This window comes from Triturus cristatus, chromosome 1_2, assembly GCF_964204655.1.
Source record: "Triturus cristatus chromosome 1_2, aTriCri1.1, whole genome shotgun sequence".
NCBI lineage: Eukaryota > Metazoa > Chordata > Amphibia > Caudata > Salamandridae > Triturus > Triturus cristatus.
In genome coordinates this window covers 895,826,668-895,961,802 of record NC_140580.1, presented here as the reverse complement: position 1 = coordinate 895,961,802, position 135,135 = coordinate 895,826,668, and the positions used below count along the sequence as shown (strand labels likewise).

The 135,135-nt window shown below is 44.7% G+C and overlaps 1 protein-coding gene across 1 annotated transcript; it reads right to left on the bottom strand.

Annotated features, from left to right (window-relative positions):
* Positions 1 to 33,918: 33,918 nt before the first annotated feature.
* On the bottom strand, positions 33,919 to 111,071 carry MRPL20 (mitochondrial ribosomal protein L20). The gene is made up of 4 exons (XM_085609556.1): positions 110,807 to 111,071; positions 53,378 to 53,488; positions 50,155 to 50,232; positions 33,919 to 34,809 (listed from the first exon to the last, which is right to left on the bottom strand). The coding sequence occupies exons 1-4, from the start codon at positions 110,891 to 110,893 to the stop codon at positions 34,636 to 34,638; spliced, it is 450 nt and encodes a 149-aa protein (XP_085465682.1). The 5' UTR covers positions 110,894 to 111,071; the 3' UTR covers positions 33,919 to 34,635.
* Positions 111,072 to 135,135: the final 24,064 nt, after the last annotated feature.

The window sequence follows — 135,135 nt, the reverse complement described above, 5'->3', positions numbered from 1 at the left end:
CACTATTTTTTTGTAGGTAGCACATGTGGTCACACAGAAGGTTGGAGGGAGTGAAAAATTGTCTAGCAAGCGCGACAAAGGATTTGCAATTCTATTAAGGACACGGAGGCGAGGATTATGCTTCTCTATTCTTTACTGACATACACAGTAGCCAATAAACAACTTTAAACTGGCATGAACCCGGAAGGACTACCCCCTTCCTGTATATGTACCAATCACAACACAGTCCACAACATAAGAGTGTCTGATAATATCTGAACTTCCTCTTTCTTTGCCTTTGTCTTCAACCATTCAACCAAACTGAAAAACTTCGCATGAAGTGGAGCCTTGTCCGAAGCGACTTCCTCCGTCATGTCAACGAACCGCACTTTGTCGATATCAAAACCTCAGACTCAGGTCTGCCTGTTCTGTTCACCTGAAATGGAAACTGATATTGTAATTTCCATTCGAAACAATGACACTGTAATAAACCTTCAGCATTAAAGGGTGGGTACAAGATCTTAGCAGTAACACAATATTGTTGTACATATTAAAGCTTGGGTGGGATAATCCTCGCCTCCGTGTCCTTAATAGAATTGAAAATTCTTTGTCGCGCTTGCTAGACAATTTTTCATTCTATAGCAGTCCACGGAGGCTCCGATTATGCTAGTTTAAAGTTGATTCACCACCACCGAAGCTACATCCACAATAGGTTTATGGTAAAACGTTTTGAATGTGGAATCAGCCGACCAGTCCGCCACAGTCATTATATCTTGCAACCGAGAACCCGCCCCAAAAGACTTTGAGGCCATAGCTCCTCTAACAGAATGAGCTCCAAATATGGAAATGTCCACCCCAGCAAGACCCAGTAACCAAGTGACCCACCTTGCCAGGGTTGCAGAAGTGACCGGGCGAAAAGGTCTCTGAAGAGCAATCAATAATTGTCCTGACACATCAGATCTAAATTCCCTAGTACAATCCTCATAAACCTTTAAGCACTTGACAACACACAATTTGCTGTGATGAGGAAAAGCAGGGTATGTAATACACACAGAATGCGTTTTAGTACGTCTTGAAATCGTAAAGGAAACTCCCGAAGGAGTAAATACTCTACCTGCCAAATCCAAGGCCCGCACATCCGACACTCGTCTACATGAGATTAGACACAGCAAGACTGTCAATTTTGCAGATAATTGTTTCCTAGACAACGCTTCATTATTCGGCCAGTTTCTCAAAAAACGCAGTACCACCGAAACGTCCCAAAGTACGGTGTACGTAGGTTGAGGAGGATTCACTAAACGAATACCTCGCACCACCTTGCAAACCAAAGGGTGTTCCCCCACCGGTCTGCCTTCCACATGCGGGTGGCCCGCCGAAATTGCCGATCTAAAGTTATTCACCGTCCGGTATGCCAAGCCGGATTTGGCTAGTTCCGACAAAAAATTCACAATCAGATGAATGTCGGATCCCACGGGATCACTCTGTCGCTCACCACACCAACCAACCCATCGCTTCCAAGCAGATTCGTATCGTTTGTGTGTGGAGGGTGCCCAAGCCTGAGATAAGAAAAAGAGAGTGTCTTGCGAAACTCCCGGCACCTGCCAGCAACGCCTGAAAGTCTCCAGGCCATGAGAACCAACTGGTCCTGCAATACTAAAGGGTGTCGAAGCCCCTGCGGGTCCGTGAGAGTGTCCGGAAATGATCGAAGTCGAACCGGAGGCGCACAAGCCAAGGTCATGGCGATTGGGAACCATGCTTGTGCTTTCCAACAAGGAGTAACCAGAACAAGTTCTGCTTTCTGTCTGCGAATCTGTGCCAACACCCTTGGGATCATGGCAAATGGTGTGAAGGCATATAGAATGCCCGTCGTCCACGAGTGAAGAAAGGCGTCCGAGCCGACCGCTAGAGGGTCCGGCCGCCAACTGTAGAACCGTGGAAGCTGACTGTTGAGTCTGGACGCAAACAGGTCCAACACACAAGGGCCCCACTTGAGGTTCAACGCCTTGAATCTGCTGGGATGCAGCCTCCAATCGCTGCTGTCCCGCAAATGTCGTGAATTCCAATCGGCAATCACGTTGGATGACCCGGGAATATACTCCGCCGTCACCACCAGACGATGGTCCAGGCAATAATGCCAGAAGTCCTTGGCTATCTCCGCCAAGATGCGAGATCTGGTCCCTCCGAGCCGATTTATGTATCGCACCGCGGACACATTGTCCATGCGGAGGAGAATGCAACAAGAAACCTTCTGAGGGGCCAGAGTACGAATCGCAAATGCTCCCGCAAGAAGTTCTAAGCAATTTATGTGCAATTTCAGCTCCTCCTGAGACCACCGACCCCAGTCTCCAGGGTCCCGCAACGCGCTCCCCAGCCCCATCCACTCGCATCTGATTCTATCACTACATCCGGGCTGGTGGAGAAAATGGCCCTGCCATTCCAGGCATCCATATGGTCTAACCACCAATTGATCTCCGTACGAGCCTCTGCAGAAAGGGATATCTGTTGCGCATACGAGAGACCCTTGCGTAAATGCAAAATTTTCAATCTCTGAAGGGCCCTGTAATGCAATGGTCCCGGAAATATCGCCTGAATGGACGCAGCCAAAAGGCCTACCAGGCGAGCTAGCGTCCGTAATGATATTGTCGGAGAGGCAAGCGCTCTCCTCAATTCCTTCCTGATTGGCACTCTCTTCTTCAGAGGAAGCAGTAACTGACACGTGAGAGAGTTGATTTGAAATCCCAAGAAATCCATCGATTGCGATGGGATCAGAACCGACTTCTCTAGATTCAGTAGGAAACCTAGTTCCTGCAACAGTTGGAGCGTCCAAGACAGGTGCCTTACCAAGAGTTCTTTTGACTGTGCCATAATTAGAATGTTGTCTAGATAAATTATCAGACGCACCCCCCGTTCTCTCAACCATTGCACCACCGGTCTCATGAGTTTGGTGAAACACCAAGGGGCGGAAGACAGACCAAAGGGCATCGCGGAAAACTCGAACCACTGGCCGCGCCAGAGAAACTGGAGAAACCGTCTGTGTGGCGGGAATATAGGAACCGCCAGATAGGCGTCCTTCAGGTCTAAGCGAACTAGCCAATTCTGTTCTAGAAGGATGTCCCGCAGTAAATGGATGCCCTCCATTTTGAAGTGGCGATACACCACCCATGCGTTGAATTCTCTGAGATTCAACACCAAGCGAAACCCTTGGTCCTTCTTCGGAACCAAGAAAATAGTGCTTACAAAACCCCGAAAATGGGGAATAGACCTCACTAACGCGCCTTTTTGGAGTAACGCTTCCACTTCCCTGTCGATGAAACTCTGTTCTTGTAGGGAAAAATGTAGGGAGCCGGGCATCTGGAGTGGCGTAGAACTCTATGTGGAAGCCCTGCACTGTTTGTAAAACCCAGGGATTGACCGTAATCTCCTGCCACCTGTGAAGGAACAACGCAATACGACCTCCCACCATGCACTCTGTGGTATTCAAAATCTTTACCTGAATAGGAGCTATCTCCGGAATTTTGTTGTCCTCTGTAGACTCCTCTGTGGCCTTGACCTCGTCCTCCCAGATTGCGGGAGGGGTAAAAGTGCGGTTTCTGACCACCTCTGCCTCTTTGCTCAGCACCTCGGGAGGTCTGGTTATAACCTCGGCCGGACCCTCGACCCCTGGAGCGTCCGGCCCTATCAAAAACACCAGTGTGGAAGACCTTCTTGATGTTTGCCTGCGCCTTATCTAGTGCCGAAAACGTGGCCATGTATTTGCCCATTTCTTTGACAAATTTGTCGCCAAACAGCATGCCATTGGCCAGGGAACCCGGTTCAGTTGTGGCCATCTCCGCCAGTTGAGAGTCGATGCGCATTAAGAAGGATCGCCTCCTTTCCGTTGAAAGCGCCACGTTGGCATTACCCAAAAAACACAGGGCCCGCTGAGCCCACTCCATAACATCCGAAGTGTCCAACGGAACGTTTTGGTTCTTGGCGTTGACCGCCGCATCCAATATTTTGGTAAGGGGGCCCGAAACATCCAACAGTTTATCCTGGCACCCCCGCCAGGCTCTATCCAAACCCTTTTTTGGGTCCTTCGCGAATTTTCGCATAAACGTAGCCATGTTCGGATCTAACTCTGGCGTGTCAGCCACTTTGCCAGTCAGCGAGGGTCTCGGGCATTCCGACCTTAAGGTGGCGCGCACCTCTTTCTCAAAACCCTGTCGTAGGTTTACCCCCACATAATGGGCCACCTCCGGACAAGGAACCCACTCCGAGGATCAAGGATGTATAAGAATCTGAGGATCAAATAAAAGATTTTTGAGAGCCTGGCTGTCATCTGCCTTATAAGCAGTATGTTTCGCCTTTTTTGTTTTCTTTTTGGGCCTCACCGACTCCACCTCGGAGTCAGAGGTGTTTGTAGTAGACGGAAAAGATTCATCAGTGGTATAGGAAGCCATGGAGCCATGGTCTTTCATGACGTTTCTGGCCATGCGCGCCAAAACTTTGGCAGAAGACTGCGAAGTCTCCGCGCCACTATGCTGAGTTTTCATCTTTCTCTTGCCATACTTGAGGAGAGGTTTAGTAAAAGGCTTTAGAGCTTTTATCAAGGCTTTGTTAACTGAACCCTGGACGTGGGTATCCAGGGCTTCAACGAAATTCTCCTCCAATTGTTCCGGCTCCTCATATTCCTCATATTCATGAATGAATGAAAAGCAATTTGTATCGCGCAAACTAAGCCCGAAGGCATCAAGGCGCCTACCAATAAGATCAGAACACAGAGGCCAGCTCACGGATATGCCATAACAAATAGCCAGGTCTTTAACGCTTTCCTGAACAAGGGGACTGATGGTTGAGCTCTAATTTCTATAGGGAGAGCATTCCAGAGCTTGGGCGCCAGATAGGAAAAAGCCCTTCCTCCCCACCTGGTTCTCCTGAAACGAGGTACCAATAACAGTTTCTTATCTGAGGACCGAAGATTTCTGGCGGGGACATAGGGAACTAAGAGATCATTGATTCCTCTCGCTCCTTGACCTAGTATTGTCCCATATGTTAGACTAAGGATCTTAAAGGTGATCCTAGCCGAAATAGGAAGCCAGTGTAGGCTTTTCCTGACAGCAGTGGCAGAGGAGAGCCTTGGGGCGTCCGTTACAAATTTGGCAGCCGCATTCTGAACAGTTTGCAGTCGCTGCACCAAACCCTTGTTGTAGGACCTGGGGTCTCCAGGCCCTATGGGGCAGTAACGTGACACGAGCGGTCGGGCCACCAAAGGTCTGTGTGTAAAGCAACCATACAACACGCACCTCACATGCGACGAGGAACACACACAATAAGTGACGCCACACTGTAGGAGTTATGTAAATACTCAAGTTTATCCAAGTAGATCACGTTAGATGCAGTTCATGAGGTAGCAGTACATTTCATATGCTGATAATACAATAGCTAGCGATGTACATATCAGTCAGGAGCTATAAAGGCTGTTTCTACCACATATGCAATTCATGAAATAACAGTACTGCCTGGGGCACAACTACCACTCACGTAGCTGCGCACGCGCGTTGGGCGCGCTAACCGGTGACGACCTCAGAACGGGGCACCTAGCATGGAGAGCTACTCGTGATCTCTGGCACATAGCACTGTAATAGGGAATATAAATAACAGAGCGCTACTCGTAATCAATAGCGTTTAACACTTCAACATGGCACATGAATAATAGCGCGCTACTCGGAATCAGTAGCACGTAACACTTCAACCTGGCACATGAATAACAGCGCGCTACTCGGACTTGATAGCACGTAACACTTCAACATGGCATATGAATCACAGTGCGCTATTCGGAATCAATCGCACGTAAGACTCTAAAGCAGGGCATGTAAAAACAAAGCGCCACTCGTAATCGATGACTCTCAGTACTTTGGAGCGGAGCGTATAACATAAGGCGCCACTCGTAATCAATGACTCTCAGTACTTTGGGACGGAGCATATAACATGAAGCACCACTCGTAATCAAGGACTCTCAGTACTTTGGGACGGAGCATATAACATGAAGCGCCACTCGTAATCAATGACTCTCAGTACTTTGGAGCGGAGCTTCCAGCGGGGAGCGCCACAGGACCTGAGGAGCAAGTCTCTGGGCTCCGGTGCAGTTCGTCAGGCACCGCGCTTCAGTACCGCTCGAGGGGGCACACGGAAAGGATCCCTCGGCGGGGTCTCTTCCGTCGCGAAGACAGGGGGGGGGGGGATTCCCACGGAGAGGAAACCCGGCTAAGGGTGCGGTGTGGCTCCCAACCCACAGGGGGTGCACCGGGGGCGATCTCAGCCTCCGGGCTTACCTCGATCTCGGCGTCCGCAGGCGTCCGCTCCCACGATGATGGGGGAACTCTGCCCCGGCCTCGCACACCTCCTCCCGCAGCTGCGACGGCAGCGACGGGGCCCCGGGCTTCTCCGCGGGCCTCGTGACACGGCAGGGCACTTCTCCAGGCCTCCAGGCCATGGCGGTGAGCGCGCTGGCTTCGTCGTCACCAGGGGGGGCTCAAATTAAGGATGGGGTTCTGTGCCCAGTGGAGCACGCTGCCGGGGGTCCCAGACCAGGGCAGGGAGCGCAGGGGTCACAGCGCTAATACCTGGTCGATCCCCGGTGGTTCTCCAGTCAGCTTTGCATCAGGGTTCAGGGGTCAGTCTGGACACGCAGTCTCAGTGCTTGGTGAATAGGTTTTAGAGTTCAGTCTGGACACGCAGTCTCAGTGCTTGGTGAATAGGTTTTAGAGTTCAGTCTGGACACGCAGTCTCAGTGCTTGGTGAATAGGTTTTAGAGTTCAGTCTGGACACGCAGTCTCAGTGCGTGGTTTTGGTTCTCAGCTGTTAGATGAAGTCTTATTGGCGCAGATGTATCTGGCGCCCTTAAGGGGTTCTGTTACAGGGGGTTAGGAATGGAGAGGGCGACTAGATCCTTCCTAGTCAGGCTGGGCAGAGAGTCTCTGGGTCCTGCTACTGCTGGGCAAGATCAGTGGGTTTCACAGGGTCCCTCACTCACTTAAGAGGCAGCACCTAAATCCTGTCACTCTCAGAGGCATAAGTCCCTGGCTAGGCCCTACCGCCTACACTCCTGGTGGATTCTTCCAGCTCTGCTTCACCCCAATGGCCAACTCCCCACAAAAGTTTCCCTCCCTCTCTTAAGTAGCCCTAGGTCAGGTGACCTCTGGCCAAGGCAGCTAAAGAAAAACCACACCTCCCTTCTAGAAGGTTCCAGCACATTCCAGGAGCTTCCCCACTCTACCTATGGGACAAAAAGGCGGGCTGGAGTCGCAACATTGTTGTGGGGTTCCAGCCAGCTCCTGGCAGCTAGGGTGCTACTAGAACAGGCCACTCTGCAGTAGCAGGGGCCTGTGGCAGCCATCTTGGGTGAAGGGAGCACCTGCACCTGCACCTTAATACTACAAAAACGAAAAAATTCAGGGAAAAAGGGCCAAGTCCAACACTTGTCTAGACCCGAGTAAAGAGCATTACAATAGTCAAGACGTGAGGACACCAGGGCTATAACTACTTGTTTTCGTGCAGAGGGACCAAGGTAGTATTTTATTTTTCTTAGGATTTTGATGATGCCCCAGCAGGTCGACACCGTTCTATTTACCTGTAGGTTCATTGAGAGTGAAGGATCAATCAGGACCCCCAGATTACGAGCTGAGTGAGTGGGAGAGGGACACATTCCCAAGGAGGGGGACCACCACTTATCAGACCATAGGTCACTCCCACCACCGAAGACAAGAACCTCCGTTTTCTCTCCATTCAGCTTTAGGGAGATACAAATCATCCATTTAGAAACTGCCTCCATGCAGTTTCTAAAGCTGAGAGCAGAGGAATCGTCCGGGTGTGAAAGGGACACCATGATCTGGGTATCGTCTGCATAGGAGACCACCTCCATCCAATAGGATCTTATTAACTTGGCAAGTGGGGCCACATAGATATTAAAAAGGGTAGGGCTGAGGGCCGAACCCTGTGGGACCCCACATTGAACAGGCAGGGATGGAGATAAAAATTCGCCTAGTTTGACCCTCTGTTCTCTCTGATCCAAGAAAGAAGCCAGAAGGCTCAGAGCCGATCCCTCAACCCCAATCTCCCTCAAGCGAGCTGTCAAGGTCACCGGGAAAAGGGTGTCAAAAGCTGCTGTAAGGTCTAATAGGACCAGAAAAGTAGTATGGCCCTGATCAACCTCCATACGGATATTGTTTAACACAACAGTAAGAGCGGACTCTGTACTATGGGACCGCCGGAAACCATGTTGGGCTGGATCAAGAAGTCCATGCCCATCTACAAAAGCCATCAGATGTTCATTGAGATGTGTTTCGAGCATTTTAGCAGGTGCCGGAAGCAGCGAAATAGGACGGAAATTCTGCAGGGTTTCAGGATCAAGGGAGGGCTTTTTTAAAAGAGGCTTGACCACCGCCCTCTTCCACACGGCCGGGTACACACCCTCATGTATTGCCCTGTTCATGATCTCGAGAAGAGGGGGCAATAAGACATCCCTACAATCCTTTAAAACTCTGAGAGGGCAAGGGTCTAGGGGTGAGCCCGATCTTGTTTTACTAAGCAGCCTATCAAGTTGGACTATATTCAGCGGAGGGAAACAGGACAGACTAGCCTTAGCAATCCGATTTTCCATTTCAGCCCCCGAGATGGCCGGAGTGCGCAGGGGGGGCAAAGAGGCCCGTTGTAATTCCAGGGCGGAATAGATATCCGCAATTTTGAAATGAAAGAACTGAGCGATCCTATCGCAGAGATCTTGAGAACTGACAGTCGGATTGGGAGTTTGCAGAGAGCACAGGGAATCAACAATCCGAAAGAGGTCTCTGGGGGACGTAAGAGAGGTAGTTATTTTGGCGAAGCAATCCTGCTTTTGTTTGATTACCTCTGCCTTGTATCTTTTGAGCAAGAGTTTGTTTTTCCCTTTCTGTTAGGTCCCAGCTCGCCCTCCACACCCTCTCCTGTTTCCTACAGTCCTGCCTCAAACGTCTCAGGGGTTCAGTAAACCAGGGAGCCGAGGGACTCTTTCTAGCCGAATAGCGCAAGGTAACGGGGGCCTAAGTATCAATTGCCCTGCTCAGAGAAGAGTCGAAATCAGTGGCCGCCAGATTAACATCTCCCACATTAGAATAGTTATTATTGGGAATCAGCGGCGCCAAGGTCTCCTTTGAAATCGCCTTAAGATTACGTCTGGGTTCTCTTCTGCTATGGCTGAAGGACTTAGAAATGGCAAGGGGACCCTGGAACTCCAGCGGAACGGCCAGATGGTCGGACCAGACCAAAGGAATGGGTTGGCCCGTCGAGAACGGTATTCTCAGCTTGTAGCTGTGCCATTACACATCGCGCGGCCTCATTTCTTGCTTATTCATCACACTCTACCCACTGATTATCCTCTTCGGCGTAGTACGCCATTGCTTCAAGCAGAGAGGTCTGGAGGAGATTCAAGGGGGGGAGCAGCCCAGGGGTCTGTCAGAACTTATCACTAAAAACTTCACAGAAAAAATGGAACCAAGGCTAAAGTTCTGAACAAAACACAAGTCAAGGTGGAAGGAGTAACCCCTTATAAGCTCCCCTAGAGCAAAGCTCTATGCCGGTAACACGCTCCTGTCAGCGTTATAATAATGAGGCCAGAGATGTATGCAGTCTTTGCACGCTATGCGCGAAGGGCCGTTAACTCTTAATGAGAGAAAAACGGCTCTTCGCGCACACACACAGCGTCCGGGGCAACGACGCGACCGCTCTCTGAGCACGAGCATGTCGTGTCTGCCTCCTCCTTCTCCACCGCCCCCTAGCGCTCATAGCACTTAAAACGACGCGCGCGCTGACAGTACACGACGTCCCCAGAGGGTCCGGAGCCAAGAAAAAACACCTCAGAAATCCTCACACCGGCCGCGCCATAAACTACCACAACAGTAAAACAATCCGGAATACATTTACAAACCAGCGGTAAAACCATCAATACAATAACTTCCCCACAATTTTTACCACATCGATAAAAGGTAATGGAAAAGCACTTATCTGCTGCTGCAGCAGCAAAGAAAGAGGAAGTTCAGATATTATCGGACACTTTTATGTCGTGGACTGTGTTGTGATTGGTACATATACAGGAAGGGGGTAGTCCTTCCGGGTTCATGCCAGTTTAAAGTTGTTTATTGGATGCTGTGTATGTCAGTAAAGAATAGAGAAGCATAATCGGAGCCTCCGTGGACTGCCATAGAATTCCAAAGTCTGGTGGCCCCTCTCGACAACAACTGGTTCATGAATCGCTCACGTTTGAAGGTGGAGGATTCCAGGAGAAGAGAGCGTTTCTTTAACCTCGTTCTGCACCTGAAAATTCATTTTTTTCGGTTAGAAAGAGGAGTATAGCTTTTTGTGTGGTGTATGTAGGTAGTTTTAAACTGGCCTGTCCCCTGACCAGGCAGCCATTGGAGGTTTAGCAGAATAGGGGTCCTGTAAAATTGCTTGTGGTCAGTAACAAAGCGAGCCGCAGAATGTAGAACTCCTGAGTGGACCTAACTGAAGTTTGGGGATGCCTGAGGGAAGCGAGTTTCTTTAGTCAAACCTGGACAGACCCAATGCCTGTACAACTGAGTTTAGGTCCTGTTTTGGGATGAGATGACAGATTACCTAGAGCAGCCTTAGTAGGACCTAGGTATTCTTGGCCATTGCAATGTGACTCTGGGGGATAAGACTTCTATGGAGGGGGGGGAGGGGTTGAAGCCAGTTGACTTGGCATTCTAAACAATGGAGGTTTGGTGCTCCAAGGCTGGGAGGAATTCCATCTAATCTTGCACAGACAGTTTGGCTTTCTCCAGTGATATCAGAAGTTTGAGATAGTGATCTGACATTCACGATCGAATACTTATCAAGGTGTTGGATATGAGGGGGATGCCTTCCGTTTATGTAAACTTCAGATAGATTTGGGCATCGTCAGCATATAGGTAGAAGAGGATCCCAAAGTTTCCCCCTGTTACACAGAGAGGCTCAAGCTACAGATTGAATAGGGTTATAAGAGAGTGAATCACATCCCGCTGTGCCCACATGGGGCCTGCAACCTGTGGCGCTAGGAGATGCTGTGTTTCCTGACTCAATCTGCGACATACTAGTCACTTACATAACAGAGAACAGTAACACGTGTTCCATGGAGCCACTAGAATGAGACGCATTAAAAACTTTGGTGCGGAGTCATTGCGACCACGCGGTTATAGTAGCGTGGGTCACTATTCAGCAGTATCTCATTCAAGTGGACACCTCCTTGCTGGACCTTGAGCAGGCTGCAATTGCCTATGAGACCAATAGGGTGGCGCTTATGGACACTAGGAACTGCCATGCCCAACTACTAGAGTCATTGAGGCATGGATTATCAGGCAAGGATCCATGCGGAAGGGAATAAGCTTGGGCGCTTGCTGGCATGGTTGTTACGGAGTGCAAAACGGATGTGGTTGACCTCCAACTGGATTTCCCTAAACACTATCGCCACCACCCAGAAGGCGGATCACAACACACTCCATGTACATGACTGGGCCTTTTATAACCCTTCATCCTATATACAACCAGTTCAGGGTTCCAGACTACTTAAGTTATGTACGGCTGCCAGAGGTAGTGGGGGATGGGTGACCAGATAACAGAACTGTAAATTAGGGGTGATATACAGGACTCCCCTACTTGTAAACCTCCCACCCTGGGCGGCCTACCCATTGAATTTTATAAAGCCTTATTGGCACCCAAGTTGGCAAAATTGTACCTCGCTGCTCTTGTGGCAAGGCATTTACCACCATCCATGAAGGAGGCCCTCCTGGTGACCCTTCCCAAGTCAGGTAGGATCCCTTAGAAGTCTCTTCACTGTCATTGATGGGTACTGACTATAAGATTCTTAGCAAGGTGCTTCGCATGACTTGTGGAACATATGCAGACACTGTTGCACTCTGATCAGCACAGTTTTATCCTGGGCAGATCCGGGACCCTCAATCTCCGCAAGATGCATAGAATTTTAGAGGTAGCTCCGGCACTCTGGCCATAATCTGCTTGATTGGTGCTGGACTGCGCAAATGCTTTTCATACTCTGGACAGGGGCTACTTGTTTGAGGTCTTACACAAGATGGGCATCTGAGGTAGGCTGTTAGGGTTGATTAAACTTCTCTACTCTAAGCCGTCGGCCAGAATGAGGATAGGCTGCAGGATCTCTAGCCTGTCTTCCATTGGTAGGGGCACACATGGTGGTTGCCCCCTCCCCCCCCCCTCTTTCCCCTCTCCCCGTTGCGGTTTGCTCTGGCGATGGAGCTCCTGGCACATCATCTCCAGCACTCTGGAGCTGGGTTGGGGATTCCTCTGGATGGAGACATCCACATAGTCTCCCTGTACAGAGACACAGTCTTCGTGTACATAAAGGATGTCTACAATGGTATAAAAGAGGTTTTCCCAGATGAGTTTAAAATCGCCTCTGATTTGGGGGGTCCATTGGACTAAATTGTGCCTTCTCTTGATTCATGTGGAGTACCCTCTGTGTAACATTGCAGTCGTTACGCATGTTGTTAGATGGGAACCGAGAATATTTTGCTATTGGGTATTAATATTGATCACACACCTCAAGATTTATTTGAAGGCAGTCTCATGAGAGCGATCGCCTGTTGGTGTTGTCTTCCGCTCATGGGGCAGGGCCGTGTGGCCCTCACTAAAATGGTAATGATACAGCGTCTTCTATATGTCTTCATAAATTGACCACTTCACATCCCCCGCAGTACTTATTGTACACTGAATGCGATGCTCTGAGGCGTCATGGAACAAGGGGAGACTGTAAAGAAGTGGGTTTCTGTTGCAGTAACCCCCCCCCACTTTTTGCCTGATAACTGATGCACTTTTCCTTGGTGTGCCCTGGGCTCCTGCCAATGAGGTGCCCAGGGCCTGTGTTCCTTCCCTAAAAACTGCGTAACAGCCAAAACCCAATTGGCATCTCTGGTCACATGTCAGCCCCTGGTAAACGGTACCCTAGGTACCCAGGGCCTTGTGACCAGAGAAGGCCCCTAAGGGCAGCAGCACTTATTGTGCCACCCTTAGAGGCCCTGTACCCTGACACATACTGCCTTTGCAGGCTGAGTGTCTTGGTGCAGAACAAAACAAAGAGTCGACATGGCACACACCCCTGTGTGCCATGCCCACAACACACACTGCCCTGGCATACCTCAGTCACCCCTCTAGCTGGGTGCCCTATGCCAGTGGTGTGGGCACAGGTGCATGGGCCCTGTGCCCCTACAGTACCCAGGTCCATTCCTGGGCACTGTAAGTGCAGTGCTGCCTTAAGAGTATATGGTGCTGGGAGGTCATCAACACGAACTCCACAGAACCATGATGGCTACACTGAAGACTGAGAAGTTTGGTATCAAACTTTTCAGCACAGTAAACCCGCACTGATGCCAGTGTGGGATTTACTGTACGATGCACGACAGAGGGCAAATTAGAGTTGCCCCCTGAACCTAACCTACAATCCACGTCTTGTCTGAGGGGCTGCCTAGGCTGCCACACAGCAGACACGTTGCTGGACCCCTGGGTAGAGAGCCATACGCTCTCCTGGGCCTGCAACACTGCACATCCTGGGCGAGGTGCTAGGTCTCCTCCACCAGGATGGGCAGGGGAAGCTTCAAAGGCATGCCGCCTTTGTGAGCTTCTCCAGGCCACTTGCTGTAATCAGCAACTGGCCCCTACCAGTTCTGACCCCACTCTGGAGGGAAGGCTGGCCGGAAACCCCAAGGAAGGAAAGGGGGGGGGGGGCTGCCAGCCTCTGCCAACCCCACCCCTCAGGTGGGAGAGGCGAGGTGAAGCACTTCTCCGGACTCTCGCCATTTTGAAGATGGGAAGCCCTGCCCAATCAGGACTAGGCTACTGCCCCCCCTCCCACATGAGTGGCAGGATAGGGGGTGTACCCACCACAAGGAAGGGACCCATTGGTCACTGCCTTTTACCTACCTGTAACGCCCCTAAATTTAGTATTTAGGGGCACCCTGAACCTTCCTTCCTCAGATCCAGATTCCGAAAGAAGAACAAGAAGACCTGCCATGCAGCTGCTAACAAGAGGAAGACACCAACTGAATTGGCCCCAGCCCTCCCGGCCTGTCGACCCTCGAATCTGCTCCTGCTAAATCCCGGCATCTCCAGTGGTAAGCAACATCAAAAACCCCGGAGGAAGTGACTGCCTTGTGACTCTAACTACCTGGGACTCCCACTAGCAGTGCTACTGCTCAAAGCAAGTAACTGATCCCTGGCATCAGCCAGAAACCGCGAACCCTGCACACTCTGCACCCGCCAAGCCTGGCCTGTGCCGGAGTGAACAAAGACCACAAGGACGTCCCCCCAGCGACTGTGACCCCGAATCCAGCACCCAAGGACCCACCTCGACGCTCCTGACGACGCCTGCAGCCTCAGAACCAGGGACCCCTCCAACCGCGACCAGCAGAGGGTAAGATTTCCGACACCAAAAGGCACCCCTGCACCAGGTGCCCTGCGGCCCCCTGTGCCCAACTCCTGGGGGCCTACCTATCCTCCAACTACCCAACTTACCTCTCGAAGTGGTGGTCGCACCTGAAGAATCTTCGTCCCCGAGCTTGCAGCCTTTGTTTGTTCTTGAGCTTCTCCATTGCAATCCATTGAGCGCCCGACGGCTCAAAAGCACCCTGCACCCAGCCGCCCGAGTGCCCCTGGCAGTGCAACCTCTACTCTAATCTACTTCCCCATTTGCCCTGAGCAAGTGACCAGGAGCCCAGCTCCCACAGCCGCGTGGCCTGCTAGCCAGCAGCCACCAACCAAAGGCCCCCTGCCTCCCATAGGATAACATTGGGCCTAACTTACTCTGCATCCGGCTGCCCCTGTGCCGCTGAGGGTGTGTTATAACTGTACTTACCGGACCCTGGGAGACCCCTGAGTCTATGCCCAGAACCTTAAGTCTGCCAGTCGAGTACTTACCCAAAAGCCGATAACTCACTTTTCTTCCCTAGGGTGACATTGACTGGTTTCACTTGGAAATTCTTGTAAGTGTCGAGTTTTGAAACTTTAAAATATTCATCTAAAATCAGCCGAATTACGAAAACGAATTTACTCACCTGTTATCAGGAGAGATCCCAGTGATGGATCTTGGTGCCCAGCACTGACCATGAAAAGTAATTACAACCGTACTTACCTATAACTTGATTTTCCTAACATAGGATAACATTGCCTGATTTTCACCAGAAATTCTTGTCGATTTTGCAAACTTACAAATATTCGTTAAAAATCGCCTGTATAACAAAAACACATTCTTTCAACTGTTTACAGGAGATGTCCCAGTGCTGGATCCAGGATCCAACACTGAGTTACAAAAAGTAGCAATAACCCCACTTACCTGCTAAGTGAATTTCCTCCCTTAGGAAAGTTTCTAAGTGTCAACTTTTAAAATACAATAATATTCCTTAAAAATCACAACTGTAACCAAAACGTTTTTACTTAACTGTTTACAGGAGATGTCTCAGGACTGAATCTAGGATCCAGTCATGTGGTAAGAAAAGTAATCCAAAAAGTAATCTATTGCATTTAACTAGAAATTCCCATTGAGCTCAATGTCATATTGTGTTTGAAATTGTGTTGCCTATTGCAACAACTGTAACTATTGCATTCAAAAGTCTATTGCCAATTGAAAAGTATTTATCTAAAGCATCTCCTTCTGAGAAAGTATATTTTGATACCTATTGTTGGTTCTAAATTAAAACAACTATATATTTTTATACAAAAACCATTGGCCTAGAGTTCAGTTCTTGAGTGTGTGAGACCAGTTGCTGACGGAGTGTGTACAACAAATGCTTTACACTGTCCTCTGATACTGCCTTACTGCTCGACCAAGCTACCACTTTAGAGAGTAAGGTTATATCTAACTTAAGCCTCTGCCAAACCTCTGGGGACTGTGGACTCTGTGCACACTCTACCTATTTAGGAACAGTATATACAGAGCCACTTTCTTACAGAGACGTGTGGGTGCTATACTAACTGCAGCTTTCTACCAAGTGTGGGGGTTTGGGTGCCCGGGTGTGCAAGCTCTATTATCTAGCTACTCGGCTCCAGTGGCCGTCCTGATGGTTGGAATCTGGAAGAAGTAGATGCCGACCCCCGGCTAGGGGCAGTCAGCTTAGTGAGGGAACTATTACTTCCCAGCTCAGAGGCACCAGCGTCCCTAAACACTCTACTCCGAGTGGTGCATGTATGTTATAGCCAGGCTCAGCGGTTCGTGTAGAATGCTTCTTTGTATGCTCCTGAGAGTTCCCTGCTTTCCATACAAACTTTTCAAGATGCAACAGGTTGTGAGAGGAGGGCACTATGGGACTCTGTGGGCGTAATCATTCTAGGAGATCTTTTTCAGGAGAAGGCACTCAGCCCATTTGATTTACTGGCGGAGTAGTCAGGTATGCCTGAGGGCCAGTTCATGACATATAGGCGTCTAGTGGCTGCACTCCAGCACAGGTAGGGAATGACAGATATTGAACCCACTTCATATCCCCTGATCCAGATGCATCACACAATGGGTGGGGGATATAGTTTGGTTTATTGGCTATTGAAAGCACTAATACACTCGCCTCAAGATCCATTGGCCCCCCCTCAGGCAAGTTTGGGAGTAATCTAGGCCATGAAATGTCCCGGAAGGAATCAATCAGGGTTGGTAAAGCACAGCTACTCACCCGCAAGGGTCTCAAGGGGCCAGGGCATGGGGGGCAGGTGGCTTCATTGAGTGCTGGGGTCATCCGAAGAGCCGGTTCTTGAGGTCCTTCCTGAACTGGAGCAGTGTAGGGACTTGCCGGAGGTGGAGGGGAAGGTCGTTCCAGGCCTTGGCTGCGAGGTAGGTGGTCTTGCCTCCCGTTCTGGTCTTGAAAATGTGTGGGATGGTGGCCAGAGAGAGGTCAGCTGATCGGAGGTGTCTCTTGGGTGTGTGGAAGGAGAGGCAGTTGTTTAGGTATGCTGGTGCAATGTTGCATGAGTGAGGAAGGAATGGAATAGAACATTAACATATTCTGTGCAAGGTTTCCTGCAACGTCTACTTTGAACTCATACAGTACAACATTTTGCATAGAGCTTATCTTACCCCTGCCAAATCACAAAATATACCCTGCAGTGTCTCCAGATTGCCCTTGCTGCTGCGCCCCCATGGCAGACATACAGCACATGTTCTGGGCATGCACGCACACTCAAGCGTTATGGGCAGAGGCTTGCGCAATCCAAACTCTGGTTACTGGTAGTTTGTTCTTGGACAAGGTGGCTAGTTGTCTTCTGTGTCTTTACAGGCACCAAAAGGCAGGTTGTGCTGTAAATCGATCTATTGACCTGGAGTTGCTGCTGGCCTGTCGTCTGATAGCAATGCACTGGAAGGGCATGCTGCTACCTAGCATGGTGCTTTGGCAGACCGCTATCATTAAACTAAATTAAGGAGAAGACCCATTGTGGCTGCTTGAGATTACCTCTCCACTCTGCTGGAGATCCCAGACAGTATTGATAGTTCCACTTAACATGCCACATTGTGTTATACGAGTGCTGTGGTTTTTCTGAGTGTGCCCGACCTGTTCCCCTTGCCCCTCTCCATGGCCCCACTCGCGCCTCACCCAGGACCAGAGGGCTGGAGATGTTGCACAGTGCTACGAGGTTACCGGACCCCCAGTTCCCCACCCTGGGGTGAGGGTGCTCACCCCTCTTCTCTGCTCCCAGTCGCAGGTGTTCCAAATATTTTTTCTATTCTCCGCTTGGGTCTACCTTTATGGAAATGGGATTTTAGGCTCATGGTTCCAGATTTGTTGCCTCAGTTTTGAATTATCCTGCCGTCGTCAGCCTTCATTATGTAACGTACGAGACACTATTCCACTGTAATTTCCTGCAGGTATCCACAGTTGTCTGTGTGGTGGTGATGAGGGGTTGCCACCTGGCCAATTTTTACGGCCATGATCACTATCTTTATGTTTTGGCTTATTCAAAAAGTAGGAAAATCACCTAAAGCCGGTATTTTTATTTTTTGCCCTTATCCGTATATACTTAAAAACAGCAAATATAAGTTGAAAGCACTTTAGTGTGTCCTAGTTCTGAATTTAGGATCCCTGACTGGCAACTAAAGTACATAAACCAAAAGAGGAGGGTGTCTCCCAAACTCACAATGACCTGCTCCTTAGTGCTTACCAGGCACACATGTACTTATAGAACCCTCTCCCACATTCTAATCATGTGACATGCTTCATCATAGTGTCCTCACCTGGTGAGGCACTCACCACCAGCTGGGCTCAACCTTGTAGTTGGAGGGAGCACTTTGATAACTTCTATATTGTTAGTGGGATCTTAGGACCGAAAAGGTAAAAAATATCTCCAGGGAACCCTAACCCAGTTCTTTAGCGGAGCCCTGTGATATGGGTTTGCCACCGTGCACACGCCTCACCCACACTAGGTGGCATGTTTGATAATAGGGGTCGTCGCCTCAATAGCATACAAGTTTGCTGTGTGTGGCAGGGCTTAAGCTTTCCAGGTAATATATACATGTTACATTCAAGCCTGCTTGTTTATGCAGGTTCTTAGTCTCACTTTCAATCTTTGCCTGCTTGTTTCTGCCTTTTTTCTAGTGCCACTTTCATTAGTTGCCTGTTGGTTTCTGATGGTTCTCTAGTGGCATTATCACTTTTTGCCCTGCTTGTTTCTGACATTTCTCTAGTGCCTCTTTCACTCGCTGTCTCCTTAATGTCTAACACAAATACGGTCAACATAGTAAGTAGATCATAAAAGGAGTGTTCATTGTATAAGACAGGGTAGCCTAACCTACTTCTCCTTCGACAGAAGCAAAATGATTATATATCATAATTTTTCTGGGTGTTGTCAGCAGACCCCATACCTTAGCATTCACAGATGAAAGCTCTACATCTCAGGTGCTGTCATGAACTTTACCCTGGAAAGATGCCTCTCCATGTGTGTTGTTACCTATCTGTGCATACCTATATGGCAAAAGTATGTGTTCCCAAACAGCTGCATTAGTGTGTTTTGTCTAGGTGCTAGGGCCTGACCAGAACACAATGACAAGGGGCATTGTTGTTTGTCCTTGTCTACGGTGTGCAGACTAAATCCCAGGAAAGAACAGAATACTAAAACAGCGGGTTCTGCATGAAAGTGTGGCACTAAAAAAATACGTTTTTATAGTAACATGTCCACAGCAGAAGGCAGACTGCAACGTGCTCATGCTAACATAAGGAAAACAACAATAGGCCTGCACGGAACATATGACATCCCATCCGCCGCTACCGTGCTGTGACCTTCCTCGCTGTCAACCCCAGCGACTGCCTAACGCACTACTGCCACATCGCACCACACAATTTAGAGGAGGCATTCTGCAAGTTCTCATGCACTCTTTCACCATTCTCATACAGACAGTGCCCAACCCTCAATCTCACACACTCATTGACTAAGCACCAGCCACACAAAACACTGAACCCTCATGGATGCTTCTAAATACCTGCCCACTCACTTAAAATGCCACTGAGATCTGGGACTTGCGGTTCATGGAAACCTGGATGAACCAGACATTGCCATAAGTGTCCCCCCCCCCCCCCGACTACAATATTGCTAGGCAGGATTGTCAGTACAAGCCAGGTGGCGGTGTGGCCATCATCTTCAAGGACGCAATCAGCTACACAACATCCACAAGCAACATGAAACACGAGGTTTAAACTTCACAGACAACTTCAACTGAGCAGCATCCTTGTCTACAGATCACTTGGTCCACACACCAACTTCCCCCACACTATTATGAACTTTGTCACACCCCTCATCCTGGACTCCAGCACCTTCGTCCTCCTCGGAGACCTGAACTTTCACCTGGTAGGTCGGGGAAACCCAAACTCAACAACACTACAAGAATAAATTAGAATTAACCTCTGGCTCACCGAATGCGTGAATGAACCCACACTCATCCTGGACCCGATTTTCACCTTTGACAACATCTCAGTCGACAAGCCCACACTAATCACCTGGATATACCACTCCTTCAAATTCAGCATTCCTGTCCTGCATCATTTCCGACCATATTAGACCGACCAACCACCAGACCTGCTAAAACTGGAACAACATACCAAAGGAGGCCTGGACCACCGCCCTCTCTGCACACCCTCCCAAACACGCCAGCAGCCTGTGCGTATACATCAGCTACTTTAACAGTTGGATCAGAGCCTGCGCTGACACCATGGCCCCTTCAAACACCGAAAAGCCACAAGCTCTAGGCCTGAAGCCACATAGAACATGGAAGAGCTCAAAATGACGAAGAGCCACTGCAAGCAACTGGAGCGCAGATGGAAAATGAGCTAAGGCATCGTGGACAAAGAAATCTTAAAATCCGCCAGAGAAGACCAAATTCACTGCACTTGTAGACTGCATTCATGGGTGTATAAGAAGCGCCATTGGTATAAAGGACAACAGTCACATGACAAGTTGATTTGCCGGTTACACCCATGAATAAGGTCAGGTGACCGAAACACGTCTGGGAGGCACTCTTAGTGTTATGTCCTGGTGAAAATAAACAGATTGGATGCTTGCAGTCGTGTGCCTCTCTCATTCTCTGTGGGTATTGGAGAACTAAACTATATTTGACGACATAGCCCGACGCCGGTACGGGATGGCACCATCTTGCTAATGTCAGCACTGCGGCGCCTGGATAATTGGAGGTGACTTGTGCTGCTGCGGATTCTACTGCGTAGAGGGCCCGTGATTGCCTTTGGAGTAGGGCTATACATGGGACAGCAAGCAAAGTGATTGTTTTATGGACATGACCAAGGGAATTGACTGAAATTAATTAACCTCTTCAGTGCCCATGACGAGATAGTCTCGTCATGGAGCACGGTTGCGGTGTGCCCATGACGAGACTATCTCGTCATGAACCCCACCCACTAGTGCAACGCCCGGCACAGGAGGGGGAAAGGGCGTGGCACTGAAGGGGTTAAAAGAACTGTGATATTTATACCAAAAGATATATTCCAGTCAGATTGCTAAATTGTTATTGTTTCTGATTTTCTATTTTAGACCATAATAACCACAATACATAATTGCAACTCCGATTGGCTGACGTATCAGAAGTGCCATTGGTATAAAGGACAACAGTCATATGACAAGTTGATTTGACGGTTAAACACATAAATGAATAAGGTCAGGCGACCGAAATGCGTCGGGGAGGCACTCTGTGTTATGTCTGGGTGAAAATAAACGGATTGGATGCTTGCACTCGTGTGCCTCCCTCCTTCTCTGTGGGTATCGGAGAACTAAAAAAACTCTTTGACTCTCTCTTTATAGTGAGGTCAGAATTGTCTTAAGAAAGATAAGAGGCATTTTTTCTTTCTTTATTAACTTTAGTCATATGACACATCTTTACAAAACTTTCCAAGTTCATTCTCTTCATCTCTTTCACAGAAAGATTAGTGCTGATCTATCAAGCAGGGTCAAGAAAAATGGGGTGATGGTCCCAAAAGTGTTATTTCCATGTTAATTCCATAGGCACACATTTAACATGGATAATTTCCTGTTATCAACAGATGGTAGGGTTCTCAAATTAAATGCTAAAACAGGAGTAGATGGAGAGACAAAAGCTGCAGAAATAAGGAAGTATGATGCCTCCTATTTGAACTATGGTTTCACCTGCTACTGGGGAATTTAGGCCACAGTGTTTGGTCTGTGGTGTGACCTTTGCTAACAACAGCCTGAAACCAACCATACTAAGGCACCACTTGGGAATGAAGCATAGGTCTCTAAGACAAATGTTTTTTTGACAGGAAGGTGCAAGAGATGACAACAGAAAGAAACTGTAAAATGTGTTTTCCGTCCCATAAAAAGCCTTGAAAGCATCCTACCAAGTGGTATGCCACATTGTCAAATACAAAAAGCCTTGTATGGATTATGAAAAGGCATCCTCCCTGCAACTCTTGATGTTGCCAGGAAAAGCCTTGGGGGAGGGGGTGGGACCTTTAAATGGTACCGATCTCAGATCTCAGACACAACAGTTTGATGCAGCATCTCTGACATGTCGCAAGATATCCACAGGCAACTGATAGTCCGCTTAAAATTAGAAAACTGTTTTGGATTCTGCACAGGTGGTGCTCCTTCCATGAGTGGTGCTACGGCAGACTTAAAAGTCAGTTTTGAAAGTAGCTCTACCTATTGGGTGGACCCTCAACATGATACACTGGGAAGCCCATTTTGTCCATAACATGGACCGTGAACTTGAGGAGGTGCTCAATTCTGCTGGAAAAATAGTTAATTGCATGAAGACACTCTACAAGAGCTAACTTGTTAGCAATTTGTTGTACAAAAACAATGCCTTACTGTTTCATACAGAAGTCCGATGATTATCTAGGAGAAAGGTGCTGAATCAAAATTTTGAATTGAGAACTTAAGTACAGCAATTCTTTCCGAATTTCGACCCCCTGCAAAGCAGAGGACCTATGTAATTTCACTGGCTTGTGCTTTTGGTATATCTTGCTAATATAGTTGACAAATTAAATTTGCTGAAGCTATCTTTGCGAGGAGCTGAAAGCACTCCATTTAACATGAATAAAACATATCTGCCTACAAGAAAAAGTTGGAATTTTCTAGAAGACTATTTGAAGCTGGCCTCAGAGATATTTCCATGGTCAGCAGATGCTTCTGAAGGCAAATAATGAGCTTTTTTTTTTTTTTTTTTTTTTTTTTTTTTTAAAAACCTTTATTTGTGCATAGTAAAAGAACAAATACGGGCCTACAACCATCAGGCCGGCCACAATACGGTTGAGCACAGAGACAAACAGTACATCCCCTGTGCGTCAAGGTCAAGATTAGCAATGATTCAGGATTCATACACTGGAGGGATCCTTGACACCAGGGGAAGGAGAAGTGAAGGTTAATTTTAAGGTTTTCAAAAAAAAAAATTTTTATCGAGAAAGAAATCAGTAAAGGATAGAAACAAGGAGATTCGAGTCCGCGAGTCGGCTTCATACACTGGAGAGCAGCAGCATCATTAAAACAGCCATAGAAAATCTCATACAGTAAGGCGATGCAGTTAGATAACAGGATCATCACAGTAGTAAATACGCACCCCCTAAAAGCCGCCCCCACTCAATCCACCCCACACCCGGACCCCGAATCGAAACAAGTATAGCGCAGAGACATGAAAGAAAGAGGCCCATAGAACTAAAAAGAAACAGTAAATTACCCCCCCACCCTACACCAATGCGGAGGCTATGGCCTGCCCCCCCCCCCAGCATAGTGCCTGTCGCCCAGTGAACCCGAAATATAGACGAGAGAGAAAGTAGGAATAGAGTAAAGAAACTAAGAGAAGAAAGAAGAAAGGAGGCGGGGAGGAGCCCACGTATCCTCGGATCGCCCGACACCACCGGCCAACCAAGCCTCCACACACTGAAACCCCACTACACCCAAAGGCGGTCGTGTGAAGATAGCATGTAACAACAAGGAAATGAAGGCAGACAGATCGCGACGAGTGCGCACAACATATGCAAACAATTCCAGTCCCAGTCCAGCCCGTCCGTGAAACTATGATGATAGAAAGTAATCTAGCCCTGGCCCGATCGCGGGCTTACGATTAGACCCGCCCCCTCATGAATGCCCCGCATCCCGAACAGACAAAGACAATATGGCCGCTTGGAAGAAGATGGAGAAGTAGAGTCACAAAATGGCCGCCGATCATCTATTGAGGTCCCCTTGCACACCATATAAAATCCAGACCTGGCTTGTAAAGTACATGAGTTCCACATAAAAGGAGCCGTAGGCCACCGTGAACGGTTCCTCGAGGTCGTCAGGTGTAGTTCAGCTGGAAGGTCCTGCGGGCACGGTGAGGCAGGCAACAACAAAGCAGGCAGCAATGACCGGGGAAACAAAGTATCCGCCATTGAGCAGGAGAGCGATTGATCCTGAGCGCCGGGGAGGCCAAACGCAGACACCAGTGGAGCACCGCTACACCCAGTCGTTACTTCCCCGCAGGAGGACCACAGCACTGGCAGACTCACGTCTTGTTGATCACAAACGGGGCGCTCACGACCCGCAGCAGACAGTGTAGAGTCGAACCGCTCACTCAGCATTTGCAAGCCGACACACAATTGCAGACGAAAGTCCCGCAGGGCAGCCAGAACGGAGCCGTATGTCAGCGGAAGCTGCGCCCCCACAGCGGCAGCAATCCGGGACGGCACTGGGGAGCTGGAGTCTGGTAGAGGGAGGGCGAAGCGGGCAGCGGGCGAGACCGGAGCATCACCCCCTAGCAGTGAGCAGGCAATCAGCGCCATGTTTTACCGCTGAACGGTACCGTGGCCAGGGGGGGGATCGTGACAAGGAGGCAATTCCCAACAGGTCTGCGCCGCAACAGATGAAAGCCGACAGTCGCTTCCCCTCCCTCGGGCTCTCTTGCAGCCGACTAGACCATAGAAGAAGGGGGTCTGCAGCCTTCCACCGCGTGGTCCACAGAGCGGGGTAGGAGACCCGTCACGCCGGGGCTTACCCTCTAGCTCCAGCCCGTCAGGTGCAGGGTGCAGGAGGTGTCCGGGCGCCTCTCCCCCGGCTCCTCCGGCGACCGTCCGTGGCGTGAGGCGGGATCGGGACCTCGGGGCTCAGATTTGCACCAGCGGGTCCGGTGACTGCGACGCTTCCAGGGGGCCGGCCGAGGCCACAGTAGAGCAGGGGTCCAGTGCGGGGAACAAAGGCACCAAGAACTCCGGCATCCGGGCGGGCTAAGACTTCGGGAAAGCGGCGGCGCAGTCAGCGCGTCGTCGCACGCGTTGCACCTCGAAAATCGGCAAGGATAGGAGTCAGGATGATAGTCCGAGGCCAAGGGCCGACGGAGCCGGGCGCTCAAGCGACTGCTCCGGTCGCCATCTTGGCTCCTCCAAAAATAAAATAATGAGCTTTGAAGTGTTTGAGGACCCGACCCATGCTCTATTGTGATTGGTGTCAAATTGCACCTAGGTCCTGCTCAACCATAACCATTGACTATCATTGGCACTTTTAGTGTCTTGGTGCTATTTCTACTTAAAACTTTTAAAATTCATATCTCCTGTTCTCCTCAGTGAATTTTTGTAATTTGTTCCTTTATTTTCTGTAATAAATGTTACTCTATTTTTCTAATTCATTTGTATTTTTTGTTTGTTTTGCATTTCAACTTTATTAGTGTTTTAGTACTGTATAAATACTTTATACATTGCCTCAAAGGTAAGCTTGCCCGATTCGTGCCAACGCTACCAAAGGGTTGAGCTTGGGTTTAATTAGTGACCTTAGTGGTTCACCCTGGCAAGGATTGTGATCATTTCTGGTGGTGTGTACTTACTCATCTGCACTAATAACCCAAGTTTTTAACAGTTATCCTACATTTTGCACATTTAATTGATGTCCTATCTAGCTACATACTGAATTTACCATATTCTTGCTGTTTGTGAGTTTACAATGGATGGTGTGCTACCTTAAAACTTGTTTAACTATTAGCGAACTGTCAGCTGAATTGAAAAGCTCCCACCCCCACTTCACTCACAGAGTTGACTGACTTTTGTTATATACATTGTCTTTTTGACTAACTTTCCTGTTACACTATATTCATTCACTGATTAAATGATTCAATATATTCTATACTACAGCCAGGGGATACTTATCAGACCACAATTGACAACGTTTACCAAATACTATAGTTGCTGATATAGTCCAATAGCTCCTTTAGTAAATATCTGCTAATATTAATTTCAGTGCAGGTTCCAAACATGTTCTCTCACACCGATTTATTTTCTTAGTACCATTACCAAATCAAAGCATTCACTTCACGATTTAAAAGCTCTTCTCCACTTCCATTTTGGAAAGCATGAGTAATTCGGTCTAGGAACTAAATAATTATTAATTCTCTAGTGTCTAGAAAACTAAGGCACATTGTTCAACAGCATAAATTAGGAACATAAAATCATTAGGACAGAATCATGCAAGGAAAAGAATATATGTTCCCTGAATTTCCCTACGCTTCAGATCCCCACATTCCTTGTGGATGAATGGTCTATTATCACAATAAATCCCCTGTTCACCTTAATGGCTCAAAATTGCAGGGAATAAATCGTGATATGTCTAGAAAAAAATCAGTCAGGTTTGTGAAAATGTGTTTGTAGATATCAATGCAATGGAGTCAAACCAATGTTTTGAAATCATGTAATCTTGTGGAAAAATCAGGTTTACTATCACACATTGGTAAGTTTGTAGGCCAGCAAATAAGTTCTTTATAGTGTTCCTATCCAAGTCACTGACAAAGATCCTTTCTAATAAAATGTCACCTAGCTTTAAATGAAGTGTGTAGCACTAGTACAGTCTCTGTGGCCCAAGGATCTGATAACCCAGGTCCTTTCAACGAACACCATCTTTCAGCGGGTTAGCTATTGTCTTGACTGTAGACTCATTTAACACTCCTGGTGACTGTGTAGATTAGTTTGTATAACATCCTAATTTATTAGGGTCACACATGGCACCCCAATTAATTGGGGTCATATACATGCCTTAACTCTCAAAAAGTAATCACAGCCTTTGCGGAGAAAAGAACGGAGAGGTGTGTCTGTCCCTACTGAGTTTAATTTGAGTGGAAATGAGCCTTTAGAGTCAGACAAATTGGTCAGAGAATCTCTCACTCACTGGTAGTATTTATAGAGCTCTGTCCTGTACAACCGAAATCAGTACGCATGCACAACAGTTGGCATTTTACTTGGGGACCTCATTATACACATAGTGTGCATTAGAATCATTGCGAATATCATAAAATGCTCAGAGGCAATTATGCATATTAAGGCAAAGGTCAAATGCACCTTAATCATATTCCATCACTCATTTCCTATTTTATTAGTTTTGCCTAAATTGGCTGCAACCAAACTTCTAACAAAATTGCTGACTACATTTGTATCATTTATTAGGATACCAACGCATGCAACACCCCCCCAACTCCATCATTTATACTCCAGAGACGGTCTCTTCTATGTTTCTTTCTATACATTTTTCTCTGTAGTGGTCGCTCTGTACAGATTGTGGTTTGCTGTACAAACATTGGAATCCTACCTGGCTGGTGCTTGTGTCGCTAATCCTGGTACCGCCGAAGGTCTCTCCCCGCTGCCGCGTCCTCTTCCAGTAGCGCGGCCGCAGTGAGGGACGAACTACAGTACCCACGATCCCTTGCGGCAGGAAGCCGTCATCGGGGAAACCCATTTCGCGCCAGGAGGCGTTTAAAACTGAGAGGTCTTCCCCCGCGTCGCGGGACGCACGCGGGCGGCGCCGGGCTAAGCCCGGGCAAAGGGCGGGCCCTCTGTGGCCCTCAGGGGACCTAAGGAGACGGGACGGGCAATCCCCCTAACAACTTGCATCAGGGTATCATCGCTGTAAGGTGATATCATTGTGTCATTTAAATGCCATTTGGCAGATTTGTGTGCCTTGTAAACCCCTAATCTGTATTATCCCGGCACCTGTATCCTATTGTATTTCAAAATAGCTGGATATCTAGTTCAAAATGACCAAGTCTAGAAAGACCACTATGGCGACTAGATCAACCACGAGAAATAAGTCTGTGCCAGCAACACCACCACCATCCCTTACAGCCATAGACCTAATGTTGCAAAAAACCATTGGAGTGGTCGCTGATGCAATCCAAAACACGGAGAGACGCCTCTCACTTACTCCTAACCTGTGTTTTCCGAACCTCTCTATGCACACTTCAGTGCAGAATAACACTGTGGAGTCTATTATCAGTGTAGAGGATTCGTTATTACTGCAGTCCTTCTCGGGATTGCCTAACGGTAATAGCTGCAGAAGAAACACGTCACCAGCCCCTCTCATTCTACCGACTAGTATTGAAGGCAGTCCCCAATCTGCTTCTACTGGTGGGGTTATTCCATGTTCATTACATCTAGGAAACATGTCATTGACTCCCCCAGGGGTTGTACTTGCAGAAAGCTCCCTTTTAATTAACACCATAGATGCAGATAAATCTCCTTCTCCAAAACTAAAGAGACTGCGCTATGGAAGGAAAAAAACAAAACCAAAATCGATTATGAGGAAGACATATAAACCCATAGGCAAACATAAATCCTCAGCTAAAGATGTATGGTTAAACTTTAGATTGGCTAAACCAATAACCAGTACTTCTAATATAATTACAACAGCCGCAGAGCAAGCAGTAATATTGCCTATTGAAAATTCGTTTCAGAACAGCAAAGCTGCCATAAGTGAGACAACACAGACTGATGAGGTGTGTGTAATTGATAAATCATATTTGATGAGATTGGAACAGATGATCACATCCCTATTCCAGCCTATAAATAAGAAAATATCTAGTATAGAACAAACCTTAATGAATCTTGATAAATTTCAATCTAAGGATTTTACTAATTTGCCTAAATGTACTAATACCCTCACCCAGATAGACAATCTAGATATCATGGGTCACAACTTAAAACCCTCTATGCTACCGAATGCTAAAGACCAGATTAATCCTAATCAACATACAAGTACACGTAATAATGCATTAATCTCTCCGGATATGCCTACTATTATGACGGGACCCTCATCCGGTAGGGATGAGAGTGAATGGGCCACGGAAGGTACATCTTCCATACCACCTGATGTTCAGGTTGAGCCTGATAGGCCTACCCCTACAGTACCATCAACCCATAATACACGACTAGAGCAAAAGTACACGCAGCCCCAACAAAACAAGAAACCCAGTCACATTAATCTCCCTCCTGAATCCCAATTTTACACCATAGTGATGATAGGTGTACCGCAATTAGATATGGGTAAGACGGAGAGATATGGTGAATTGAAAAACAAAGTTAGCCATTGGTTAACCAGCCATAGGCCGCTCCCTCGTCACATTAATGGTAAGATCACAAACGTTAGGAGGGTCGATTGGGTGGGCCATAGATTTAAATCAACTGAGGGTGACTGTATTGTTGTTACTTTTGATGACAATCGAGCGGTAAGGCATATCACCAGTTGGAAGGACAATCTGATCCACAGCTTAATTCGCACTAAGGATTTAAGCTATTTCTATCCATCAAGAAATCATAGTAATTTATATCCCACTATTGAGGATGAGGCAAACTACACTGTGCATAATTCAACTTATAATGGTGCAACCCTGAGGAATTATGAACCCTATACTATAAAGGACCAAAGTCATTTTAGAAGTGATAGATTAGGTATGTCCAGTAAAGTTAACTTCTCAACATTTCATCCTGAGAGTTGGGAGGACACAAATGGATTATAAAATAATCATAATCCTCCCCGATTAACATATCCTAACATCCAATATAATGTTCCTACCTCAAATAGGTTCAACGCCCTCTATGAGCGTAACGGTTTGGAGGGTGTTGATTGACTGTACGATTTACCAGCCACATCTATGTCTATCGATTTTAAACCTAGTAACCTTGTCTATGTCGAGAACTTTTCCCCCTCTCTTACTAAATTAGATAGTAATGACCCTACAGAAATAGTCACAGATCTGTGTTTAGATAGTTCTGAACTTGATGGCTTTGAGCATACTAGTACAATGCATTATCAGTTAGAAGCTTTTAATATTCATCCAACCTATGTACACTTAGAACCTATTGCAGCAGAAACTGTGGGAGCTAATAGCGTTGAACAACCTGATAGAATATTAGTTCCCATTGCCATCGAGGCTGTATCTAATATAGAGAATGTTGCTGTTTGTAATATGAATTTAGTCTCTTGGAACGTAGCAGGCCTGGCTGATAAAATAAGTGATCCAACCTGGCTCGCCTTTGTTAAAAAATGTGCGATTATATGCCTCCAAGAGACATGGATGGAAGGAAATAATGCCTTCATTGAAGGATATCAAAGCTTCCTTAGGCCAGCAGCCCCCTCAGCTAGTGGCAGAGCAAAGGGGGGTCTTGCTATCTTTGTTAATTTGGCTCTTTTGTGTGATATAACCAGCCTTAAAACTGTAAATTGTAATATTCAATTGCTTGTACTGAAGCGAGGTAAACATGCTCTAACTCTAGTTAATTTTTATAATGCTATAATTAACGAAGGGGTGTGTAATATACTATCATTGAATGAACTGTTGAAAGAAGGACCAGGTACATTGCCGTGTAACGTTTTAATCGCAGGAGATTTTAATGTACATCCCTGCGGTAACCCCCGAGACACCCTAATGGGTGTCCTGGGGTGTAACAGCATGGATGGATTCCACTTTCGTCACACTAGGCATGGGTCATACTTAAATGACTTGCTAAATGAAAACAACTTGCTTGTAGCTAGGTCACTAGTCCCTGAGACCAAAGTCTACGATGTTCCAACATTCAAAGGCTCTGGTCCTGGGTCATTCATAGATCACATATTACTATCTGCCGACCTTGTCAATCAGGCTTCTAATTTTATGATTCAAACAAACATCCACAGTGATCATAACCCCCTTTCTATTAAATTGAGTGGGGGTGTATTTGAACAGCGAAAGCACTGTGAAGATGTGGGCATATTAAATTGCATCAATGGAAAACGTCGCCTGAAATGGCATCTGGTAAATCAAGAAAATTTCTATAAAGAAATTAACAAAACATGTGGCAGGGATCTAATGGATTGTGTATCAACATGTATGCCCCCAGAGCAAATTCTAGCCATTTTTGAAGGTATAGTGACAACAGTAGGGTAGTTGTTATCAGTTTCAGTGAAGGGGCAGGTTAAAAACAATCCTAAATGGTTTGATAACGCATGCTCTTCGGCAAGTAAAAACTTAAGAAAGGCGTTAAAAAACAAACCCAGAGACCCAGGTAATATTAAAAATCTCCGTTTGATATATAAAAAAACTCTTGTCAAACGGAAAAAGGAAATAAAAGCCTATACTTGGGAGTCTTTGCTTGATCCCTCAGTCCTGGGTAACAGTAGTAAATTCTGGGAAATTGTAAACAAACCTCTGTTCGACAACCCGAGTGATACTGCACTAGGTACAAACATCCCAGAGAAAGATTGGGTTACTCATTTTAGCGCAATTTTTAAAAGTGATGATCAACAGACAGTATATGATCTTTTAATACCAAAGGAGAACTTTTTATGTTTCTCAGACAATGAAATTGAAAAGGCTATCCAAGGTTTAACTGGTAATAAGGCTCCAGGTCCAGATGGCTTGCCACCGGATCTTTTTAAATCTCGTATCTCGGTATGGGCACCTGTTCTCACAAAGGTGATAAATGCAGCTGTAATCTCTGGATGCCCAAAGTCTTGGGGACAATCAACCATAGTCCCTGTGTTCAAGAAGGGCGACCGTAGTAGTCCACTATGCTACAGGCCAATATCGTTAATTAATTCTGTAGCTAAAGTGGTAGGTGGCGTAATCTTGAATAGGCTAACAACATGGGCGTCGGAGAACAAAGTCATATCCTCTATACAATATGGTTTCAGACCTGGTCATTCTACAATAACTCAATGCCTGAACTTATACCTGATTGTAGGCAAATACACTCTGGCCCGGCAGGGAACCATTCACATGGCTTTTATGGACCTATCGTCCGCCTTTGATTGTGTGGATAGAGGTAAATTGTGGGACATCATGTTAAAGATGGGTGTTGAGCAGAATCTAATTTCTGTTTTGGCTGACTTGCACTCAGATACTAGAGCTAATGTCCGTTACACTCAAGATCTGAAAGTAACAAGTGACATTAGAATCAACCGGGGAGTCCGTCAAGGGTGTATCCTAGCACCATTTTTGTTCAATTTATATATTAATGAGCTAGAGGATTACCTGATAAAAACAGGAGCCGATTACCCCTACGTCGGCCGAAAAGGCGTCCCGGTTCTGCTCTACGCGGACGACGCCGTCCTTATTTTCAGGACGGCAAACGGCCTTCAGTTACTTTTAAACTCATTTTATGATTTCATGAGTTCTCGAGGCTTGAGTATTAATAACTCAAAGTCATACGTCATGAAAATAGGCCAAGGGTCGCGAAAGCCTAATTTGTTCTCCATAAATGGGGAAAAAATTCCAAACTCTAAAACCTTCTCATACCTTGGGGTTCTACTTGATAACCAATTAACCTGGGGCCCAGCTGTTGTAAAAAAGAAGGGCGAGGTAACACGCACCAATGCAGCCATACTCGGGTTTGCTAGAAAAATGGGTAACAGCCCGGTGGCTGCTTTACTTAAACTTTATCAAGCTAAGAGCGTCGCAATTGCCTGTTATGGCAGCGAGCTCTGGGGCTACAGTCAAACGCAAGCCCTGGAGATTGCAGAAAATAATTTTTTAAAGAAGGTTTTGAGGTTCCCAAGGGGAACTGGAAACTTCTCGGTGCATGAGGAGCTAGGTGTACCTTTTCTCAGTGATAGATTAGCAGCAAGCCCCCTGTTATGCTGGCTGACCTCCTGGCTAAACAAAGATATACCTCTCACACATGATATATTAAAAGAAGCCTTAACTTGGGACGGCAGGTTCAAGGTCCCATGGTTGAGGTATATAAATGACCGCCTCACGGAACTGGGACGGCCTGACCTGTTCTCAGCCCCAGAGATTATAACTAGAGCTGATGTTACCTTTGTGAAAAAATCATTTTCGTCCATTAGGTATTTTGCCCGGGAGGAGGGCGAATTGTTGAAAGCTAGCGTCAGGAAACATGCCTTACTCCAAACAAGCCTATGTATGGAACCGTATCTATTATGGCCTATGTCTGGCTTTGAACGCTATTTACTGACAAGGTTCCGTTTTGATTTATTTCACCTCCTGTTGGCAACTCCGAAAGGGGCACACCGAGGTCAAGTGCTTCCTGCTTGCGGCTGCGACGGGAAGTCTCCGCAAGACATGGTGCACTTTCTATTTATTTGTCCTTATTACACAGTACCGCGGAAGATATATTTAAAGCCTTGTTTAAAAAAGTTAAATTTCACACAGATTAAACCAGCTCTTTATTACCTTCAACTCTTAAATAGCGATTGCACTTTATATATATGCAGCTTCTTGAAATTAGCCATTATTTTCAGGAAAAGTATGGAGGGATAATTTTGCAGCTTTTAACATTGTACTTCTCCTTTATTTTTTAACTTTGTATACTTATTTATATTTTTAACTTGTTCAACTTGTCTGCTGTTCTGGTTTTATAATAACTCTGTATCTTATCTTGTCTCATAACTATGCTGTCCAAAAACGGAACTGGATGATGTGTCTTCTGTATTGTTTATCTGTGAAATCTTGCTTATGATTGTATACTTGTGACATGAACTTTTTTATTGTTTATCTGTGAAATCTTGCTTATGATTGTATATCTGTGATATGAACTTTTATGATTGTAAAGATTACAATCGAATAAAGATATTTGACTGACTGATTGTGGTTTGTTTGATATGCCACTTCTGGATCCAAGCAAAACAAAAAAGTGATGGGTAAATTGCTTGAATTAATCGCAGCCACTGGTAATTACTCTGAGTCGGAATCCAATCCTTTGTTTTTTTGTCCACCAAGCCACCTTAGAGATGAGCCAGCCAAATACAAATGGGCTGTGGTGCTGCTCCAGCAGACCAGTTCAAAATGCCACGTCAGACCCGATCTGAGCCATAACACAAGCAACCTCCGATCAGTTTCAGCTTATTAGGGCCTCAGCACTTTGGTGCAGCTAAAGTGCTATGGCATAGTGAGTGAGTATGGTATCCATATCTGGGCACAGCTGTTACACTAAAGAAATACAAAACAAAAAGGGTCGGGTGGTTTGCTTGAAATACTTTATGCTACTGGTAATTATTATGGGCCACAATCCAAGACATAATTCTTTTGCCCACCACCCCAGTATGGATTTAGCATTGTATAGAAAAGTTTGCCAACAAAGGTCACATTCTTTTACTCCCAAATGAATATCGATATATAGCATTAACTAAATGTTCACTCATTTGAATTAGAGAAAAGATGCAATCAATGAAGAAACACACAAATGATAAATTGCCTGTGTTTTTTTTATTAAATAAAGTTGAGGCATTACACAATATCCTTCAATAAATAAAACTCCTTTTTATGCCTGAATTGATCTCGCTATCGGTGTCACCAGACTTTCCATTTACTTTACTCTCAAAAGAGGAGTCCACAAATTTTTAAAATCAATTGGACACAGTTTACCACTTCATACACCATGCTAAAGTAAAACTCTCCAGCTGAGGTTAATATTGAGATCGCTGGATTGTTCAGTGACTTTCAAAATTTCATAAGGTGGCTTCTGTGACTCAAATGGGCTTGGTATGGTATTAGAGATCAATTGTAGGAACGCTTACAGATTGAAAAGCTTATATCTCTGTAGGGATGTCACGAAATTTCAGGACCGACCATTATAAGCTTAAAACTGCATTTTGGTAACAAAGATGCTGGAAGATAACATTGTATCTTGATCTAGTCTTTACTTATACCAATCCAACCACATCAGTTAACAAAACGCTTCTGTACAAAATCACACATATGAGATTTTCTCAACTAAAAATATTGCGTTATTACAGCAGATAATCATAAATCAGACCCTCACACATTCCTCAACTACCACGTCCTTCAAAAGTCTCTGGCCACAATAGGCAGAACCTTTTTTGCATTCCGTAGCTTTTTTAAAGCTTCCCACACACCATTATCTGAACAATGTAACACTGGTCACTCAAGGTATCATGAGCTTGCTATTGATGGCTCACAATCCGAGAAAAAATTCCTTCTGGCTCCTTCCCATCTCCAAGGGCAGCCAGGAATCCTTCTTCTCGCCTCCTCTGTGCCAGGGCTGCCAGGGATTTAAATGTCTTTGGCTCATAGATTGCAAAATCGGAGATCACTTTTCGGTTCAAAGCTACTTGACTCTGACAAAAAAGTAAGAGATGTAGATTAAAGAATGAGTAAATAATATACATTCCATTGTAAGCATAATAATTACAGTCTTTTTATGACTTAATGGGATTTGTTCTGTAAAGAAGAGCTAAAACAGAACCTGATTCCAAAAATATTTTACATTTTTAAGATTCACTTACAGAGGTGAAAGGCTGTGTTTAGGGTCAGAAATCACAATTATCAGAATCAAGATTTCAGGAATTGTCCCAATGTAATTCCACATCACCATAAAGACAAAACCAATACAGTATATTTTTCAGTCATGTAATTAGTATTGCGAGTCGGACTATAGTTATTAGAAGAGTGGGGAGGGTGGTGTTGGGCACTGGAATGCGGTAATATTCACATAGTTAAACACATTCCCAATTACTTTTCATACATGTTTGTACATAATGCTGGAACCATATAGTAATGTACATCTGTGACAGCATATAACTATGACGGTGTAGAAATGCCAAGTGCTTCCTGTGAAAGTTAGCAGTGATGGATGAGTTACTTACCTTTGGTAACTATGTATCTGGTAGAGACACAGTCTAGCCGCAGATTCCTTAACTTAGAATATCCCCAGGCGTCAGACTGGATCCGGAGAATTTTTTGCAGCAGCACCTCTGCGCGCCGGAGGACTGCGCCTCCTGGCTCCGCCCTGACGTCGTCCACGGATATGTCAGTGGAGCCATACAAGTACCTCCCGGCGCGCTGACGTCAGTTTTCTTCTGAGAAACCTTTCCGCGGCACAATGCAGAGTCACCACCAAAAACTGTGAGAGTATGGGAACAGTGTGCGAAAAAAATATGAAAATCGGTGAAACCAAAAGAGTGGAATGGTGAGAAATCACCATAACAACAGTGACAAGCACTGTATATTGAAAAAGACCATAAACAACAGTGACAAGCACTGTATACTGAAAGCAACGAAAGGGAAGAGCAGAGCAGCGCTCGGAGAAGCAGCCTGCAAAAAGCGAAGACTATGTCCTCCCCTGAGGTAAAACGCCATACGAAAAGAATGCCAAGGCAGACGACAGAAAGCCTGCAGGTACAAGATCTAACCGTGACAGGTAACGAAGACCGGAACCATACAATGAAAGACGACCAAGACGACCTACCAAAGGTCGTCAACACTAGGACCAATACATCCTGAGTAAGAGAGCTATTGGACTGAGGCACAGTCAAAGAGACCCTTAATGTATTGACTGTAGTATAGTCAAAATACAAGAGACCTCAAATGAAAGGAGAAGGTGGAAGGGAGGGAAGAAGAACATTAGTAGGCCCCACACTGGAATAAGCAGGGTGTAGGGATGCAGAAGGATACATGAACCCACCGCCCAAACAAGAGTGTGGGAGGAGTAGAACAAGTAAACCAGAATGACTCATCCTACAGAAGGATGAGTTGAAAGAGGTCATTCCACAGGAAGGCAAGCCACTCAGAGGGAGGCGAATGCATAAAACCCAACCTGAAAAGTTCCTCACAGAAAGGGGAGGATGAGTGGGCGTTACAGAATCTGCGGCTAGACTGTGTCTCTACCAGATACATCGTTACCGAAGGTAAGTAACTCGGCCATCTGATAGAGACATCTAGCCGCAGATTCCTTAACTTGGAATAGATACCAAAGCCATACCCCACAGGAGGCGGGTCTGCGACTGAACCCCACCAAGTTCCAAGAGAACCCAGTTGTCAACAAGTTGACTAAACAGTGGGGCAGCCATGCCAGAGCGGCCAACACCAGACCAGTAACCTCCATAAGGAGCGGCAAACAATGGGAGGCAAGGCATCACAAGCATGAAAGCCCTTTAGAGTACATAGTGTTGAAAAGGAGCACAGAACCAGAAGGTTAGTGCGGAATGTGAGTGTCCATAACTTTTGGAAAAAAAGATTAACTGATCATAGGAGCCTAGGGATCCGCATGATCCGATGTGTCTGGATGGACAAGCGTCCAGAGAGAGGGCAAGACGGTATAACCGAGTCCGAACATACAGATTGAACATGCACAGCCGTGGAAGAAGCACCATGGAAGCGTACCAGCTACAGTGCGAACATGCATAACAGTCGAAAAAGCACCGTGTAAGAGTACCAGCTAGGAAACTATGGACAGCAGCGGTAGGAGACTGACCATGCCCAGAAAGAGTCTGTGGTACTTGAGACACAAGACTCGCCATTGCGCAACCGTCCCTTGACAGAACGACATGTGAACAGGCGGACGTTAAAAGGCACAATGACATATAACCACAGAAGAGATAAGCATGCGGGGAACGGCAGTACACAGGAGAAACCGTGTGTACCCCCAGAACCACACCACGGAAAGGAAAGGCACAATGGAGCGCCGTGAGAAGCTCAGATACGAGAAATGCAGCACCAGGTAGTCAACCTGTGAGAGGGATCCGGCAAACCAAATACACCCAGAAGGCTTGCTCTGACGAAAAAGTCGAGGGCAAGATCACCTACACCGCAGCAAGGACCTAGCATGCGTGACCCCTGGGTGTGTGCAGAACGCCGGACAGAACAAACAGCAAGAAAAAAAAAAAGTTATGAGGGCTGCATTAATAAAAACAAACAAGAGCGCACCATAGGCACCAACAGCTATGTTGCAGCCCAACCGGACAGAGCAAAGTCCAGAACCACAAGCGACACCAGCTGCCCAGCAGGGAGGAGCCACAGTCCCCCGTGAGACAGACCGGAAGGCGGAGCAGTACAGGAAAGAGTCAGTACGAAAACGGACTCAGAGTAACATAAATAGTATGGAGATGGACGTACAAGACCACACAAGACAGAGAATGGCTTGAGGAGAACACTTCCACAGAGGGCAGCAGTAGCAGCCCGAAGTAGAAGCACGACAAACTCCTGCAGCAGGGGAAAGGAACTCGTTGCTGGGGAAGTGCCCATGAAAGGAGGGCACAAGGCAATGTACAGTAGTGGTGTACGTAGCTAGGATGCCACCATGTAAGATGAAGTCCAGATGGGACAGAACTACCTGACAGTACTACACATCACGGATAGAGAATAGTAGTACCATGCATCGCAGAAACGTAAGGAAAGCGAAAGCCCTCCGTGACAGCGAACATACTAGGGAGCATCCACAGAATGCACATAGAACACATAATAATTGCGCCGCATCAGTCCTGTCTGCCCGGGGGCAGCGGCAGGGCTCCGCCCTGAGGTCGCCAACAGGCCGGATGGCCTCACCAGCAGGCTGGACGTCCTGAGCAGAAGAACCATGCCGAAAGGAAGAGACAGACGAGGCAAAAAACTTGAGAAAGTGAGCATCTATAGATGCAGGGGAGTGCCACAGACCACTAGCACACCTCAACTGATAGGCTAGCGATCGATGCCACCCCGTGGGCCGCAAGAAGGAAAGGTCCACAACAGTAGAAAAAGACTACAGTCACATCCGCAGGACAATCCTTCTGAAAGAGACTCCACAGGAGCCTACGATGACCTCTGTGTGAGGGAGGCAGCTATACAATAGCCAACGAATACCCCACATAGGGTAAGTCTCAACCCGAGCTCAGGGTACTTCTTGAGCACGACCTCATAGACACAGGATCAACAGAAAACAGAAGCAGCCAATCCGCTGCATAAAGAGAAGCAAAGACGGCGAGAAGCCTCGCAGGCTGCTGGGTATTACATCATGAACCCAGGGCCCAGATTGCACAGGATAGTAAAAGTCTGCAAACGGACTAGAAAAACTCAAAATCATGGCAGGCCAGATATGAGGCGGTTGACTGCTGATTCCGCATCACTGTCAAAAAGGGACACACCATCAAATGGCGGATCCCGAAGACTCTCCCCAACATTGTCGGGGAAACCGCCATCGCGCAGCCAGGCATGGCGATGCCGAGCAACAGACCTGGCCATCGCCCGACCCACCGAGTCAGCGGTATTAAGAGCCGACCGAATGGTATATTGTGCCATTTCTTGGCCATCAGAAAGGACGCGAGCCAGGTCAGGACGAAGACCCTCTGGAAGAGAGGGAAGAAGACTCCCGACAGAGTCCCAAAGGGCAAAAGTAGCCCGTGCAAACACGCAAGCCATGTTCAGAGCACGAAGGCTCGAAGCAGTTGACGCAAAAATATGGCGGCCACATGTCTTCAACCAACGAGACTCCCTACTGGGAGGCATCAACGGCAGAGGAAAGGAAGGCTGCGTGGTGAAAGCTACCTGGACTACTCGGCCCTGAGCCCAAGGAAGAAAGGACAAACAGACAGGGTCATCTGGAGCCAGACGATGTCGGTGTGTGATGGCCCGATCCACAGGGTCTTCCGAGGAGGGCAGTGCCCACGTGCCAAGAAGGGTGTCAAATAACGACCCGCCAAAAGGTAGCAAGAGCTCTACCTACACAGCACCCTGGTGTAGGAGATCCAATAATGGATCCGAAGACAAGGAGACCGAGGGGGGTTGCAAGTGTATAACAGCTGCAGCCCTGTGAATAGCCCCTGCAAATGCTTCGCCAGCCTCTGTAGCCATTCTGGTTGGCGATAACAGGCCATCTGTAGGGGACAGTTGAAGACTAACACGTCCACCTGAAAGGAGAGACGCCGCAGCAAGATGAGCAAGGGGCCACTGCCCAAGGGACAGCGGAGCTAAAGGGCGTGGAGACAACCCTGGGTGCTCTGGGTCCGCGTCCTCTTCAAACAGAGGAACAATAGGGACCGGCGACTGCACAGGTGTCGACTGGCGTCGTAGCGACGTCGACATCAACGACAGCCAACTCGGCCCGGCCTCAGACCGGCGTCGACTCCCTCTCCCCCGAGAGTTGTGGAGAGGACGGGTGACGACCAGGAGTCGACATCCGTGGTGCAGCCGCAGCCAACATCGACGCAGGAAGCCGTAAACGGCTATGCAGAGACATGGCCGAAGGGCTCGACGTGTGACTGGGCAGCCTCTCATGGCCGTATCCAGACGTCGTGCCGACTCCGGAACCGGAGTCGAGGCACTCGGCCGTTGGCGAGGGCAAACCCGCTGGCGGAGATCCAACCTGAATGCCCACCTCCTCTGTGGGACCCGAAGGTGCATCAGGGAGAGGAGGTGACCCAAAGATGGATTGCAGAGCCTTGAAATAGGCTTCCATCTGGGTCCGAGTCGCCCCAACACTCGGAAAGGGTGGGTATAAGAGGGTGGACTCCTGGAGGCCCATGCCCAGCAAGGACCGGGAGCCGTGGGCCCCGCTGTCACGTTTTTGTGAGGTCGACGACCTCCATGACTTGTGTTTGCGCTTACCTGCATCAGGCGAACGATGTCCGCGAGAACGACTCCGTGACCGGACCCAAACAGAAGCCCCAGCCCGAGATGGCGATCGGCGTGGAGGCGCAGAGCGGGACACCCAGGCGGTCAACAGCTACATCTGGCGCTCTCGAAGGGACTCATCTGTTGACAGGCGTCGCACTCCTCGGAGTCGTGGTGCACTCCTAGACACCACAACTAATCGCGTGCGGATCCGTTGCTGACATCTGCCGCGCACAAGTCTCACACGCCTTAAAGCCTGATCCCAGGCGCTAAAGGCCTGATGAACAGGCCAGAGGAACAGCTTACTCCTGGAACCGCGTTGGGACGTGGAAAAGAAGGAAACAGGCGCCAGCGCGCCGGGAGGTACTTATATGGCTCCGCGGACGTCATGTTCGCAGACAACATCAGGGCGGAGCCAGGAGGCGCCGGCGCACAGAGGTGCTGCTGCAAAAAATTCTCTGGATCCAGTCCGACGCCTGGGGATATTCTAAGTTAAGGAATCTGTAACTAGATGTCTCTATCAGATCCCCCTCTCCAGACGTCTCCCAGTCTGTCTACTCCTATCAAGACTCCATCTCATGTGGCTTCGCAGTTTCTTCACCTCCCCACAGTTATCACCGTCCCACAGAGGGCCCCGGAGCCAGGCATGGGGGCGGAAGGGCTAGCTCCCCCCTCAAGAGCGGAACTCATCCCAATTAATTTGGTAGCCCGAATAGATCGAAAAGGTGTAAAATCCGCGGAATAGAGAAGCGGGGTCTCGTCACGTAGAGCAGGATATCGTCTGTGTACAGGGAAATCCGTTCCTCCCACTCCCCTCTGCCTCTGATTCCAGAGTTTAGGGGATCCTGGTGCACCAAAACTGCCAGGGGCAGGGGCAGGGCAAAGATCATAAGCGACAGGGGGCAACCATGTTGCATGCCCCTGCCTAACACGAAGGCTCGCGAGGTGGCTCCATTCACACATGCTCTTGCCATAGGAGCGTAGTATAATAGATGGAACCATGAACAAAATTTGGGGCTAAAACCCCAGTCTGAGCAGGACTGCGAAAACGTAGGCCTATTCGAAGCGATCAAAGACCATTCTTGCATTTAAGGAGAGCAATGCCGCCTCCTCCGCATCTGGTTTTGCAGTCATATGCATCAGTTCGTATAGGCGCCATAGGTTGTCCCGGCATAAAATCGGACGGATCCGGGTGAACCACTGATGTCATAACTTCTGTCAGTTGATTTGCCAAAGCCTTGGCCAATACATTGAGTTCCATATTGAGCAGGGATATGGGACAGGACAAAGTACAGGCCCTGGCCGGCTTGCCCTTCTTGGGAATCATTACAATTGTGGCCACTCACTGGTCCTCAGGTGAGGTGCTTTCTTACGCATTCAAGTGGGAGGCCGTTAGTCCCCGCCGCCATGCCTGACTGGAGGTATGCGGATGCCCATTCAATTTCCTCTACCAAATGACTCAATCTAGCTTCTCTCATTCTTCCTCTGAGAGGATCCTCAATGGCAGGGTTGACAGGAGCTCTGCGAAGTCCCTCCCAGTCCTATAGGACACGGATGTGTATATGTTCTTGTAGTATGTTGCAAATGTCTCAGCTACATCCCCACTCACAGTGTGTACACACCCCCAACCCCCCCTCGTGGTCGTGAAGTTTGGTGACCCAGTTCCTGTTTCTATCTCATTGGTCTAGCCGAGCAATAGGTTTGGTAGCCTTGTCGCTCACGTCACAGTCTACTCTGTACTGAAGGAGCCTGGGCACTCGCAGCATTCTCAGCAAGATCTTTCAGTTCTCGCTGACGAAGACGCAAGCGGTGAACCAGGTCTGCCCCCAGGGTCTCACCCCTCAGTATTTCGTCTTCTAAGGAGCTGCTCTCCCTTTCCAAGGGCTTGTATTGTTTCATGCCTTCCTTTTTCTTGACCCCAATAAAAGCCTGGGCAAATCCAAGCAAAACACTGCCTTGTAGGCTTTCCAAAGGGAACAGGGAGTAGCCACCGACCCTTCAATATGCTGGAAGTTGCATCCAGTAACCTCCACTATCTGGTCCTGCATTTTCCTGTCCTTTAAGTGCCATGCCGCAATTCAGGGTGGCAGAACTGTCTCCCTGACTGGTCCTGAGAGAAAGGTAATCACCAGGGAGTGGTCCGAAATGCGGCGGGCTAAGTGCCGAGTGTCCCGGAAGTGGCCTACACCATTGCAGTGGGTGAGCATGCAATCCAATCGGAGAGGCTACCGTGTCTAGCTGAGAGGTGGGTGTATTAGCGTTCAGTCTTATGTTATCTCTATAAATCTAACAACCCCATGGAGTCCGAAAAGGATTTGAGGTGAGTTCCGCCCCAAGTCTCCTCCCTTCTCTGCCACCTATTGTATGTCACGGACATCACATCATTCATATCTCCCCCCAGGATCAAGGAGCCCATTGGCATTTCTAGGAGCGATGCACCAAGTGCAGTGAGCTTGTCTTCCTGCATTCCAGGGAGGGCATACACAGAACCCAGGTTGAGAGTGCGTCATTCTCAACCCGTCTGGAGTACGTATCTACCCAGGGAATCAAACCAGGTCTGACCCAGGGCGTATGATGTTCCGGACCTGAGCAAGATACCAGTTCCCTGTGACCCTGAGGAGTAGCCCACATGTGCGATCCGGATACATCCCCATTTAGCCAGAGCTCTAGGGTGCTCTTTATCTTGGAGCCCAGCCTGTTGACATTCCAGTACATAATCTTTAGGTCCTAGTGGTTACCCACTTCCATTGTGTGCGGTTCTGAGTGGTGTGACTAATGCCTACAGTATCGCTCCTCCCTGGTGTGTGGCTATCCCCCCACCCTAGCCCACTTGTTCCCCATTTTTCCTTTGAGCTCATTGCAACTGCTGCCAGAACTACTCTAAACTTAACTATACCCCGAACTCCCCCCTCCCTGCTACCCTGCACCGTGGATCTAGGACTGCCCACCTCCCCAATATGCAAAGCGCCTGTCGCCCTCAAGTGTAACTGGAACTTGTCAGGGGGTTGGCCACTCCACCCGCCTATTGCCGCAAGCCCGTAAAGCCAGTAGACTCTCTATTGTTGAAGAAAACATGTGCAGTTAGATGCTTCATCCATAGATTAATCTCGAGCTTGTGATTGGGTTGGACGATGAGGAGGAATTCTGTTTTGATAACATTTAGTTTAGATGGTTGAGAGTTAGCCAGTTTTTAGTATTTTGTAGAGTTGTTTTGAGGGACCTGATGTCTTCTGGGGAAGAGATTTTCATGTACAATTGGGTGTCATCCGCATACATGTGATAATGAATGTTAGAGGATTTCAAAGCTAGAGGCTCCATGAATAAGTAGAAGACAGTAGGAGAGAGAGATAGGACAAGTGTGGGACTCTTAAGATGACCAATATAGCATTGGACAGGGACTGATTAACCTTGAATTTGTGGATTCCGTTGTGGAGAAACAAGGTAAACCAGTTTAGAACAGCCCCTTAAAACCCCATCCTCTGTTCAAGTAAATCTAGTAGACTCATGTTTAACCTTATTGAAAACATATGATAAGTGTAAAAGGATTAGAAGGCATGATTCATTCTGATCCAGCATTTTTAGTATATCTCCCTTGAGCCAGCGAGCTGACAAGCTCACATGGAATGCACCTATGTGCCTAGGAAGTGGCACTGTGACCTGCAAAGACTTAAGCAGCATTTCAGCAACCCCAGATGATTTTTCTTTACTACTTCTGCTCTCTACTCATGGAGCGCTAAACCCAGAAACACATGCCTAGAAATAACAGCACTACCTGCACCAACTTTGGTGAAAAGCTACTGCAGCTCTGAAGTAAACTAGAATGCAATAGGGTGAACTGTGCCGGGATAAGAGGCAACTTTCTTCCGCCCCCCCCTTACTTTCAAGAAGCCAGCTTCCTTGATGCTTCACCAAGTTGGGTCTCTTCTCACTCGCTGGCCCTGCCACAAATGAGAGCACTTCTTGCGCGCATAGGGCAACTAAAGTTCTTGAACTGCGGTTCTCCACCATAAAGGTCAGAACCAATGCCTTAACAGAAGTGCTCCAGCTGGGGCAAAATTCTAGTGAGCGCCTCTTGCCCCTCAAAGAGACCTTACAGATACCCTTTTGGGGGTTTAGGCCAAACCTTGCTCTGGCCCTCCCAGTCAATCACCAGATTGCAAGACACCACCGCCCAGCCACGGAAGACACTGCATTTTGTATCGGCATCACTCCCCTGAAAGCTTTGTGGTATGGGAGTCTACAAGTTGGCAAACCTTAATATCTTTCTCACTACACCCCCTCTAATCCCCCTCACCAAAAAAAGTGAGCCCAAAAAAGTCGAAGCCTTTGGGAAGATGGTATTTTCTTCCATCAGCTTGGCCCTCAGAACTGTGAAGGTCAGCTGCCTCCTGGGACACTATTCCCACGCTCTTTGGGATTCACATCAAAATAGCCTACCACCCCACTGTCCGGTTCAGTGAGCCACTCCCACCACCCTTCCATAGCCCAACTTGCCAAATGTCTTCATCGTTCCCATAGTGGAACACAGCCACTCGGTTGGAGGCGTGATCAGACTATTCTTACCGGGTTAGCAGACCGTCACATCGCAGAGCTGGGTCTTGCAGCTAGTCAGGTGGTATATTTTGCCCTTCACTGCCTTTCCGCGGTCCCCAAACAGACATACGGGGGGCCAAGTGTCCATCTCATGGCAGGAAGTGCAAGCCCTTTTGTGACTATTGAGAGGGTAAAAACATGATGCTGATGCATAGCTATTAAGAGGGTGCCTGTGCCAGGTCGTGGTTGTTATTCCGGCTACTCTCTGATGCCAAAGAAGGATGGAGGTCTTTGTCCTATTGTAGACCAGGGTCCTCTCAACACCTTCCTCTGGAAGGAAACATTCATGACGCTCACACTGGCCCAGGTTTTAGCTGCCTTCGATTCTGGTGACTGGTTGGTGGCATCAGACCCGCAGGACGCCCATTTCCATATACCTGTACTGCAGGCCAATCTGTGCTACATGCAATTTGTGGTGGGACAGGAGCATTTCAGTTCACTTTAATCTCACCAGCTCACCTTGGGTGTTCACGAAAGGGATGGCAGTGGTAGTAGCTCACCTTTGAAGTTAGTCTTTCCCTACTTGGACAACTGGATGCTGAAAGCAGACCCGCCATAGAAGTAGTCAACCACCTCCAGACTACAGCGAATCTCCTGTCATCTTCGGCATTCCCTATCAAGGTGTTGACTCCTCCTCAGATGCTCCCCTTCATCAGAGTTATTCTGGATAAAGTTCACTTTGTGCTTTACTCCTGAAAAGTCCAGGACATTCAGGTTATGATCCTGATCTTCCAGCCTCTGTCCTGGATTTCAGGGAGATAGACTGAAGCTACGGAGATTGATGGGCTCCTGCATCCTGTGGTCCAGTACACCAGGTAGCACATGTGAGCTCTGCAGTGGAATCGGAAGTCTGTGGGCCCAATATCAAGGGGACCTCTATGACCACATCTAGATCTAGGATAAGACTTCAAAAGATCTGCAGTGGTGGGTACTGGACCGCAATAAGGCCAGCCACAGATCCTGCTGCCTACCCCACCCAGAGTTGACAGTGATGACTGATGCATCCCTAAGTCACACTAAGTACCCCACAGTTAATGAGATAACGAAAAATAAATAAACCCTGGTTGAGAATGGGAAGACAGTTACTGAAGCATCCTAGTTATTACCCACCGGATTGTGGGAAAGGAAGGAATTCCTTCTGTTTTAATTATCCTCACACACTCTAGTGGTGTCATGCTTCATCATCGGGTCACCCTGACTCCTAAAGGTCAGGGTGGGCTCGACCCTATTTCAGGGAGCTCTTAGAAGATGTGGCCAGGGGGTCTTAAAGATTGAAAAGCCTCAGGCAGTTCCCGCTATCCCTTTATTCTTGGAACTGTCTGGGATGTTAAATGTTACAAGCATATAAAGGGTCAATGGGATATTTGTGGCCCTATGACTAGTGCCGAAATGTTTCAGCCCGACTATTGGCCCGATGTGGATCCAGGGCTTTCTTCAGGGCAATAAGTATAGAAGTTCCCTCCCTGGTTGAAGCAGAGGATAACTATCACACTACTCCTATTTTGTAAAAAAGGGCACGTAGCTGCTCCTTCGTGAAACAAAAGACAAACTTATCTTTAGTTTTGAGGATTTCAATCCTTCTTCTCCATCCCATTTTGGGAGAGGTAACACTTGACGGGGAAAAGTAGTGGGAGGGGTAGCCCTCTAGTCACACAATCATCAAGGGTCCTGCTCCACGTCCCAACCTACTGAGTCCTGCGTCCCCGGGAAGTCTCAGTGAGCCCAATATCAAGGGGACCTCTATGACCACATCTAGATCTAGGCGAAGACTTCAAAAGAACTGCAGTGGTGGGTACTGGACCGCAATAAGGCCAGCCACAGATCCTGCTGCCTACCCCACCCAGAGTTGACAGTGGTGACTGATGCGTCCCTTCTGGGTTGGGGCGGGCGTCTGCAAGAGGTGGAGTTCAGAGGCCTCTGGTGGAGGTCTGGCTCAATATCAAGCTCCTTGAGCTGAGGGCCATCTGCTTGTCGTTGAAAGTCTTCCTTCCATCTATGAAAGGAAGACTGGTGCAGGTGCTAACGGACAACACCACTGTCATGCGGTATTGCAACAAGGAGGGCGGTGTGGAGTTCTAGACCCTGTGCTACGAGGCACTACACCTCTGGAAATGGCTGGACCATCAAAGGATCTTCCTATTTGTAAACCACCTGTCAGGATCTTTGAATACCAGGGTGGACAAGCTCAGCTGTATATGCTTAGCGGATCACGGGTGGCAGTTGCACCTGGCGTGGTGCAATGTCTCATCTGCGAATAGGGAGAGCCGTTGCTCGATCTATTTGCCACAGCCAAGCTCAAGCAACGTCAGGACTCTGTGTTGGGAGTTTCCAAGGCGTCTCTTGCTAAGAGACGAGTGTGGCCTAGAGCGGAATTCGGGACTCCTGTATACCTTTCTATGGATACCACTCCTGCCCAGAGTTCTGAAGAAGATCAGGAACAACCAGGCCTATGTCATTCTCGTGGCCCCAGATTGTGTGCCGAGACCTTGGTATACATAGCTCAAGGGCTTGAGCAACTGTCTTCCGAAAGGTTAACCCTCCGGGTGGACCTGCTGTCTCAACAGCAGGGCAGGGTTCTGCATGTACCTTCGTAGTCTCCACCTTCATGCATGGAGATGGAGCGGCGACAGGTGCTTCCTCCAGAGGTGGTTAATGTAATCTCGACAAAAACTGTATATGCCCATCATAGGGACAAATTGGTATTTTCATGTGGCGCATCCCAAATTGAACCCTTTAGGCCAAGTTATCTAACGTTCTGTTCTGTCTGTTGCCTTTAAAGGCTTTGCTTTGGGTACATTTAATGGGTACCTTCCAGGCTTTCTTTTTTACAGCCGCTGGCCCCACCTCCTAATTGGTACTTCTCTGGTATCTATTCAAAAGGTGAAGAATCTGCGGTTCGAAGTCTGTCAGAAGAACTAGTTACTTCCCTTCGGACATACTCTTTCTGGTAGAGACTCCAACCACAGCTTCCTCACGACACTTCCATCCACCGCCAGTCTATAAATCTGGCTCTATCCATTTATAAGATCCCAAATCTAGGAATCTGTATACTAGTCAAAGCCAATTTGCTGTTGGGTCTCTGCGCCTGGGGATGCGGACAGCCTCAAAAGCAACTGACATCAGCGCGTGGGAGTGGCAGAGCAGAACGGCGTCAGGGCATAGCCACTTGGCACGCAGCGGTACTACTCAAAAGTTTCCGGATCTTGTCTGACGGCTGAGGGGTATTCAAAAGTTTAGATAGAGTTTTTACCAGAAGGAGTGTTACTGAAGGTGACTAACTTGTTCCATAATTCTAATGAGGCAACCGCGAGTCAGTTCAAGGAAGGAGAGATTCTTAATAGGCTATGCAAATTAACAAATACAAATCTTAATCGTACAATGGCAGATTCAGCAATCTATTTGCATACCTAAGTGGGACTTAGCTTTATTCCATATGAGCAAAAGCCAGTTCCTGATGGACAGGATCAGGAATGATAGCAACTTGTCCTCGTAAATGGTATTTGGTGACAGACATTCTGCAGATAATTCACTTATACTAAATAAGCGCACAAAGACCGGTCTGTGGGTTTATAAAATGTGGATTCACTTGCTAATGGTGAACCTCCGCAAATTTACAAGTTATGTGTATTCCTTAGTGTTTTGGAGGTATTTACCCTCCAATCAATCATTTTGGAGTTTACTCTTGTCAAGGGAAGTGCAAACCTGTTTTCTCGATGAGACAGAGGAGGGGCCATCCCCAAAATGTATGGGGGGTGTGGGTAGGGAAATATATTTGTCTGTTGTGGAAAGGATTTCTGAAAAATAATTTCCCTGTGGACTAAAAGTTTCATATTGATCTACCCTTCAGTTTTGTTTTGTGCTCAAGAATGAAAGCCTGTATCTTTTTCAAGGCGTGCCAATGAATATGCATTTTAGCATTCTTGGGAGTCGGTGACAGTTGCAGATTTCCAGAAGTATTTTGGGCAATCTTTGCGAGTTACTTAAAAGTTATAAAATCTACTCAAAACATGGGTGTAAGCCTACTGAGATTTGTGAATCGGTCCAAACAAATTCAGGAAAGCAGCTGTCGATCTGTTCAAATAATCCACCATTTCCAGCTCCTCCAAACTACTAAACGAATACTGAAATTCCCTTTTCTCTCTTCCTGCATTAAAGTCTGCTGCGTAAGAATATGATCTATTGTACTGCTTACGTTAAAATCTATATACAGAGTTTCTGCCTGAAACACAGTGTGTTACACAAGTACAACTTTATACATTTGCCTTTCAAGATTGTGAATCGCAATGGTGTTCTGTACAGAAGATTGGTTAGATAAGAGACCTGGGGTGTAGGCCATAAAACAAAAGTCTCTCTTTATGTTATCTGCGTTCGTAAAGCATCAACCACCGTTTCTAATGTTAAACTTAGTTCATATTACTACAGGACAGAGGCCAGTCAGAGATGAAACCCAGCCATATAACTGAAGTACCTTTTTAATGAGTGTCGGGTACCTATTTTGCCATTAAGCTGAGAGTAGGCTGAGCTGCAAATCAAGTATATGGGGTGAAAAGAGGAAAGCTCTATGGCTGACAGAGTTTTAATACGCTGAAGCCTGTCCAAGCTGGTGTTAAAAGCGCCACCCACATTTAATGACTGTTCCTTAAAAAAGTAAACAAGTTATAGCCAACGTCAGTAAATGCCAATAAAACAGTATTCTAGTGTCCTTCACAAATAATAAAATGCATTGCATCACTGAAAACCTTTTAGTTATATAAAATAAATGGGCTGGCCACATCAGTTAAATGTTTGATAAAAAAAAAATTAATTACTAGCATAGAGCCGCTACTGTTTTTTATCACTAAGGCACAGACCACAGACACTGTGCTTTCCGTTATTAGTAAAAACGGAGGGAGAATGTGATCTGCATCCTAAAGTTAACAGCATAAACAAGGAAATATACGCACTGTAAATACTAGGGAAATTATTCCATTGTTTTTTAATATAAATAAGCAAATCCCCCTAATGTTTTACATAGACATTTTAAAAAACCTAGTTAGTGCTACGATAACTGCAAGGACCTTTTTCTACTGAGACAGATGAAACCACATTAATCATAGTGACAGTGGTCCCTCCCTTTAACAAAGCAGATAGACGCACCATTATCTGCTTCATTTGGCACCTCTTACAATGTTTCTATTATTTTCATTAAGTGCCAAACTACACTTGTGTAGCTTCGAAACATTATGAGAATTGCAAGCAAGTACCTCAAACATTATTCAACCTTCCCCATCAAAAAAAAAATAATAATAATGATAAAAACTTCTGCACAACTGCCTACTGTTTTTGCTAACATAAGCAATCCATAGAAAGTTTGAACATAGTACTCATACAGTTAGTAGGAAGGGTATCTCAAAACTTTAAACAGTAAAATGTGTCTTACGTAGGCACAAGATGGCCATTTATTGGATTTTCAGGAGCTTTTCTGCTAGCATGTGTAAAAAAAAAAAAAAAAAAAAAAACGTACTCACCTTAGCCAAATTGTAAAAGAGAATAGGATATTTAAGGCCATGTTCACGAACGGCTCCTGCGATTCGAGAGATCCAAAGCTAAAGAAGAAACACAGGATTTGAAATTGTAGCAAAAACAAATACAGTAAAATTTCACTTTGTGTTGTTGAATACACTGTGAACATCAGTACAACTTTAGAAGTTTGCTGTTACGTCAAAACACACCGACTAACAGACACATTTTCCTCTCTGCATCTTAAATACTTGTTGGATTGCAGCAATACATAATTTCTACAACTTACAAATTTTCTTTTCACTGTCACACCGTTCAGGAGTTGGGCCACAGAGAGATGCTTACCTGCAACCACAATGTAATTTTGCAGGTGGAGGTCGGTTCAGGGGCTAGTAATTGTATTTATATAGCGTTTACTACCCCTGATGAGGCGCTGAAGCACTTTTCAGCGAGTAGCACGCTACTCCGGAACCCACAGAAGATTAGTGGTGAATTAGAATAGGGAGATATGAAATTAATTTGAGCGGTGGACATGTGAGTTTTGTTATTTGGTTTGAAAAAGGATAATGGAGGGATAGAAGGGGAAGGGTTTGAATTTATATAAAGCTTGCTACCCCAATGAGGTGCTGAAGCGCTTTTCGGCAGGTATCACAATTCTTCGGAACACAAACAGGATTAGTGGGGAATTAGTATAGGGAAATATGAAATTAAATTGAGCGGTGGACATGTGAGTCTGTTAGTTGAATTGAAAAGGATAGTGGAAGAATAGAAGAGGGAAGGGTCTAGAAAGTATTTTGAGATTACAGTAGGAGGAGGTTTGGGATTAGTATAGGGGAGGTGGGGGGGGGGGGGAGTCAAAGGGAAGGGTTTAGAAAGGCTTGTTTTGGGAGATCTGAATAGTAAAGGAGGTTTGAGATGATGCAAGGAGGGGTAGAGGAGGGAAGAGTCTAGAAAGGGTTATTATGGAGACCATAGTAGTAGAATAGGGTTTTTTGTGAGTCGGAGCAAGAGTTAGAGGATATACTGCCAGAGGTATAGGGTGAGAAATAGTCTAGTGCAATGAAGAGAGTAGTAGAATGAGGTTTGGGATGAGTAAGAATGGAGGTAGAAGATATATAGAGAGGTATAGGGTAAGAAATAAGGTATAGCATTGGAGAGAGTGGTAGAATGAGGGTTTGGATGAGTCAGAGAGTGGAGTTAGAGGATATATTAAGAGAGGTATAGGGTGAGATAAGATGCTGACAATGGAAAGGTCTGAACTGGAGCTATTCACGGTGACACATACATAGAAAACGCCCAACATAATGCAAAAACTGAATCAGCATTCAAAAGCACTACACAAACACTGGCAACCCTATCATGAACATGTCTCTCAATGTCACAGTTCGCTCTCCTCCTCTGCTTGAGGATCAAGACAGAAAAGATAAAGCCACCCTGGCTTGGATGTTGTAGCTATTGAGCACTTGCATTTGCAAAGAAGAAATAAGAAGTTCTGTTTACAAACAGCCTGGGGTACCTCTCTAACAAGAACAATGGTCTCCACAAACACGCACGCACACACACACACACACACACACTTCAGCCATAAACCTTTGATGCATGAGAAATTACAGGTAAAAGCAAATCAGAAAAATCACTGCACTGCAATATTTAAATTGAACAAAGGGGGAAGCCTGCTTGCTATGTAAAACCGAGCACACAGGAAAGTACTTACTATCTCAGCAGGAAATATTTAGTGTGCCCGAGAAAGGATTTTGTTAGAGAAATCAAAGAAATTAAGAGAGGGGGTTTAATTGTGTGTAACATTTTGCTACACTGAAAGGATAAGGAAGTAGAAGCGGGAAATTAGCACGAAAATTCAAACATAACAGATGTAGCACTCTGAAGGGAGGGTTCTGGCCTCAAAACGATTCAAATTCATGCTTAGATTTTCATGCTGGCAAGCACATTTAAAATCTGTAGATTCACATTATCACCATAGGCACCGGTGTGCACACTTCTTTAAGCAAGTTAAACAGCCTGCATCAAATGTTTTGTTTTCCAAGTTAGAACTGAATAACTCAAGAACAACTTCTTATTCGCCTCTCTTTCTACTGCTCCTCCAGAAAGCACCCCCAAGGGAGGAGGCATACGGCAGAGGAAGGTTACATTTATTGGGATCATCTTCCCTTAAAATAGTTGAAACAGAAATATTACTAATGTAGATGACAGCATCTGTAACAGTAGGATAGTCTGAAAGCAGATTAACAGTGGATACCCCCTTTCCTTTATTAGTTAATGTGTGAGCATCTTTGCTGATCTATTTCTTCCACAAGTAAATCAATAGAAAATCAATAGAAAAACATTATTGGCATGGGTGGTTTGAAGAAAGATATTTTAAACAACCTTGGCCTGATTTTCTTCTTTTTACTGGGTACAGAAACAAAACCATTTAATTTACAACAGGTTTGCACATAACAAAAAAACTATCACAGTAGTCTCTTATACGAAAACTCTATTACATAAAGATTTAACCAGTGAAAAAGCATGCTTTTCGCATACTTGTGATTGAACAGTATTTACTCGCTCACAAAATTTGTACCGGTCTCATAGCTGGGCTGTTGTCTCTCTGTGTGATTGTAGAGTTATAAAGGTATTCTCACATTTAACAATTTTCTTCCACAGTGGATTTGCGTCCTTTGAACATTATTTTGAAATCCCCTATGACATGAGGAGGAAGATTCACAAAGGTATTTCTGTTTTAAGTACATTTAAATGCATTTGTGAATCATCACAAAAACGTACAACTCCCTAATAGTAAAAGCGCAAAGAAGGCACAACACTTTCCATTTGTACTAATTGTTTACAATTACTCCCTGAATATTCACATATTAGAGCCAATTTAAAAAGGCATGCAAAAAGTATGTAAAGAAGCCCTACTTTATGAACTGGAAAACCTTGATTTCAACAAGACAGATTACAGAAGTATTTTCCTAGTACGAAGAGGATCGCTTCTGTTGAATGCTGCTCTTAATCAAATATTATGCATAACCAACCACTGACCCTACCCTTCCCTGCAAATGAACAGCGATGGTGGTCTTTCTGACCATTTAGCCACAAACAACCCACATGTGCAGCAATTTAGCTCTCCCCTCTGTGTTGCCTACAATTAAATCTCATTGTGGGCCCTGGACCGAGCAATTCCTGTTCACTTCTTAATCATAAACATGGCACAGATGTTTATACATTTACCGCTCTCATCCGTCGTCCCTTAGCTTTACGGGCCTGAGTTGATTTCACAAAAGCTCTTCGAACCGCTCGCACAGCCAGACTGTAGCACCGATTCTTCCTCCCACGAAAATGCTAAATTGGAATATACGTGAGGAAACGCATTAATATCAAAGTCACAATCAAATATGTACTTGCTTAAAAGCACGTCATAGGAATACTACACACCTTCATATGAGAAACAAGCATTAGAAATGCAATAGATCTCGCATTTGAGTTAGAGCTATTGGCGTTGTAAAGGGCAAGGTCTATAACCCTTGTGTTATGGAAGTATGTGGTTTGAGTGGAATTATGTGGGTTGTATTGGAATTGTTAGTTGTGTAATTTTGTGGTGTGGAATTGTGTGATGTGAAGTGGATTTGTGTAGTAGAAATAGGTGTCATGGTGTGCAGTTGTGTATTGCAATTATGTGGTATAGAGTGGTTTTTAATACGACTCAAAGGAAATAGACTAATCAGTTGTATGTGAATCCTGTTTTTAAAAATTGTAAACTAACAAATAAACCAAGACATTATTAAAATGCGGCGATAGGATGGAGCCAGACATGGTGTGAATATGGAATGGGGTGCCAACTGTTGCAGCAGTGTGCCAGAAGTCCTTTTGTGTAACCAAAGTCAAATGTTCACATATGTTGATGGATGTGACAACAGGAACCTGTGTCTCCAGATGTAATGTCTGCAGCCATACCTTCTTTTTTTGTAAAATAGAAAAGCACAGGAGTAATCTTGTTTTTAAAACTAATGCGGTATTTTAAAATTAAAGTGTCATTTACAAGGCAGCATGTTACTTATCGATCAATTTGATTGTGTGGAAGTGTGTAAGTAAAATATAGCACTTGTCTGCTTATACCTCATATGCAATTTGTGCGCGTGAAAAGCACAGTGATGTAATTTTTTTTAACGTAACACCATATAATTAATGTATGTATATTTAAAGTATGTATCAAATTGTTTAAGTGTCGAAAGATAGCTTTTTTTTTTGCAGTTTATTTGAACATATTTCCTTTAACTAAACACGCCGCTTTGAAGAGCAAAAGAGAAATCTTTCTAGTAATTGCATTTCAATCCCGGAGTCCATTATAATTGATACATTGTGAAAAGAGGGGTTTAACTTTTTTCATTAGATCAAAAATTAAAGGTTTCAAGCTGCAAGGCAGCGTGTAGCTCGGCCGAAATGATGACAGTTGAAGCGCGGTGTCTGTAAAGCGGGTGCTTTAGAGTAAAACTAAATATAACCTTGGATGTTAAAGCAGCCACTGTGTCCAAAACTGAACCCCGGGGAAACAAATTCAGTTTTACAAGCAACAAAGTAACATGGCCATATGTTTTCATTGTTACTGTAAAATTTACCAAAACTGCATAGCATGTGGAATACTTTAAAAGCTATTTCTCGGCACACTTCCTTTGTGACCTCCAAAGAAGACTGACACCACCTTTTAAATACTTTTTTTTTAGAAAAATAAAGTTTCCTAGTAATTGCATTTTAAATCTGTAGTCCTTTTGAACTTTAAAGGAAATTAAAGATGTGGCACACATGTTTTAATAGCACTATAGTGAGAATTTAGTCTACAGAAACTATATTAGTTTTAATCAATTTCGCAGTCTCTCTCCTGCTTTGTCTGAAAACGGCACCAGGATGCGGTCACATATGGCCTAGGTAAGTAGAGAATCTGCCTGCATTCTTTTGAAATGAGTCAGCTGGAGCAGATGAGCCAAAAGACTGTCTGTAAAGACAATTATCTCCTTTCCTAGCTGCATTTTATTTTGTCACTAAGCCATACAGTAAATTACCCCGAAACACAGGATGTGAAACCAGCAACTGAGACAAGAACCCTGGTTCCCAAGACTATAAGTCTACAGCAGTAGCAATAAACTCACATTTGTTTGTTTATGTGTAGCTTAAACCGTGTGTATATTTCCAATGTGCTATCACACCAGGAAGCAACATCGTGTAATAACCTGATGAATTGAACTATGGATTGCATAGACGAAAAAGTGCAAGATTGCCTGCTGCTGTCGTTGCATTATCCACCCCTCAGAAGGGTCTCAGAGGTGCATTGTTTGTGCCTGTCCCGCATCTTTTACTTTTAACACATTTCACAACTAGGCCGCACTAAGCGCAGCAACCATCAGCCAATGCGGTTTAAAACGTAATAACCCAGGCGATGAAGCACGATGTTAAAGCGTCTGCTGGTCATACTTCCCTCTTAAAAATAAAAAAAACACTTTCAAGGAAGTGCTCGGTGCACATTCAGAGTGCCTCGCTAATCCAGTAACCGTCAGCCGGTAATGTTTATAACTTAATAACACAGGAGATGAAGTGTGATGTTAAAGCGTCTACTGCGGTCTTACTGCCCCCCCCCCCCCAAAAAAAACTTTGAGGGAAGTACTTGTGCACGTTCAATTGCATGAAAGCATTACGCATTCGGTAATAAGACCAGCAGAAAAGAAAGTGAAATATATGTTGCCCCATACTGCTGGCGACGTAATCAGTGCTCTCTGTTGGAAGAAGCAGCAGAGGTTGTCCAGAACCTTGCGCACACATGGGGCAGTCTGTGGTGGCACAGATCCTGTGTGTGCGCGACGTGAATGACAAAGCATTTCTCCAATATAACCCAATTTATAATCATCTGACATACACTCAAGCGCGGCACCTGTGAATCGGATGCTGCGCTATGTAAAAAAAAAAGTATCAAAGACAAGACATAAAATAGCACAAGTGGAAGAGGACTAGTCCTGGGGGCGATCCGTGGGAGTCAACTGATAAGCATTTTCAATGCAATAGGTCTCGCATTTGTGAGAGTTTAAGCGACTGGCATTGTAAATGACTGCCTATTTTTAGTGTGTTCTTAAAACCCACACATATAAAAGGCATTGTTATTTAGACTGCCAATAGCTCAAACTGTTGCAAATGCGAGCCCACTTTAATGGTAGCTGCACCCCTTTCGTTATACGCTGGTCACCATATTCAGGTTACAGTGAGCAGCGTCAAAACAGGCGAGGCCAACATTAAAGTGAAAGCGCGGTATGGGTAGCCATCACCCAAAAAGAAAAAAAGAAAACAAACAAAGGTTCTGTAGCGCGGCCGTTTAAGTTAAAGCGGACCGCGCTGGAAAATTAAATTAAATTAAAAAAAAAAAAAAAAAAAAAAAAGTCTGCTTTAGTTACAGTGGTTGTGCTGCAAATTAAATAAATAAATAAGCGAAGCTGCTATAGTTAAAGCGGACCCGCAGCCATTACTATTAAAAATATAAAAGCAGGCGGAGTGCTGCCTTGTAGGAACACAAGTCGTGGGTTGAATAGTGGAAGATCATTAAAGAAAATAGTGGTCACAGACTACATAAAGTTGACCGTGTAACACCACAAGAAAAAAGTCCAGTCCTTATGGGTGGCTACAAATGCAGACAAGGCGGTACAAGGAGGGACTACTAAGCCTATTTATCAATCAAAATGAATGATTTCAAGAGGACAGTAACAGGAACCAACTGAAAAGTTTGGGTGGAGTTCTCAGAAAGCACTGGATGTTCAAATGGGTGATGTCACTCGCAGGCTTCAAGCGTTGGAGAAGAGGGCCGAGGACGCCGAAGGACGTAATAGGCAGAACAACGTACGAGTGGTGGGCATACCAGGAGTCGAAGGTGACAGTATGATAGACTATCTGGAACAGTGGCTGCGCACTGAGGTTGCTCCAGAGGGCCTGACGCCATTCTACACTCTGGAGCGAGCACACAGGGTGCCTGTGCGCCCATGCCTGTGGTGGCCCGACTGCTCCACTAAAAGGACAGAGACCTCCTGTTACATAAAGCACGCACAGCTGGCCCATATAAAGTGGACAATAGCAACGTATCACTATCCGCAACTGCGCCGTGTGAGGCGCTCTAGGTGAAGACGCCCTGAGACACAGAGGCCCTCCGCTACTCAGACGGAGAGAGAAAGGTTCGGCAGTGCTGCAGGCGAGCGGCAATACGCTGTTGAGACTGACGGATTCCGAAAAGGGATCTGCAGGGACAGATTCTGATGGAACAGATGCGGGGAGTGTTGTTCTGCCGCACATCAGTCTGTGGACAGCGGATGTGATCGTGGATGCCTGAACTTACACAGTGATTAGTAAGCTGATCCTGGTGGTGGTGTCCTCAGGGGAAGGTTTTGGGAGACACCAACTGATTTATTAGGCTAGATGGGGGATCGCTCAGGATGTGTGGGCGCCCGCTTTCCCGGGGGGCCCTCCCAGGGGGGTTGGAGGTTCCTTTATAGTGGGGTTTGGCACCTGAGTGCGGTGAGGCAGTGGAACATATCTTCTTGGCGTTGGGCTCCCCCCTTAGTTTCTCTTTTAGGGCGACTCTCTGGTAGCTACCAGAGGGACTACGCGTGGACTGTTTGGATGGGTACTAGCTGTTTAGAGCCTGTTCTGTGGAGGGGTGTTGGGGGGATTTGGAGTGTTGTTGTTTTTGGGGTAGTTAATACCACCGGTGCGCCAATACAGAGAGTGCAGTTGAGGTACGAGGACAGGTTGCATAATGGGACCATTACCTGAGTTAAAGTGTATTACGTGGAATGTACGGGGGATGCATACGATGATGAGACTCCATAGGGTTCATGCTTATCTGGTACGTAGAGGGGTGCAGATAGCTTTTCTCCAAGAAACCCATATGGACAGAGTTGTAGGCCAGGCACTACAGCGCCGTTGGGGAGGGCAGCTTTATTATACAACGTATTCTGCTTTTGTCAGGGGTGCCATGATTTGGGTGAGAGCGGGGGTTCCTTTTCAGCCAACCCAGCAACTAGTGGATCCCGAAAGAAGGTATGTAGCTGTCATGGGAAGATTGGACGGGAGGGATGTGACGTTGTGCAGTGTGTATGCCCCTAATGTAGAACATAAATCCTATTTTGCTAAACTGTCAGGGAAATGGGCGTCCTTCCTGACCGGTTCAGTGCTATTGGGGGGTGATTTTAACTCTGTCACGGATACTGAGCTGGATAGGTCGCACCCGCCACAGCCCCAGGCGCCTGTACACAAGCTTTCAAAAATCAGGAGGGATTGGCAGGCCAAGTGGGGTCTGATAGACACATGGCGCGTGCTGCATATAGAACGGGACTACTCTTATTATTCTTCCCTGCATGATTTACATGTGCGGCTGGATGCGATGCTGTGCTCCCCGGATGTTCATGCATTGGTATGCTGTAGTGAGTATCTGGCAAAGACAATATCAGTAATGCAAAACAAAAGACCTGGTAGTAATAAAGCACTTGTTTGAATACATGGGATACATAGGAGGGCAATGTAAGCAACTATTACACCATCCAAGGTAGTTCTAATCATCAACTATCAATAACTCCCTTGTGCCATGATACTTAGTATTTTAAAATTCCAAAAAGTGAAAAAACCACCAACCATGTGAAAAATTATTCCACCAACTTCTGTGAAAAACCAGAACAGAAAAAAAGGTGTTAAAAATGAGAAAGCACCTCACGTGCGCAACACCAGGGGAGCTGCTGGGAGGTTCTCACCAGTTTGCTCACGAGTTTCTCATCATCGGTGTCTTTCTCATGTGAAAAACAGGGAGGTTTTATTAGGCAGCCCAAAACCAAAAAAGAGGGGAGAGCAAAAATATTGTTGAGAAAGAAAAGACCCGTGAAGTCTTAAAAGTAAAATTAGGTCTGGCTCACGTGTATAATTCCAATGATCTTATTCCATTCTGTGAGTCATCCCAAGGTTAAAAGCACGGTCATGTTATGTAACCACATTTAACAATGGCCAACAGGTTTCATTGCCTACTTATCTTTGCGGCAAATTCATCAGGGCGTCAAGGAACTGCAGTCACTTCCCTGGATTTTATCTATTAAAAAAATATAGACAAACTGCACACATGCAGAAGACATAAAGCACATAAGGTTGGTGACAATATCAGATCATAACCCACTGCTCCTAGCGTTGAAGTGGTCTCGGGAACGGCCTGCTATCCCCACCTGGCGTTTACGCCCGGAGGCCTTGGAGGACTCGGTGTTTCGTGTTGAGGTGCGGGAGTGGATAGAGCATTATTTCCTCGAGAATGAGGGGACGGCATCGACCCTGGGTCTGGAATGGGATGCATTTAAAGTGGTGATATGGGGCTTATGTATCGCTAAAACGGCAGAGATGCGGAAAACGCTTTTACAGGATATAGAAAAGGGAGGAACAGCGGTTGCGGAGAGGGCCCACCCTGGGAATCCGAGAATTCTGGATGAGGTTGTAGCTGCAAGAGAGGAAGGGGCGACGCAAGTGGAGCAGTTATAAGGAGTATTTGGTACGGGCGCACGCGGAGAGAGATCAGGTGGACTCTCTCCTGGCGTGGCTGGCGAGTCCAGCTCCAAGGGGCACACCCATCCTGGCTTTGACCACCTCGGCAGGGGTACCAGAATATACCCAGCGAGGGATTAATGGGATGTTTCTGGCATATTATGCGGAGCTATATGAAAGTATGTTGCAGGATACGAAAGACTGATTGAGTGAGTTTCTAGCTGGGTTACGACTGCCACGCCTCGAGGAGGACCCGGGGGAACTGCTGGGACAGGAGATCACTCAGGGAGAAATACGCAGTGCGATAAAACTTATGGCGCGCAAAAAAAAAACCCAGATAGAATTTTACTCGACATATGTTGATACCCTGGCACCCAAGCTTCGGGCGGTATACCGAGAAGCTAAGGAATTAGGGAGATTGCCAGTTTCTACTCGAGAGGCTATCATTATCCCGCTGCTGAAACCGGGGGAGGTACTCACTGTGTAGATCGGCATATCGCCCGTTGTCAATGTTGACGATGGATTACAAGATTTTAAGTAGGATTCTTGCGACCCGGCTTCTTCCCTATATATGACGCACCTGGTCCATAGTGACCAGGTGGGCTTCATCCCGAAGCAAACCACTGCGACCAACGTGCAACGCTTCTTACGGATCTTAGGAGAGGACCATAGCGATACACCTGATGCAGCAGTTCTCTCTGTTGATATTGAGAAGGCGTTTGACAGCTTAGAATGGCCGTATTTGTACCGAGTCCTTCATGCGTTTGGACTTGGAGAATCTTTCGTAGGGTGGACGGAGCTTCTATATAGATCAGCGACGGTGCGTGTGCGGACGGGTGTGACGATCGATTCGACTTGCCAGATTGGGCGGGGCACACGACAGGGATGCCCACTCTCTCCATTATTGTTTGCCTTGGCCATTGAGCCTCTGGCCTCCCATGCTCGGTTGGGGAGACATTACACTGGCTTATATCTTCGAGGGAACCTGCAATTTATCTCCCTCTACGCGGATGATTTATTAATGTTTCTCGCGAACACATCGGCGGCTCTAGAGGGCGCGAGGCACTTGCTCCATATGTTTGGACAATATTCAGGGTTGAGGGTGAACTGGGCAAAGACTTGCTTATTTCCGGTGGTGCCGACTGCGAGGAACCCTCCTCAGCTGGCGGGTGTTCGCTGGGAGCCCCATTGTTTACCTTATTTAGGCACTAACATTTACCATGCCCCCGAGGATATATTGGAGGGTAATTTGGGCCGGGCCATACCCGGACTTAAGGGCAGTATGGCGTTCTGGAGTACGTTGCCATTATCGGTAGCAGGGCGGGTGGCACTCCTGAAGATGGTAGCGCTACCGCGTTTATTACATTACTTTCGGACATTGCCGATTTGGGTGCCGGGCTCCGTCTTTCGACAGCTCCGCTCTATGGCTGGTGGGTTTCTTTGGGGGTGAAGGGCAGGAGAATGGTTGCAATGGCTACAATGATACAACCGAGAGCGGATGAGAGTATGGCAGTGCCAGATTTCGAGTGGTACTATTTGGCGGCCCAGCTGCAGTGGCTCACGCAGGCCGTGGCGAGGGAGTTCCGGGGCCCGGATGGCCCAGAGGGTCGTTGGGTCCCGCGTTATATATCTTATCCTTCATAGTGCTCCAGAAGAAGATGCGGCTCGAACCGCTCACGGCTGAGGAATGGACGATGAGGATGTGCTGGAACCGGAGCCAACGTCGGGCTGGATTCGCTCGCCCATATGCCCCGGAGATACTGTTGGGTATGTGTACGGCCTTCCCGTATGGAGGGGACTGGATGGCACTGGCAAATTGGGAGGACCTGGGGATACAAGTGTTAGGAGACCTCTACGAAAACGAAACCCTGTTGTCTTTCCAGGCCCTGCAGCATAGATATGACTTCCCGCGAAGGGATTATTTGCTGCACTCAGCGCTTATTGCCACAATCCAATGCTATTGGAGGACGGGATTGTCGGAACCGCGAACCTCAATGGCGTGCCAGTACGTAGTAATGGCTGCGGGGACTTTTAAGGCCATAACGTGCCTATACAAGCGAATGTTAACGGAGAACTTAGAACCGTTGCGAGCATTGCAAGGCAAGTGGGAAGTGGACCTTGGCAGGGAAATTCCTGAAAAGACGTGGGCTCAGTTGGTTAGGAGGGTCTGGAAGAGCACTAGGAATGCCAGGTTTCAATTGATACATTTTTATGTTCTGCATAGAGCATATCTAACGCCTGCAAAGCTTAACCAATATTTCGAGGCGGCAGCTGCTCACTGTCCGCGGTGTGATTTGGAGGGAGCGGACTTCCTGCATATGATGTGGGGATGTACGAGCTAGGGAACATATTGGGAGGAAGTGCTGGATCTCTTAAGCAACATCACTGACCGGACGCTAGAATTAGAGCTGGGTACTTGTCTACTGCATTGGTTCCCGCACACTGCTAAAACGAAAGTGACCAGCAAATTCCTTGACTTGGGCCTTGTATTAGCCAAACGGGAGCTCACTATGCATTGGAAGTCACGTAGGGAACCTAGCATGGGGAGAAGGCGGGCGGAATTACTTAAATGGGTGCGGAGTGAAGGCATTCTTAGATTACAGCAAGCCTTACGCACGTGGGAGGCCCTAGTTGCAGCACTGCAGGCTCCAGACACAGACTCGGAGAAGGGCTCAATTTTAGAGGGTCGGAGGACTCCAACTACCGCATTGGAGCAAGATCTATGAACCAATACAGGCAAAAAGTAGTGAAGGTAACTTCTATGGATTAAATACGCCCAAAACTGTATTAATAATGCTTAATACTGTTATCGTACTAACCTTAAAAGCATCTTATTGGTCATAATGTAAGAATTTTGTAGGCGCACTGGTGGTGGGGGAAGAGGGTATCGAGGGAAGCGGCTTGAAATATAATGTATCGGAGACGAGTTGTTGTTTAACTGATGCTGCTTCTGTCATTGTTGGTGGAAAATCAATAAAATATATATATATTTTTTTTAAATCCACATTTGTAAAGCGCAAACAATCACCCGTAACGGTCTCTAGGCGCTGGGGGCCGTCGGGAAGATTAAGCAAGCTATTGCTCAGAGTCACATGGTGCTGGGCTAATCTGCCGCCGGTGCCTGGGATCGAACCGTGATCCCCAGATTCCGGAGTCAGTCGCTCTGGCCGCGGCGCCACACCTCTTACCTTGTTTGATGCATTGCTCCCACAAATCAATTAGAGGATACCAACTTAATTCTTAGCGTCCAATTTAAAATTCCTTCACATTTACAGCAAGGGTTTTAAATGTTTGATTGTAGATTTTGTTTTTTATTTATGCACACTTTATTAATCTGTAAATACCATTCAGCTTTCTAAGCAGTCATGAACCTACTGAGTAGGCTTTGCAGACTCTCCGGGGTCCGTGGACCACAGCTTTACTTTGGTACAAGCAACATAGCATTGTTAAGTACAGACCACTTAGAGCAATACCCACAAAGAAAGCACGTATGCTTAGATGCACAAGATCCTAATGAATCGCTAAAACTCATGCTAAATTTGAGGATAGGTCTACTAACGGTGACAGTGAAAGCCCTTAGCTTTTTGTCACTTAAAATGGAGACCCAAATTTAAATTATGCTAAATACAGCAATTGAATGAAAAATACCTAAAAAGATTTCTATTACAGACTTTCAAGTTCATCCTCTAGTGGAGCTAGAGGCACCAAATCGTTGCTTTTGATGAAATAGAATAGACAACTTGGGAACATTACCATGCCATTCTGTTTATAACGATTGAAGCTTGAAAAAACGGCCCTGTTAGACAGCATGAATGGTTCTTTCTGTCCAGCTAACAATACGCAACAATCAACTAGAAGATTTGCTATTGATTGCTAACACACAAGAAGGATCCTCAGAGTTGCTGCCAACTACTAGGCAGAGGTGGCTATAGGGGAAGGAGGAATTTCACCACCTTCTCGGGTTCTTCCGTGAGCTCTGACAGTGATCAGGAAACACCAGGTCCGAGCTACGACTAGAACTACCGGGACAATTGGTATCCTCCACAAAGTTACTTTCCTTTTTTAGGGGAAGGCCAATGGAGACCCCCACGAGGACGGGGTGGGAATTGGCCAAGAGGACCATCGAGAGGTCAGCAAAACCCACCCAGTACAAATTGGGACAGAGGCAGAGGTGCGATCCCCAAGCAGGTCAGTTTCCAACCGGAGAACCACGGCGAGATCTCCACGAGACGCAAAGTATACAGATGGTAGAGCACAACAACAACCCAGTGGTCAATATCTCCTCCTACGTTTTGAATACAGATGAACAAGAAATACTTTCTAAAGGTTTGTCTTTTGTCCCTACGGCCCATCCAAACTCAGGACAGAATTACAAGGCTTCTTTCGGAAGATCCGCCTTAGGTACTTTTTTAGGAACTCGGAAGACAATCTGTCCAAATCCTTCACAGGACTACGGGTTCCATCGAAGTTTGTTCCGCCTACTAATGCAATGAGCAACAGGATTTTGGCATATGAAAATATGGTATTGAAGGATGTCAATACTCTACAATCGACATATAAACATACCATACCTAACACTAGTGGACCTGAGAGAGCTGCCCTTCTGACTCTTAAGAACAACAAGGATATTGTGATCAAGTCCGCAGATAAGGGCGGAGCAATAGTGGTACAGGACACGACTACATACAAATCAGAAATTATGAGACAATTACAGGATGGTGTCAGTTATTCCTTGCTGAGATCTGATCCCACAAAAGATTTGGCTGACGAAATCTATCGAATCACCTCTGAAGCATTTGATCTGGGCTTTCTGAGCAAATTGGAATTTGACTATCTGAATCAAAAATGCCCACGACTACCCACCATCTACACCTTGCCCAAGATACACAAAAACATGCTCCATCCACCTGGACGCCCTATTGTATCCGGGTGTGGCTCACTACTGGAACCACTTTGTAAGTACATAGATTTCTTCCTGAAACCGATTGCCGAAAAGACGGAAACGTACTTGAGGGATACCATGCAAGTTATCACCCTGGTGGACCACAAACCTTTTGACTCTAACGAGCAATTACTTGTTACTTTTTTTTTTTATTATTAAATTTATTAGGCGCACAGCTACCCTGGTAGGGTTTCCCGGCGCAATAAGTCTCAAATTTAGACTAGGTAATTTAGGCCATTTGCTGAATGAAGAGCCATGTCTTAATGTCTCGGCGGAATTTTAGATAAGAGGGTTCCAACTTTACATGGTTAGGAAGGGAATTCCAAAGTTTCTGTCCGAGGTACGAGAAAGAGCGTCCGCCCATTCTTGTTAGTTTAAATCTGGGAAGTGTTAGATTACCCTGGGTAGAGGAACGCAGAGCGCGGTGTGGTATGTAAGGGCAGATGAGTTCTCGTAAATATACTGGAGCTGCACCTTGTTTTATTTTAAAAATATGGCAAAGAGCTTCGAATTTAATGCGGTTGTTAATGCAGAGCCAGTGAAGATCCTGCAGAAAAGGAGTAACCGAGGCTCTACGCGCAATATGACAAAGAAGGCGCGCTGCAGAATTTTGAACCATTTGCAGCCTCCTAACAGGTTCCTTGTTGCAGCCTAAATAGAGAATATTCCCGTAATCCAATCGGGACATTATAAGGGATTGGACTACGGTTCTTTGTGTAGAGAAAGGAAGTATCCCAATTATTTTCCGCAGCCATCGTATCCCACTGTGCTTACTGCTTGTTGCCTCATAGAGAGTTGGCTGTCAATGATTAAGCCTAAATTACGGGCTTGGGTAACTGGCTGAGGAAATGAACCCATTTCTTGAGGCCAATGAGAATGATTCCAGAGATGTTTATCTTTCCCCAAGATGATGACCTCCTTTTTATCCCCGTTTAATTTCAGGCAGTTGGTATTCATCCATTTCGAAACTTGGAGTAGACCGTTCCTTAAAGACATTGTTTCACTTTACACAAGTATTCCTGAAGAACCTAGCACTGGCAGTCATGCGAGATGTGCTGAATCTACGACCTGCTCCGATGAGGGTGCCTACGGAATTCATTTTGGCCCTTCTCACCATTGCTATGAAGAAGAATTTCTTCTATTTTCAAGGCAACTACTATATACAGACGAAGGGTGTGGCGATGGGGGCTGCCTTCGCCCCGGATCTAGCCATCCTTTATATGGATAGTTTTGAATAACTCTATGTCCTTAATAACAATCCATTTCATCAACATATTGATTTATGGAAATGATATATTGATGATCTATTACTAATCTGGAATGGGGATTTAGTTCAACTCAATCGGTTCCATGAGTGGCTGAACTAATGTGATCTAGATATCCAGTTCATTATCCAGTCAGATGCCCAGGAGATACCTTTCCTTGATTTTAAGATCTTTAGTGAAGATAACAAACTATTCACTACCTTATACAGGAAACCTGCTGAACGTAACTCTCTCCTAAGGTACAGCAGTTACCATCCACGTGGCCTGCGAGACAACCTTCCGGTAGGACAATTTCTACGGATCCACAGAAACTGCACTAAACGTGAAGACTACTTGTCGGAGTCTGAAGATCTCAAGACCAGATTGATTTCAAGGGGCTATCCCAAACGCTTGGTCAAGAGGGCCCAAAAGAGGGCCTGGTTCAACCCAAGGGAAACATTACTAGTGGCCAAAGACCCTGATGACTCCGTTTTCAAAAGAATGATTTGTGTTACAACTTTTTCCACCAGAAGTAACGCTATAAAAAAAAGATAATAAACAACCATTGGAACTTGGTTTCAAGCGAGATTGATCAACCTAACTTACCCATGCATTCCTTCAAGAAGGCCATGAGTATCAAAGATCACGTAGTACACTCCTTTCTGGAGGACCCAGTGGAACCAACCATCCAGTCACTCTGGAATCTACCACCTATCAAAGGACACTACAAATGTGGCTCCTACAAAGCATGCTTAACAACTATACAAACCAAAGAATTCATCTATAAACATCATACAATCACGTTGAATTCCCATACAAACTGTAATTCCATGAATGTGATTTATGGGATTATCTGTGCTTGTGGTTCCTTGTATATTGGCCAAACACAGCAGAAAATCAAAGCAAGAATACTACAACACCAAAGCAGGATCAGATGCCATGTTGTAGGAGCACCTCTGGTAGAACACTACAATCAGTCGGGACATGGCCCTGATCAAATGCAGTGGCTTGTCATTGAAAAAACAGAGTTGGGCCCAAGAGGAGGCAACATAGCCTCGATCCTTACCGTAAGGGAATCCAAGCTGATGATCCGTTTGGACACTATTAATAGTGACCTTAACGAACTAGATCCCAGTAATGCCCAACTAGCCTGTCTTAGTAGGTAGGGAGGTATGGTGATTTCACTCTCCTTTTGGTTAAATTGACACGTTTACTAAATGCCGCACTATTATCCATATCCAATATGAACCAAGTATGTGACTCTGTCATCTGTATTTACTTGATTTTGGTGGAATACTAGGGCATTTAACCTTATGGCGATGGATGTATTCTATAGCCAGTCAATGGCCTAATGTTATGCATATTGTCAGCATCAGGATGTTCATGTGACCCTGTGACTCGATATTCACACAAGTATATATATGTATATATGTGATTTAAAGCTGGCTTGATATTACATATAATGATAATGAAATCTAGATTAGCCGCATTTTTGTGGTTTCTGTTTTATATCGAACTGAACATGTATTGTCCGTTTCAGTTATATAATTGTTTTGACCTCTCATACCTTTTCTAAATGCTGCCCAAGGTCCCTGCTATTTCTAGTAACTCTATCATTATTATAGCACAGAATTCATTCACACGGCTTTTGTTAGATTGAGCACCGTTGTAACGACCACACCACTCTGGTGTCTTTCTTCTAAGACACTGCTAATGCAAGCATCTAGCAGCTGCTCTACGCGGGACGCCTTGTGGCGGATGGCGTTCTCGCGTTACAACATAAATGAGGGCCCTCGCTGCAGCAATTCCCCTTCTTTCAATTTTTGAAGAATCAAGCTCCTCTAAAAGTCACGGTAACCTCATCCCTTCCTGCTCGTTCATCTGCCTTTCAGGAGCTCTTGCAAAAAGTTGCCTTTAATGCTATTTAGTTACATTTTACTCCGGCCCGTGTTGCCTTTCCGAATTATCCTTCCCGCCGCTAGCGGTTAATTTAGTGTAGCTTTGTTATTCTATTAGCCACCTGCTTTAAGGGCACTTTTGAATACTCACGTACTCTTCGGAATTATTTGGATGTTTTGATGGGACCCTTCGGGTTCATTTGTATCGTTCCTTGTATTTCCCTTTGAGGCAGGAATTTAATCTTCCCTGTGTGGGCTATGAGTTTTAGCAGTGCCTCTCCCTATTTTAATTTATGATGTTGTCATGTAGGCCCGCATTTTATTGATGGGTCTTACAACATACATTGTGCATATTACTCCTTAGTTGGGGTTCAAGTTAATCCGATATTTTTAGATTTTGGTACCCTGTCCTGCGCGCTCTAAGTCCCCAGTATATTCTTTTTTTTAAAAACTATTTTTCCTTCACATTCGTTCCTTTCTCTTCTCATTCATAGAGGCGAAAGTCATTTGTGATTTATTTCACTATTCCCACCGATGGTATATCCACGGCCAGCGACGCTGCTTCAAAAATTATATCTCCAGAACGATCTCGATTAAGTAAGTTGAAATCATTTCATTCTAAATTCGATAATCTAGCTAATTTATTTATGGAATACTCCTATATTGACACCTTATTTTTTCAGGTGTCCTTCACCCCCACCGCTTGTGGAGCCTTACAGCCCTAGTGTCTTCGACGCCAAGCCAGTACCTATTAGGTTCTAACCTTTCAAAATGGTAAATATGGTGACTGATCCCTTTGAGTCCTAATAATTTTTGCTTTAGGACATGATGTAATTTTCCATTTTTTAATATTAAATTAATATTTCTTTAGGTGCCCCTCTCCCCCACCGTCACCATTGTCCTGATGAAGACCCCGTCAGTAAGGACCCAATCAACCTACCTGGGATAAGGGGTCGAAACGTCGACATATAACCTATACCAGTACCATCAATAGTGCAGCTTGCACTGTGTGTGTTCAAATGTACATAGTTTTTCAAATGACTGTATATTCAATTAATGTATTTCTGTTTGATTATGTGGCATGAAATAGTATGCCCAACAATTGGATTGTGATATTGCCAAAACTTGATGTCACTCACCCTTCTATTTCACTCATCACTTTCCTTCCTTTTCTGGGCACCTTGTTCTGTTGTAATTTGCCTAAATTATTGTGGATTTACTCCTAAAAGAAATGACAAATTTGCCAAGTGTGATTAAATAACACTTTGGCACTACTTTATTGCGTATTATTTTTGATGTTGCTTTTGATATTGCTTTATAAGCACATATGCTCTGGGACCCTCCCTCTATACTGCCAACTACTATGGCCAAATTACAAGAAAATGGAGCTACATCCACATCGACACATTCCAAAGAGCCGTTCAAAAAAGTAGTCTTATTGAAAAATAAGAATAACCTTAATAAACTAAAGAAAGCCGATAAGCATGTGAAAGTATCACACTATTTCAATATCAAAGCACAGAAGAACATAGTGGAAGAAATCAAAGATAGAAGAGCGGAGTTCACAGGTGAAATGAACATGAAGATCAATGTCAATTGATAATGAGCAACATTCAAGAGAGGGCAGAACACCCTGCTCACAGAGCACCAATAGGTACAACAAAATTTAGGTAATACATTTACCATACTCTTTAAATAACGGGATAGCAAATAAGGATCAAGAAAATCCAAGTAACCTATAGTTAGCATTTGTAGTACTTATCCAGCACCTCCTGGACTCAGGAAAAACAAATGTCAAAGTACCAAAATTAACAGTTATCGCACAGCCTGCCCAGTCCGCCCTGTTGGATTTGGCAAGAAAGGAGGAGGGTGAGCAATTTATATTACTACTGCAAGAAGATTCACATCAAACCACAAACCCATTTTTGACAAAAACTATTGAACAAATGATGCATACTAAAATAAAGTCGGATACGACTTTAACATACAGAAACTAATCATCCCAATACTAATTTAAAAACTTCACTATTCTAAATAGAGGATCATTGTGGAACATATCTACATTTGCACATATTAATTCTTCGGAATTGTTGGCTATTGTTCATACCCCTTTGCAGGTTTGGAGAAAGAAGCAGCGAAAACAATTTGGGCATCACAAGAGGATAAACAGCACCTTTTGTAGGAATGTTCACTCATGGTAGAAGTGAAGACAAAAGTGATAATGGGGTGTTTAAGTGCAATAATGGGGCTCATACAACATCTTCTCAGGATCTTTTTGTTGTTGTTAATAATGGTGACTAAGGACCGCAAAAAACCCAGGCATTTTGCACAGTTATATGCACTCCAGAAACATAGACTGTGCAAGAATGATAGAAAAGGGATTACGTGGAAGGTGGTGGAGAGGAAGTGGAGTTAAACTGTTGGAATTCTGAGAATCCCTATTGGAATGCACAGAGACATCTGTCCCCATTAAAATAGCTGTAGTTAGAAATGAGGTCCCTGTGTTGGTGATGAGTGACCGAGGGGCGCTCAGGGTGGTGTTCAATATGAAAGCAGTAGGAGTGGACTGTGAAGATAAACTTAATGAACTGGGTGAAAAGAAAAACATAGCCATCATTGTGACATGGAGAATGAGACCAAGGGGCTCGGCTACCTCCAACACGGTTTGATGTATACTTGAGCCCAGTGACCCAATAGTTAGGACAATAAAGGTATATTTTCAAAAGATTGTGGATTATACACAGATGGTCTTTCACCTCATGAATGACTCAGATGGCATGCGGAGCATAACTAACTGCGTTTGTAACATTAACAATGTGACATGGGAAAGCTCTTTTTCTTACTAAAACCAATCAGATATTTTGAGCATGTGCATTACACCCACATTTTGTCAACTTGAATGACTGCAATGCCTCTCCAGCTACAGCAAATGACACCACTTCACTGGTACATGGTAGAGTCAAGGATTACATTCAATGTCCTGCGAGGCTTCGTAATGCTAAGGACTCCGCTACCTACAGAAACTGCAACCCCATTACATACCAGACATGCAACAAGTCATAATTGTTGTGGGCATTGACCAAAGTATGCCGGAGGAGAGGGTTGGGGGGTATTCATTTACTTTTCCTATAACCACTGCAACTCTGATGTGTACGCTGAAGTTAAGACAGTGGCAGACACTTTGGTACAAACGAGGAATCCGTTCGTCGCAATATAGTGGGTGACGGATCAACAGGGCTCAGCCCGTGGAAAAGGAAGGTGGCTCTGCATTCAATGAAAGTGCAACTGCCACTGAGGCCAAACATGTGTCCTGACTTCAGACTAGCTATGAAAACATTTTGGTATGCTGACTCAATCCACCTCTGCTTTTAGAGCCTTCCGTGATGCTAAAAATCTGGAAAAGAACGCCAACTGAAAGCAATGGAGACTGGAGGATAGAGAATGAGGAAGTTTTTTCCAGCACTTGAATCTCGAAGATTAAGGTCAAGAATCACCAAGCAAGGCATTTAAAAGGTTATCGGCCACCTTTCTTGTTTTCACAGAAATATGAATTTTAAAGACGACTAGGTATCCGCATCCACCGCTGTATGGAAAAGTCATGACATTAACATAAAGTAAAACTTAAAATAAACAATTTAAAAAAAGTTAACTGGCATAAACTAACAATATATACATGCTTATAAATAAGCACTGCAATATTTATATAACCCTTACTACCCCTATGTGGAGCACTGAAGTGCTTACCTACATGGGTAGCATGCTGGCTAGGAGTAAGGTAAGCAGCAAATGTGTGAGATCAGTGCATGCGTGCAAGGTAAGTGGTAAGTGTGAATAAAAAACAAAAACCACTTACCTTGCTTGCTGCACGACATCCCACATCCTCCTCACTTCTGCTCTGTCTCCAGCAAAATTACCCTAATCAATCATGACGCTGCTCTCACTAGCATGATACTGTTGAGTGTGGGGGGGAAGGTAGAACAGGGTGTGCCACGAGGGGACTGAATAGAAATGATTTCCCCTTTTTAGGTCTCGCCTGGCTATCGCGTAAGATCGCTCAACGAGACTTATGTAGGGGCTACAGAAAATGCTCCCAAAGGCTTCCCAGGCGGATCGGGTGGCGGTTACGCGCACAACCACGCACATTCCATTTGCCACCAGCTACTTCCTGCGCGTGCGCCGCCTCACGCATTCAGAGAGATTTAGTGAGGGGAACAAGACCTTAGGAATGCAAATGGCCAGTGCATGTGAGGCATTCAAGCGCGAAGCTGGCATCGGACTTGAAAGCAGCAGACTGCTTTCGCCAGCGCGCGCTCGGCCTCACTTCCTGCATCCCCTCTTACAACAATTAAATTTCGTTATAACTCACACCCCATATGCTCGTTCCCTCCCACCCTTCCTTTGATGTCCGCTTTTCTTGTTGTTTACAAACCACGCCACACACTGCTACACGAAACACTGCTGAACGCCTCACACTGCTGCACGCCACACACTGCTGCACGCCACACACTGCTGCACGCCACACACTGCTGCACGCCACACACTGCTGCACGCCACACACTGCTGCACGCCACACACTGCTGCACGCCACACACTGCTGCACGCCACACACTGCTGCACGCCACACACTGCTGCACGCCACACACTGCTGCACGCCACACACTGCTACGCACACTGCTGCATTACACACTGCTGCACGCCACACACTGCTGCACGCCACACACTGCTGCACGCCACACACTGCTGCACGCCACACACTGCTGCATGCTGCTGCACGCCACACACCACACACTGCTGCATGACGCACACTGCTGCACGCCGCTGCACGCCGCACACTGCTTTTATGCAAGTTTATGCTACTGACATTGTAAATGACAATGTCTTTTATTTGTTTTAAAACCAAAACATAAATAAAAGGCATTGTAATTTTACAATGCCAATAGCTCTAACTTTTATAAATGCGAGACCTATTGCATTGCAAATGCTTGTTCTAGGTAGTCAACCCCCTTAAGTAGGATATGCATCCCCACCCTCCCACAGGCAGGACAGTAGACACGTGTCTTTGAATGAGCAATTGTCCGCCTTGTGATTTCAGTGCAAATGCAGGACTGGTTTAATTTCAGGCTGGCACACATAATTTATCGATGTTTGTCTTGTGATCATTGGTTTGCCGTATATATTTTTGTCACAAATAACGTTTGGTATTATGTATGTGTTTTATATATTGTCTCACAAAAGAAATGGTTCTAAATCACGCATACAAGTGTGTTGCAATTGTGGATTTACTAATGTGGTGTTTCCTTTTGAAAGACATGTCCAATTATGAATGTCTTTTTGAATTATCAAAACTAAGCAGAATAAACACTCAAAAACCTCAGAATTAGTGGTCTCAGGTTTATCGCGAATATTTAAAATCAACCTCCCTTGACACCTTTCTGTGATTTCAATATTTGGGTGGTCCAGTCTGGGGAGTACAGGTCCCAAGCCTACCTTGTTTTCACTCACTAGCATGACAGCAGCACCAGGATTGGAGGGAGGGGCCTCTCTCGGCTCTCCTGAGGGCACTACAGGCGTGCTCTTGCTGTAACCAAGTTGTCTTAAGTAAGGTATGTTAGATACGTTTAAAATGCGCATATCTGCCTGGCCGTCCAAAGACGGCCGGCCAAAAAGTCATGTGCACTTTAAACTGAAGTGCACATCTCACTGCTGCCACTCGGAAGCAGTGCAGCATGGACTCGCCCGTCACTCTATTCGGGACGAGTGGATACAAAATAAAATGGTAATACATTAACTTTATTATCATTTTATTTTTCATCTCTGGAGCATTCCTTGGGGGGCATTTTTGGCACAGGTGCTATGCTCCTCCGCTCCCACGAATGAGCTGCCCCTGCCATGTAGTTTTGTGACTGAACTGGAAGTGCATCATCTTAATTTTGAACCTATAAAAATGTTGAACCTATGTGGGAAGTGTTTCCATGACGTGCAAGAGGACTACCAAGGTTATCATGTTAAGGGATGCAGCGCTTAGCATTGTCATAGATGAAGAAGTGTCAAAGAGGCGCACAGTTCATGGTTTTCAGTAAGCTGACAGCTCTAAACAGCTCTGCAGGTCCATCGTCCACTTAACTGGTTACTGCACTAGATTGCCCCTTCTGAGATATTTTGTTTAGTCTATGGTCCTGAGTAGGCACAAGTTGGAGGGATACGTGGTGGAGAGATCTGGTGGGATGACCTTTGTTAATATCTCATATGTAATTATCATTGTGCGATGTTAGGAACTGGTCATAGTATGTAGCTTATTGGGACATGTAGTGGAGGACTAGACTGGAGTCTATAGTAAAGGACATCCCAAGTTGAAATAAATTTGCCTTTTTTTGGAGTACAAGTATATCTTCAAGTTACAGGTAACAAGGAACGTACCCCCCCCCCCCCCCCACCCCTCATTCCAGAACGCACACAACTCAATGGAGACAAGCTTTACGAGAAAGGTAAGCCAACACTACACATTTCCCCCCCTTACTTGAATAAATAAGTTGAACATGCATATTGTAAGGGAAATAAAAAATAGAAGGCCTTATCCCATGATATGATTCCTTAACCCGTCCAGGTGGTACAACTTCTCTTCCCAGTCTTGTGGTGCAATTCCAATGCTCCTGAATAAATCCATTATCCACTTTCTTGCCTAAACACAGATACCCTTGTTCACAGCACAATCATCAACACTTCCACAATCTTCATCTGAAAGCCCAACACCACGCGGTGACCATCCACTTGACACTCAGGAGCATCTCTTTCCACAGAAGTATTTTGTTACACTCAGCTTGCTATCACTTAACTTGGCCGAATTAGAACATTTCTGTGTCATTTGCACAGGTTAAAACTTTCTGAATTTGCTAGGCATTTTGACACACACTCACTCACTCACTTCCAGGTTCACCTCTCTAACACCATGTTTCTGATTGTGATGTTCCTTGTAAACGTCTTTAGCCTTACATGTTTGCAATAATAACTAAAGGAGACCACTTCTTCTGGCAACCAAGCAACATTGTCTTTAGTAAAGGGCTCTATACTTCTCAACACTCTGAAGGGACTACAACTTCCTACGGTATGTGTAATCCAGTAGTCCCATAACAATCTATTGCATACCACCCATTACTCTGTTGAAACGTCAACAGTACCATTAATAGCAGGATGATAAAGCGAGGTATGCTTGTGCTTCATAGCATTCATTGTCAAAAATCTCATAACGCACTCCGATATAAATTGTGGACCACTGTCACTCAATAGTGATTTTGGAATATATTATCAAAGATCTTTTCAAGGAAGGTAACAACAAATGAAGCATCCAGTCTGGTGAAACGTCCAGTCTATGGCCACTTTGGGGAGAAATCCATCATCACCACATACTTGGGCACACCATTCCGATCTAAAATTGGACCCAACATATCAATAGCTAATGATTTCCATTGCCCCTCCGGTGGTTCCAAGCAGAGATCTATAAAACAACCTGAGACTGGTCAGCATTGGCAAAAACTGGCAATTCCTAATGTACATTTCAACCTCAAAGTCAAGACCCAGGCACCACGAGAATCCTTTAATCCTTACTTTGGATTTGATTATTCCTAGAGGACCCTCATGCATAATGCCCATAATCCTAGACCTCAAGGAGTAAGGTGATATTATTCTACTACCTCCAAGTAGGAAACCTTAGGCATTAACAAAACGTTCATCCTTTGACTCCCAAAAACCTTTCCAATCCTTATCAAGGGTATTCTTCTTAGGCCAACCTCCCATGGTATACTCCTTGGTTCTGATCAGCACACCATCAAATGCATATACTGTACTTCAATCCTCTTCAGAAGTGGTAGATACCTCAACATCAGTCAAAGCCACACAATACTTGTAAGATATTCCACTTCATAGTTGTAATCTAGCAATCTTAGAGACATTCCCGCAATATGAAGAGGGGCCTTAAACACCCACTTCCTAGTCAAAACCGGTCAAAGGTCTATGATCAGTGTGCAATTTGAGTTTGGAGCCCTAAATATATTGGCAAACTTTTCTAGTGCCCAGACACATGCCAACATTACCCTCTCGATCACAGAGTACCTCTCCGCCGAGGGAGAAAGTGAAGGAAAGCAAAAGCTAGATTATGTTCAAGACTGTCAATGTGCACTTGTGACAAAACCACCGTAAAGCTTTTCCACTTCCAACTTTTCTAACCACTGAATAGGCCACGGGATCCAACCCTTGAAGGGGAATCACTTGACAAATGTCATTTTTAATAGAAGAAAACTCCTCTTGTGGGTCATCACTCCATACATACTCCTTACCATAATTTAACAATTGCCTCAAACCATAGGTTTTGCTTGCAAAATTACTCACAAATTTCGCATAAACAAACTCAGAAATTATCGGACTTCATCTTCTGAGGTGGGTGAAGGCATATCCCTGATGGCATTCAAAATCTATTTTTTAGGTGTAATCCCTGCGTCACTCACCTCATGACCAAGTTTTAATGCAAATTTGCATTTCTTGAACTCAGTAGTCAACCCACTGCTTCTAATATTAAGCAGTTTCTAAACTTAGCATCCTATGCAACCATATCTTTCTCCTTCACCAATATGTTATCCTGTAAATAGATTACCCCTTTGAAACCTTTATAATAACTTGCGCATCAACCTCTGGAAAACTTCAGCGGCTGATGCAATGCCAAATGAAATCCTCACTAACTATAACCAAAAGCAGTGCAATCCCTGTTACCTCGATGGAGCAACACCTAGTGGTAGGCAGTGGCGAGATCTATGGAGGAAAACCATTTTACATCCTTGGTTTGAGCCAGGAATTCACTTACCCTTATCAACTACAATGTTCTTTTTGAGACCATGTAGATGGCCATTAGCCTTGTGAGCTACCACCAATGGAGCCAACCATTCTGTGGCTTCAATAGGTTCAATTATATAATTGATGGCTAATCTATTTAGCTCTTTCGAAAGGTTTATTCCTCAACTTGTTGCAAATTGGTTTAGAATCCCCCATTAAGAAGAATCCTTTGAGTGAAACCCTTAAGCAAACATAACCCGAAAATATTTCCAGGAATAGCTTCTGCCTGAGAGTACATTCTCTCACTTAATCATCTTCAACCAACAATACTTGATCTACGCTATTAGGATTCAAGGAACTACCCAAAGCCTTATGATCTATCCACCTAAGGACCAAAGGCCCCTTTTCAGCTACATACAGTTTCTCAAAAGCTTTTCTGCTCTTAAACTCAAACAACGGAGACCCATTACAAAGTAATGGGAAAGGGTTTCTTCTGTAAAACTTTCCAGATGAACATCGGGAGGAAGCAGACCATTTCCCAGCATATTAACAAACGTATCCTCTCAAACCAATTGATAAACAATGCTGTATGGAGGCCAACAAGACGGTGGGCTAGACATGCCCCAGCGGAGCTCCGGTGAGGCCCTTTAACATCCTGCAATAATCCGGTGTCCCTGAATATAATCGGCCCCCACAAATCTGAGTAATCTGCCCCCTGCACTTGGCACACAGATTGCTGCCAAGAAAATCGAAACTGCTGGCCATACAGTTCACCTGCTGCTCCCGTATGGAGAAGTGCTCTTCATCAAAATGGCAGCTGCCGGGATCAGAGGATTGAGAGGTAGCCTCGAGACACACAAAGAGGCCCCTGGAACCTGTCTTGGGGAAAACACTCAAGTCCGGCAGGGGCAATACCTTGTGGGGTACCTCCCCTTCCACCCCTGCTGGAGTGAGAAACACGGGCCTGATCACTTGGGATGATAAAAGGCAAGAGAGCTTGGGGCTTACTGCCACGGCACTGTGTGTGGCAACCTGAGCCGGGGCCACAACCTCGGACTTGGTACCTCCCTGAGGAGCAGCAGTACTGCAGAAAAGATGCAGCAAGTGCCTGTAAGGGGATGGGGCTACTCTGGCTGGCCCGTGCATGGAGTGCCGACAGGCTCGAGGGGAAAATGGGCCCGCTAGATGCTATATTCATTTGCTGATCCTACACAGAGCACAGCTCCATATCACGGATGGAGACTGCCTAAACCAGGGAAGCAAGACCCATACAGTAACTCCCCCAAAAGTGCACAACGATGTCCTGAGGATCTTGATTGAGGGGGACACTCAGGGGCCCTGTCAGACAACTCTGCTGTGCTCCTCCTTTCTCCCACCCCCTGTGGAAAGGGACCTTTGGAGTCCTGATCCCCGGTGGACTAGGGGCAGAGTAGATTGTAGCCGAGGTGGTGATCAGCGCAGAAGCAGAGCATTTAGAGACTTGGCACCCTGTGGGAATTTGGGAGAGCAGCGGAGACGGGACCGTGGTGGCAAGTGCCTGGTGAACCAGGGGCAATTGCCTGGAGGAATCTCCGTGGGCCGCACTGAGAGGAGTCAAGCCCCTGCGAGGGCCAGAGGTGCTGGTGCACAGACACAATTGGCAGAAGGTGGCAGTGGTCGATTCGTTGAGTGAAGCTGAACCAGGCCTGGAGGCTCCATTCCTCCGCGATAGAGATTCTCGGGGACTACATATAGACTGGATCCTCTGGTTGGATGCAGCTGGGAGCATAACGCAGTGGCTGCATTTCTTCATCTGGCTGTGGTCGGCGTTACCCTAGCCTGTTGCATTGTCCTGAGATTTCTGACTCACAGAGCTCAGGGTGAAGATTAGTTGCCCTGGAGGGAGAGAAGGAAATGCCCTCCACTGTACCCACAACAAAGGCTAAATATCCTGTAAGCCAGGTCGAGTTGCGCCCAGTAATTAATAAACATTAGTGCCTGGGATGTATTGATCCATCGGACTGTTCCCTGAGCTCATTTTGGGAAAGAGTGCTGCCATTCTCTTGTCCAACCCATGTTGTTCATTCTGGAAGGCCCCAGGCTAAAGATCATAAAGAAACTTCAGACTCCTGAATCCACGCCGACTTGCCTGGCTGTCATCCACATAAACCACTCTGTTAGAACCTGTTCTCATAATTAGTGTCCCAGCACCATGGCTAAAGACAAAGACTGAAAACCATCCCATCAGGGTAAGATCGATAAATATGCCCCCCGAGTGACGACACAACCTACCTGGCACCGGACAATGCAGCACTGTTAACTGCCGAAACCCTATGGCAGTACTGGAATCAAGAATCGGGGGAAGGCCGCTCAGAAGTCTCACTCCTGAGACAGGACCTTCATAGTGTGGCAGGAAGCATCACAGTGGCGGAAGAAAAGCTATCCGAAGTGGAAGACACCACCCAAAGATTAAAATGGGACCTGACAGACATCAAGGTTGTCACCAAAGACCTGCTATGGAGAGTCGATGATGCCAAAAACCTGGCAAAACGTAAATTAGAGACTAGTGGGGTTTCAAGAAGGGTGTGAAAGGCCTAGTATGTCTGGCATCTGCGCAATTGGTTTTGGACGGTTTCCTTTTAGCCATCTTATCTACCGGCTTGGTCATAGACTGGGCCCATACTATGCCCAGTCTCCACCTCGTGCAATAATAGCAAGGCTCCTGAACTTCCATGACTGGGAAACATTGCTTCGGGAAGCATGACGACTAGGTAAAATCAAGTTAGAATCCTCCACAATAATGATATTTCCAGGCTATTCCCGTGAAGTGCAGAAGCAGCGCAGTCTTTTGACGCGGTGAAGGCGAAACTCCAATGCTGCAAATGCAGTATATGCTACTTTTCCCCGCTAAGCAGAACGTGCTGTATAAATGTAATGGAAAATTCTACTTTTTTACCACATCGGAAGAAGCCTAGTCCTGGCTAGAAGAGAGACCCCAGCTTGAAACCCGACCGAAAGTCATGGAGGACCCGGCAGGAAGATACAATCTTGGGGCACAGGCAAAACAGTGGTCCACCACAAGAGCAGAGAACATACCAGGAGGCCTGCAAAAAGGTCTCATGAAGAACGGAATGGCGAAGCAACAGCAAGACAATCACCGTCAGACTCAGAATGTGACGGGGAGGGGAAGCCAGCTCTCCTTATTTGGGAGAGAGGAGGAGAATGTTCAGTGGTCCACTGAAGACGAACTGGGTCATGATAAGATAAACTCTGGATCCAGTAGTGGTGCAGGATGACAGCAAAGAATTGGTAGAATCTTAAGATGGAGAGGTTGATCCGGAGTCTGGGGAGGGTACAGGCCAATACCCCCCAGGTGAGTTGCTTTCAAAGTGCGATGGTGACTGCAGAGAGGTGACTTTTCACCCCAACCTGTAACTTTGAGGGATATCAGAAGTGCAGTATTGGAAGAAGGACTGATGTGTGTATGTATGCATAGCATGATTGTGGCCATAATCCTTTCATAACCTATCATAGGATATTACCCTAACTAAGAGTGACTGGGTGGCGAATGAGGAGTCTCTGTTGGGGTAAGAGTCATCATTCGGTGGCGAGAGGGATCAGCTAGTGAGGATTGTCACGAAAATGTGTAAATGCCCCCCTTTCCGTCTGGAAGATGGACTGAACGAGAATGCAAGAGGGATCTTTTTTCTGTTCCTTATGTTTTCTTTGCATTTTTTAATTAAATATAGGTAGTTTGGGAAAGGGAGAGCAACAGACTTCTCAGGTCGGACCTGCAACGTGGTTATCTTTTGTGATATGGAGGTGGATACGTGCAAGGGGCAGGAGGTGGGGGGATGGTATCGAAGTTTTCTTGTTATCTTTGTAATGTTAAATACCTTCTTAAATTTGTTTGAACAGTGGAAGGACACATCAGCATTTATATTTCACTGTGATGGGGAGAATCAAATTGCAAACTATCAGGCATAATGCATGTCAATGATTTAGCATACAGTCACCATTCTATTCTTACATGGAACGTAAATGGGCTGGGCAATCAAATTAAGATGCCTGGTAACTGCATATATTAGGCATCTGAAACCGGACTTTGTCCTCTGCAAGACATGCATCTCGGGGGAACAAAATGCACTCCCTGATCAGTGGGGCATACACCATGCTAGCACATGCAAGATTCAAGTTAGGATCCAGGAGAGTGGCAATCCTAATCCTGAACCCCCCTCCCCCAGTTAGATCCACATGGGGCATATGCTGCAATTCAGGGTATTTAGGGACGATTGAATGTCACTATTGTTGGTGTTTATGTACCCCCCCACATGCCTCTGACAAGACACTCTTAGAAAAACTCACTGGAATCTTGTTAGAAACAAAATCCTCTCCGCACATCCTCGGGGGTGGGGGCTGTCAGACCTGTGGAGTTGCCATCACCCACACAAAAGAGGCTATTCATATAACTCTGGGGCACACAAAGTCTTTTCCAGACTAGAATATATTTTCACACCAGCCGGCGAGGTGGGCATGATACACCGAGCTGAATAGCTATCTAAAGGTTTATCTGATCGCACTCTGCTTTGCAAGGCTAATTGGGAATGGAGACTGCATGCCTGGGCATTAAGGGATGGGACCACCCTATTAGATATTCAAACAGAATCTGAACTTTACAAACTAGAAAACAAAGATGTTGACTTGGCTGCTAAAATCTTGGGGGCATATAAGGCAGTAATGCGAGATAGGATACAGAATATTATATAGAAAAAAGAAGGCTGTTAGACCCATGGAGTAGTTAGAGAAACAACTGCTAAAGGAGGAGGCTATGAACATACATTCGCGACCCCCCCAATGGTGAGACTGGTTCAAGCCCTGCGAGCCGAATATATAGCACTGGCCACTGATGATGCACGCAATCAAATGCTAGCTACACAGCATAGTCTCTATAATGTTGGAGACTAAGCCGGGATATTGCTAGCCTGGCTACGCTGCAGAGAAATGGAGACTCAATGAGCCCACCAAATAAAAGGGGTGGAGGATACCCTGTATGCCAGTGACGGACCGATAGCAGAGGAATTTGTGCAATTTATGAGACGCTTTATAAAGACTGCCCCCTAGCGGACTGGAATGGAAGGCTACTTAACGGTTATAAATTTACCAACTCTCCCTAGTGACAAATGCATGGCCTTGGAAGCGGGTATCACCCTTGCTGAAGTCCAGGCCGCTATATCCCAAGTCAACTCGGGCAAAACTCCAGGACCAAACAGTCTCTTGGCCGAATTCTTTAAAAAGCGGGCAGACGTCCTGTCTCCCCACTTACTTAAGCTTTACCTTGCAGCAAGAAAGGATGTAATCCTCAAACCTGACCGGCGCACAGTCACAATCGTGGTCATACAAAAGGCCAGAAAGCCACCTGCTGGCTGCAGCTATTATAAGCCGATTTAACTAATCAATATAGAAACAAAGGTATTGGCCACCATCCTGGCTACTAGACTTTTAGGGGTAATTTCCCCCTGGGTCCAAAGAGACCGGTCCGGTTTTATGCCCAAACGTTCCACCAAAGGATATCTCTGAAGACTTAGAAATTGGATGCCAAAAAGGCCTTTGATGTTGTACACTGGCCTTTCATGATCCAAACCCTATTTTCCTCAGAGTTTGTACCACAGTTCATGTACTGGGTTGGCCTGCTCTACAAAGAGCCCACAGCAGCTGTAAGAGTCAATGGAACTTTGTCGTCAGTTTCTTATCAGGAGAGGCACTCGTCAGGGCAGCCACCTAGCTTCTCTCCCGTTTGCCTTGACTCTGGAACTGCTGGCTTGTATGAACTGCACACACACAAACATCAGGAGTTTCGAAGCAGATGGTTACCCGATGCAAGAAGAAAAGATCTCACTATACAACGACAGTATCCTGCTATATCTGACCCGACCGACAGTCGATTCCCGCAGTCCTTCAGACTTTTCAGCATTATAGGGCCCACTCTGGGTTTACAATAAACTGGGACAAATCAGTTCTTTTCTCTGTCGGAGGGCAACTAGACTTGACAGATCTACCTGGGAGTTTACAGGTGAATCGGGAGTGATTCCAATATCTAGGGCAGTGGTTCCCAAACTTTTAACTCCTGTGGACCCCCATTGAGTCACTAATGGAAGCTGGGGACCGCCAAGCAATTTGTAGGATTTAAATTTCAAACATTAAAACAGTAATTCTAACAAAATAAACACAAATGTTCACACAAAACAAAAACTCGAATTACTAAGGATTTTAGGGGCATATTTACAAACCCCTATCCCCATGGGAACGTCACTTTTTGCGCTGTTCCCGTGGCGATAGGGGCTTCGCCTTATTTACAAGGCAGCGTTAAGCCACTTAACGTGGCTTAACGCCTTGCAAATGAGGCCCCCTTTCATGCAATACTTAGCGTGAAAGAGGTAGACAGTGGGTGTTGCGGTGGGCGTTCCACTGCAACAACCATTGATTTTGATGCTGGCTCCTATTTACAAGGGTAGCCTAAATAGGAGGCTGTGCCAAAATTAAGACCAGGAAAAACGTGGTCTTAACTTGGCGAAACGAGGAGAAATGCTTTATTTCTCCTCGATTTAGCTTTTTCCATGTGAAAAAGCAAAACGCCTTGGATTGTTTATGTTCAGGAAGGCGATCCTTCCTGCAAATAAACAATCTTTAAAAAAATTACATTTTGTAACTTCCTTGTGTGCTGCATTAAGCAACACACATAGAAGTGACAAAACAGCATTTCAAGATTGTTTATGTGCAGGAAGGAGGACCTTCCTGTACATAAACAATCTTCCCCTGCACGCAGACACACTTGCACTATGGTGCAAGGGTGTCTGCGTTGGCGCTACCCTGATAAGTGTAGCGCCAGCGCAGGGGGAAACGCAGGGCTACACCATATTCTTGTAAATATGGTGCAGCCCTGCGTTTCAGAAGTGGCGGAGCGTGTCTTTAACCCACGGAGGCTTACGACACGCTCCTCTACTTCTGTTGTAAATATCCCTCTTAATATTTTATATTGAAAGAATTTACAAAAAACAAAATAATTTAATGGGAAGGTTGGTGCTACATCCCAGTGACTAACTTTTAACTGGTTGGTTTTATTTTGCAGTACGATGCTCCTGCTCCTGCCAGGGCCAGACTGGAAACCAAAAGCAGCCCTAGAAAATGTTTTCAGACCAGTCCCCATACAGTGCATACCAAGTGCAGTGAGTGAGCCTGGCCACTACAGAGGGGGCTTTGGAAGGCTCTCCCCCAAAAGTTTTTGGGAAACAATGGTGCAGTCTACAACACATTTATGATTACATATTGAATTGTATTAGCTTTTAAAGAATAGCTATTGTTTTTTCTTGTTTTTTTGTCTGTTGAAAACCTTCAATAAAAAGATTTAAACCTAAAGAATAGTAAATGAAGTACTTATTATGCACCAGGGTACGACAATCTGGGAAGAAAAATAAGTTACTGACAAAAGCAGTAACCCACTGACCTATGCACATAAAATACAGTTTTTTTAAAATGCATGGGACACGTTCTTTGCAGTAGGCATATTAACCCTCTGTGCTACATTAGATAAGTTAAAGCTGCCACTGGACAAAACTCTCATCTCTCCAGCAGGTACATTAATCACTGGCGTTATCTTGACACTTTTATTGTTGCTCGAAAACTGCTAATTATACAATAAACTTTGCAGTGCTTTTAAAACTGCTGCCTGCGGACCCCCTGGAAATGTGTCAAGGACCCCTGGGGGTCCGCGGACCACAGTTTGGGAAACACTGATTTAGGGATCTATGCCACAATTGAGCAGAAGGAGGAACAGCACACAATGTCAGGAAGGTGTGGCAGGGGTGTGGAATTTAATAAAATATCTTCTTGTCCATGGGGCAGGTTACTTCATAAATCTACTTGTCCTGTAACAAAATCCACTTGTCCCTTTTGTGCTGTGTAATGCGGTGACAAATTATGGCAGCAATACCCTTATACAAGATCTCCGGAATAGCCTCTCTGAAAATGCCAGGGCCCTTCCATAGCAGGGTATGAATGCTAGCAATTCCCTTATGTTGCCACGTTACCGCAGATCTACATACTGGCGCTGAAGATAAGCAACAGTTTCAGGATTAGAATGACCTTTTGAGTCTGTGCAAACCTACTAACTTGCATGTTTTAAGGGTTTTCACCAACTCTTCTCTAATCTTTTACCATACTGAGAAAGGTTGGATATTTACTCCTGACAATGGCAGACATAACTTCTGCCTGGGTTGGGGAAAAAAGTGGTTGGAGGGGAAGTAAACTTGCAAACGCTCGGATTTTCGCATGAGCAAATGTACACATGCATATTTGCTCATGCTAAAATGCAGTTCACAAATATTTTGCAGGAGTACTATTTCTTGGCCTACTTCCGTAAGGTCTTGTGAATTCAGGAAAGTCGTATATCTGCACTTAATGCAAGGACATAAGTGCACTTTTGAGACTTTACTTAATAATTGGCCCCCTAATTAGGTCTGGTGTTAACCATGACATGTTGTGTTTATTAAAATGTCTCTCTGTCAGTTGGCAAGCTTCACTGTGAATGACAGCATTCTGTTCTTTCACAAGGAGCATAATTGACAAAGTCGTTTTGTTCAGTGCCAGGAACGACTGGCAATGTGTGCTTTTTGAGACCAAAACAATTTTTGCTTTTGCCAATGTTTGTTATAATGAGGAGGGCCCAGCAGCACCCACACCAATAAGGTTTTACAAAAAACATGCTAAAACAAGTCACGCATTGATAAAACCAAAAGACTGACCAACAATTGCAGACCAATTGGCTTTACCAATGCTTGTTTGTTTTTGTTTCCCATAATCTTATTAAAACTGGTTACAGTGATTTTCCATTATGAATATTTTTGGGAAATACTAGCATGCATCAACACATTTTACTAAATAATGCTGCAGAACAACGCTACCTAAAATGTTACAGTAGTTTAGCTAAATGTTTTTGCTTTTTTTGTGAACATTTTATCTTGAAAGATAAGAATAATCAATCTTGCTTTCATGCGTCTCCATGTATTTGCATCTAATCGGAGAGTATTCTGGGAGCAGTATGCATAGCCTCATAGTGCTAAACAATGAAAGCGTGTGCACCCATTTTTATACTTTAACCACTGTCAGTAGTAGTCAGAGCTTACAACATGTACTTAGATCGCTCACCCTAAGAATAAAGGTTATGCATTTATGAACCATAAATACAAGTTTGAACAGCGTTAAAACATGGAAACAAATATTACCTTAACCGCAGGCAATGCTTTCCCTGATCTATCATGTGGGACTTTAAACTGGCAGTCAGAGGGTTTGTGATGAAGGGGTTTGTGCCTACTTGTCCCAAGGACAAAATACACATGGAAACTTGTTGCCCTTGACCCCAAACAATATGTCCCGGGCTTTGGGCTATAGGAATTCCACATCCCTGTGTGGACAAATTTCATACGGACGCTGAACGTTGGAAGAAACTCCCCCCAACGATATTACGCAGGGCAGCAATGTTTAAAAGGATCCTCATCCCCAATTTTTTATATGCCCTACAAAACACATATTACAAAATCCCTGATGAAGTTTTTGTCAAAATTTACGGTGAACTTAGGAAATTACGGTAGAATAACAATTACTCTAGAATAGCTCTCTGAACATCACAGCGCAATCCATTCAACGGAGGATTAGTCCTTCTAGATGTCCGGGCTTAATACTGGGCATCCCATTTGATAGCTCTAAATGACTGGGGACACATAGAAAGGAATCACCCCACCCATGCGTAGGAAAGGATACAATTTCAAACAAGCCCCTACCACCATTATCTTTGTGTAGGGAAAAAAGCGATAGGCCTACCACAGGGCTACCCAAGTGACTCAAAGCGTAATGCAAGGCTAGTAAATGTTTCAGAGGGACAGTAAAGATCACACAGGAAACTCCACTAGGGGTTGGACAATACCTTAAAGAAATTGGGAAGCTGAAGGGGTTTGAAGCCTGGGCCCATATTGGTATCACACACAAAACAAGGGGAATAAAGGGTCCTTACCTAATCTACCCTCCTGGATCACTAAATTAACCCACAAAAAAGGAAAACGAGGACATAAATATATCTGGTACAGAGAAAACTCAACGCTTGTTAAAATTGCTTTCACCCACTAGTAGTAGCATGCTTCATCCTAGGGCTTGCTAACAACATCCCTGTGTAGGTAAACGCCTTGGATACAGCAAAGGGATTGGGAAGATAATACATAAATATATATTAAGGGATCTTTTGTGCAGAACTACAACAAAACTGTGATTAAAACTAGCTCAAGAGAGTCCTTAAGTACCTTGAATCATGGACTTACTGGGTAGGATAAAAAAATTAAGGGCGGTGATGAAAGGGGGGGGGGGCACTATTACCCCTTTATCCCTCGCGTCTGCAGATTGTTGACATGTTTCGGCCGCCCCAAATTGCCCACATGGGTCGTTTGGCCTTCCTCAGAACTACAGATCCCACAATGACTAACACCCTACCTGGATCTCCCACTGAGGGAGAAATAACCAATTCTGGTCTTTATCATTAACCACACTGCGGATGCTCCAAGTTTCTTGGTTCCATCCTCAGAAACTGGTGTGCGATTGGGAGCTTCTCCCTGTAGTCACACAGCCCTCAAGGGTACAATGCTGCCCACATTTGCCGCTTGCTTCACCATACTGGTATCTCCAAGTTGGAGGACCTTGGAGATACCAGTCCCCCAGATGGAATTTCAACTTCATGATAAGCAACACTGTAAATATTTGCAGCTCGCCCATGCCTGGAAAGCTGAAAACATTCCGGCAGATCTCCCGGAATATGCATCCGTAGAAGGCGGGTTTTTGATGGGAGAGACACAAGAGAAAGCAGTCCCTTTCTTGAATAAAACCATTAACAATAATATGCCCGACATCCTATTGAAACTAAGACCCAAATGGGAAATCGATGTTGGTGAATTAGACGATCTGGACTGTGAAGCAGCTAATGTTCCCACGAGAGGTAGCGAATAAATCCAGACTGATACTAGCTGCTATAGACCGATATCACTTATCGATTCGGTTGTTAAGGTAATGGGGCGAGCTATTTTAAACAGATAGAAGGACTGGGCAGACAATAATAAGTTGTTATCAGATTGTCAGTACGGCTTTCATCAAGGGCGTTCGACCACCACCCAGTGCCTCAATTTGTATTTGCTGCTTAACAAATACACCGTGGTGTACCCCGGTTCAATACATCTCGCCTTCATGGACCTATCATCGGCGTTTGATTGTGTCAACAGATCTAAACTATGGCAGTCCATGGAGGCGAGAGGGGTAGACAGGGGGCAGATATACTTCTGAAGAGATTTACATTCCTCAACCCGGGCTAATGTTAGGTACAGTAAGGACCTGAAAGTAACGAATGATTTTCCAATTAAGAAAGGTGTAAGGCAGGGCTGCATCATGGCTCCTTTTTTATTTAATTTTTATATAAACGATCTCGAGAGCACCCTGATAGAGACAGGTGCAGATTTCCCGCGTATAGACAAACGGGGTATTCCCGTTTTGCTATACGCGGATGATGCTGTACTAATAGCAAGGACAGAATTAGGGCTTCAAACCCTGTTAAACTCATTTTACGAGTTTATGAAAAATCTAGACTTAATGATTAATAGCACCAAGTCTTTCACTACGAGACTGGGTAAATGTACCAGAAAGGCATTCCAGTTTAAAACAGGGGTTGACATAATTCCCAGTACCAAGGTGTTCTCATATCTAGGAGTTCTCTTTGATGATAAGCTAAAGTGGGAGGTGGCGATACACAAAAAAAGGGGGAGATGGCCAGGGCAAATGCTACAATCTTTAACTTTGCATCAAAACTGGGTAAGAAACCGACGGGGGCCATGCTTCAGGTCTATAGTGCCAAGAGTGTCACCATAGCAATCTATGGTAGTGAGCAGTGGGGACGCGGTGTAACGAAACCTTTACAGGTCGAGCAAAACAAGTTTCTAAAAAGATTATTATGTGTCCCGCAAAGTACTCCGAACCTGGTGGTTCATGAAGAATTGGGAGTACCTTACATAGCCGACCAACTATCACTGCGCCCCATGCTCTTTTGGCTACAGTGCTGGCTTAACCCGGACATTCCCCTGACCCTGTACCCCGGTTCAATACATCTCGCCTTCATGGACCTATCATCGGCGTTTGATTGTGTCAACAGATCTAAACTATGGCAGTCCATGGAGGCGAGAGGGGTAGACAGGGGGCAGATATACTTCTTAAGAGATTTACATTCCTCAACCCGGGCTAATGTTAGGTACAGTAAGGACCTGAAAGTAACGAATGATTTTCCAATTAAGAAAGGTGTAAGGCAGGGCTGCATCATGGCTCCTTTTTTATTTAATTTTTATATAAACGAACTTGAGAGCACCCTGATAGAGACAGGTGCAGATTTCCCGCGTATAGACAAACGGGGTATTCCCGTTTTGCTATACGCGGATGATGCTGTACTAATAGCAAGGACATTCCCCTGACCCGTGCTATACTTAATGACTGCTTGGCATTAGAGAACATGGCACGAATCCCCTGGTTTAATTATATCAAAAAGGGATTTGAACAACTGGGAAGGGGTTCCTTATTTTTCAACCCTGAAGAAATCCTTAAGAATGATATTCCATTATTCAAAATCGCTTTCCTGAATCATAGAAGGCAGGAAAGGGAGGGGTTCGAGCTCATGAAACCAAGTGTCCGGGCTTTTATGCCACTAATTACGACCCCCACTGCTGTGCCCTACCTATTGTCCACACTCACCTCACATAAAAATATTTTGCTAACCAGGTTCAGATGCAACACATTTCACTTTTTATTGGCAAGACCAAAAGTGGGAACTAGAGGTCAGTTGTTACCAGCATGTGACTGTAACGGGCAATCGCCGCAAAATATAGAACACTTTATGTTTTTTTGTACTTTTTATTCAGTCCCAAGAAAAACCTTCCTGATACCAATTCTAAAGAAAATGAATTTTATTCAAGTTAAACCTGCTATAATGTTTTTACAATTACTGAACATGGACTGTACATATTTTATTGTCCGTTTTTTAAAATCCACTTTGAAATCTAGAATGGATATGGATTGTTAAACATTCTGATGGGACTTATGTATATTTAACTCTGTGCCGTTTGTGACTTTTTATGAATTTATATTCTAAATTCGAAATAAAGTATTTTGACTGACTGACTGAAATCCAGACAGACTCATTCAGCTCAAAATCCTACATAGAACCTACTATGATAGAGTTTGCCTCCATAAAATTAGAAGGGCAGCCTCTCCGGAGTGCCTTAGATGCAGGGGACACCTTTATCCACACACTATGGTCATGTCCCACCATTCACTACTTCTGGCAGAACATACCCCTGGAACTAAGCAAAATACTAGGGACATCACTACCTGATTACCCTAAATATGTACTTTTAGGCATACCCAATGACCTAGACCTCCCACAGATTAAACTAATATAGTGTCACTTGGGCTTAGTGATATCAAAGAGGGATCTGGCCAAATATTGGGGAGCCTCTGAGACACCTACCATGGCTGAATGGAAAAGGGGAATGGACCTATATATGGCAGCAGAAAGGGCAACATAGGATGCCCATGTTCATTTCACATAGTGTGGGGTTGCAGGATCGACCACTATGGACTAGGTATACAAGTTGACGCTGATGCTGTGCTTTTATCCCAAAACCTTTAATGTAGATAATTTGATTTGACAATTTGTTGATACACCAATATTTTGTTTCTTCATTGTCCTCATTAATGTGGAAACACTTGATGTACTGATGTCCTACCAATTTGTTTATTTGTTTATAATGGGCACCCATTTATGCCCCACTTGTCCTGTCCCACAAAAATTAATAAAAATGTTTTTTTATTACAAATACAATGCTGTATGGAGATCCAGAATCAGCATTAATCTGTGCACCCATTCCACCAATTCTTATTGCACGCAGTGTTTTTTCCTGGAATTTGTAACCAAATTCACAGTACAATAATCAGTGTTCAAAACCCCTTCTCCAGAATCTAACTAGAGGATTCTGTACTGTACACTTTTTTACCAGTATTTTTTTCCCTCTACACATCAGCAAAATGTCGCATGATACCTCAATAAGAACATTTCATTTTCCTTGCTGGAAATGTTTTTCATGCAGCTAGATATTCTTTGCATTCAACCCAAAACATCTCTCAACTTTCTTTTATTCACGATTAGAAACAGTAGGTTAAAAAAAAATTACTGTTGTGCGCACGCAGTTTAACTTTGGAGTTAAGTGTAGACAACTGGCTCTCTGTTATCTTACAAATTGTTCCATCAAGGATTTCACAGTGGCTCTTGTACACTTTGTGGATAACTTAGCCTTCTTAGCCGAAGCAATTGTGTCCTTGAGACTGGATTCCCCCTCATCTATTTGATCTCTCCACCAAACCATTTGCAGCCCGTAAATGGAGTGGTGTTCTTTCATGCTTAAAAGCATGGTTGATTAAAAAAATTCCAATATTTTAATTTGAAAACAAAACAAGTGCCATTATCTGAAATTAGAATGTTAGGGACTCCATCTTTAGAAAATACATCCTCTAAGGTTTTAATACCAACATTGGTAGTGGATAGAGGTACAAAATCATAACAACCGCATTTCGAATAATAATCAGTAAGCACAATGAGAAATCTTATGACTGTTGGCAAAACATTAAAAGTTCCAGTAAAACCAATAGCCAACTTGACCCATAGTTGCGCCAGCAAATAATTAAAATTTGGCTTGACTCTATTAACTTTCCAGTGTTTCTCTGATAGAAGGCATTCTGGGTATTCATTAACAACTTATTCAACATTAGCATCTATACTTGGCCACCAGTAATGCTTTCTAAGGAGATTTCTTTTTTGTGTCCCAACATAGCTGGATACCCTTTGTGTACAGCAATCAATCAACTTGTTTCTAAATGCTTCAGGTGGAATAAAACATTGTCTTGTAAACATAGCATTTTCAATAGAAAAGTCTGCAGAAACCTGTTGAAAAGGAACAATACTTTGAGCTAGATTCCTCAGTGGTGGCCAACATCCATTCATTCACAAGCTTGCTCACTTCACACAGAACAGCATCCTATGCACATGCTTCTACCCGTTCATTTTCACAGACATGTCCTACAGAAAATGCAGAAACATCTATGACAGAAACAAAACATTCATCATCATGTGTTGCACCAAGTTCTGACTCACTTCTGACAGGCATGCATCATAAACAGTCCACGCAAAAGTTCTTTCCACCCAGGATGCGCTTAATATTGAAACTGTATTCAATATTAAGCGTTCCAAACGCGAAGAAGCAAACCCTATACCATTCCAAGACATAAGATGCACAGGAGGTTTGTGGTCCCTGATAAGTTCAAAATTATGTCCCACATACAAGTCTTGCTCTCTCAACAGCACAAGTACAAACCAGCTCCTCCCTTTCAATTGTACTATAATGCACCTCAGAATCTTTGAGGTCACGTAACTGCCAAAACAGAACCCAATCCTATAGCGCGGTCATCCACAATTACTGAACTTTTATCTGTACCATAAAAATGTTGTAACAAAGGGGCAAACCTAATTGTCCTTTATAGCATGAAAAAACGTCATTGTGTTCTTATTCCCATAAAATGTCTCGCTTTTCAGTACAAGACCCCTTAAAAATTGCCCAATTGTGGCATGCACATGCACAAATCTGGCATAATATTCACTCCGGCCCAAAAACGATCTTAATGAATCTTCACCAGTAGGAGGTGGTGCACTGACGATGGCATCAATAAGATCATCCTTAGGCCTGATAACCGCTGTTGAAATAGTGACCAAGATATTAGTGGTTTTTTTGTCTAAGAATTTGGAATTTTTCTTTAAAACAGCCACGCCTCTTTTACAAACAATACTAAGAACCGGCCTCAGAATAAGATCATGTTCTTCAATGTCCTTAGCAAAGATCAAGATATCATCTTGGAATGCTTGAACCCCTTTGACGCCTTTAATCAAACGCTGGCAGCAGATGCCAACCGAAATGGTAATCTCAAGTACTTAAAGGGGCAAAAGGGTGTTACGAAGGTTGTCAAATCCTGAGAACATTTGGAAAATGACACCTGACATGGGATCAATGATAGAAAACCAAGTAGAGCCACCAACTGCCTATAACAGCTCTTAAACCCTATTTTTATTTTATTAATAAAGTTTTATATTTTGCAAACATCACCCATCAGGTTATCAGTGCGCTTCGCAGGTGATGTGAAGTCAGAAACAAGAGAACACCCACAAATACGAGAGATGTACAAACTGTGTAAATTAACAAACTGAGGAAAGTAACCTCCATACAAGTCGAAAAGACAATATACCTGATCCAACAAACGAGAGATAATCATGGGTGAAGCGGAGACAAAATGTGTGACCTAGAGCAGAAATTAGTTCATAAGTAGTGTTGTAACTTTTTTTTGATAAGTTGCAGCAGAAGGGTTCAGGCTGATGGCAGGGAGTTCCAAAGTTTAGGGGTAATAACGTAGAAGGCTCTGTTGCAAGTTTCCTTTTTTCAAATACTTGGGGTTTTAACAACAAGGTGTTGGTGCTTCTAGTGGTTATGCATCCACAAGATAATTCTAATTTTAGTGCCAAGTACCTTAATGTGTTGTAATGTAAAGCTTTGGGAGTCATACAAGCAATTTTTTGTTGTATTCTTGCCTTATATGGGCGCCAGTTCAAGGATTTTAGATCCTGAGAGATGTGTTGTTTTTTTTCTGTTCCTGTGATGAGTCTAGTAGCAGCACTAGGAGAGTCCCTTAGCAATGCCAACTTGGATCTAGGAAGGCCACAAGGGGTTGTACTTCTAAAGTCCAACCTGGGAATAACTTGTGCTTGGACCGCTGATTTCAAGTCATCATGGGGGGAGGAAGGGTCTTAATTTCCTTAAAATGTTCATTTGATAATTCGCTCCTTTGGTGGCAGTACTGATGTGCTCCTGCATGTTCAAGTTCTTGTCAAGTGTTATTCACAGAGATCTCATAGAATCTATGATGTGTGCTGAGCAGTTGAGGGTAGTTAGATGCTTCATCAATAGATCAATCTCAAGCTTGTTATTGGGTGAGACAATGATGAGGAATTCTGTTTTGATAGCATTTAGTTTGAGATGGTTGTAAATTATCCAATTTTGAGTATTCTGTAGAGCTGTGTTGAGGGACCTGATGTCTTCTAGGGGAGAGATTTTGAAGTCCAATTGGGTGCAATACACATACATATGATAACGAATGTTAGAATATTTCAAAGTTTCTGCTAGAGGTTAAATGAATAGGTTGAAGAGAGTAGGTGAGAGAGAGAGAGGACCCCTGTGAGACCCCCAAGGTTACCGTTGTTGCATTGGACTAGGAGTGATTAACCTTTACTTTTTTTATTCTGTAGTGGAGAAACTAGTTTAAGACGGACCCTGAAAACCCCATCCTCCGTTCAAGTAAATCTAGTAGAATGTCATGTTTAATCATATTGAACACAGAGGGATTAAAAGGCTCAATCAAGGATTACCTTGATAATTTGATTGTTGTTTGACAAGTTCAAAAAGGTTTTTTAGGACTGTTTCTAGCTAGATCGAGTTGGGTTCTGAAGAAATTAGCTTTTAAACTTCTGATTTGTTTATTATAGGTGTTCCTCAGCGATCTTTAGCATTTTAGGTGATCAATGGATGGAAAGAATCTACAAGCTCATTCAGCTAGTCTCAGATTGCGTCTTTCTGTTTTAAGGCTATCACTGAACCATGGTTTAGAGTTTTTGTTGGACATTCTTTTGAGTTGTAAGGACGCAATCGAGTCTAGGATGTTAAAAATGGAAGTATTGTAGTGATCTGTGAAGACGTGGACCTCTACCATGTCCACCTGGGGAGGCAGGATGTTGTTATTGAGGGCAGTGAGATCATTTAGTGTTATGTTCTGCAAACTTCTTTTTCTTGTTTGGGTTTCTTTAGTTGAGCATTTTTACAACTCACAACATTTGTGTTGAGGAAGGTGATCTGTCCAGTGGCAACGGACTATTGATTCTAGTTAAAAGATGTCCATTTCCGCAATCATTAAGTTCAAGATCTCACCTTCATTATGTAGGACTGTCACAATTTTGGGTCAGCTCAAGGTCTGATCGAAAGGTTTTAAAGCTGTTCCCGGCATGGTCATTCAAGTCATTCCAGTGCCAGCTGAAGTCCTCAAGGAAGATCTAGGTAGGTTGATGATCAGCGTTGGTTGTGAGTACTTCCATAATTTGTTAAATGAAAGGTAGGTTGTCTGCCGGTAAATGGTAGATCGCGTGAAATTTGCAAATGAATCTGTTGTTACTAGAAATATCGGTGCATAGGTATTCGCAAGTGGGAAGAACAATGGTTTGTTACTGTTTCACAGAGAGTGTTATGGTAGATGCAGGCGACCCTGCAGTCAGGTTTGCTATAAAGTCTAATGAGGTTGTGACTCGGGGGTCGGTGGGGGAGGGACTAATAAGTTTAGTATAGGAGCAGAGACATTGTTTAGCCATGTTTCTGTAAGGATAACTAGGTTGAATTCTTGTGTGAGGATGAGGTCAGAAATATATGGCGTGTGTCTAACAGCCAATCTGCAGATGAGGAGCATGCATTTCAGGCGAGTAGTGGAGTTAACTGAGGGAGTTTATGTGATGCTACTATGTCTAAGATTGGCTTTGTTTAAAGGTTCTCTGTGTGGGTTAGCAGGGATAGTTTGGATTTAGCCCACAGTGTCCGTGTCAGTATCTTTAGTAGAGATATAAGGAACAGAGCGTGAAATTCACTGTCAGCTAGTCGCTCGTTCAGTCTCATGGCCCAAGAAGGGGCATTAGGGAAGGGTATGGTTTTCCAACTATGGTGAGGAGAGTAAGAGAGGAGGGGAAGGCAGCCTAGCGCAGACGTTAGCAGCTTGAGCATGGGTGTGAGTAAAGTTCATCGGGGACCTGTTGGACCTCTGAGTGATCACCACCTCTTCAGTGATGTTTATGAGGCTCTGCAGTTCTGCCTTGAGTTGAAGAAGGTTAAGTGAAATATCGTTTAGTCTAGATTCCAGAGATGCATGGAAAAAACTTGTCATGGTGTGGGGGAGGAGGCTAGGTGGTGAAGGTAAGCCTTGGGTAGTGGTACAGGAGTTTTGCTGGTCAATGGGATCCAAGGGAGGGTTTGTCTGTGTGAGGATGGCGTTAGGTGGGAGAGGGGGAAGTGAGGAGTTTGAGTGCTAATTAAGAGTCAAATGAGACAATTTGTTAATCATGTTAGGAAATTTGGACTCCAATATGGTCGACAAATGGGTCCGGGGAGAGATTTGGGAGTGCAAGCAGGAACCACGAGGGTATAGTTGTGGGGGAGGTGTTAGAGCCAGGATTATGCAGTCTGTGCTTACTGTTCTAGAGGAGTAGTGTGAATGTCATCTGGTTCAGAGCGTCAAGGGGTGAGCTACGGTCCATGCAGAGGGTGTTGTAGCTAAGGTATTGCAGGAGCTGACGACAAGGACGGGCTGGATGTGGCTTGGGCAAGAGTGGACGCCACCAAGTTCCTGAGATATGCCACAGGAGTTGGGCCGCATTGGGAGGCGGAGGAATCCTTATTGGTCACAGCATTCTTGATGATGGCGAAGATTTCATTCAATATTTCTAAGTTGATATTTGAAGATTGTAGGAGGATGATCCCATTGTTATATAGGGATATGGTAGCCTCTGCTCTGCAGAAGGGTGAGGGAGCTACTGATAGTCTAAGACCATGTGGTGTTTTCCTGGAGTTGGTGATCCAGAGAATAGAGTATAGGGCTTTCCTCCATTGCGCTCGTCTTTTTGTGTAGAACATGAGGTCACTTATTATAGTTCCTTCATTAGAGCAGAAATGTGGGTCGGAGAGAAGAGTTTCTGGGTGATATTTGAGGAGTCTGAATTTTAGGATGTTACATGCATTTTAATTAGATTAGCAGGGTACTTAATTATGTAGACATTTAGTCCTATAGGTTCTAGTTTGTTGTCCACTGCTCTAGGGGAATTGGGGCCCATGTTGATCGAGCATCTAAAGCTCAATGGGAGAACTGGGCTAATCAAGGAAGATGGTTCCAAAAATGTTATGTGCTGCTAGGCTTCAGAGTAGTGAAAATAAAAATGGGCAGTCTACCTTATATAGAGGAACAAGTCAACAGTCCTTTGTTTATTTCTCTAGAAGCAATGCGTGGGTCACCATCTTAGGTAGAGGCCCTCATACCCGAGAGAAAGAAGTGATGCTAAAATGGCTGAAAGGCAACAGCACAAGGATCTGAGCCACAAAATAATACAAGGCCCCAACAACTCAAATCGCCCCAGGAAGGGACTAAAGATAACCACAAATGTTCTGTGCCAAAATCCACCATTAAAGCAAGATCTCCCAACTAGGCGTCTCAATGCTCAGACGCCATAGGGGAGTAGGGGCGTACCAGCCCATTCACGACACAGGAGGCGTGACAGCAAACCAGAAATCCGGCCAGTGAGGGGGGGGTCAAAGTATAGGGAAAGGGTGCCCCAATACCTGCAGACCTCGGTGTGAGCAAATGAAAGAAAGGCTGCTGGGCCCCCACCAACAACGGCTTGGAGCTGGCCTCAAAATATAGGAGTCTGAGAGAGCGGGCGAATGAAATGGAGGCAGCCATGCCTCCGGTGGTCTACCGCTTAGTGCTGTCACACACAGCAGGGATAAAGAGGCTTGCGTGGGTGTTTTGGTTGGGATGGGTGTCTCGGGCGGGGTACACGCCCTCTCGCCCGAGATCCATTATGTGGAGAATTTGTCAAAACGGCTGGCCGCCGTCGGTTCAGCGCTGCCACACAAACTGGGCCCACAATTGAGCACCCCAATCGGGCCAGATAGTGGCACGCTCGGTAGACAGGTGATGCAGGGCACAACAACTCTTACACCAGCGCTGCTGCAAATCAGCCCAAACACAGGTGAGTAGTGGTTGCCAGCAAGCTGGAACATCTCGCTGTCCCCTCTGAAATCTGCTGCAAAGTCTCAGCCGCAGAGCAACCTCGTCTCCAAATCCAAAATCAAAGCCAGCCACTGGCCCCTCTAAAAACAGTGCTGGCACAGGGCAGAGCACGCTCAGCAGTGATTATTGTCAGCAATTGCCCTGGCGGCAGTGGTCAGAGAGCTAGAAACTGATCTGAAGACAGCCACTTGGTCCACGCAGTATCGTTGTCAGGGAAGGAGAATTGTTCGCCAAATACAAACTGTGGATGGTGGGGGCCATCAAGTAAAGTCCTTCGTAGATTCCTCGGTCCCATGAAAGCATGGTTGGATGGCTAGATAAAATCAGGGATATTTATTGATTATTGATCCTTAATCCAGGAGCTCTATGGCCATCTTGCCTAGGTAGAGGATGAAAATCTACTAGAATGTTCTTGTTCAAAGACTGCAAGTCAGCACACAAATGAAACTTTCTAGATTTGTTCTTAGCGAAGACTACAGCTGAAACCGATTCAGAGGAGTCTGTAGAGTGAATTATACAATTTTTACACGTCATCCAACAACTGCTTCAGTACATCTCTAACACTAGGTGGTACAGGCTTAAATTTATGTTTAGCAGAAATGGCACCAGATTTTAGCTTAAAGTCCTGTTGGACGACTTTGACACACTGTAGTATGGATGTAGTGTAATTTAATAGGGCATGTTTCTTTTGATGCTTAGAAATTACTTATTTTAGAATGTACTTGTGTCATGTTTGTGGGTAATTCTAGATTGTTGCAACTGTTTAGTCTCACTGGCTGTGCTGCCGTAGTGGCAAGCGGTCGTGGGTACTAGGTCCTTTACTGGAATAAAACCTGCAATTGAAATTATCACAGCAGCTTCCAGGAATTGTTCTTTTATTTAGAAAATACTACATTTATATGGCGACGAGCGATTGGTGGATTAAGGAGCCTTTGGAACCCACTGACAACTAACATATTTCAAGAGACTATACTTTTATGGAGGAGAGACGGATGTTATGATATTGGATTTCTTTGCACATGTGAGTTTATAGGGTGAAGAAATGCCTGCATTCCTCAGTGTTAACATGTAGATCGTTATTTACTTGAGTTGTTCCACGCTCCGCTGTGCATTTCAAAACATGCACTTACCACCGGTCTTCTGCAGTGGAGCACGACTGTATTGTGAGCGCGACCGTCCTGTGAGCTAGAGCTTGCTGATGCTAATCAGTCTCTGTGATTTCCTGTGCCTCTTCTAAATCCCTTAGAAAACCACGTTTTCCATGTTTTCTGCAGCTATTTTGATTAATTGGGCTGCTCCTCATTGGGATGTTAGAACTAGACATTGTTCTTTCGTTGCAATTCCTGATAATCAGATGTAGCCTGTTTCCGTGACACCACACGTTGCGCATTCCAGTGTTCAGTTGTACGGTGTTGCTTTGACCCTACATTATGATTTCCACTGATTCAATTCTACTTATCGCCTATTTCCATGACGGGCACACAAACTGCATTCTGTGACGGGGACACATTTATAAGTGGATTCTACACCAGACTCTCAGTTTCTTTGGGATTTGAAGGTACTTTGGTGCTATGGCTACGCCCAATAATGTTGTACAACCTCAACCATTTTTAGGTCTCGCCTGCGTTGCAGCGCATGCGTTGCTCCGCCTTGGCGGGAACTATTCTAGTTGCTTTTGTGTCCGACTTCTGTGGAAGGGCGGTTGGCGTCTGCCCTGTCGGCATTAGGCCCCGCCCACCCGGACTGGAGATTTCGCTCGCGCGCGGCGTCTCTTCCAGACACGCGTATCGGAGGCTGCTTCTCCATGTTCACTTCTGTTATTGAACAAAAGGTGAACTCTGCAGTGCACAGTGCTCCAAACGAAAGTGTATATGATCAATTTATTTCCATTTTGATAACTGAAGTTGGAAGAAAGTGTAATAAGTCTCATGTGGTGTCTACGTGATGTTTCTTAGCTATTTTTCGAAGGCTTCCCCAGTGTCTCGTGTTTTTCGACATGGACTTCATTATTTTCTAGTATATATCTACTTTAGTCTTCAATCTCACTTTCAGTATAGTGTTCTTATTGCCTTTCTCACATCCTACTTCCGCTTTTCCCTCTCGCTGCTTCCGCCACCGTTGTTTCCATGATTTATTTCATTTTATTCGTTGTGTTTGAATAACAGCGTCTAAGCAATAGAAGATGGCGCTATAGGGTGGAGGTGGAGGAGTCAGCTGAGACAGGGGCAGTGCTGATCAAATAATAGGATTTCAGGGCTGACTGTTAGCAGGATTGATAGGGTAAGTGCCTTTTAAGAGCTTTGAAGGGCGTGACCTTGTGCATGAAATGAGCAGCCAGTTTTGTTGTATACGCCGGATATGAACAGTTGCCCTTAAGTGTCTAGTGGGTCAATAAGACAGTAACCACTCAATGAGGCCGGGTCAGGCTCGGTCATGGAGGACCTTGTGATCAGGACCAGAAGCCAGTGATGTCATTGGTGTACTGCAGGCCAAGAATGACGTGAGCGGGGCAGTTAAGGATCTTTTGCAAGTAGACCAATGTTTTCTTCAGGAGACACAAATCCAGTTTGTCTGCTTAATGCTATTCCTCCTTCTGGGTTCGTCTGTCTTCCCCTCGACCAGGTGTTTCCCAGCTTCTTGCTTCTCGCTCCTTCTTTCTTCGTTTATTCTCCCTTCATATGTGTTGTTGCTACTTTCTCTGTCTCGCCTCTGCCTTTCTCTCCTTGTAGCCCTTCTCTGGCTCCTCCTTTTCATTTCTCCTCCATTCATGCCTCTTGCTTCTTTGACTCCCCTCATGCTTTGTTGCTTCCCCTCTTTTAGTGCACTTTGGCCTGCATCACTCATCGCCGCTACTGTTTCTCTGTCTACGATGTGCTCTGGTAGCTTTTACAGGCATTGCTTTTCATATTCCTCATGTCTCAATGGCTCTTTTTCCAGTGGTCGTGACACTGTGCTTGTCACTCTGCCTATCCCAATAACACTTTAGCTATTTCATCCCAGTTGTGTTCTTGACCCTACAACGGTGTGCCATTCTCACTGTTCCTTTTAACCCCTGCAATCTAGTGCATGCAAAGGTTCTAATTTCCAGGTTTAGGGCTCTTTACTGCATGTGATCACCTGAACTTGGTGCTGGGCAGGCAGCCTACACTAGGTCTCCACTTCGTGCCGTGGATGCTCACGGTTGCCCAGCTCTGTACTCACCACGGAGAACATATATTCAGAGATGCACATGCACTCGGCGCCGCCCTACATTTAAGCGCTGCTTCCGTACCAGTTCCTTTTTCAATCTTCTCTCATACTTCCCCCACCTTCACAGTTTTGCTCTGACTTCCGCCACTCATTCTCTCACCCTCATCTCTCTGGTTCTCCACCTGCACCACTCATTCTTCTACCCACTCCAGCTTCACCAGTTCACTTTCTCACCACTAACTTTACCCCTCTCTTTCTTAACCTCGCTCTCCCCTATAGTTCCTTCTCATGCACATTCCTCAGTGACCTACTCCATGCACAGACAACAGGAACAACAAATTGCCCATAAAAAATATAAACAGTTAACCTCCACTGCTCGCTCTCACTTTCACTCTGGCCATTACCCCTATTTCCCAGTTTCCCTCTGCTCCACTTTTATTCCCTGGTTCTCTCCCACCTCCACTCTTCCACTGTCGCCTGCATATTTTCCAAATTCCCTCATTCTCTCACCTTGGTCTCTGCCTTCTACTTCTACATATTTCTTAACTGTTTCTCTGTCTCCCAGTTCCATTGTCCTCTCTTCCTCCTCGTCCTCCTTCGGTCACCCTCCCATGTCCACATCCTACAGGGTCTCTCCATCATCTCCCACCTTTCTTTTACCTTCGCCTCTCCCACTCCCTCCCCCTCTAGCTACACCAGTCTACTTACAGATTCCACCTTTCTTCTATTTTTTTGCCCCCACCTTCTGCAATCGGCATCATTTCTATTTCTCACCACTCCACCATCACCCTTCCCTTTTCCCTCTCATCTCTAGCACTTATTCCCTCACCACTACGTGCTCCATCCCCCTTCTCTTCCCTATACAATCAGCATAATTTCTCTCAATGCTACACACTTCCACACCACACAATTCAACTCTTCACATTTCTATTCCACACCACATAATTCAACAGCAAACCGCATCATTCAACTCAACACAATTACACAACACATACATTCAATCCATACCACAGAATTCTACCTCATAGAATTCCACAACTAAGAAAACCAATTCAACCCACACAATTCCACTCCACACCACCTACATCCACTACACTCCAAACCAAAGCACATGGGTAAAAATATTATCTTTTACAACGCCAATAGCTCTAACTCTCACAAATGCGAGACCTATTGCATTGCAAATGCTTGTTACAGAATCCAGGTGAATTGTCAATGGCTTGGCATAAATACTAAGGATCTTTTAAAACAAATTGGTGGCAATAGATGCATCTAAATACTCTGCCATTAGAAGGAAAGCTTTGTTATTCAATTGTCTGTGGGAAACAGGAGAACAAGGTTCCGATAATTTACCTGTTGTAGCTGTGAGGGATGACACTTGGGATGTGCTTGTAGAAGCCTTAGCTTGTATGGGCAAACAGTATGTGGATGAGCCGTCTGTCATGTTAGAGAGACAATTTTGTTTTAAACTTAAGCAGATGCCGGAGGAATCTATTGAAGATTATTTGGCTGTTCTTAGGGTGTTAGCAGCTAAATGTGAATTTGGCACCATCTTAGATGCAGCTTTACGTGATCAACTTGTATTTAACAAAAAAAATTAAAGAACGCATATTAACTTGTGAAAACCCGTCTTTAAATGAAGTCACGGATATTGAGCCCAGTAAAGAACATTCTGTGATTTCTTACAGAATTTTCACTGAGGATTGTAAGAGTAAATCTTTAGAAGGTAGGAGTTGAATGCAAGTAGCAGAGGTGAATGATAGTGATGTTAATGCTATCTTAAATAAGAACAAAGGTAAGAAAACCACGGATTAGAAGATGACTGGCGCATGCTACATATGTGAATCTAAATATATCAGAAGGGTAATAGTAGTACATGTCCTGCGCAAGGAAAGAGGTGCAACAATTACAAAACAATTTGACATTTTTAAACTCTATGCAAATCTACTAAAGCCAAGTACAAAGTGCACCAGCTCAGAGAAGAAGATGAGTCCGTATGTGAAGGGTTAAATGTGTTATTAACTGTTGAGATCAATACACTGAATGATTCTCGCAAAATTTGTAAAGGTCCTATTTGTGAGGTTCAGATTAGTGCAGTTAATTTGGGTGTCATGGCTGTCCCTGGTTCGCCTATTACCATTCTTACAGATATCACATTTAATAATGTTTGGTCTAATACCTTATTGAGACCAATGGATGTCAACCAAAAAGCATTCGGAGAGTATGATATCATTATGAAAGGTTATTTTACTGAGGTGGTTAAGTTTAAAGGAAAAGAGATTTGTACCAAGATATTTGCCGCAATGAATGGACGCAATATTTTGGGATGGCAAGATCAAGTTAAAATGGGTATTATTCTTAGACCTGGACATTCCAAGCGAGTTATACTAGGAGATTTAAAGATTTTGTCATTGGAACATATGCACAAAGGTGATCATGATAGCATATTGCATGGTCTGTTTTTGAAGTTTACTTCTGTGTTCAGTGACAAAGTTGGAACTGTTAAAGGGTTTCAGCACACCATCAAATTGAAAAATAATGTCACTCTAGTTGCTCAAAAAGTCAGACCAGGTCCCATTTTAGCTAGGGAAGATCTTAAAAAATTATTGGAAGACATGTGTTCCCAAGGTATTATTACACCAGAAGAGTCATCTGAATGGGTTTCCGCTGCCGTAATTGCACGCAAAAGATCAGGTGACATATGTTTATGTGCGGATTTGAGAGTTCTCAATCACAATAATCTAGTTGATTGCAATCCTCTTCCTACAAATCATGATATGCTAGCCAGTTTCGGAGGATGTACTTCACTACCATTGATTTACGTTCAGCATACCACTAGATCCCGCTCTCTGAAGAATCTCAACCTATGATGACGTTTGTAACGCTGTTTGGAGCCTATACGTACAAATGTGTACTGTTCGCCTGGCGTCGGTGGCAAGTGTTTTTCAGAGGTTGATGGATCAGATGTTTGGTGGGGAAGCTGGTATCCAACCTTTTCAGGATGATATGCTTATTCACTCGGAGTTTGGAGCACACTATCTTTTGTTAGAAAATGTTTTGGATAAACTGGCGAAACATGATATGACTGTCAACTTGAGCAAGTGCAAATTGGTCAATGAGCAAGTGAATTATTTTGGGCATCATATTTCACATGGCGGGATAAAACCTAATAGTTATTTATGAGAGCTATCAATTATGCTCCTATACCTAGAGACCAGGATTCCCTCAGAGCATTCCTTGGTCTTAGGGAGTACTATTCTAGGTTTGTACAAGGGTATGCCGTAATTGTACAACCTCTGAGAGATTTGTTAAAGAAGAACACGATGTATGTGTGGTCTGAGGAAGCTCAGCACACTTTTGATAGTGTTAAAGAGTTAATTGTGTAAGCTTCTGCCATCAGACCTTCTATTTATGGTGAAAGTAGTATTATTACTGTGGATGCTAATTCCAAAGGTTTGGGGCTGTGTTAAGTCGATTTGTGAAGGGACAAGAATAGACAGTGGCATTTGCACTAGAACACTTAGTGCTTCAGAGAAGGCCTATAGCACTATAGAATAGGAGGTTTTAGCTGGCTCATGGGCAGCAGAAAAAATGTAAGATGTATATTTGGGGCAACAAATTTGAGTTATTTACTGACCACATAACTTTGATCTACATGTTAGGTGACAGTTGTTCTAACAAAGCTTCTTCCAGACTTATCAGATTACTCTCATGGTTACAAGAGTTCAATTTTGATATTAAATATTTGCCAGGGGGGAAAAATGTTAGAGCGGACTGTCTTTCGCGTCTGCCTTTGCAGTGGGCAGAAACATGAGATGTTTATGAATGAGGATAAGTTTGTTTTAACCGTAAGTGATGTTACAGAAGACTTCAGAATTAGTGAAAAGGAGTGGTGTGAGTGTTGTATCAAGAAAGAATACCTGAATAATGTTAAGAAGTTTTTGATTGAAGAGTGGCCATGTGATAGGAGTTTGTCTTTAGAGAGGAGGTCTTTTGTTCAGGTAGAATCCGAATTCTCTCTGGTTAATGACATGCTAGTGAGACAAAACATGTTTGTACCACCGGTAGGTTTGCGGGGAAAGATTATTACACTCGCTCAAGAGGGGCATCTTGGCATTCCAGCTTCTAGCAGAAAGATTAAACAGAGCTATTGGTGCCCTGGTATCGGTGGTCAGGTTAAACAACTTGTTGTTAAGGGTGCTGAATGTTTGTGTTCCGTCAAACACTGGAATACCACCACTGCACTTTTGTGTCCGATTAAATGGCCTACGGGTGCTTGGGAAAAAATAGGTTTGAATTTTGCTGGTCCGTTGAATGTTTTGGGCAGTGGTAAGAAATTTCTCATTGTGGCCATCGACTACTTTTGAAATTGGTTATATTTTGCTTTTGTCTAGGTTGCTAGTAATGTGATCTCATTTTTGTAACGTTTATTTCTCATTGAAGGCATGACTTAGGAGATAGTTACAGACAATGGAATGCACTTTGTTTCGGAAGAGATGGCCAGATTTCTTAGAAAGGGGGACATCAAGCATGCTCAGGTGCCATTGTATAGTCCTTCCTCCAATGGACTTGGTGAGAGGGTAAATCGCTTGTTGAAAGAAGGGATGCAAACAGCAGTTGCTAATAAACTTAATGTAGCAGATTATTTGCACCACCAAGTCTGGAGTTACAATACGACTCTGCATAGTACAACAGGTGTTTCTCCATATTTGAAATTGAGGGGGAGAAAATCTATTTCCACTTTAAATCCTGTGTGGTTACTAGATAGAGTGGGACAAGCCCATAGTTTAGATTTAAAGAAGGTTCGTGAACATGAGGAAGAAAAGCAAGCTGCCTGCAAAAGAAATTATGATCAGCGTAAGCATGTGAAAGTGATGAGGCTGGAGTCTTGGTATTGGGTGTTAATCAAAAAAACGGTAAAGGTAATGAAAGAACACTCTAAATTTTCTGAACCTGTTAAAAGTACTTAAAATGGCTTTGTTGTTGCAAGACAAGGAATGGTGGAATAGAAATGCTCGTCAAGTTCAGAAAAGAACTGGCAGCCATTATAAATCACTGTGTCAGTCAACAGCGTGTATGGAAGAAGAATGATGCTGATGGTAATGATTGGTTTGATCTGGATTATGTGACCACTTCTTCTAATGACAGTATTCACGCTGTTCCTGGCACAGTTTCTCTCAATTCTTGTGGTGGCAGAGGGGATAATGATTGTCCCCTCCAGATCTGTTATGCAGATTACTGGTTGTTGTGATGCTCTGAGTGGAAATGGTAGTAATGTGCATAGGAGTAGTAGGATTAGAACAGCTCCGATCAGGTTTAGGGATTATGTACCTTATTGATGTTTTAATTTTCTGTAAATAAAAGGGGAGTGGTTTAGTGTGATTTAATATGCCATGTTTCTTTCCTTTAATGGAATAAAACCTGCAATTGAAATATCACAACAGCTTCCAGAAATTATTCTTTTATTTGGACAATAATACACATACCCAACATTAGACTTGAAAATGTCAGAATATTTGTCCAAAATCGATCATCTTTCCCAGTGCTATCACATTCCATTTTAATAGTCAAAATAGGTATGTCATCCACAACAATGGGATTATCAGTGCCAGGTTTCAAAATTATACCAAATCTACCAAGATCACACCAGCCTACTGTATCACAAATTTTGAGAGCTACATACATTTGTGTGAAAACTAAGCAGCCTTTAAGGTGTCTTGAAAATATCCCAACATTTCAATAGCTTTACCACCAAAGGCCTTTGAATGAACATCAGACCTCGTCAACTCCTTGTTAAATTCCTCCATATAAAAAGGTGGCAGCAGATAGAATTTCTATGAAAGACCCAGAGTCCTGTATCAAATGAAGGGACTAGGGGTGTTGTTGTTTAGAGAGGTCCAGTGTACATACCCCAGGGAACTCGAAACAAAAAAGGGTACAAAGTTCCTCGTGTACAGTAGCAGAGAAGAGAAGGTGAAAGAGTATATCTCCACCAATCAGTGGTAGAGGAGACCAATCAGGAGAAAACGGGGGAATCCCCTTGGTTGAACTAGTGCTCTCACACACCCAGCAAGCTAGGTGTCATGCTTCATCATATGAGCACTGCCCCTCGTCAAGTCGGCGCTGCAATCCTTGACGGGCTCCCGAAATCGGGGCTCTTTGTCGGGGATCTTTTGTTCCTGCCGAAGGTGCTTGGGGGTGAGGGGCCTAGTGTGAAGTAATGTAGCAGAAAAATGGGTTTAAAAGGGGTCAGTTAGTCCTACTTAATTTTATTCCAAAGGTAAACTGCCCTATTAAAAATGTGTAGAGTGGCTAAGTGCTAGGAGTCAGGTATCTAGACATAAGCTCTACTCTATAAGATCAACATGTTTCTTGCCATGAGAGTCAGGAAGATCAAGGCAATTCATCAGGATCAAAATAAGGCTGTCTACGATACGTGGTAAAGTGACATCTACATACCACTTCCTATGGTCTGTACCTGTTAAGGATGAATTTTTTTTTTTAATATATAACAATTCTAAGAGTCACTCTTCATACTATACATGATTGTGTCATAACAGATCACCGTGCTAAGGGCGTGCATCACACAATCTCATTATATTGCAGTGTCTAAAACGCCATTCGGGGGTGAAGGGTGGGGAAATTAAAACCAATAGTAGTTGTGCTATGGATCTATGGAAGGAAAAGACTCACATAAAAATGTTGCTACTAATGTTAGCAACGGTGCTGGCGGCTAAAAAGGAGGACACCGAATGGGTCCTGGAAGAACAAAGAAAATGCCAGCAGAATAATCATTATTTGTACCTGTTGTAGTACATAAACAAGAGATCGCCATATATCTGGTGGCACCGTTGTAGAGGGCAGCCGGGCGGAGCCACAGAAGACCGTAGCCCTGGCCGATCAAATCATAACGGACACCAGGGTCGGGCCAGGGTGTACTGGTCCCGGTACATGGCTTCCGAAGGAATCGATCACGAGGGTTCCGGTAGCCGGTCGGCAGATGTAGCTCCACAGGCGTTGTGGGAAGAAAGATAATAATTATAGTACTCACCGACGTGAATTCACGTTCAAGCGAGCGACCTACCCAAACCGCCAGGAACCGGGGTGGTAAGTGTAGGAAGGGAGTACGAGAAGATATACTTTAGTTCCGGGTACGTCATCCGGTGGACCCAGAGTCCACCATAATTTCCAATCCAATACCACCAATAAGAACCATAGCAAACGGTGCATTCAATTATACAGATTCATTAACACTACATTCACTATCAAACTGTAAGCACCAAGTTATTAACAGAACAATTTTCTATGTCCTTCACTACATTAATCATTAAAGTAGAAGTGCTCCGGCTGGACCGACAAACTCCTTGAAAAAAAGTGACTTTTTTGCATTTCTTCTCGAAGCAGGACATATATGATTATTCCCAAAATGAGATTTTGGCCCACAGCTGAAACACACTGGTTTTCTTTGTTGTATAAACATTTTACTTCCTTCATCAAACACAGTATCTTTAGCTTTATCAGAAATGACACAAACTGCCCCACGGCTTGGTGTAATCCCTACCAGCTATGGCTTTTGTGGATATGGAAACATTTTATATGTTTTTCACAATGCCTAACACCTCTTTCAACATAGGATTCCTGCAAGCCAATAGCCTTTCTTGGATATTTTTTCACAAAAACAGTTGAAAACAAATTGGTCACTCAAGTAGGTATCAATGTTTTCACCAAATTCACATTTTGACACCAAAATGCATAAATTGTAAACATACTTTTGTATGCTCTCATCCGCAAATTGTTTCCTTTGATAAAAACTATGCTGCTCCAAAATAATGCTCGATTGCGTAGTAAATATTTCCTCTAAGAGTGTAAAACATGGAATAAACTGCCCAGCTGGCGATTCAATGTCAGGTCAATTGTAAAAAAAACCTCTTGACCTGCATCTCCTAGCAGAAATGTTTTCTTTCAGGAGCAAAATTCATTGCATAAACAGTGACAATGTAGTTCTCAAACGCTCTAAGCCATTGTTGCCATTTTACACTAGGTTTTCCTAGGTTTTGTAAAAAAAAATTAAAAGAACCTGGTTGAAGTTGGAATATCGGATTAGATACAATAACCAAAGTCACCTGCCAGAAGAGCACAAAATAAAATGACCCACTTCCTAATGTAGGCTGAAAAACAAATGGGCACTTAGCTGCAAGGAGCAGCTACTGCAGGGAACTTTTTCATATAGCACTGATCTTGAGTCTGAGCTCTGTAATCTGCTCGCCCCAGGGGTGGGTGGAACTCTCAGAGTTTCATTCCTTGAAGTTACATAAAAACTCAGCAAGATTCCGCGGAGCTCTGCGATCGGGAAGAATTCAGCACGTCACTCTGCTTGCGCTGATTTTTAGCCTGGGACCTTGTTCCCTGCTGTAAAAATCAGTGCGAACTGCGCCATGTGGGATGCCAGAGGGCGCTGCTTCATTTTTTCCGCTCAAGGGGATTTTCTATTCGAGCAACAGTTTTTTCAATGCGGACCTGCCGCGGCCACCCGCATTGAGAAATCTCGCTGGGATCTAGCGCCCGAAAATCGCACTGGGGATGCAAATTCTCACTCAAGCTTGCCAACTTTAAGTTGATGAGCCACGCGTGAAAAACAATCCACCATGCAGTGGTTCACGGATTTTGCTGGAACTCCTATTCCAAGCAGAGTGGGCTAAACTCCTCAAACTCCACCGGCGGAGCAGAATTTTTCACTCAACCCTAAGACTGGAGAGCGCACACGGGCAAACTGAAGTGGGAAGTTTCAAAATCAGCTCCGGGTAACTACATTTTCAAAAAATGTTTTTGTAAATATTGAAACTTTAATGAGACAGCACATACCAGATAATCCAATGAGAAGAGAGGCCCCCGCCAAATGAAACACAGGCAGAAACGTAGAAAATATGAAATACTGAAATGCGCCTCGGTGGGCTTAACAGGAGTCCGTAATCCTCATTGCAATCCTTTTAAGCCTAGTCACTAATACATTATGGCAATCTAATGACAGGAGCACGAAGAAGTGGATGAATACAGGTTTAGTTGGTATTCCAGCATACAAAGACAATAAGCCCACAAGGCAGCCAATACACAGAGCTCCAAGGTAAACTGCTGTCCGGCGAGTCAGAATGACTCGCTGGGCAACATTAGAACCCTAAACAAAGCAGGATTCTATGACATCAGGGAACGTCAAGGGAAACCACATACTTAAGGAAAACGTAACCCATAAATACATGATGATACTTCTGAATAGCCAGGAGGGCTGCCAGTAAGATGTTAACCTAACCTTCACTGGCCTTTGATTCTGAAAAGCCAGCACAGTTGTCTGTCTATCACATGTGCTTACTGGAACTTCACTGTGCATTAAATATGCCACCTTGTGTACACAATGAATTAATGGATTAGTCATGGAACGGCGGAATGCTGGTGAAACGTAGTGCGCTATGTTATATTAGGGAGGCATTTTATACCGGGGATGCATTTCATCAGGAAATTAATATAGAATATAATATGGGCTAAACAATTACTGTTGTATTAGAGTCACAACATATTGGTTGTTCAAAATGTCTGACAAAGTAGTGTTTTAAACAGAATTATAGAAGTACAGGTACTCAGAATATAAAGACACGATTTGCTCTAAGACGTGCGGTTACTGCCTCATTACATATATTGCACCAGTGCTGAGAAGTGCAGATACTCTGCCATTCATACTAACGAAGTACAGGTACCTGCCCATTAAAAGCACGGTGACATAAGGACATCACCATCAGCTCAGCATCCAGTGAGTCTGGCCAGGTCACTTCATCACCCCATGCCTAAAAACATGATTCTGAACTTATGTAATGTAATGTAGTGCTCATGTAAAGTGCTCCAATGCCCTTGTGCCGAGTTGCCGTAATATACAACTGTATATGAAGGTCAAGCAGTGCACCGCCCAGAAATCGGAAGTCAAGAACAGTTCCTCCATGTGTTTCTGGCTCACCCGAGCATGCTTCAGTACTTCCTGCACCCGCCAGTACCGGTCTGGGCCTCTGCTCCGTATCCAACGTGACAAACTAAGGAACACCATGCTTCGGTCAGCAGAGACAACCAGTAAACAATTTATCTTGATAGTACGGTATTCAATATCCTATATCCGCTGTCCTTTATTGCATTTTTAACAGACATCCTGCGCCCAATAATTAAAGCGGACACAAACGGACTCTGGAACGCGCACAGCCAATCGGACAGAAATAACCATTGCCTCTGGTTGGAGGGAGTGTTGCGATCTTGCATTGGTTAGAAGAGCTATGTATTCTTGGATTGGCTAGCTGAACTTTGTCAGCTTTTTATTGACTGAGAGTCCGAGAAGATTGTCCTTGGCTGGTGATTGGCTAAAAGTATTTGTTTTAATTTCTAATTGGTTGTGATTCCGCTATAGATGTGTATGCGACTGAGATTCATGTAACTTTGTTTTATTTTCGTTGTCTCCGTAAAAAAAGCGGGTCCTAACATATGTCTGTTTTTGTGAGACGTTCATGGGCATTGAAGTACCGGTGAGATTCGAATGTCCCGTTTAAGTGGGTTTGAGGTTTTGTAAGCACCTGTACTCCCAGCTGTTATTAGAGGTTGTGGCCTTACGGCCAGAGCTGCCTACTTTGGAGCTGGAGAACCAGGTTCGAGCCTCGGCTTTCGCTCAGCTTCCTGTAATTCTGGGCAAATCACTCGAATCGTTCCGTGCCACCAACAAATTAATGTGTCCTCATGTAGCGCAACTGGTATTTATGTAAAGCGCTCCAATACCTTCGGGTCGAGTTCGCGCCATATAAATCTGCAAAAAATGAGTTCCCATCTGAAAACCTCGTTACAGAATGTTAAGTGAGGAAACAGTGCGGGAATAACGTCTTTATTAAGTACAAATTACAAGGGCCCACGAGAGGCCAAAAGAAGAGAAGCGCCCCGATTAGTACAGAGGTAGCATCCAGGGTTGCCAGATTTTTTCACAACTTTCAAGCCCAAAAGCAACGAAACGGTAGCCCAAAGTAGCAAAAAGTAGCCCAATTTTGCCACTCCATTAACTTACGTGTAGCCTGCCTACAACATTCACAAATATACTTCTATTTCAAGGATTATATGTTTACCTCCCATATTAATCAGATAACTTACATTTTGTACACTGAAATCAAAGTTGGTCTGTCAGGAAAACTGTCACTCACTTGATATCGCATGGTGTGGAGCAAGCCGGCCCAAAATATTCTGGGTTCAATTTGGGGGACTGCAAGTGCGGAAACGTTCTTCTTGGGAAAGGTGCTCTTCAGCTTGCATACTCACGTCAGGCCCCCCAGAATAACGGCAATATAGGCCAATGCTTCATGTTTTTTTACACTTGTTTGAATTCTCCCAAAGCAATGCTGAACATCTCTTTACATACGCAAATTACGTATGTTTCGTACTTTTTGGTACTCATCAGAAGAGAGCAGTTCGAGGCATGGGGTGCAGGGCTTGCTGCTTGATGTTCCCATGAGCTGATACCTGATAAAGTGCAAGTGCATTCTGCAGACTCACACAAGCGCCATCTCCTGTTTTTTGCGAGGCAACAGTATGGTAGATCCTTGTTCAGACAGTGGAAAGTTCAATTGTGCCAAAGAGTTCTTCTGGGCCAGGCACTGGCAAGATAAGCAGCAGCCCATAGCCTTTTGTGATTCTGAATGCTGTCAATCATGACTGCCCGGCCAATAGCTGTGCGGATTGACAGGCAAGGCGGTTAACAAATATAGGGATTTTAATAAAGAGCCTGAGAACAGCAGTAGATTTGCAGAATCATGATAAAAAAATGTACATACTTTCTTGCACGTGCATAATTTGCCACCTGCGTGTGAGTGTGTGTATACACATATATATATATATATATATATGTTCGTCATTGAAACCTGTCAGGTGTTCAGGCAAGAGTGCACATACATTAACTGGTTAAATAAATGCAGAAATACACACATTTCATCGGAATTTCGCAAAACCTAAAATAAATATGGATAAATACAGGTAAAATTTGCAAAAATTACATATGGATAAATACAGACAGACATGACACAAATATAAATACCATAAAACCAGGAGCCCTAATTATAAGGCACTGGACAACTCGTATCTACAGCCATATAAATCATGAGCACACAATTCATTTGCCCACAAATACAACCCTTCTAAAACAAAACAACAACTGCCATGAAAACAATATTAAGAAACCCACTCCCAAGGAAGATAGGCGTCTAATTTGGGCAGAGACCCCTCTGTTGAAACATCAAACAGAGGCCGGCGGAGCACTGATGTGGAATTGCTTGGCATAGGTGGTAAACACTCTGGCAGCTTCTTTGGATAAGGAAAACTGCCCTTGCTTGACATTGGTACTTAAGACTGTGGAATACTTTAGACATGGAATGGGTTTCAAAAACAGCCACTATTATCAATAGAGCCTGAATCCATATGTCCCCCTTGGCTTGATTACCCAGCCAAATATTACATAACTATAAAGTAATTTAACCACTTCATTATTCTTGTCTTTTAGGCTGTTAGGGACGGTGGGAATTCAGATATTATGACCTTTAACAGGATGCATTTTGTAACTGACTGCATGAACCACGCGGTGTGGTACAATCTTGTCATCTATAGAAATGTATGGTTCATCATGCAGTTTGAATGAACACCAAATAGTAATAATAATTGTAAAAAACTAAGTTGCACCAAGATGCACACACAGGAGGAAGACTACAGGCAATGGTGGGACCATGTGAAATAATGTAAAGGTGGCACTGGGATAACTGTGCTCATGTCAAGGACACGTTGGGTCATATTCAGCTTCCGGAAGGTTTGTTAGCAGTGAAGGAGACTGCTTCCTGTTCATGAAAATCTGAACAGCTTCAAGGAGCAAATTCCTGGTTCGCTCCATGCCTTCTATTCACATTCAGAGCCGGCTATGTTACTTTTGCTCTTCCCTCCTATCCCGTAAGGCTGTGCTGCTCTTGGGGTAACTGCACTGCCGAGTGCAGGTCCACTACACTGAGCACCACTGGTCCACTCTCAGGCCACGTCTCTGCTGTTCCACCACCTAGAACAGTAGGTGAGACAGATAACCCAGTAGGTTGAGCGCTTGTGGACAATGTGTAATCTGCAAGCCCGCATTCAAGCAGGTCCACATCAACTCTTTACGTTCATGAAAAGCTTACCCTTGGTTTTTTGATAATAGCACCTCTTAATGATTCAGTTTGTCGTGTGCATTGCGCACTCATACTATCTATATAAAATGTCCTGTCCCAAGAGGCACTTCTACAAAGGAATCTCTTCTACAGCTATTTAGCAAAATTAAAAAGTTTGTTAGGTAGTGGGCCATATGAATACTTTTTTACGTGTCTTCTGGAACCCCAGGTAAGAAGAAAGAAAACAAGGGCTGTTTTAAAAGCTATCATGATAGATAGATACCCATGTCACCAGTATCACTTCCCGAAACAGACCAATGTCTTAGGCCATCTGCTTTACAAGTGTACCCGTTTATCCATTTGTGGTAAAAAAAAAAATGTAAAAAAAAAAAAACACACGCAACCACCGAGGTGGTTATCAATGACAGCTACTATTTTGTCTTCTATGGAGTCTGTCACATCTTCCCCTGAAGGATGGGGCTGGCAGGTGGAAGAACAAATGGCATTGCATAATAATTTACAGGGCCACAGGCTGCTGGAGGAAGCCAAGAATATAATCTGCCAGGCCTTGTTAGTGGAGGAAAGGAGGGAAATACACCTTAGATAATAAGTGAATATGAGGATTGTATTACGATGATGGATTCTTTCACCATTTATGCTAGTTGCAACACAATGGGAAATTAAAACAATAACTACAAAAAATAATACTAACCGGAACAAAAAACAACATCAACAACATTAATTTAGAATTTACATGACTGCTACGCTCTTAGCGAGCTGTTTACATTTTATCCAGTCTTGTCCAGTTTGGCCGGAACACTTGGCTACTGAGATGCTGCCATTTTGGGGAAGAACACTTTTTTCAGAAATGGCCCTGCGCTCTGTCATATTAGTAGGCAGTATAGTTTAATAGTGATTGATCTGGAGAAACACAAACTTAAAATTTACAACTTAATACCATGATTGGGGGTTCTCTTTAATAATCATTATTGATTTCTATCCAAATGAACACTTTTTGCAACATTAGGATAATCAAAGGCTTGGGGGAAAAAACATAAAGCTCTAGTTCATAAATTGCAGTTTGTATGCAGCTCTAAGAATAAAGTTAATAGCTCACGGTTCTTTGTTAGGATGTTAACTTACAAACTTCAAGTAGCAAAAGGATCTTACTGACAAAAGCAGTAACCCACTGACCTATTTTCAATATGTGCACTCTGTGATGGGCATGGTACATTTGCTTTTCAGCAGGCACATTAACCCTCTGCGCTGTCTTTCCATGAGTCAAAACTTCCACTAGATAAAACTCTGATCTCGCTCTAAGAAGAAGTTTATTCACCAGAGTGGTTATGACATTTTTATTATTGCCAAAAATTGCTGTAGGCCAGGAAGGAGGCAGCAAGTGCTTTTAAACCATAATTTACAACGCCCCCCTCAAAGTCAGCACCCGTTGCAGTCACACCTGTCGCACCGCCCTAGGTCACTGAGGTCACAGGGGTCCTGTGACCTCAGAGACATAGTCACTGTTGCTCTAGGGTCTGCTACTTCGTAGGCCTGCCCGCAAGACTGGAGGTGAACATCAGTATGGATTATGGTGGCCAGGCCTTCAAGGTGAACCCACACTGGCCACTGCTGGGGTCCACCTGCTGGTGCTGAGACACCAGGGCTTCTCCGGTTTTGCGCGCCCCGATAAGGTCTAGCATGGGAGTGGGCTCCCTCCAGAGAGTGGTCTGGGGGATTGTTAATTAAGGCTGAACCTGGTTCCCTAGTTCTAAATTCGGCAGCTCTGCCCCCAGTGCTACATCCGCTCCCTCACTGAACTGAACGCCATACTGCCCCCCTGAGAGAAACGCACACTGCCCCCCTGAGAGAAACGCACACTGCCCCCCTGAGAGAAACTCACACTGCCCCACTGAGAGAAATGCACACTGCCCCACTGAGAGAAATGCACACTGCCCCACTGAGAGAAATGCACACTGCCCTCAACTACAATCCAATGTGACCTGCTATAAACAACTGGATGCGACTCAATTCAAATTACACACTAGGCAAGAGCAATATGTTATCTAAAGGAAATAGTAACAAGACCCTGGAAAAAGCAAACACTCGTAGGGAATGAAAGATTAAATAAAGCATGTGAAATGTAAGCAGGAACAACATGGTGAACTTAACAGTTTTACATTTATGCAGAAATCAACTAGTATTTTTGCCTGAAAACTACAGGGCCCAGAAAGGATCCATTTCAATGTCCCCTGCTCACAATACGTAAGCAGTATGGTTTACAAATACCACGGGGCATATTATCAAGGAACGGCGATAATGTTATCGCCGTTACTTGCTAATATGGCCCCACATTCGTGAACACAAAGCCGCCCTACACATTTTGTATTGCAGTAACTCCAGGTTTGACGCACTTCGCCAGGGGGGGCGGGGAACAGCGCTTCACTGGCAAACTCGGTAAAATGGCGCTAATGTTTTTGTGGTTTGAATAAAAAATCTGCCCACTTTAAGAACACTCCGTATTCCTTCTTTATTTCATTATTGATTTCATATTTTGAAGCTTTTTATTTCCGAGGCTGCTGCAGGGTCGGACATTTGAAACGCAAATGCACGGTTTTTCCCTCACCTTTCTGAAGCATGGAGCGCAATGGCAGGCAGAGAGAGGGTATGGGGCGGGCTAGTACCCTACCTGACGCGCCCACCACAGCACCACTGAGTAAATAATCTGACCCACGATTGGGTCACAGGAACCCCAGGGCAGGTCAGCACACTCTTGGGGGCAGGTCGGGAAGTCGCTGCTGGTATAGCAGGACCCTCATTGGAAGCAGCTTCCCGCCTGCAAAGATATACGGCCCTGCAGGTGTTACTTGTGGGCAGGGGCCGCAGGGCACAGACACCTAAAGGTCAAAAAGGGGTGTGATGAGGAAGGCAACCATCGGCTGCAGCGTGGGCGGGGCGGCGCGGCACAAAGCTTTGAATCCGCCGCACACTCGGCGGATTCTAGCCCAAATTTCGGGAGCCCGCCCAACACGATTTTTTCTCGCACAATCGGGCAAAATATCGCCCAATTGTGCGAGAAATAGCCCAATCTGGCAACCCTGGTAGCATCTGGCGGGGACTTGCAATGACGTCACATAAATAATCTCCGATCATTCGGAGATGACAGGTAGTGACGTAACCAGTAAACATAAATAACATACTACCATTACACAAGCTGTATATTTGGCTATGGCTAACATCTTAGTACATGCTCAACATCCCCCTTTCTCAATATATAAAAAAAAAAAACAAATAAGAATGTCAGTAAAACATATAGTCATCATAACGTTTTGGAACTCTGATTTCCCTTCTAGACCTAGTTGGAGGTCAAGTTCCTCGACATTCCACAGTTTGTGTGAGCATAGCATTTGGACTTTTGCTACAAGTCTTTTGATTTGTCCCGTCATCTTCCTTTGAATTAGGTCTTGTCTGACCATCGGCTCTGAGTGTCTCTCCAATGATGGTTTCCTCATTGGCATCACTAATTGTTCTTGCTCCTTCGTTAGTAGACATGTTCAAACTACCATCTATGTCATAGAAACTTTGGCTACCAGACACACCTTCCTCCCAATCTAAAATGCTATCAACAAGGTCTCCATCTCGCTCCTGTTTCCCTTTCATTATAATTTTCTCCTGCCCTTTCTTTAGCTTAACGACATCATCCTTGCTTCGCCATCCTTTTCCTTCTATACAAACAGCACCTTTGGAAGCTTGTTGTACGCGAACAGGATTACTAAACACAGACTCCCCCTTCGCCACCTTGTATGTTTTTTTAACAATTACCCAATCACCTTGTTCTATCTCCTTCACTCTTGCCTTATTTGCTATGTCTGAATATCTTTTAGATCTTTCTTGCTTGAAGACAATACTCCCTCTGACTTTTACTATATCATCTTTTATTTCCTCTGTTGCCTCATTTCCTTTGTACCATTTGTTGTATTTGGGTGTGAGTTCACTGTTACACTTCCTCCCCCTCATCAAATAGAATGGAGTGTGCTTGGTGGTATCATTTTATTGTTATATGTGCTTATTTTCTCATGTATGAACTCTTTGACATTCAAATTTGACGCAACTGCTAGCTGGATACCTTCTTTTATAAACTTGTTCATTCTTTCCACCTGTCCATTACTTTTAGGACTATATAATGGTGTCTTTTCTTGTTTAATTCCTAAATGCTCAAAAAAATCAGTCATTCGTTTGGACACCAGTTGCGTACCATTGTCTGAAATTATTATTTTAGGTTGTCCTTCTATAGCAAAGATCTTCATTAGAAATTTTATCACTTGTTCTGTGGTTATAGAACGTACAAACTTATAGTGTACCCACTTTGATTAATAATCTGACAGTACAATTATATACATGCAGTCCTCATGTAATATATTAAATGGTCCTGCAAAGTCTATTGCAATTTTTGTCCAAGGTCCATTTGGTATTTGGTATACCATCTGTAGCTCCCCCTTGCTCATTTTCCAATGTTTGTTAGCTTTCAGACATTGTTCGCATTTGTCAATGTAGTTGCTAATGTCGCTGTTCATCCCTGGCCACCAATAGTACATTTTTAGAATATTTTTCGTTGCATTGCTTCCTGGGTGGCCTTTGTGAGCAATCTTTATTAGTTTCAGTCTTAGTTTTGCGGGTGGTACGAACAGGTCACATCTTTTTAAGAAACCACTTTCAATGGTTAGTTCCTCACTTATTTGTTGGAATCTTTTTAACTCACTTTGAAGATTTCTGATGGGAGGCCATTTTGATGTTAGATGACTTATCACTTTCTCTATTATGGTGTCCTCCTTTTGACTATCCAACCATTCCTCTTCTGTTATTGACCCTTTACACATCACTGTTGCATCTACTAAGGCCACTTAAAGCATTGGAAGACTGGGTTAGTAGTAACAACATACTCCCAATCACCCAGACAGGGTTCAGGCCTGGAACCAAAACGTCATGTAACCTGACAGCGCTGAATCTTCTTGTTGACAAAGCAAAGGCTAAATGTACAAAACTGTACACCTGTTTTGTCGATCTAAAAGCGGCATTCGACACAGTACCAAGGGAGATCCTATGGGAAAAGATGGCCAGCTGGGGCACACCTCCGAATTTGTTACGGGCCATTATAAATTTGTACACATCTACCTGGTTAAGATAAAACTTGGCAACGGGGACAGAACAACACCAAAAATCCCTACCTACATTGGCCTCAAGCAGGGATGTGTATTGGCCCCCACCCTTTTCAATATCTTTACTGCGGACCTTGACAAGAGCATCTCAGAGATCCAAACAGACCCTCCAAATTCAGCCCAACACAAAATAAGGAGTATGCAGTACGCCGATGAGATAGTCCTTTGCAGCCAGACTCCGTTGGGTCTCCAACGCGCTATAACAAGGCTGCACAAATACATCTGTACGCATGGGCTGCAATTTAACTATAAAAAAACGAAAGTGGTCTGTTTTGCGTCTCACACAGGGCAGCAAACATTCAGATGGTACATTGCTGGACATAATATAGAGCAAAGTTCCACCTACAAGTATTTGGGAGTACTGGTTGACTCAAGATGGTCATTGAGAGAACACACCCTGCACAGAAAAGCCCAGGCAAACAAACTGTGGTTCGCCTTAAACATACTACTAACTAAATTAAAATGTCCATCGAATGAATATCTGCTGAAAGTGATTGCTGCCAAATTTTTACCATCCCTCACGTATGGCTCCGACCTATATAGAGGCAAAGACGCTAATTTCCTGAACCTCCAACAGTCAGTGTTGTTTAAACATCTTTTTCAAATTCCGCAGTTTGCATCTCAGGCGCAGGTACGCCTTGAATTCGGGTTATTAAATCAGCACCATGCCAGACAAGCCGCCACAATAAAAACGTGCTGGAAACTAAGAGCAGCTCAAGAAGACACACTGATGGGTCACTGCTGGTCTGAAATTAACAATCAAACAAAAGGAAAAAAGGCTTGGAAAACAACACTGGAAGAATCATTGAAAAGCTTAGACATGCAAGAGACGTGGAACTCCAAACATACCTTCGCGGCCTTCAAAAAAATAGCCAATGGAGCTGCAAAACATAAATCCTGGATGGCCGATAAAGCAGCACTGGCAAAGAAAAAACACGGCTGGATGGTACTGGCCACGTATGAGAGATGCGACCCGCAACCGTATCTAGTTAACTATATAACACCATCCACGCAACAAATGCTACTACGACTACAGCTGGGAACCTATACCACAAAAGATCAGATCCCGGCATGGCAGCAAACATGGCCAACAGCGCTGTGCAGGCTTTGTGGTCTCTCTGAAGAAACCTTTATTCATGTCCTGTGCATCTGTCCCTTTCTGAGTAAATTGAGACGGTATTATCTCCTACAGATATTCCGCCTTTTTCAAATTAGAACATGTCGTTCGGCAGCTATGTTAGTATTGAACAGCCAACAATTGCAGACAGCTTGCAGGGTCACCAGATTTTTTCAGAAAGCTAGTCTCCTTCTAAACGAAAAAAGAGGTGACCTATTGGGCAAAACCTAAAGACTTATTGGAATAAATGACTTTGAAAATAGACAATGAAAGTTGGACTTTATTTCTACAAAAAAAAAAAAAAGTAATCATTCTGTAAATGCTTTTTTAATTATGTATTTAAATGGAATAAGCTCTTTTGAATTTTACTTTTCTGTAAAGGTTTTAATTAACCATACACAATAACATTTTACTTACTTACTAAGGCCACTACACATTCTGTATCGTCAAGGGAACCTTCTTCATGCTCATTCACAGGTAAGCGTGATAAACAATCTGCCCTGCTGTTTTGGCCTCCTTTTTTGTGCCTTATAGTAAAGTTGTATTCCTGTAACTTGGATAACAACCTTATTAGCCTTGAACTTGCCTTACCATTTCCTCGACCTCTTCCATCCATCATGTACACCAACGGTTTGTGGTCTGTGACTATCTCGAATACCTTACCCCACAAATAGTTTTTTTATTTTTGCACAGCCCAAACACACGCAATTGTCTCGCGTTCAGTGGTACTATAGCTTATTTCAGCTCCGCTCAACCTTCTAGATATGAAGGCAATAGTATTCTCTGTTTTTCCTTGAACTTGTCAGAGCACCGCTCCTATGCCCTTTGCACTAGCGTCTACAGTGACAACGTTCTTCAAATCTGGGTCGTACGGTTTTAGTGCAGGTGCTACTGTGATATCCCTTTTAATGATCTCAAAAGCAAGGTTCTGTTCTTCAGACCACTGATATTTTACATTTTTGCGTAACAACTTTCTTAATGGCTCCACCTTGTTTGCGTATCCCTGTATGAACTTGGAGTAATATTCGCTGAGACCCAAGAATGATTTTAATGCTTCCTTATCATCTGGTTTTGGGGCATCTCTTATTGCTTCCACCAAGTCGTCCTTTGGTGTTATGCCCTCTGAAGTCAAGACATGTCCCAAATACTCTATTTTGTTTTCCATGAATTTACACTTGTCTTTTGAAACTGTCATTCCTTTATTTCCTAATATTCTCAGCACCTTACTCAGTCATTCTAGATGTTCTTTCTTTCCCTTTGAATGTATTAAAATGTCGTCTTGAAATGCCTCGACACCCTTTATGTCACCGAATAGTAAGTCTTAGTTTCTGAAAAACTCCTGATGCTGAGGCATGCCCAAATGGTAGCCTGACATATCTGTACACTCCAAATGGCGTTATGAATGTGGTTAATTTTTTGGATTCTTCTGTTAAGCACACCTGGTGGTACGCCGACTTTAAGTCTATCAAAGTAAAATACCTTGAACCTGCAGTAGATGTTAGTATTTCCTGTATCTTAGGAAGCGGATGGCAGTTTATTAAAATGTTATTATTCAGTGACCTAAGGTCTACACATAGGCTTATATCTCCCGTTTTCTTCATTTTAGAAACTACAATAGCCGATACCCATTCTGAAGCATCAGCTTCTTCAATGACTCCTTCCTTGCTTAATTTGTCTAATACATTTTTCAATTCACTTTTAACTGACAGTGGTACAGTTCTTACCTTATGCTTTACAGGTATTGCCCCTTCTTTCAACTTTATTTCATGCACAAATCCTTTTACACATTCAATTTCATTTTTTTAAAACTTTACCAAATTGTTCTAATACTTTTTTTAATCCTTCCTGATTTTCTTCTACGTGTATTGAATTCACCAACTCTTCTTTCAATATTATTGGGTCTTCTGCCCCTGGTATTAAAATTACCCCTAGCTTTGCTAGATCTTTCCAGCCCACTAAATTCCTGCCTCTTTCTGCCACGTATATCTTGGTATTGATTACTCTTCCTTTGAACGTGAGATTATCACAAAAATAACCTACCATATCAATATCTTGTACCCCATATGCTTTTGGGTTTACATCTGTTTCACTTAATTCTACATTTTGCCATATTTTCTCAAATATTTTATCGGATATTAAGGTTATTGGCGACCCTGAATCGGCTGTGAATGGTAACTCTACTGCCCTAATCATCACTGTTCCTATGGGTCCTTTTACTTTGCCATCTACAATATCGACTGAAAATACAATATTAGCACACATTTCTTGTTCATAATCACTTAATGCACTTATTTTCATGCTCCCCATTGTTTTTTTTGTTTTGCATAGTGCTGAATAGTGACCGAATTTTTTACACTTTATACATTTCTTACCAAGAGCAGGACACGTTTTACAGTCTGCCAGGTGCTCCTGTGATCCACACCTGAAACAACTTAACGTTTTTCCTCCTACCTTTTTGTCGTTCCAGTTCTTTTCGATACTTTTATGTTCACATTTCTTTTTATCCTGTAAATAAAACACGTTAGAATTATTACTTGTACACGATAACTCTTTTGTTGATATTAGCAACCTTTCTATACCCTTTGCAATATCCACTACTTCTTGTAGTGTAGGGTTCCTACACACTAATAACCTCTCCTGTACTTTTTAGAATGACAGTAAAACACTACTTGGTCTCTTATATAGGTATCTGTCATGTCGTCAAACTCACAGTCCTTTGCTAAAACGCGCAAACATGCTATATATTCTTCCACTGTCTCTCCTTCTTCTTGCTTTCTCAATGCAAATTTGTGCCTTCCTAACATAATATTACTTTCTTCAGAGAATTGTTTCTCAAGTCTTTTGATTGTTTCTTGGTACTCATTTATTGGTATGAACACCCCTGGTGGGCTTTCATACTCCGGTAGGCTGTCAAATATTTCTTGTCCTGCTTTTCCTAGAAGTCCAAATAATAGTGCTTTTTTTCCGTTCAGCATCATATTTCTTTCCATCAATTGACACTATGTAATTCTCAAATGCTCTCAGCCAACTCTTCCATTTCATTACGGGTTTTACAGGTGCTTCAAGGAAAAGTGGTGGCACACATATATTATTACTTTGAGCCATGTTATTAATTCCTTAGCTGACTTGTATTCAGTTAAAACGCTATAATTTTCCTTTAGATTCACTTCTGTATTACTTATTAGTCGTTTTTATATTTGTTTTAAATTGCTCCAATGTCTAGTTCACTTGTTCCTCATAAATATGTTTGACAGTTCATGCGTTTATTTAAAAAAAAAAAATTCTCAATATTCTCATCAGATTCCTACGCTCATAGTTTTGCTTTAGGCAATAATATTATACTTATTTCCTCTGTTGCTTAACATCTGTTAACTTCCTATTCGAGGCCTGTGCGCGTTTATTTCCTTTAATTATGCTTTTAAGCTTACGCGTTTGTTGCACTCCGCCGATCTCCTCAGGCAGCTTCCTACGCGCGCGTACTTTTCTTTTCAGGCAATGCTTTAGTTTTCTCAAAATGGCGGCACGCACACTGCGTCAGTCTGACGTGTCTGGCTTCACTCCAATAGTGATTCAGAGCTGAGCCATACGTCATTCCCAACATGCAGTTCGCATATCCTGACAGGATTTTCTTTTCGACGGCAACAACGGTAATTCTCGCATAAACTCAATGCAACATTTCACTTATTTCACAGTGTCGATTGTTGCTTTGTTTCTCCTTGCCAATTTTACCGTGTCGTTTTCATTCCGTCATTTTCTTCATTCTGTATATGATTTCTTCATTGCCTTAATTTTCGCTCGTGAGCCCGTCTCGTAATCCCATAACTCGTTGCCAGTTGTTAAGGCAGGAGAAAGTGAGGAAACGGTGCGGGAATAAAGTCTTTATTAAGTACAAATTACAAGGGACCACGAGAAGCCAAAAAAAGAGGAGAAGCGCCCCGATTAGAACAGAGGTAGCATCTGGCGGGGACTTGCAATGACGTCACATAAATAATCTCCGAACATTCGGAGATGACAGGTAGCGACGTAACCAGTAAACATAAATAACATACTATCATTACACAAGCCGTACATTTGGCTATAGCTAACATCTTAGTACATGCTCAACACAGATTGATTTAAGCATTTCGTTTACACAGAGGAGGCTGAGTTGCAGTCACTGAGCTCTCCTCTGGACATGGCATTGTTGGCAACTGCGGCGAGTGCACGCGAGCGGTGGCTGGTTCTGTGCATCTGGCTTGCCTTCAGTGTCCTCGCATGTAGCTATTCTCTGCTCGTGCATGTTGGCTACCACCGGTCAAAGCAAGCAAATTAGAGAGCCCCGGGGTGGGGCTCTGGCGGGACCCTTGTTCAGAGCAGACGCAGGGCGAAATTCAGTAACTCGTCTGCCGCGTTGTTGTGACTTTTGCATTGGAGGTACTTTTTCAGACCTCTGCACCATTGCAGGTAGAGAAGGGGACTGTGGGTTTAGGCCCGGTGGCTAGATACCAGAAACCAAGACATTACGCTACTGCACCATGCCTCAGCAAGTATCTCATTACATGCCCCCCCTACTTCTCACAAGGACATATTGTGAGGCTCCCAAATCTCCCATATCACACAATTTGTTGTGGTGCCTGTTTGTCCCCCACGAACAGAGATCCAGCACAGAACATCTGCAGCAGAAAGGAAATTTACATGCAACCGTGACCCTGGGATTATAGACCAGAACAGAACATCTGCAGCAGAAAGGAAATGACATGCAACCGTGACCCTGGGATTATAGAACAGCGGAATTGGGGCACAGGGCAGGAGTGGTCTGCTCTCTTTCAAGAGCTCGCATATCATTTTACAGGCTGTTATCAGAAAACCACCTCATACTATTATATCGTGTGCAAGGGTCGGAGAGCGTCTCAATCACGTTGAGGTCCAAACAAAGGTGCGTAGTGAGGGGAAACGCTAAAGAGAGTCAAAGATCATAGGAAATGTAGGTATAAAATACACCTCGGCAGCCTGTTCCTTAATGGGATTAAAATTGTGATGTTCTATGATGACATGCATGTGGAAGACCCTTTTCAAAGGTTAAGTGGGAATCTTTTGTTCCGGTATCCAGCATTTATTCAGGGTAAACTGGTACTAAGGTGGGGATATCTTTGGCAGTATTTCCATGCCTGAAGTGACGAAGTAATGTATCCCAAGTTGGCAACATAAGGGAGGGTATATAAATATTTTAATCTTGGATTAGCAGGAGTACAAATTATGTCAAAGGTTCAGCCCATGAACACAGTTTCAACCAAAATGCAATGGTCATCTCCTTGCAGAAAGGTGTAACACGGAAATTGATCTAAATCAGGAGGAGGCTTCCTGTTAGGAAAGTGGTATTACTTTCTAGGAAGGGTTTTCTTTTATTCTAGTACAGCTGAATGACCTGGGAAAGTCTCTCCCTGTTCAGGTACACTTACTCCGCGCCAGCTAGCGGTAAAGGGAGCAAAACAGCCTATCAATGAGGCGGTGCGTTGGCTGCATGATGCAGTGCGAGACTGCCTAGTGTGCACTGTGCTGTAAGAAGTGATTCAGCGGAGACAGCCGGTGCAATGGCTGCATGGTGCAATGCGAGACTGCCTTGTGTGCACTGTACTGTAAGAGGTGATTGAGCGGAGACAGCCGGTGCGATGGCTGCATGTTGCAAGGCGAGACCGCCTTTGTGCACTGAACTGTAAGAAGGGGATCGAGCAGTGACAGCCGGTGCGATGGCTGCATGGTGCAATGCTAGACTGCTTTGTGTGCACTGTACTGTAAGAGGTGATTGAGCAGAGACAGCCAGTGCGATGGCTGCAGGTTGCAAGGTGAGACAGCCTTTGTGCACTGAGCTGTAAGAGGGGATTAAGCCGAGGCAGCCTGGGCGACTGCTGCATGGGGCAGTGTGAGACTGCCTAGTGTGCAAGGGGATGTAGGAAGTCTTGTCACCTTTGACTTTGAGCGATTCGTTCAATGCTTTTCTTTCATAGAACTATTTTCGCTAATTTTAATTCAGTAGTTTTGGAGGGCGCCCACGTCTCAAAGCCATCACTATTTCATTGACGATCTGGTGACTCACGTTTGGTATGTCCATGGTTCGTTCCGTGGCTAATTATGTTTCCAGTACAAAAAGACGCCCGTTTTTACACTATGACCAAGACAGAGAAACTGTTCAGGCCAGAATCATTAGGCCACAGGGTGGCACAACAGAATAATTCTAAACCTACAGGTGACACATTTGAAAAGGTGCATGCTAATCATGCAGTCTAATATTGTGGTATCTAATTTCCCGCCCTCCAATCCTCGCTATCCTCGGGGGGGGGGCGGGTGGATTGGCAAGTAAACTATGTGGTAGATACGGGATGAAGAGCCTGATCGGTGTGGCACGCTATGCCAGGAAAAGTTTGCAGCTTACATGTTTTAACCCTATGCTATGATAGTCTAATTGTCCAGGCCAGAATCATGGGGCCACCGGGTGGGTAGACTAGGTACCTTTTAGCGTACAGAGGGCACATGTGGTTTGGTGCAGGGTAATTCCTCCCACTCCACCATGTGCCAGCCAGAAAGGGGGTGACTGGTACTTAAAGGATTATACTTTATTAATCTGTACTTCTTGTAATTTTGAAGGGACTTTGGCCTATTTTCTGACTTGCCCTTGTCCATTATTCGCTCCTGCTCCCTCTGAGCCGGGTGTAACAGAGGGTACCCTTCCCTGATGCACGGCGCCAAGCTGTCCCTAGAGTCCCTCGTCGGACTCAGCTGGCTATCTTACTACAGAAATGGTTATATCAAACAGTTGGCATCATTGTAGCCCACTCACTTTTTACATTTGGCCTTTGAGACCGGGCGACAAGGGGGAAGGGTCTTTCAAACTGTGCCTTTATTTATGTAAGTTATATATTTAAAAGAGATTCTTCTATGTTGCGTTCCTCAAATGCCCAGTTAAATGCCACTCGATTTTCTGTGTCCTGCAATATAAGTGCTTGGTCGGGTGTTGCTTCCCCTTACCGATCGGTTTACAGATTTCCAACCTAGGAACAAGAACTCTCTGTGCTACAGCAGTATCTGTTTGTCAAAAGCTTCTTTAGTAAGTAGAGATCAGTGGGGTAAGGCATACACTGTAAGGATTGGTGGGTAACTGTCATATGTTTGCTTACAAGGTCTGTAAAGTTGATGTGATGGGTAATTTCTTCTGCATAGCACTGGGCACAGTCTTTAGGTCACAGATTTACATACTAGTACATTTCCTAGGGTGTTCTTGCATTGGCATGGAGATCGAGGTCTAATCCCAGGTCAAAGATCTTTTCCAAACAAGATAGCGCACGGGGGTATGTGCCTGTGGCAAACCCCATCTGTACTGTTCAGGACATGATTAGCTAGCTCAAGCTTTAACTCTTTAAGTGTGAGAAAATTAGTACCAGTAAGTTGCATTGCAATTAACAGCTTGAGTAAATATAAAAAAAAACATTTTTTTACGATTGCACTGGGTGTGATATGCCCAGTTAATTTTAGTGTAATGATTCCTCTACACCTGCACAAGTTAGACTGGGACTCTGTCAGCGGAGCAGGACCTCTTATTCCCGGTTTCAGCTAGCTCAGCGTACACTGCGGGGGCTGGGGTTCTACCTCCCAAAGGGCTTGGGAGGTGTCATGGCAAAGTAACCTGGGCTGATTCACATGCGGGGTGGGGTGGTAGTGGTCCCTACCTCATTTCACAGGATCACTCCCTGTTGGGTCTATCTAAAGATCATCTCAGTTGGCTTCAAAATTTACACCCTCTCTTGTTTTGCCATCTGTGAGTAGGTTAGCCATGGACTTTAATAAGTTCTGCAATGGCCCTCTAATGCGATAGTACAGCATCTAGTTTACCGGTGCTATTTGTACCAACATTAGCACCAGCAGCATCTCACAAGGGTAGCAGTAAAGCTTCCTTTTATTTCTCCTGGTATTAGAGCTGGCAATGTCATCAAACTTTGCAGCCAGAAACTGAATAGGCAAAGACATACCTGTGATGGTGCAACGCACACTCAGCAGTAGAACCAGCTAAGTTTCAACATAATCCTGGTATACCGTCAGTGATAAACATAAGGTCATGGGCTACACACGAATAGGCACTTTCTGTCAGCTTGGGCGTGAGTGTGCCATTTCCAAGAGGGTACGGGTTGCCTTGGTAGTGCTAATATGGAGGGGATGGAGCACTAATACGGACAACTACCAGAGCACATTTTGCAGTCATACTTAAGGGTTAAATTGATTAAATTTTTGGCATGTTAACAGTTGCTTCAGTTAAGCGAATTTTCCTTGGGAGTTGTCAGTGAACTTTCGGACTGCAATGTTGGTGGTTAGCCGGTTGGCAGGCCTTTTAGATGTGTGTTTGTAGCTCAGGCAGGTTCAAGTAAGGGTTATTGTGCCTGAAGTCTGCCCTGGGATACAAGTTCACAGGCAGGTGGAGTTGCAGAACTGAAAGGGGCTTTGGTTCGACCGCTGGTTACAGGTTCAGATCCTGGTTGGTCCACTTAGCAGTTTATCCTTTTGAGGTCGATGAAACGAGTACCATTGAGTTGAGGAACATTAACATGTGCAAATTCTCCTGCCCTATAGCCTTGGCTGGCAGTCATGCAGGTCGTGGAAGTTGTCATCCAACAAGTGTGCTATGGGCCATAAGATTGGGGAAACCCCTGGGTTAAGCACATATGGGCTACAAAGTATTAAAGAACACTTGCATTCCCAGTATTAAAAAAAGGGCAGGTATTTAGACATATGGTTCCCTTCTGGTTCACACTGTCCTGTCTGCTCCCTGGTATACTAGCAGAAGTTTGGGAGGACAAGGCGTCACCTAGGGTGGTCACTGGCTGAATGCGATGGACATACTCCGACAAGTGCTATACACAGATACTGAGTGAGAGGAAGTAAGGCGGGCGTGATAACTCTTACTTCCACCCGCGATGGCACTTCTTATCAGGAGTGGCTTGTCAAAGGTATTGCTCTTCAGCCAGGCAATGTTAACATTGAACCAACACCAAACCAATTGTTTTAGGTCATCCTGGGCGCATAGACATGAAGGGCGGGGCAAGGCGGGTACCACGGATCCTGGGTCCCCCTCCGAGTTGTAGACTCAGCAGGACATACTAACAGGTGGGGCGATGGGAATCCCAAGGCATTTAAGGGGACAGCCGGCCGTAAGCCACCCTGGTAGGGGTGGTGTAATTGTGCAGGCACTGGAACAGCTTCTGTAGAAGCAGCGACCCAGGTGGGGGGGGGGGGGGTGGTGTCTCCCCTCTCACCACTGGGGTCTGACAGCTGAGAGGCAATGATTTGACATTCCAGGGTAGAAGGGTCCAGCTGCCAGAATTGAATTCCCCCTGGTGTAAGTTATGCATCCATCCCTGAACAGAGGGGTTTTGGTTTTATCAGGCTAAAGTCCACAGGGAGTTGAAAAAGGATGGGGGCACCTGTCCAGCAGGGGCATGCTGGCCTCCGGTCCAGTATGGGCGTGGATTTGTTTTTGCTGGTCCTGGGAGAGGCCCGGGAATCAGCAGGATGTAGGTAAAGATGCCTACCTTGGTGGGGGGCCCTGGTTGTGACGGTGGCCACCCCCAGAGCTGTGGAGGAGTTACAGGGCGATCCAGAGTCTGCAAGGTACAGAAGGGTACTACATGCAGCAGCACAATAAGGGTGCTAAGCCAAGGATACCCAGGGATGTCTTAGCGTTGTCCCCTGGAAGATCAATGGCGCCCCGTTAGTCCTACGGGTGGTTGTGGGCCTGAGCAACCGGGGGCTGCCTGGAACACTCCACCCCCCTTTTGGGGGGCGTGAGTAAGTGCATGGACTGGCGGTCCACGGATGGGAGGGGTGGCCCCTCAAAATTGGTAACCACCGATTGGCGACGGCCACGGTGTAATTTGGCTCATCAGGCGGGCAGGCAGCATAGGGGCTGGCCTGCTCTTGGATCGCCCGTAAGATTCCCCACCATGTTGGCATATTTGTTATGCAAATAAAACTGCAGCGATTTTCTCCACTAAAAAGGTGTTGTGTGGTTTATTTATGTATTTTGCTGTATGAGAACTGAAAAGTGTTGCTGATATTGGCACTAGGGGCTCATTGGGAACCCAGGGGGAGCATGGCATAAGCCGGTCTCCCCCTGGGCTTTTTCGCGCAAATGGAGCGGGCCACGGCAGATGATTGGTTTAGTTTAGCGGAGGGGCGGGTTTGTAGGGAGCCTATATGTAGGGGTGGTTTGGCGGGAAGGCGCTCATTGTGGTGTCAGTGCCCAAATGGGTAGGAGGACTTTTGCTGAAGTAACTCTCTGTCAGGTACTTCATAGTGGGGATCTTCATTATTTGGGCATTTAAGAATGGCTAACACCGACGCTATTCGTAGCACAATACACATCATCTGTGAAGCCGGGCGCGATGATTTATTACAACCCGGTGTCCCGGGGGAGGCGTGGGTGGGCTTTGAGTGCCCAAAATGCAAAGCAGCAAAAGGGGTGGCGGTGGCAGTTGCTGCATGTTTATCTGCACAAGCTAGCGTTCCCTCTCAGAGCCGGTCGCTGACAAGACCGGGCGTGTTGTTGCTCCATTAGGGATGACAGGAGCGGCCGCATTCTCCGTCTGACTCTAAAATCGGCAGACCGGCCAAGCGCTTGTCATACAGGAGAGGCAGAGCTTCAAAGGCAAAATTAGCTTTGTTTCTCTCACGCGGGACCAGAAGTGGGGGAAGGGGGTTAAAATCTGCTGTTTCTTCTGGGATGATCAGACAGGCAAGTCCTTTTATCACAGTGCAGGATCAGAGCGGTGATACCTTTTTTTTTTTTTAATTTTTATTTTCCAATTAAATACAGCACCATAATAAACATAAATTTGTTACTCGAGGATTAATTTATCAATCATAATATAATACAAATTCATGAAAACCAAAAAGGGAGAGTAGCTCCAAACTAACAAAAAATCCAGTACATCTTAAAGACAAGAGAGCAGAAATTAATCTTTGTTTCAAATAAAAATCATAGTTCATATCAGAAATCCTTTTTTTACATAGAATACACAATGATGATCAATCACCTAGCTAAATTAAATCAGGATCTACTATAATTCACAGCCTCCTTCCATCTATAAATAGGCACCCAGATGCGCCTGCCAAGCTTTTTCCCTCTCGCCCTTTCTCTCAAAATCCCTTTCTCTAAGTTATATATAGCTAACAATTTGGCAAGCCATTGCTGAAAGGTTGGGGCTGATTGATCCAGCCAGGCAGAGGCGATGCAAATGCGTAGAGCAGCCATGGAAAGAAACAGAAAGTAGTAAGATGAGTTTTGCCTTCCCCTGGTTCGGATCCCCAGGAGCCATAGAGCAGGATCCAGAGAAACTTCTATGTTCAGTGTTTGATCCCAAAAAAATTCAATCGCACTTATCAAATTTAGCAGTTGGGGGCAGGTCGAGAACATGTGAATTAAATCAGCATCTGAGCTATCGCAGCGGGGGCATCTAATTCCTTCCTGCTCCCTCACTGTGCTACACTAGCTGGCGTATGATACTATGAGAAAATTGTTTTAAAGTGTTGAGCTTGAAGCCACGCTGAACACAAGACAATCTGACCTAGTTCTAAGGAATCAAAAAAACTATCCTGGTCTATGCCAGGCTTATCAGCTCACTTTTCAAATGCTTATCCAGATCGTCCCGCTTAAGTAATTGCAATTCTGAATAGATTCTCTTAATAGTACAGTTCTCTCCCGCTCTTAAAACATCTATGATTGTGACTTTCTGATAGCCACTCGGCCCGCCCATTTTTCCTCTAAAGAAGCTCCGCAACTGAAGGTATTTAAAAAAATTACTTGTGCTAACACCATAATCATATTGGATATCACTAAACACCCGGATCCCCTCCGGGCCTATTCGATCCCCTAACAGCCGAAGCACCCTGCCCTCCCATTCCAACATTATTGCATCTGAAAAAATGTCAGGGAGCGTGGGATTTCTATATAGCTGAGTGTAAAAGTTAAATCTGCCAAGGCCAAATTTATTTTTAGGTGCAGCTCAGATCTTATATGCAGCCACCGATGTCTTAAATCTCGTTTTTTAAAAATAACTTGGCTCACTAAACTTCATAAAACAATTAGCCGCCCCTTCTCCTAGGAAAAATGTATGTATATCTGGCGACCCTATCTTGTTCCAGGAATCGCCAGCACCCCTGCCGAATAGCCCAGACATATATTGTAGAGCCGAAGCCCAGTAATATATCTTAAAATCGGGAACTGCCCAGCCTCCCCTTTACCTTGGCAATGACATATACCTTATGGCCCGCCTTGTTTTTCCGTGAGCCCAAATAAACCTATTCACCATATGCGTAAGCATCATAAACCAATGCCTCTCAAACTCTAATGGTATGGCCCTAAAGAGATAGAGTACCTTAGGGAGGAAAACCATCTTAACCACATTGCAGCGACCCACCACTGACATATGAAGATTATGCAATCTATCAAAATCCTTTTTAGCCTTCCCTATTACTGGTTCAATATTTATTTCTACTAGCTTCCCCAGATCAGGAGTAATATCAATACCCAAATAGACGGCTGAGTCAACCACCCGTAAATACTCCAAATTGATCCCCTTATTTTTGACTATCAGCGTCTTCTGACTATTTAATGCGTATCCAGAAACCAAACCGAAGGCTTGAGCCTCTCCCTCTATTGCAACCATTGTATCTTGAGGATTAGGGGTAACCATGGCGACATCATCCGCGTAGGCCAATATTTTTGTTTCCAACCCATGATAACACATAGGGCTAATGCTGTTGCTAGCCTCCAGTTTCCTTATCAGAGGGTCAATATACAGAGCGAAGAGGAGAGGCGAACAAGGGCAACCCTGCCCTGTGCCTCGATTGATAGTCACCGGTGCCGTGTACCCCCCATTCAATCTAAGACGAGCCTTCGGTGCCTTATATATAGCCTGAATTGCCTGGATAAAATCACCCCGATACCAAACCATTTCATAACCTCCCAGAGATAGTCCCAGGAGACCCTATCAAATGCTTTTTCAGCATCCATGAGTATTAAAGCCATAGGGTCCCCTGAGACTTCCGCTGCATCCAACAGGGTTATGACTCTACGAATATGTTCTGTAGCTCCCCTCTCAGGATAAACCCATGCTGGCTGGGGTGAACTATTTTCCCAATTATTTGATTGAGGCAGGTCGCCAGGACCTTTGAGAACATTTTTGCAGCACTGTTCATAAGCGTTATTGGCCTATATGATCCAGGATCCCTAGAGGGCTTACCCTTCTTTAAAAACACTATCATATCCGCCCCGGCCCATGACTCGGGGATTGAACGCCCTTGCTGAGCTTGACCAATTGTAGCCACTCACAGCAGCTCCTTCAAAGAACAAAGAACATTAACAAAAGTTCTAAGATCCAACAAAGGGCCAGAACCTCAAGCCAGCTTTCTTCTTTTTTGCTGCTGCCCGAACAGATAAGTCTTGTGTGTGATCCAGCGCCAATCGGGGTTCAATAATCAATAATAACACATTCACTGGCCCATACTCATACACCCAACACATGAATCCCTGTTGCACTGTTCAAGTTTGATGTAAAATCAGTTGTGCATGAAATACAGGCTCATATCTAACACACTAAATACAGAACTGAACCTATATATCTACTCTTTTTCCTCTGGTCGATAGACCTAAAGTTGAGAAGTTGATGGTAATAATTAGTTCTATCTATCTATACTACTAAATAAATCACAAACTCAAGGTAAGATTAACAATATTTATCGCAAAATAATGTGAAAGAAAAGTGCTCATCATGTACAGTTTTACAAGGCAAACATATACATTAATCACAGAGAGAACATTAATCAAAACAAAAAAGTGTCAAAATCATATCACTATGAACAAATACAAATGAAGGAGTGGTTAGGCGAAGAGACAGAAGTTTCCGTGACAAAATGCATTTGCAAATAATTATGCAAATTTCAGAATCATTAAGCTATAATAACCCTAGATTTTCAGTAGAAAGTACCCCCTTGGCCATAAGATATAGTGGGGATACCCCAGATAAAGGTTCCGGGGAAAAAGAATTCAGGACAGGATCTGGAAACAGCTAGGCCTCTATCTGTATACAGCACACCGACGGACAGCGAGGACATCCCTCTCTTAAGCTTCTCCTTTACACCCCCCAGACAGCCCAGTTATACTCTAAAAACCTACATGACCATCCAACTATTGTAGCAACATTTTTAGAAACTCAGTCTCTCATTGGTCAATTTAGGGGGTGTTCTTTCACACCACCCTAGTCACGTCCATGCTTTCACAGCATTTCTTTGTTTTACACTTTCACATAAATTCGTCCACATCTCATGAATACACCTCCTCCAATAAGTAACATGTTACAAGTTTCTATACTCTCAGTGTTTGCTTTCGCCGCTTCCCACTGAAGGAGTTTGCACATTTGTTCTTGGTTTCTCAGTCATCCTTCCGTTATTTGATAGGCACACAATAATTCTTGTATGTTATCAACTTTTGCCTTCTCCCTTCTCTCTCAGAACTCGATTTTCGGCTTTGTTATCTTTCTTTTTAACCCTTGATTTGTCATCCAAACGATGTAGGCCCATGCAAGCATCACTACGATGAATAAAACTCAAACATTATTAATTTTAGCAAATATATTTCTCACTGTTTTACCACCCACCATTTGCACTATCCCATGTTATGCATCTATTAAAAGCATTAACGTGCAAAAAGCAACATTATTATTTTATTTTTAAAACAGAATACAGATGTGGCCTAGTCTTTCATGCATTAGTCCACGTATTAATGCAC

What these genes read in the sequence shown, in the direction of transcription:
- MRPL20 (XM_085609556.1), bottom strand. Translation starts at nt 110,893, where the DNA reads ATGGTGTTCCTTAGTTTGTCACGTTGGATACGGAGCAGAGGCCCAGAC. An exon ending in AAGTACTGAAGCATGCTCGG is followed by an intron (nt 53,489 to 110,806) that starts GTGAGCCAGAAA and finishes ATTCCAATTTAG; the next exon opens with CATTTTCGTGGGAGGAAGAA. An exon ending in AGGGACGACGGATGAGAGCG is followed by an intron (nt 50,233 to 53,377) that starts GTAAATGTATAA and finishes TTTCTTCTTTAG; the next exon opens with CTTTGGATCTCTCGAATCGC.